Source organism: Wyeomyia smithii, chromosome 3 (assembly GCF_029784165.1).
Source record: "Wyeomyia smithii strain HCP4-BCI-WySm-NY-G18 chromosome 3, ASM2978416v1, whole genome shotgun sequence".
NCBI classification, from domain to species: Eukaryota; Metazoa; Arthropoda; class Insecta; order Diptera; family Culicidae; genus Wyeomyia; species Wyeomyia smithii.
In genome coordinates, this window is record NC_073696.1 from 118,086,279 (window position 1) to 118,230,457 (window position 144,179).

Genomic DNA, 144,179 nt, shown 5'->3' on the forward strand with positions numbered 1-144,179 from the left:
ATGTAACAAATCCGGAAAGTCGTAGTAAAACGATTTTTGGTCAGTGACTGCCCTTGCACATTATTCAAACATCTCAAATCATGTGAAGCTAGGCGAGATTTCGTTTTTAAAACCATCGAAAAATACAAGGAAATATTCTCTTTGGGTTCGTTGAAAATTCTGTCGGCCACGATCTGCAAGGATGTCGCAAGTCGTAAAATTGTGACTGTTATGAAGAAGCGTGTCCGGCGAAATGATAACGTTCAGTTTGTAATTCCCACCCATTTGAGTATATATAACTATTGAATCGGTCCACAATATTTTGGCCGGTTCTTTTAGAAAAAGAGGCTCGATAGAGTGAAAATGATACTTTCACAACTCGGTGTTCGCGAGTTCATTGTTTCTGATGAGAAACTATTTGGCCTGAAGTGTGACTGGTTACACAAAACAATCGAATGTGGGCAGCAGCAAGAGACAACATTTCAGAGTTCTAAAGGAGTGTTCCTCGATTGCAGTGTACAGCTTTAGTGATGATCTCGGGAGCAATTTGCAAGCGAGTAAACTTCCTCTGATTTTCATTTACAAAGACGCCGAATTTAATGCTGTTTATTATAAAACGGTAGTTTTGGAAAAAAAACGTTACCCCGTGTCTTCGAAAACTCTTCAGAGCTAATTACTATATGGTCGGTGTTAAGTCAGACCGGACCAAGTCGCAAAATTGGAAAAAACGAGTTAATGATAGCATTGAATCAAGATTTACTTAAGCTACATCACACAACAACCAGAGTTGATTTATCTCTCAAATAGCAAAACTTATGGCATATTTTTTTTCTGAATGATCAGAAAAAAGCAATCATAGTGTGCGAACGAACCAAGTGTTAGGTTATTGGCAACTACAACCCAGTCACATGTTGGTAAAAATCAGCAAATAGAGGAATATTCAAGCGATTTTTTGGATTTCTCTCTATTAGAGGATACTCTCTTCCATCATTCATCGGAATCATATATGTTTTACACACAGAAATGTACTTGAATGAATGTTTTGACGAATTTTGTTATCGCTACGCTGACCATATATCACGCTTTATAGTATTCAGACAGAGTGGACCATGTGCCAAGCAGAAAAAGTTGTAATTACCGGAGTTATTTGCATTGGTTTGAAGTCAGCATAAGTTGATTTCAAAGCTGCCAGGCACCTTATAAAAAAGTTCCAGAACCCTTTAGCCAAACGAGTATTCTTTACTAGTAGAAGAAAAAAGTGTAAATGGTCCACTATGATTGAACATATAACTAGAAAATGTTAGTCTTTAGTGTGAGTAACAGAAAAATTTTAATTTTTAAAAACAAGTTCCGATTAAAATATTGATTCTGACCTCAAGAATAACGATTCTACCAAGGAATCATATCCTAAAATGGTGATAAAAATGATAATAAAGTGAGAGAGGATGGTTGCGAAAACATTCATTGTGTTTGTTCAATTACATTTTATATAACTTGTATTATCTTTGGTGCTGAAGAAGCAAAAAACTAAATTTTAAAACTTTTTATCTGTTCGATTGATTGGCTATAAATATTTTTACAATTGATCAGTCACAATGAACCAACTCATTACATAGCATTGTTTTGTTCAGTCAGAGTGGACCAACTTCACCTAGTCAGTTACGTAACCGGTCATTGTCGAATTCATAAAGCTGTTTTTCTTAATTGTCACTTTACACGATACAGTCAAAGAGTAACTCTAGCTCATAATACCAAAATTACGCGGAAATATGGAAATCTTCAAAATTCACAGAGTAGTAAACTTCAAACTCCTTTTTTCTCGAAATAACCACAATGTCACTTGGTCCGGTCCTACTTAACACCGTCCATATGTTCTAGCAAGACGGTGCATCAGCGCATACTGCGAACTTGACTCAAGGTTGGTATAGGGACAATTCGAGGGACTTTTTGAATAGAAATAAATTGCCGTTAAGTTCACCTGATCTCAACTCAATAAACTTTTTTTTTACAAATCTCCAACTTGTAAAGCGGTTATCCAGAAAATCTGGGAATCCGTGCCGCCTGTGACAGCTTCGAAAAGCGTTTGAAGTTGGTTAAGCTAACTAAGGGAGGGGTTTTTTAAAATATATTAAAAATAGCATTGTTCGTTCCGAAAATCTGCAAAAACAATACTAAGCCTGTTTGTCCCATCAATGATTTTCCACGCATATTTAACCCACTTGACATTTTCTAATCAAATTCGTCCCACTAAACACTCGTTTGTTTGATCTGGAGCATGGGACAAATATGCGTAGAACGGGTTATCATTATGGAATGTCAAAATGGTATCTGGTGAACACCGGTAGGTTCGGATGATTGAGAGCAAAATCCTACGAATTGAGACCTCAACACGACTATGCACAATATAAGCTCGAAATTTTGAATCCACTTCAACCAGGAGGAACAGTTGATTTGAGACAATAAAATCAAACTACAAACGTAATTTTACGCACAACACTGGTTTAAGACGCGAGTAGCTTGTAGAATAAACCTTTACATTCCTTTGCAGCTCTTAGACAATTCGTTCGTAACTATTCTGCACTGTTCACTTCGATGAGAAATTTGAAAACATTGCCTGGCATGAAACTTCTATGATGGAAAAGTTAACAAAAATGCCTTACAAACCGAACTGTCCAATTATTCTGTAAATGAGAAGCAAGCTTTCTAAAGTATGTTGCAATACAACAATAGTTAATTTATACATTTAAAGCTAAAAAAGTGACTCTAGTGACCATTTTGTCGTTAAATAGTGACTTTAGTGACTTTTTAGCGTAAATAGTGACTTTTTAGTGACTAGGCTCAAAATAGTGACAAAGTCACTAAAAAGTGACTCGCTACTAGCCCTGCCCGCTGAGTCTTTAGCAGGATCACCGCAAGCCTCTGCAAAAAAATAGCGTTTTGGGGAAACGGCCATTACTCCAGTAATAATTGGTGTATCTCAAAATCAAACGTATTTTTTTGTTGTTGATAAACTGTACTTTCAGAAAAATATCCCTTTGATGCAATGAAAATGGTGCTATGCACTTAAAAATAGATTCAAACTTCCCTCATTTTTCTCGACCAAAAAGGTATATAACCCCTTAAAATGTTTATGCGATAAACTTCACTTTGCCTACAAATGTTCCGTAAGCAATCGAAGAGCCTGGGTACTGGAAAAGGGATTATTGGTACGGCCCACTGGACGAGCTCGTTGTTTAATTTTTGCAAACTTATCAGAGACAAAGCAGAAGGGTTACTTTTCACGGATCCACTTCAGCAGTCTAAACGTGTCACTTTGGAATTTGTTGTGATTATTAACGGTGAATGCTCCTATCTTTCGACATCAGACCTTGCAGAAGACTCTGGTAAGTAACAGATTGTATAGTGATATAAATATTCCTTTAATTTCTGCAAATATTGTTTTGGTGCTGCGAGCAACTCGAGTTGCGAAAGCAGTGATTGTCTTGCTCAACTTGCTAACCCTTTAAGCGCTTATTCAGTATCATTTTCATAAAATCTAGATTCTTTGAACCCTGCCTCAACAAACTGGATATTACGTTGGCGACTACAGGTGCATCTCACACAAATTCTAAGGATCCATTATACATGCTTACCCTAGGTATAAGAAAAAGGATCTGGAGAAAAAAGGTATTGATGATGCCATGAAAGCAAGGATCAGGAGCGAAATATCAAGAAAAAAACAGAGAGATGAAATGAAAATGACAAAACAGCAACTTCATTCTCTCAAGCTGAAACTGATATTGAGTGTCACCCGTGTCAATTCTCAATGAAAATCATATCAGTGAAAAAAATTGAAATTGAAGCTGGAAGTAATTCCATTTTCAGCTCAGTCGTGCTGGAATTGATGTTCACAGCTTTCAATTTCAATTGTAATTCTGTTGCTGACAGTGAAAATTTGCAGGCCTGCAACTCTGAAGATTGGTCTTATCCCATTCCCGGCGGAGAGAAATCAGTTTTGACGTGGGACTACGTCTTTGTATACTATACTGGGATGCATTCTGTAAAATTGGAAATGAAACTAACAAATGTTGCGTCAGATTTCAAACGTTAATAACAGCAAATATATTAAATACCAATATAGTTCACTTACGTGAAATTATGAAGACAAATTGAAAATGACAGAAGCGTTAGTCACCTTTTCGACCGCTAGGTGCGCCACTTCTGATTTTGTTCTACACAACATGCGAAATAGAGTAACTTTTGACAATAATATTACCCTAATGGGTACACTGAAAAAAATTCACATTTTATTGTGAAGTGGACTCGGCCGAATATTTTATGATAATAAAGTTCGCCTATGCATAAGGCAATCCATGGGTGGTGTTCCACGGTTTGTACGTTTGTCAACCTCCGACAATATTCTGAGTTGTAAAATGGCGACTTCCGGTGACTGGGAAACTGCCGAAAATGACCAAATACCTAATATGGGTGTTTTTTTTAACCAGAATGACGCTCAGAGGCCAGAAATTGTCTCGAAATGCCAGTTTGAAATCCAAGATGGCGACTTCCGGTTTTTGAAAAATCAGACAAAATTTTGAATTGTAAGATGGCGACTTCCAGTGATTGGAAAAAAGAGGAAAATGACCAAATACCACCAATATGGATGTTTCTTTAACTAGAATGACGCTCAGAGGCCAGAAATTGTCTCTGAATACCATTTTGAAATCCAAGATGGCGACTTCCGGTTTCTGAGAAACAGCGAGATATGACCAAATACCATCCAATATGGGTATTTCCGAAATTGTGATGATGCACTGAAACCACAAATCGACCTCAGACAACATTTTGAGTAGTAAAATGGCGACTTTTGGTGACTGGAAAACTGCCGAAAATGACCCAAAAACAACCAAATATGGATGTTTCTTTAACCAGAATGATGCTTAGAGGCCAGAAATTGTCTCCAAATGCCATTTTGAAATCCAATATGGCGACTTCCGGTTCCTAAACAACAGTGGCGAAGACCAAATAACACTCATTATGGGTATTTCGGGGATCGTTATGATGCACTGAAGCTACAAATCGACCTCAGATAACATTATGAATTGTAAAATGACGACTTCCGGTGAATGGGAACTGCCGAAAATAACCAAATAACACCTAATATGGGTATTTCTTCAACCGGCCGATTTCCATCCAATATGAGATGTTTCGATACCAGAATGATACACAGGAGCTAGAATCGACCACAGACAACATTTTGAATTCTAAGATGGTGACTTCCGGTTTCTGTAGAACAGCCGAAAATGAATAAATAACACCTATTATTGGTGTTTCTTAAACCAGAATGACGCTCAGGGGCCAGAAATTGTCTCCAAAAAAAATAGCTTAAAGGGACTAAATACCACCCAATATGAGTGTTTCTTTAACCAGAATGATGTATGGAGCTGAAAATTGACCTCAGACACCATTTTGAATTGTAAGATGGCAACTTCTGGGAAACAGCCGAATACTACTGCATATGAATATTTCCGTAATAGAAATAATGTATAGAAGCCAAGCATTGACCCTGGACACCATATTGAATTCGAAGATGACCACTTTCAGTTTCTGGAAAACAACGAAAATAACTGAATACCACCCAATATGAGTGTTTTCGGAATAGAGGTGATGTACTAAAGGCAAAAGTCGAGGATGTTGTCATTCCGATAAAACCAATAATTTCAAACGATATAAACAAATCGCAAGAAATCAATGAATTTGGAATGTTGAAAATTATTGAATTAAACACAAAAATAGGCGGGACGAAGTTTGCCGGGTCAGCTAGTAAATACATAAATATGCTGGTTAAAGCAAAGCTGCAAGTGATGAATACGAAGATTAGAACTCGAGAGTAAAAAATTCGGAGGGATAAAAAAAAAACAAAAAATACTTTCAAAACGAAGAAAACTTAACATTAAATAATAGTTTTTGCATAACAGTTGTTATCACTAATTATGTTTGTTTTGTTGAATATCTTTTATATATAATATAATAAAGCTTTTAAACCAATTACAACATGATATGTATCCATACTTAAATTGTTAAATTGATAGAACATTCTAGTGTTATCTAAGCAAAAAGTTGCACAACAACCTTATACGACTATTGACAACCATTGTACGGTTTCTCCTTTTATCTTTTTCACGAGGTAATTGAAATATTCATTTAATTGTACACCTCGTGGCCTGATTATTGAGCTTGAGCTTGACGGCCGCACATTTCGTAGTTGCTTCCCGTGATGGATCTGAGCTAGTGAAGTTACACAGGGAACCACGTATATAGCAACTTGGGATTAGTTTACCATTTACACGCCGTGGCCTGATTATTTGAATATTTCTTCTTCGTGCCTCGATAAGCTACATCTATTATATTATCAATATTCAACTCCCGGAATGGCGTTAGTTTTACATACAAACAATATACGCACGAAATCTGCAACATATTTTTTTCTGTGAAAGTATGAAATTGAGTCAACTAAATCTAAAATTGAGTAAATTCAGTTTCGTGTGTGAGAATGTCTCACGCTTACAACAATGCACAGTTTTACAGTAAGGCAATGTAGGCGGACACGAGTTTTTCGATGCGATTTTGTGGTTTTAGAGTAAAATTTTTTTCTAAGAACTTGTTTCTTATATTCAGTCTATTTTTTATGTGCAAACGAAAATTGGGGTGGTCCTGAAATCGACTAAATGAAAAAATTAACTTTTTATTTGCATAAATAAATGTATACATTCATCGGCACAGTTGTAGATCAACTAATTTTAAGCAACTTTCGGTATTTCTTCACAATATTTATACAATATTTGTTCTATCAAATGATCCCAAAAAATATTATTTATGTTTGCCCTAAACGGAGACATCAATATATCAAAAGGGCCTATTTTTAAAATAGAAATAGTGAACTCTTCATCTGTATAATATATCGACAATGTTTTTTCGTCAAAATTGGCGTATTTTTGATTAAAGTTACCCAAGAAAACTTTGTTTTTAAATTTGAATTGAAAAAATAGAGCGAAAAGACTATCTTGGAAACCAAATTCCATGTCTACAAAAAAGGTTTTTTACAAAGTAACTTAGAATTAGTTGGTCTACAAGTTTGCCAAAGAATGTTTTATTTCGTTGATTTTAGGACCACCCTAATTTTCATTCGCACATGAATAGAGGACTATGTATAAGAAACAACTTTTTACGAAAACTATGGCTTTAAACCGCAAACCAAAATCGCAACGAAAAGCCTATGTCCGCCTAAATTGCCTTACTGTACCACTGTGCAATGAGTTTAGTTACCTTTTTCACCACAAGAGGGGGTGTTCCCTGTCTGTCTTCACGGGAATATATGGGAAATTCGAGAGTGAACTATATTGTTATTTTAAGATATTTGATAACAGCATAACCACATGATGGATAACAATAACCAATATGTTGTTGGATAGATAAAATGTATAACAATTTTGTAATATGCTAGATATCACTATAATTTCATTGCTAAGCGTTGAAATTTAAAAAGTTTCAATGACAAATTTACGCAAATAATGAACCAATTACGTGCGAGCATTCCTAGCACAGACGACGTGAATGGACACCATTCGTTCCCTGTGATATTCTCTGTATTAATATCGAAATAAAAATTGACAGAGTCTCCCCGTCCCAATAGGTCAATTTATTTTTGCTTTCATGAGCGTAGACTAATATGATGTCTCGAAGGTAAAAGTTTTTCGAAAAGTTTAAAACAATACCCATCCTAAAACAATTTCTAAACCTACTTTCAGAACCTAATAAAAATTGATGTCTTGAAAGAAACATGCCGGTAAAAGCAACAGTACCAGTGGAGTAAAGAATAGCAGGTCTCTCGTCGTCTATGATTGCAGCGGTACTCTTCTATTCGTACATTTCAGCGGTACATTTCTATTCGTACTGCAGCGGTACTATTCGTATTGCAGTGGTACGCTTTTGTTCGTATGTTTCTATTCGTGTGCAATCGAGGAAAAACTACAATGCTGCTGTTGATGGTGATTGAGTTGATCTCATAAATATGATTGCCATAAATTACTCAACAAGAATTGAAAGTTTTTGCAAAGGATATTTATTTAATTTTATCTTCGATATTCACTAAATAATCGTGACCGGATAGTATCGAAAGAGTAAATTCCTAAATATACACATTTATAGAAGAGTAAGAGCCTGCGAATGCTTGTCAATTTTTTGTTTATTTACTAAGGTTCACTCAGAATCTCTTTTTACATTTCAAAATTATTAGATAATATATTATTATTCTAAGCTGTGCCATATAAACGTATATTAGCTGTCTTCGCAATGTAGTGCGAATGTAGTTGTAGGAAAATGAAAAAAATTGTCAAGCAAAAAACAAAAATGGAATTGTTGATTACTACGATTTTTTGCTGGAACTTGTTAATAATTTTGTTTAAAATATCTTCTTATGTTTGCCAATTAATAAACCTTTGTAAGGGCTTCCATGTTATTTTGAAAGTAAGATCCATATTATAGATTTGATTTATTCAGAGTTAAATGAGACAAAACCATTCATTATAATAACATAAGTATTATTGGAATTGTTTTTTTTAGGATATAGAGTTAATTCTGACTTTGACGCATTACAAGAAATGCTTGATGCTTCTTTAACAAGCACGATATGCTTGTGCATTGTCAGATACATGTTTTCCTTGAACAAAAAAACACTGCAGGCATAATATCGTCAGATATAAACGATATTCTTTCGAGTGTTGTTGAATATATTTCAAAAATTGATTTCCAGGGGAGGCTGAGCAAACACATTGATTCTGTCTGCAGACTCTGTATATTTTGTAACAAAAAATCCCCTGATTACAGTGTTTAGTCCCACGTAACCATTTCATACAACCCTAGGGCTGTATACCTTGTAGTATTTACCCTAAAAAACGAGCTTTAAACTCTTATTACTAATCAATTATATGAACAATTGGCACAAACTGTATTGTACATCAAAGATTTATCTGTTTTCTAAAGATACTGTATAGTTTCACCGTGCAAATTTTCAAGTATAATGGTAAAACTTTATTCAATTCTACCCGCCGGGAACGGGTTCAGGCGAACAAACAGAAAAAGTCTAGGAAAAGTTAAACAAAAATTGACCTGTACCAAAAAGGTCGATAATGCGACTTGAAACAAAGTTTAGACATGTTTATTAGGTGAATTGGTTGCTAAAAAGTGTTTTCATTAGTTTGATCATTACTACGATGAAAATTGCTCAGTGATTGGGACCGCCCTCAAAAGTGATCCATATATGTGTATTTGATAAGTCTATTTTTTGACATATTTTCTGAGAAATCTTGCAAAATATGGGAATAATAACTGATTTAACTGAAAAATCAAATAATTCTGTGACTAAACACAGTTATAGGATACTTTTGAACAATTCTTCTTCAAACATAACAATTTTTGTTTCAGAAAGAAAATCTTTTTGAAGGTTGATTTATAGGGAGAGTAGGGTAATGAGAAAACTTACGTAGCCTTAGTAGGGAGTAGAGGAGTCAAAAATTCCAAAAAAGATATTACGTAATTTGTGGATGACGCCTAACAGAATTAAAAGGAAAAAAGTTTTATCGTCTTCTCATAATACGAAAAAAAAACAGTGACAAAAATATGGCCCGAAAGCGAATAGTATTTTGTCGTACGTATTTAATCGGTTTGCTGCACGGGAGCGAAACAAATATACTCAAGCATGGTTATTGATTAACATTTTTATTGATTAACATTTATTTAGCATCATCGGACAACAGGGTCTACATGAAAAAAATAAAACTTAAAAACTAACAAATTAAAAAGAGCTTCGGCTACGCAATCGACATTCAAACGTTTCACAGCTAATATTGAAGTCGAACAAATGGAATACTGAATTAAAAATTTTACACATGGCAGTAATTGGTTCATTTTGACCATATGCAGTCCGATGAAAAGGGATTCTGAGAAAGTCAGTTGTCCGGAGAATTCTGGAGGGCGCGTTAACATTAATATTGGCTAGAATCCATGGCGCATCTATTGATCCACAAAGCACCTTTCCAACAAATACAGCACGCATGTCATCTCTTCTTTTCTCTAATGTGTCCATATCCAGCAACCTGCACCTATCTATATATGGAGGAAGCTCCACAGAATCTGTCCAAGGGAGACCTCGAAGTGCATATCTGATGAACCTTCTCTGTACCGATTCGATTCGTGCAGTCCAGAGCCCAGTATAAGGACTCCAAACAACTGCCGCTGTTTGAAGGACAGAGCGTACAAGTGTATAGTACAATGCTCGTAAGCAGTACGGAACACGGAACTCATTAGCAATTTTCATTATGAATCCCAGGTTCTTGCTTGCTTTGGAAATGATACTGCAAAGAAACGGTAATTCAAAGAATTAGAACGGTAGCAACTGTTCAACCACATAAAGTATTGTAGTCAGTAATCCGTCACTGAAGTGGCAAAAGAACAATTAGTGATTTGATTCATTATCATTCCACTGCTACTTGTCTAGAGTGTGAGCTTTCGTGTAAAAAATCTAAAGATAAAATTGTAGATATGTTGTTAAAAAAATAAAAATATTAACAGGTTGCTATAACCCACATTTTTATTATATTTTGATATCATTATATAGTAAAATTGGTTAATCCTCTTAAAATTTTTGAATAACAAATTTTATTTGAATGTAGTAAGTATCTACTTCACAACAAAGAATTAATCTTTGTTTTTACTCATAACAAAAAGCAAAATAAAACTACGCGACCATTATTTTTGTAACACGAAACCAGCCGGGAATTTGAATAATAATCTGAATAATAGTTTTGTTAAGAAACTCGAATCGGAAAACATCCAAAACATTCTGCAGAGGTTGCTGCTGCTCACTCGCTACACCCTTCATTTATGATTATGATCCAATATTGGCGGACATGCTCCAGCGAAGTGATCCAACAACGCACTGAAACGCATGTCCACGATCATCATTGAGGCAGCTACTAATGCGATAATAGACTGTCCGACCCCAGCAGCGGTTGCGGAACAAAAATTTTGCCGAACGTCGGGCGTCATGAGCGAGTTCTGCACCGTCGCTGCAAGAAGTGCCCTCGAATTCGGACGGACGTACGTGTCCAATAAGAGGAAAAGAAATATACACGACAACAGAATCGTACTTTTCCGGACCAGCAATCAAGGGCAACTTGTTATTATTTATACTTTTACGCGGAACATACGAGTTCATGTATATGTACTATAAGGCATGTTCTAGTAGATATATTAGGCGATCAACTTTACACTTAATATACTATGTCTACTCGTTTCATGGGTTTGGCGATGGTGCCTTCCACTTTGTGGCGGGTTCGGCTCAAATCGCCGGCAGTGGAACGATGTCTCTTTCTTTCGTGCTCGCATTGATTTCCGCAAGCCTAGTCGCGAACTCGTCACCCGGCTTGGCCCCTCTTCTCCTCATCGTGCGAAAATGGAGTACACTGTTTGGACAGTGTGTATCTGATGGGTAAACTTTTCTGGTGAAGCGCATGAGCACTTACTCTACTATACTAACACTATATGCTCTCCAATACAATATACTTTGAGTACCGTTAGTCGGGGTGAGATTATGCCAGTGGGGGTGAGATTGTGCCATCCAACCCGTGACTTGTCAGCCATTTCTCTCGGGTCAGGAGACTCATCTGTCTTAGTTAAGGATTCAGGGAAACTTATTTAAGAAAAATTGATTTCGTGATTGCCATGGGATGGCTGACAAACAATGGGTTTGTATGACACAATCTCACCCCGGCTGACGGTACTTATTTTGTGGTTGAGCAACCTTTCAGTATCCTTAGCAACCTCTATTTTATGAACCAAGCTATTTCATAGTATTTTTGAGGGTTATTTCATATTATTTTTTCGTTTCGATCGTATCGCAGATAGATCGTGATGCATAAAGTTATAAACCATTTATTTCGATTGGCAATAATCGCCAACGGCAGGATATTGTTCATATTTCCGTAATGTTTGTTTAGAAGGAGAGAATTGTCACATTTTGTTTTTTTTTTTATTTTACTTCCAAAAACTCAAATGAGCTTGTAAAATTATCACGCTTTTTTATTTTGGGCAACACATTAAATAGTTTTTAGTTGATGATAGAAAAATGAAGTAACTGGAAAAAGTACAAAATAATTTTGGAAAATATAGTTCAGCAGGAACTCTAACCGGTGATTAGAAGTTGTAGGTTCGTTTCCCACCTGCTGAACTATATTTTTAAATTTCTACTATCCTATTGCTAGTTGAATTATTTTCCTATCATCAACCCTACATTTACAGCGAAAAAACAAAATTAAAAATTGCATGAGCAAAAAAGAGTTATAAAAATATGTAACGTAACTGTGCTGAGGTTTAATATTTATTAGTGTTACTTCTTGAAGCTTATAGTTTTACGTTACCATGTTTATCAAATTTTTTGAAGAATAATATTTTTGAGTATTAATCGACCTAAACAAGTTGTAGTTTTTTTATTATAATATGCAGTCTAATTACATAACACTTTTTGCTGTTCAATCAAACCTGTTCAGATGCTGTTATCAATGCATTTTTACAACATCTTTTTTACCAATGTCTGCAACAGTATGTCTCACTGTGCAGAGGCCCGCCACTGGTGGTTCCGATGACCAAGGAGCTATATAGCGCGGCAAATCCTGTTTGCGATCTCTTTCGCTCACCCGCGCACAAAAACCACCTTCGGACGGTTGTCGTACGAGCGAACCCACGAACTGCCGATTGCATGGGAAAAGAGAGTACACAGGTCATGTTAGAATATAGAAGCATTGGACTCCGAGCGCGGGCTGGGTGTGGTGTTACTATAAAAGACATGAACTGATCCTCCAAAGATCAGTGTTCGGTACTCAATTGGAAGTTTTGTGTTAAGCAACAAAATCCGTTACGGTAACATAGAAGTCCAAGTTGAAAATTCTTAACAGTGCAAACATGTATTCGAAAATGGTAAGGATCAACGACGTTCGGAGAAGAACAGTGCTTTTTTAGTGCAAAGGACTTTTAGTTCTAGTTATAAATGACGATTTTGTGAACAGTGACTCTTTCCCATTCGTTATTTATCAAGTGTTTTTGGATTGCAGATCGCAGTTTTGGCTTTGGCCGCTGTTTGCATCGCGGCTCCGCAACACCAAGAAGCGGCCCGATATCCAGCTGGTGTGAATCCGGCGGCTTGTCCATCGTATCCAAATTGCGATAATGCCGCCCTGCACAACCCAAATCCACACAACAATCACGCTGCCAATCACTGGAACCCGAACTGGAACGTCCAGCCAAGCTGGAACGCAGCTCCCCAACCTGCCTGGAATGCTCAACCAGCATGGAATGCCCAGCCAGCCTGGAACGCACCTCAGCCAGCATGGAATGCCCAGCCAAGCTGGAACTCTTATCCAGCCGTTACCGGACCAACTCACAATCATTTGGCTGCTCCCTCTGCTGGTGGTGACAAGTACGTTCCCGTTCCAATCTTATTTTCATCCCTATGGGTTAGTACAATATCTAATGAAAGTTGTATCTTTTCATGCTTTTTGCAGATATCCAGCTGGTGTGAGCCCACACAGTTGTCCAAACTATCCTTTCTGTGATAACTCTGCTCCAGCCGGTGCCCCACACGTTGCTCCGCTGCCAGGATACACCGAGCGTCAGTACCCAGCCGGAGTTTCCCCCCACAGTTGTCCCAACTTCCCATACTGCAACTAAATCTAACTGTGATCAGTGCCTTAGTTACTCACTTAGCCAGATACTCATTTCGACTTCCTCTATAACGCGTTCCCTTCAAGCATCTAAAGCGTACTTCATCAAAGCTATATTTTCGAGGTCGAGAACCGCCGAGTCCTTTTCAAACTAAGCTATCACTGCCATGATTGTTTTGTGTAAATAATGTTCCATTTAGGATCGTTGATGTTGATGTGCATGTGAATGTATTGTGTAGTTTCTTAAGCACCTGCTTCGTGCAGATATGAAAAGAATGTAATGAAAATATATTATATGCAACATGAGATTATATCTTGAATCCGGTTTGTGTTATGTTTATTGATGTGTGATACAAGGAAGTCGTGACGTTTCTGAGAGCTTCATCATAAGGTACGCTCTAGAATAGTCTTGGAGTTTATTTTAAAAATAAAAATAAACTGTTTCACAGTTCATTAAGCAGACAATGTGTGCAGCAGGGGAAGCGAAAAATAAGTGAGCTGGAAATATGATACAGATTTGGAAAAATATACCGCATCCCGACGGGTTCAGTTTTACAGTTCTATAAACTCCACTCTATAGCAATTCCACTAGAGATATAAGTCAATCCATTTACGATGAAAATTTACGTATGCGTGCGTTTTAAAAATATTCCCTCTTGAAAACGAAACCATCTAACAAAATCATCTCTACAAATTTTTGCTGACATTTAAATGTTTAGCTTCTTTTTTTTGAACTTACTAAGGAATTTAGTCTTCAAAATTGTGCAAAAACGCAATAGTCCGCAAAAAAGGAATTTTAAACGGGCCTATTCATATTATCTTTAACCGATGCAATGAGTAAGTTTTCCCCATTTATGATCGTAAGAGGGAAGCTACAAAATGTTACCTTCGTTAAACATGGATGATGGATTTCACGCCAACTCGACTAGATGTTGGCAGCATCCTCTCAGTACATTTTCTTCGAAAATTTATCTATACTAACATGTGACAAGGGCTGAAGTTATTTTTATTAATCAATATCTGAATAATGACAAGAGATAGAGAAAAGGTGTCAAGGGATGTCTACTGGGAGATTATCTTAAATTTCATTCAAAAATATTGAATAATTAAATTTGAGATCCTACACTGCAAAATCATTTGAAAACAAAAAGTGATTTTAAAAAAATCGGGTATATCAGTTATTTTATAAATGAGTTTATTAGATAGAAACTTTTTTCATAAGAAGTGACCATTTTGATTTGTTCAGAAAAATTTTTGACAACTGAATCGTCTGTCTAAATAACTTAGTTTTAAAAAAAACTGAGATGTCCGATTTTTTTTACATTACTTTAAAAATTGGCTTTTTTTCTGCCTTGGTTTTCATACATAATTTGTTTGTGTATTTTGTTGCAAAACCAGTTTTCTCCGAGTTTGAACATATTTCAACTTAAAGGGCAACAATGGCGCCATTTTGAATTTTTTAGAAATCGGAAATGTTCGATGTTTTTTCAACGCCATGTTGTTTTAAGACCTAATATCAAAATTCTAAGAGTTTGTCCACATATTAGCATCTTCTGACCCATCTGTAAAAAAAACAGATCTTTAATCGAACAAAAAGTGAGTTCAAAACGGAGGGTCAACAAATTTTTGGCATGGTTTTAGTATATTTCACAAAGCAAAATAATATCAAGTATGTCTGAGCATTATTGGTATTGCGCTGTTATCTAAAAGTGGTAGTCAAATTATGTCTTATATAGAGTAAAAAAGTCTCAGGAATCGATTGGTAGATGTCTGATCGTAAAATATCAGCAACATATCAATTTTGCCCCAATTCCCCTACAATACCAAATTAGGTTTATCTCGATGTCACATTAAACTTTATCGTAGACGCGATGATTCAGTCTCATAGCTGAAGCGAGATTTATATGTTTTTACCATAAAATGAAAATGAAATTTATATCGGCCTTATTTGTTAATGAACAAAATAAAACTATATCATCTGACGAGGTTTAAATGAAAAAAATGATTCTGCACTAATCTTAGAAGATGGAAAAAAATTTGAAAAACATTCGCCGGTTCCTATTCTTCAATAAATTTGTATTTTTAGAAATTTACTCTTTCGATGTTCTGCCGGTCGCGACTACTTAGTGATCATTGAAGATAAAATAAAGAAAAATAATGGTCGTAAAAATGTTCAATTTTCGTTGAGTAATTTGTAGTTTTATGGTAACCATATTGCTGAAATGAACCGTTATTCACCATTAGCAGCAGCATTACACACGAGTAGAAATCGTGAACCGCTTCAATGATAGACCTGCGGCGCTCTGCTCTATCTATACCGTACCGTACTGTTGCCTTTACCAGCATGTTTTCTCTCAGGACATCAGTTTCAATAAGGTTCTAACAGCAAGATAACAAATTGATTAAGGAATCGAGGCGAATGACCAACACATGGTTAAAACTTCGTTAATATAAAATAAATAATAAGGCTGATACAAATTTCGAATTCTTTTTATGTCCAAGGTTATCAAAGTTAGGCAAAAAATAAATAACACCGAGACGAAAAAAAAAAAGAAACATCTTTGATCAAAGTTTGTGTGCAAGTTATGACGTTTGTAACTAAATTAAGCATTTATGCTGTCGGAAAACCAATGAAATGAACAAAACGGTTTAAGCTTTTTTTTTTCTTCCCCTTCCAATATTCAAGATTTTTGAAGGGGAGGGGGGGGGGGTTGACATAAAATGAAGATAAAATTTTTAACGGCCTAAATAAATAAATAATAAATAAATAAATAATTGATTAAGGAAGCGAGCTGTTTCAAATTTTTAGAAGAAACTTTACCTTCGAGGCATAAAATTAGTCTTATTTCATGGAAGCACATATTAATTGATCTGTTTATATACTGATATAGAGAATGTCACAGTAAATGGTAAAACAAAGACGTAGTCCCACGTTAAAATCGATTAAGTTGAGACGCCATGGCAATGTCAATTTGTTTAAAGGAGGAACATTGGCAACGGTTCCGGATTTTAATTTCTCACCCGAATCAAGTTTCCCGTTCATATTTTCTTGAAATTGTTTGAAGTTGTCTATTTTGTCCGATTGTGATCTTTCTCTTTTAAGTTCGATGAGTAATCACTCCGTTTCGGACACCAGAATTGGTGCTCGTGGTATAAATACTCATTGCTACAATTTCATCTTGTAATTTCCAGTCAAATATCATGTCCTTGATTGCTTCAGCTTCTATAGCTGCTATACCATTCGGTAAAGCAGGCTAATATTTTTGACAGTTTTTCTTCGGTAGCCATGAATTAGCAATCTGTCTTCTTTTCTTCCATTGACGTTATTCGGAATACCATCCCAATGCAGCCTTCAATTTTATATGAAAATTTAGTATGACTTGTAACGTTTTTTTGCATCGTTGGAATCATGTTGGGTCTTAAACTCTCTCTTACTGGTCCAACATCAATAACACTTAGGTTGAAACGCAGTGATTTAGCATTTATACATTGTATAAGCTAAAACTCACACGCGTTCTAGCTAAAGTAGGTTTTTCAAACGCAGTTTAATTTAATAGAGACTCCTAGAGCTTTCGAAATGCTACCGATTGCGGTCCAGGTCAATGGAAAAACTTATGATGCCAAACACGTGTGTTTGTAAATAAAGTCAAGTCTACATTGATCAAGAAAATCAAAGATTAAACTGAGCCACCCGAATATAAATTCAAATGTCCTGATTACATAATGCAACAAAAATTTACTTTTTCTTCTGCCTTGGTTTCGGTGTATGATTTTTCATGTATTTTGACGCAAAAACAAATTTCCCCAAGTTTGAACACATTTTACCTTGAAAAAAAAAACTTAAATCGGACAAAAACTGAGCTCAAAACGGTGATTCTACGAAAACGGTTTTTGCATGTATTTGTATACACTAAGGTCGCTTTTTATGCGGCTTTTTTTACGTGGATTTCGGAATTTACGCGGATTTCGGGATTTACGCGGTTTTTTACGCGGATTCCGGAATTTACGCGGTTTTTTACGCGGATTCCGGAACTTACGCGGTTTTTTTACGCGTCTCATAGCTGAAGCGAGATTTTTATGTGGATCAGAAACCTACCAATCGATTCCTGACACTTTTTCACTCAATATAAGACAGATTTCAACTACCACTTTTACAAATTAACGCATTACTATTAACGCTCATATACACTTGATATTATTTCGCTTTGTGAAATATACTAAAACCATGCCAAAACCGTTTTCATAGAATCACCGTTTTGAGCTCAGTTTTTGTCCGATTTAAGATCTGTATTCTTAAAAGAGGGGTAAGAAAATGCTTATATGTGGACAAACTCTTAGAATTTTGATATTTGGCTTCAACACAAAATGGCGTCGAAAAAATATCAAAAATTTCCGATTTCTCAAAAATTTAAAACGGCGTCACTGGTGCCCCTTAAGGTGAAATGTGTTCAAACTCGGGGAAGTTTGATTAGGCGTCAAAATACATAAAAAAATCATGCATAGAAGCCAAAGCAAAAAAATTGTTGCACTGTGTTGTTGATTTGAAACATCAGCTTTTAAACCATCAGCTTTGAAATAATCGATGTTATTTGTACGTGAAGCTTTATTATAAGGGGCAAAGATAAGAAAAAATATTCTTCCCTGGCTATGCCATTCAATAACGAATATGTTTAAACGATTTATTTGACATTTATATCGCAGCTAATTGAAAAACAGTGAAGTTATTACAACGTGAAGGTTTCTTTTCATTAAACAGTACCGCAAACCGCAGAGGGAGTTTCAATGTCACGTGTTGAAGATGATCACTGACCTTTTCGTTTCCCATGACTACGCGTGTCAGAGACGTCAAAAACTTGCACAAATACACTCATACAATGGAAGGTTGCACTAACATAAAAGCATAGTAAAAATGTAGAATAAAAACATCAATCTTTCGACTTTTGTCTATCGGTCAATGCACTGTTCGACACTTTGATTTACTGAATTCATTCTCAAATAACAGATAAACGTTACTATTAGTGAAATTCAAAAATTCATATAAAGGTTATATTCATGATATTCATTGCCAAAGACTTATGAAGAGTAACATTAGAAAAATATGATGGAATCGTTTATATTGTTGAAATTCTTATTTCTAAAGTACGGTCCAGGGAGTAATCTGCCTTCGGATGGTTTACTTCGCAAGGTCATTCAAAGATATCATGTCTGCAATCGTTTAAAATGAATTTGGTATCGGTAGTGATCGAACCTCAGTAGTGATAGCGTGACGAAGAATAACAAAAAGGCGATTAAAAGATCGGCTACCGAGCACTGTCAAAAAGAAATATTCGGTTCATTTTCCATGCACTTTAATTCGTTAATAAATGAATAAGATGTTGTTACTGGTAACGCATATTCAGTTATATGATATTGAATTTTTGCAGCTCCGTGCAGCGGTTTACATGGTTTCCAAGCAGCGAAGATCGCACTAGCACATCCCTGCTCTTTTTCCACCTGATCGCAAGGACGTGGCCGGCGCCGTTGTTGATCATTGAAAAGAAGTATTGTGTCACTAAAACCGGAGATGCCAGATGTTTTTGAAAATATCTCCAACTGCTCGAAAAACCGATAAAACCTGCTTGAAATCTGAAAAAAAGTCTATCTGTGATTCGAAAAAAATTCGCTCGCGCAGGCAAAATCTGCACACATTTTGAGAAAGTTTGCGCAAACATAAGGAGACTCGGACAAAAAATGTGCAGAAACTATAGAAAAATTGCAAAATGAATCAATCTGCACACGGAATCCCTGTCTAAAACTTGTATGATGAGGATGGGCCGGTCACTCCCAGCCTCATTCAGTTGTGTTATTTTACTGATTCGGATCAACCACGGAGTAGCAACCACTGATATGTGCAATCAGTACAGCTATAATGATTGCATAAATGAATCATATTTCTCTTCTCACTCGGAGTTCTTTATTTGACTTCAACCCTTTATAACGTACGGTAAGATGTCATGTAGTCTAGTACTTTTTTTTACATCCTGCTAAGAGCGATGATAATTGATTGCTTGTTTTTCGGTAGGGGAGGATTGTACAAAACGCACCAGTTAAGCATTTACGCGATTTACAGCGCTTCAAATCATTTTAAAGCGACATTGAACGTGTAGTATGGTTGTAGGATCTATTTATTGTATGGTATATGACGAAGTTTGCAATGAAATACTCGATTTCAATGTCTTTTTTGGTAAAAATTACCATTGCCGCCAAACAAGCCCGTGACCAAAACGCACCACAACAAAGGTCAGTATGCTCCAAAGCAGTATGCTAATATGCCACTAGCAGAAATCAGCACGCGAAGTTAGAAGCGCTTGATGTCTCGAAAGTAAAATCAAAAATAATGGAACACGCTCTAAGTTGTCAAGCAATCTCCTGCAAGCTCTTCGTAGTGCATTCTGCCCCAATTTTAATGTTGATTGTTTTTAGGTAAAAATTGACGAACGTTGGTGAAATAATTTGAACTACTCATAGCATTATAAACCCCAAAAGTGTAAAGGTTAGGGCAACCATAGTTTTTTGTATAATTTACAAGTCAGTTATTCATAAAAGCTTAAATAAAATTCATAAATAATTACATGTTGGACAGAGCCACAGCCAATTGCACAGTTTTTTGAGTATTTTAGCCATTATGGCACACTTTTTTATATGAGAACTGTAGAGAAGCTGGGTTTTTATGAGAAAAGCGCAGAATTTCGTCATATAAAGCCATATGTATAAGTATTTTGGGGAATTAATAGGATGGGCCATCTTACCCAACAGGTGCGTCTTGTACGGTTCTCCCCTACCTGCCGGCAGTCCGGCAAGTTCAAATGAGTGCCTTATTTGCTTTAATATTCCGTACATGAGCATGTGAGGCGGCACACGTCTGTGAAGATTAACTCTTCGCAAAGTACCTACGTACAGTTATCGTAAGAATGTATAGGAGATGTGATCTTAAATGTTTTGCAGAAACGCGTCATTAGTGACGGTGGCAGTAGAAGATCACTACAATCCGACTGAGACCGACGCAGCAGGGGTAGTCTTCAACTATTCGCCAATCATTCTATACACCGTTTTCCAAGTACTTAACGTTTCAAAAATGCTACCGTTTGAGGTTCACTCAAGAGGAAATTTGACGACAAATATTTACGCGAGTGCCATAATCGAAGTGTCATCCGTAATTGCGGATTTGATAAAAGTGATATATTTTGGTTTGCCAATTTTATTGAATCACATATTTCGGACATTGGTTCCACCAAAGCTAAAAAATGTTTCCGGTCAAACCGTGCTGGTACGTGTGCAAGCTTGTGATTCACAAGTTGTGATAATCAAATGATTGTTTTATGAAAACCTATCATTCTTTGTAGATCAGCGGTGGGGGCAATGGCTTAGGAAGAGCCCTAGCTTTGGAATTTGCCGACCGAGGCTGTAATGTAATCGTGGTGGATATCGATCTTAAGGCAGCTGAACAAACGTGCGTAGAACTAAGGGAGAAACGCGTTAATGCCTATGCCTATCGAGTGGATGTGTCGTCATATGAACAAGTGCAAACACTGGCTGACGATGTGCACAAACACATCGGACCGGTAGACATTCTGGTCAACAATGCTGCGCTAGTGTATTTTGATTTTTTGCAGAATACAACCCCAGATATGGTGAACCGCACTATCGATATCAACGTTAAATCCCACATGTGGGTGAGTACGTTTCGTAATAGCTGATTAGGTTAATGGGTCGATATCTGGAACTTGACAACCACAATTCACCCCACATAGTGTAGTAACCAAATGAACAGAGAAAACTGAACCTGGATTGCTCTTTCAGCGACAGTTTCGTTATAGTAATGATGACGGAACCATTTCGCCGCTTCATCCGTTTATGCCACGGGGATGGCATCGCTGTCAGCTACCATACATTTGACGCGTTACCAACATCACTGGCACTGGCACCCGAAAAATGGTCAGTTTACCCTTATCTTATGTTGATTCGGGCAAACCGGTTAAATGATGACTACATTTATTGATAGCATATCAAACAGTTTTGAGCAATTTATTAAGGTTTTTTACATGGTGTGTGATATTCTAAGTGATATTTAGTTTATTAATTGTGCCCCAAAACAAAGTAAAGCAAACTGTGACAGCAGAGAAAGTAGTTTAAGGATAAACGGTACAGAAATAGATGTTCGTAACGCTTGAAGGCTACCATACCATTCCCTTGGTTTATGCCAAACTTTTTTAAATGTAGAAAAAACTAAGCCTGAATTCCTCTTTCGGCGGCAGTTTCGTCATGGTAATGATGATGCAATCATTTCGCCGCATCAGTCATTTATGCCAAAAGGTGTATGTTTTGAGAAATCTTCACGATGATAGGAAACCAGTTTGCTTCCCTTTAATGAAAAAATTCACAAGGGTAAAAAATGATTACGCAAAAATCATCGCGTGCTGCTGGTGCGTGCACCTGGTCGTATGAAGACAAAAACTAAAATAAAAACAAATACCTCATGACGCATAATTATATCCCATGATCGAATAATTGTACTATTTGCAAAATTGGTTGTTCGAGCAAACGACACGTTTGTATTTTGACCTTAAATGCATTGTTCTCAATATATTCTTGCACACCAAAAAAGTGTCACGGGTGGTTTGCTACCGGGCCAGAATAATTTTCGAGTTCCAGTGGATGCTGGTGTGGATTTAGAAGGCAGCTTTTTCAACAAAAAGTTGAAAAAGTAAAGTAGTGTGACAACTATGCGGTTATTAACGCTATGTGTCAAAACAACTTGGTATTTGTTCACTGTTCACTGTTTTCGAACAAACATAAGCATATTTTTACAGAAGTGAAAAGTACATACAATTTCAAGCGTTTTCCCTTAAAAACACGAAATGTCGAATGTTACAGTTATGCCATCATAGGCAGTATAACCGACAACAATTTCTTGCCATATTTTAGATAAGTTTCCAATATATTTTATAGTTTATGATTTTATCTATTTGGTTTATTTATTTGGGTTTATTCATTTCGCAGAAGTCTATTATCGATTAGATTTTGCTTTTGGCAATTTTTCGCGTTTTTTCCAACCCAGTGCACACTGGGAAGACGCATGATGTCTTCGGCAAAATTTTAGGTGATCTCAAAATAAGAAACTTTGCTGAAAACATCATGTTTCTATCTCTCACATATTACGAGCAACATAAAGTTGTCTATGAAGAGGCAGTGAAAATCACAATTTTCGTTTTAACTTTTTTCTCAGATTTTTCCGAATTTTCAAACCTATTTTTTTGGCTTTATCCATCCAAAAATGTTATTTTTATCTCCTAAAATAAAAAAGTTATTTGACATATTTCGATATTTTTGTAAATACTTTCACTTCAACAATCTCCAAATTACACAGTTTTACCCAAGTGGCAGCTCCATACGATGAAATAATTATCTTAAGACTTTCAATTGAAGGTACAAACTTATGTATGTAAGAGTATGTAAACTTTTCGATTGATTTATTCGCGTTGACGGTGTTGCTGATATTTTTTTGGTTTTTGCGTGCGAAATAGAAGGAAGAAAATATTTTTGCTATTTTTGCTAAAAATCGTAGATACTTTCGTAGAAAATCTGTCCACGTGGTATGAGGATGGCCCCTTTTTCCGGTACAAATTTGATATGAGGTGTTTTCTTTTTTTGAGGTATCATTGAATAAAACACGTAATTTGAGATTTACACTTCAAAATACGCCACTCATTTATTTATTCAAAGTATTTCTTTTTTTTTTTAAATCACGTTTTGCTCAGAAAACGCGGCTTTTTCAAATGATACAGCCGAAATTCGTTGGTTGGAACACAACTGCCACCCAACTAGCGAATCGTGTTCGTTAGTTGCTGGGAGGGAGAAACGGATACGAAGCTGTGTGAGTGTCAAAATGAACCAGAACGAGCTGTCATTGACTGTCAATTTGAACCAAGGAAAAAAAAAGCATTTTTTTGCGATGAATACTGTTATAACTGAAAGGTATCGCGTTGCTCGAAAAAATATCCATTGCAAACAATTGTTGTATTCATTGTCGTTTTACAAAATATTTTGGTTTGTTTTTACGTAAAATAATAAATTTCATAAGCTTTAAGTAATAATCATGCTAGCGTACTTCGATTATGAAACTTGCGCTTTTCGTGATTTACGGCTTTGGTTACAATTTCGAACACACTTCATCACGGTCGAACTCAAAACCCTGAAAAAACTTTAATACAACGGCAAATTGAAAAAAACACTGACTCGAAAAATTAGTCTGTAAAATTTGCAAATTCAGTATTCCTGATGTTACCAAAAACTTCGTTTGAGTCATGCATGCGTTACAGCAAAAAGATAGTTACACGCTATCAGAAAACGACGAATGTGCGTGTTCTATTTTTTGAGTGTAGTATTCGTTTCTCCCTCCCAGGTTAGTTGGATGAACTGACAACTGGGCAAATTTTCCAAAGGCGAGCACCGATTATTTGTTTTCTTCCAGCTTTGGAAAATTTCCTAATTTCATTGCTCATCTGTCTTGTGCTGCAGTAAATATTTTAGGTATTTGTATTGACATACTTTTTCATACAAAAATTCCAACGAGAAGCAAAATGATAAAGCGCAAGCACATCACTCTGCTTCTTGCCTAAAAAATGGAGGATCGCTACGCTGGATATTTCCGGTGAAGGCGTTGAAGAAATAAAAGAACAAACAACCGAACAGTAAACCTCTAAATTACACACAAAATGTTGTAAATTTATAACATGTACTTTTAAAATTACGCGATTGATTATGCCAGAGATGATCTGCATGAAGTGTCCAGTTAACAGCGCTAAGAAACAAACTTATTAGTGCTGAATGGATTAAGCGTAATAACTAAACATGTTTAAAAAATATTTACAACAATAAATGATATAATTTTATTTTAGTAATATTTTTTTCACTTTTCGGACCCCTTGAATGACGTTGAATTCTGACATTAGAGTGCTTTTTAGTTGGGTGACAGCCCAACTAGCGAACACCCAACTAACAAACCTCCAACTAACGAACATCTAACGAGCGAATCATCACTGTATTTAAAAACTGATATCCAGCTTTTTACGCGCCATAATGGCGGACGCTAAAATGCAAAGTTCGTATTAAATCATCCACCCTTTTGACAACTCTGCTCATGTCAGTTTGAAGTCTTCACGTATTTTATCAAAAGAGAAATAAATCTGCTAAGATTTGTGTTGCCAATTCCTCAGAAATCCCCAAAACTGACGTAAACAGAGAGGTTCGCATGTTACGAACACGCATCATAGCGACCGCCATTATGGTGCGAAAAAAGCTGGATAGCTTCAGGACCCAAAAGTCAGATAGTTGAGGGTTGCAAGAACTAGACAATTTCTCTCGACAAAATTCAACCAAAGAAAAAAATCGTTCAAAATGAGTCCGTTCCGTTCCGGAGTCAAAGTAAAAGTACTGAACAATCTTCAACATTTCTGAACATCCGGCATCATCCAGAAAAATCAGGACAAATGCTAAAATATGAAAAATAAATCAGGACGCTCCAAACGGATCTCAAAATCAGGACATGTCCTGCTAAATCAGGACGGATGGAATCCCTAGCATTGAAAAATGGCGGTATCATTAGCTACAGCTACAGGTAAACCTTTGTCAATAATTCAAGCACTGAGTACTTCGCTCTGAGTTATCAGTAATTTCTATAGATCAACTGTAACGTTGAAATTCGCCTTCAAGTTTTTTTTTCTGGTAGCGAATATCGATGAACGTTCTCTGTTCAGACTGTGGATTGAAACGGAAGGCAAGTTCATGGTGAAAATGCAAAATGTATATCATCATGGTTCGAGAGCGCGTGGAATTGATCGCGGTACGGATGTTGCTGTTCAAGATCGAAGAAAAACTAATCGTCTTTGTGCCTATTTAAAAAAAGCTTGGAGACAGACGCGGCCGTTTAAAACAGACGATTTTGGCACATTAATTCAGCTACTTTGACGAGCCTCTCGAATTCCCTGGACCATTTTTCTCGTTTTCCCAACCTGTATCAGCTGGGTGGAAGAAACTTGCATTCATAAAATGCAGCCAATCAGCTAAACGAAAAAGAAAATCTGACATTGGAAATCGCTACCCGCCGAATGAGTTGGCATTTGCAACAGAAATGAAGCGTCGAGAGGAGAAGCAAGCGGATGCGGCTGAGCTGATTGAAGATAGCACCCAAACAACTCCTTCTAGGACAACCAGGATTAGGGATTCCCGGAGAAAAGTAGAAAGTCACCTAGTCTATAGCTATACGGATGTGGAAGCTCTGGCGCTTGTGGTGGTAAGCGATATGGCAGTCTCGTCAAAGATATCCAGTAAGACGCAAGGAAAGGAAATGCAATAATATTATAGAGTGCTAACTGCTAAAACTAGTTGCTATCCACTAGATAAATTTGTCGTTATATCGAAACAGAGATCAAATCAAACTGCAACATTTACGTAACGCCAAAATTCTACATTTCAGACCCCCCCCCCATGTAACAATGAGTAACGTTCGATATGACTATCACGTAACACTGAACAACCCGACCTCCTTCCAAATTTTCAATGTTGAGCAAACATTACAGTTACCTACGTAACTGTCTCAGTGACCCCTCCCCCCTCCCCCCTTTGTAACAATAAGTAACACATACTTAACCCCCTTTCCCCCACCCAAGCGTTACGTAATTTGTGTACGACGCATAATGGCGTCAGGTCGTGAAGTGAACATTCCAACTTTTGGCAACTATTGCGGAGGTACATCAGGAATCGCATGAAAATGGCAAAATAAAAAACAGCGCATTGGAAGCTCCCACTGGTGTTTTTCGAGAAAAAACGTGAAAATTAACGCCCCGGCACTTCGGAATCCTACGGGAAGGATCATTTTGTCCTTTAATAGGACGGTGCACAGGTCCACACGGAGATTTTCGACCAAGCGTGGTGTCGGGAGAATTCAACTAATTTTCTCGATAAAACTTTGAGGTTTCCCAGCTCACCGAACCTTAATCCCCTGGACTTTTATGTATAGTCGTACATGCAGGCCAATCAGAGCGGACATAAAGTTTATCAGGACGAGATCCCGCGTGCCGCGTGTGATTTTCTGAAAAACGAACTCAAGCTAGTCATACAACACAAAAGGGGTGTGCTTCACGCTATAATATGTCGTAAAGGTTCTTAATAAACACTGCTTCAATGACGATTGATTCAAGAAAGAATATCTTGTACCTATATTCATTTTTTAACACATTTTTAAAATGTATTTGAAATAATCAACAACATGTTAATGAAAGATTTGAAAATGAAAAACCATTAAAAACCTGCCGCATAAAAAACGACTTTTCTGTGGAATCCGCGTTAAAAAACCGAGTTAGTTCTTAAATCCGCGTAAAAAACGCGTAAATTCCAAAATCCACGTGAGTTCCAAAATCTGCGTAAAAAAAGGTGTTTACCTTTACCAAAGTTTAGGTGTTTTTTAAAAAGGTCCTCTTATACAATCATTTCTGTCCTTCAGACGGCGGTGGTTTTTCGGCTAAGTCTCTAACTCAATAAACGCTTTGTAGATTTTACTAGCATAGATTATAGTAAGCATTCAAACATAAACTAACTGCCTCAACTTGAACAACAGCAAATTCATAAGAAATAAAACAGGAAAATTATCACAAATGACCACCGCCGTTCGATAACAGCGTGTAGTAGTTTTTGACTACCTATATGATTCTGACATTTTGTGGACTTTGTACTAGCGTTGCACCGAATAATAGGGCTGGGAAAAAGTTTTTTGTGGAAAGTAACGAATTTTCAGTTTACAGAATAATGGTTTTAACTTGAGCCTGCCAAGGGTAATCTATTTCAGGTCAAGAATAATTTGGTTTTTAGTTTGTCTTCTTTTATCATCATGTTTCGTTGAATATTCGGCCGTCTGTTCAGCCAGACGGCCGAATATTCAATGAAAAATATAAAAACCAAAATACTCTTGAATCAAAGTGAATTACCCTAGACAAGCTCAAGTTCAAATCATTATTCGATAACCCTAATTCTCGGTAATCTTCAAAAATTTATTTGGTGCATCTCTACTTTGTACATTTGTTCGTCATGCCATCCAAGGCTAGGTCCCGACGCTGCACAAAATTCTTTCACATGCTTTGTAATGTGGAACTTCAAAGTATTGGGAAGCTGTGCCGATTTATATTGAAAAAAAAAAACACTTGTTTTATTCAAATTTTCGCATCGAAACTGTCTTGGGACGACTTTTAGACAAACATTTTGCAATGCTAATATCGTAAATATCTCAATCCGTTTAAAAGTTATTGAAATTTGTTAGCAAATGATACGCCCTGTTCTTTTGTGTGTCTCAGTCTTTTTTTGGCAAACATAGGAAATAACTTTTGGTTTTATTTTGAAAGTCACATTTGACTGTCCATATGAAGAAAATTGAAAATATATAAAATAATTTTTGTATTTGAGTAAAGTCAATTTGAAAACATGAAAAAATACAATGGTTTTGGAAATTTTGCGTTCAAAAGTAGTTATGTTCGATTCCTCGGTAATTTTTCTTGACACTAAAAATAATTACCTTTGGTTTCAACCGAAAAATCGAAAATCGATCAACTCAAAATCGAGGCCAGTTTGAGCACAACTGAAGCAGTTTGGATGACCAGTTTTGAAACAGGGTGGCCACGAAAAATGGCATGGTTAAAACACAACTTCTTAAGCTATTTGTACAAAATTTCGTCTGTTATGAAGATCATTTGAATTCCCAGTTATTCCACCACAATTATTGCAAAAATTACAAGGGAATTCTTTCAGTCTTAAAGGTGGATCGAAACGCTACAGTGTTAGAGTTTTTGGAAATAAAATGTACTATTTATATAAAACATCTTAATTAATTTGTACATCCACTGAGAAGGCCAAGTCCAAAGGCTGAAACGTAGGAAATAAAACATAGTAGGGTAGAGCGGGGCTGGTTGGTTACGGGGTAAGTTGGTCAATGAGAACATCTTCGAATCTACGTATCAAAAAAAATCGTGTAATATGGGTGATATGTAGCGGATAACCAGAGAAACTAAATGACAGAATAAAGTACAGTTTCAATTAGAACGTATATTAAATACAGGTTGGTACCAAATTGGCCATCAATTCTACTCTGTTTTCAAGTTGAAACTTTTTGTCTAAACAAAGCTAGCCAAATTGAAATAAACCTAGTTCAATGCATAATGAAAGCACTTTTTGTTAGTTTTAAGTTGTGTAAAACAAATTTTTGCCAAAATTTTATTTTGATGTATTTTAAGTAATTTTCATATTTAATACATGAGGGGCTAGTTGGTCACATACTAGCGGGGCTGGTTGGTCCTATGCACATCATCAATGAATTCAAGTAACCAAGTAAATGTAATTCCAAGAACGGCGCATTTCGTGATGCATACTAAAACCAAACGAAAACAACATGTGCTCTGCTTAGCAAAACCGTTAATTTTAAACGATAAACAATTTGGTTAAAGTTATCTTCATTTCGTCGTCATTTTTATGAATGTTTCAGTGGGCACTATAAATGCCGAGTCATTGATCTGAAATAATTATAACGTACACCAATGCATCGACAAATGCCTTCTACCCGACGAAAATTTCATCGAATGTAAGTTTTCAACAACGAAAAAACTAATGAGCCTTTGGTAGTGTGCTTGTGATTGCAGATGCGAATCTAGAATTCGGCTCCGGTTCTCAGTTAATCCATGTTGTCTTTGATTTAGTATCCAACCAAACCATTAGACAGATTTCATCATATACTTTTCGTGGGGTATGAAAGAATAATACGATTTGTTTCATGCAATTATGAGTTACCTTTCTCATGGTTTGAGATTTCTGAAAGCGAACGTATAAACAAAAAACCGGAAGAGATTTGACTTCCGCTGAGACGCTAAAGGCTGCCGCAAAAGCAATGAGGAAGGATAACTGAATTGTCCTTCCGAAATAAAAATGGTCAATTTACCCCACACTCTGACCAACTTACCCCATCTGAGGGGCAAGTTCGACAATTTGACATCAACTCAAAAAACATAAAATATCCGCAAAATCGTAAACTATTTTGAGTCGTTCATATTTTTTCTAGAAGCTACAGACTTAACGCAACATTTTCATGTAATGAGTTTTTGCCATAATATTCCCTACAAAAAGTTAGAGAACATTTTGACCAAAAATGACCAACTAGCCCCGCTCTACCCTAGCTGTCCTTATATGCAACATATTAATTCTCTGTGTCGCAAACAAAATTCAAAACACACACCTTTTTTCAGGCTTCTGATGTAGGGATTCCCTTAAGGGGTTTTTTGAGTAGATTTAACATGTACGTTGTTGGCTGCTGTTGTCGGGAACATGAAAATACACTGATTTCTGTTTTTACGCGACTTTTTTTACGTGATTTTATTTTACGCGATTTTTTTACGCGATTTACTTGAAATAACGCGATGCGTGACATGGGAAATATTGTTTATGAGCCAATATGTAACGCACACTCAAACACACACACACATACACATACATAGACAAAGACATACATACACACATACACTTACCACATAGCGAAAGGTTTTGTAACGACGCGATCTTTTTTTACGCGATTTGCTCCAAATTACGCGATTTTCTTTACGCGATTTGTTCGAAATCACGCGATTCTTTTTTTGTGCGCACGTATCATTCGCGTAAAAAGAGAATCCAGTGTATGCTCTAAGGAAAATGAATACTATGATTCAGACCTTATCAAACGTCCGTCCCTTGTATATTCAATAGAGGTCTAAACAAAGACGAAGGCTTTCTTGTAGCAGCTGTTTAGTTCAAGATAAACAGCGTCGCACGTGTAAAAGTAACATTCACATCTATTGTATGTAGAAGAACTGATGACTTTTTCACACCGAAATCGACAGATGAAAAAAATTTTTTTTTGCATCAATCAACCTCTTTATTTACTGTCGTAAACAAAATTGTTTTGTGTGCCACTGCGATTATCATTTTGTAGAATATGTATCTTTTGCGGCTTGTATCGATCGCTGCACAAAAATTACGAGGTTTCCGTATTCATTTACAGAGCTGAATTGAGTAATACTATGTCTCAATTTGATACCGCATAATCAAAGAGACTAACGACTTTTAAGTTCGTATTCCCTTTACAAATGGTATAAAGTTACGAGATAACTTTCGAAGAAATAGTCAAATTTTGTATGAAACTATAAAATTTTTAATGTTGAATTTCTGATGGCATGTGTGTTATGCAAGACCAGATTTAGGATAACAGGGACTCAGAGGCCAAGTAACCTCCTTCTCAGCTGTCATAATTTCAATAATATAAAAATATAAGTTGAAAGAAGATTACAAAAGGATTGTTTCAGTTTTATTGAAATTTCGGGTAATTAAAGTATGGCGTCATTTTTTTATTTTTTTTTTTTTTGTATTTAATTATGAGTCATGAGAAGTAAAGTTTTGTGGGGGCTCCAGAATTTGAACATCCGAGGGCCATGTCCCCCCTGGACCCCCCATCCTAAATCCGACTCTAATGTTATGATATAATGACGATCGCAAAGATGAATAAGTAAATATGTAATATTTCCTATTGACACTAAAAATTCTTTCCCAGGCTGGACTGAAAAAATACGCTATTTGCTCACTCCTAGACTCAACCCTCAAACGCACTTCGTAATACATTTCAGTACATTTAACATTCTAGGGCGAGCGTTACGAAGGCACTGCAATGTAAAATCAAACACTTGGTAATTTCTGTACGTGAATCATGACAGACACAACATTTAGATAGCAGAATAAATGCTCAGATCATCATATTATCCGCTTATTTTTTGTGTATCACTAATAACTTAGCCCAATTATTGTCGTAATCTTTCCAGATTGCTGTTTATTGCAATTACTTGGTCGATGCAAACTTTAATTTAATTCGTCTGCAAGAAGTGTCGTCACTGGGCAAAAAGTCACAGGAATTGATAAATCATCATGATGCAATGATTTTGTATTTTCAAATGCTGCAGCATCAGATTAGCCGTCGTTGGTTCTCACCTATAACAATCGTTTGCCGCGGCTTGGCAGTTACTGTCGGGCATGAATTATATAAAAAGCGATATTAAATAATTGATTTTCAATGGGTATAAACATAACCACAAAGTAAAACGGATTAGTGCGAGGTTTACAAAAAAAAAACTATTTTTTTAACAGAAAATCATTGACCCACTGTTTGATTGCTCAGTAATGATGCTCCGATTCTTCACTATGAAAATAAACATTTGCTTTTGCTTCTGTTCTCAAGTGTACTGTTAAGTTAAGATATGTAAAGCAAGTACACTTAACGTCAATCATTTTCTTAAGATCGTTCCATTTATATTGGCGTGGCCCGAACGATTTTTTAAACGTGTTTTTGAATTTTAATTGGGATGATTGTAGTGCTTACAGACCAATTAGAAACGAAGTACACTGAACTTGCCTGTTTTAGAAGGTACGTGCCTTAAGTTTGGCACCGAATGATTGTAAATGAACAAGAATCCTACCAACTTTTCGGGTTGAGTTGATTTTCTGTTGTTACCTTAAATATAATTAATAGGAATATGGAAGTCAAATAATTCATTATGTTTGTTTGTTTTTTTTTTTTAATTTCTTATACTGCAGACTACAAAAGTTTTTCTGGAAAAAATGATGGAACGAAGAAGGGGTCACATAGTCGGTATATCATCGATGTCTGGTATGTACGCGTTTCCCTGGGCAGTCGTATATTCGACATCCAAATACGCAGTGAATGGATTTATGGCCGCTATTACTGAGCAATTGCGGCTGCAAGGATTCAGTAACAGCATTCAGACAACTTGCGTTTGTCCGTATTACATAGCAACTCGCAAGGATATAGTGGATTTTCTTAAGAAACCCCGGTGGGAAAACCGTTTTTTTCTTTCTTTTTATTTCTATAGCTGCTTTACAATGTAATCTATTTTAGATTTAAGCTGCTAACAACGGAACATACGGCTCGCGTTATAATTGATGGTATACTCAGAAACCAGGTGACCATTGCTATTCCCCCATTTTTTGATCTTGGAGTTAGAATAATGCAGTAAGTATACCAAATAACTTCAGGATAATTCAATACATGTTGTCTTTTCTCTAAACCGTTGCAGATTATTTCCAATAAAAATACAACAACTAGTTCGAGATTACATAATCAGAGAGTACGAACTAAATTCAACCTGAAGCAAAAGTCATTTGAATCCCACAAACTATTTATTTCTACTGTTACGATAATAAAATGTATTGTAAAAAAAGTTATTTTTTATGTTAGCTTTTAATTGAACTAAAAAAGACGAAAAATCAACAAAAAAACGACTAAATTGAAACTAAAGTGAAAAAAAAACTTAACACAAAGTTGCATATACTATGCCATGATCTGCACAATATTTCAGCATTGCTTCTTGCTTTCTGGTAAATAAAATCAACCCAAAGCGTCACAAAGTCAATATTTGAAAGGTCAAAATCATAAAAAAAATCATAATCAAGTACAGAATCAAGCATACATTTGACCGAGAAAATGTACACTAAACAAACTCAATCAATCAAGAAATATTAAAACCTGAATTGTAGTTGTTATTATTTATCGATATGTAACCACCGTATGGTCATTGAGATTTTGTAAAAAAAACCATTTTCAATTATTTAAAAGTGAGGAGTCAATATGACGCATGATTAGCCTTTTACGCACATCTAAATATGATTATCTTTTCAGGGTTAAAAAAATCTCATTTTACAATAAGAAAGGTAAGTAAGTACGGTAAGTACAGTAAGTGGTACTTATTTATATCGAACTTTTGAATAAACAAATGTAAAGAAAATATGTGTGCAACATTTTCAAACAAATGTGAATTTGAAATGAATAATCAATTTTTGTCTTCGAACTTCGTTACCATGTTCGAAAATTATAAAGCCAATGGCGTATACTATTGGGACACGTGTTCGACATCACAGTTAGTGGATTGATAAACTTGTTTATTTGCGACTGATTTTTACAAAAAGCCTCTGCTCGAAAATTTAGCCTCACCCAAAACCACTGACAATGAAACCGTCTTATACTGGATGTAAAAATGTGGTCGTTGAATTATACGGCATGCTTAGCAGGAAACTAACCCGGCAATGCGTTGGTCAGCCCCATTCATCAGCTTTTCAACCGTGGTAAATCAACAGCACAGGGTCGCTGTTGGATTAAAACCAACAGCAAACGTTTGCGTAAGCTACCAGTGACCGTCTTCAGCGCGCATCTATCGACTATTTGTGTAGTCACGAAAAGGAGTTCGAACAAACTAGAGCGGCGGGGCTTCTGCTTAAAAATGGCAGACGATAAAGTGGAACCATCCGCTGGCTTACCGCGAAACAAAATTGGACCAAAGATCGCTGAGTTCTTTCTCGTTCTGATGGATATTATAAAAGTAGTTCTGCTTGGTGGACCAGTAATGTTTCGTACAGTGTTGAATATCTTGAGACCGAGGAAATTGAAAAATGTTTCCGGACAGCTTGCTTTGGTAGGTTTGAAAGTTGGTGCGTCCTATCGAGCGTCAAGTGATTTGGAGGTTATTTTTATCACAGATTACGGGCGGAGCAAATGGGTTAGGTCGAGAAATGGCTTTACTACTAGCGGATCACGGTTGTAACATTGTTATCGTGGATATTGATCTGAAGTCCGCGGAAAAAACTTGTGACGATCTGCGAAAAAAACGCGTAAGCGCTCATGCCTATCAAGTGGATGTGTCTTCCTTCAAAGATGTAGAAACGTTAGCAGCAAAAATCAACGGTGATATTGGACCAGTCGATATCCTCATAAATAATGCAGGCCTTATTCATTTTACCTTTCTACAGAATAGTAGTGTGGACGAAGTGAATAAGTTGATTGATGTTAACGTTAAATCGTATATTTGGGTGAGTAACCAAGAATATGAAAAATTTGCTTTTTTGGGAACATTTGTATATTATGTAACGCGCTCAGTAGGTGGAAGGTTTTCAGCGAAGTTTCACACTGCGCGAGGTCACCATGCAAACTTGCCATACACTGGGATGGGGTAGTGTTGAAAATTGTCAAATTCCGCTTTACGTATTATATGAATGTTCCTGAGCTTGCTCAAGCGTACTGAATGTTGATAGCTGAATATGAAACGCACCTGTCTCGTTGTTTTAATCTTTAGCCTTATTTATTCTTTTTACACTACACCCAAGAATCGCTTCATTGATTATTCTGAAACTTAAAAGTTTTTCGTGACCAAATAAGTTAAAAATAAAAAGATATCTATAATTGATATTTGACTAGAATGAAATTTAATTTTCGGATTTTGGGTTTGCAGTCTCATTGAATAGTCTTAACGGTGTTTTAGCTGAGGTCAATGTTTCAATCGTTACCTGTGGCCTTTATTGAAGTTCGATTATTTATTGTGAGAGCTATTCCGAGAAACCAGCTTTATAAATAGATAATAAAGTCTGAACCAGAATCCCAATGACCACATGGCTAATGTAGGAAAGAACACCACCTCAAAATTTTATGATAACTAAAATAATCTCCACTTTTTTACTCTCAAACTATTCAAAAATCCTCAAGACCTAAAAATATAATTTGAAAATCTGGACTTTGACATTTGGGAAAATAATTATTACACAAATAAGTTAATCCATAAAAACTCCCCGTTTTATTTTCAGGTAACGAAAATATTCTTAAGTGAAATGATGGAACGAAAGCAGGGTCATATCGTAGCGATTTCCTCAATATGTGGTATTTATCCACATCCCTGGGCGGTGATGTATACTACAACGAAGCATGCCGTGAACGGATTTATGGGAGCGCTACGTGAGCAGCTGCGTCTGCAAGGCTATGGGCGCCAAATCAGGACCACTTGTGTCTCTCCGTACTACATCTCTACGCGCAAGGATGTTACGGACTTTTTGCAGGAACCCCGGTAATTACATTTTTTTATCCAGAATTTTAAAGAACTGCCGGGCTTGTTACATAATTATCCATCAAACTTAGTTTTGGTCTTGTCAACAAGGTCCCGCCTTACCGGATGCGACGATAAACATTTCCAAATAAAATGATTGGTTTTATTTGCCATTATCTTTTTTGCTAAAACTGTCATATAGAATGTCAAAAATGAACGTTTATAAAGCTAAAAAAAAGAGAACCGAATAAATAAGTTTTCCAAATGTATTTTTGGTTGCTTGAATTTAAAATCAAGTGAAAATACAAACAATTCAAATGCATCGCTGCTGTTTACGGCGCTAAAGTTTGGCACCAATATTTTTCATATTGTTATTATATATTTTGATGTTTTCCATTGGTTTATCCACCAAAATAGCGCTTTTTCGCAACTGGCAACTTCTGTGATAGTCTGAAAGTTTCATTAAACTCTTTGTGTATAATACTTTGATAAAAAAGTTTTTAAAAATGATCCAATTTCGAGCACAATTCGCTCTAACGATTGATGTAATGCTTTGTTCTCAAGCAGCGACAAATATTTGAATCAAATATTTTAAACTACAAAAGTTTTTTGATAAAATGCACATATAATATTTACATTTCATATAGAAACACTTTTGTGCAAAATATTTACTTTAAAGTTGGAATTATTGGTACAATGCGAACTTCTGTTTTGTATCACAATTAGACAAGCATTGAAGCATTGAGTTCACTTCTGAGACTTCACCACTTCCGTTTGCCTGTACTCAGGTTTCGTTTTGCTCATTTTGATCTTGAAGAGAAAACAATTGTCTCCCATCTCAACAACTGTAAGTTTACATTCAATGTGCATCATACCATCTGCTATTGAGAGAGCGAAGAGTATTTGTTTCTCTGGCGAATAAACGCTCTTAATTTGACAGAGCCAGTGGGCAGTGAAACTTTTGTAAATAGCTCATCCGCACACGCAAGATAAGTGAAATAAATTGCTCAGCGAACATCTGAAAATTCACTGTTCACATCGCCCTGAGGTGCGACAAAAACAGTATAAAATCGAAAGTTCTGCAGAACACGCCAGTTCTAAATGCCAACTTCTTACTTAGTATCTGAGAAGCTAATAGAGACTTAAACTTAACTAACTTAAACTAAGAAAGGAAACAATTCTCGACTACTTTGTGATAAGGTCGTATGTCTGAACGTCAACAAAACGAGTGAGAGTAACACAAATCATCTCTCACTTGTGTTGTTTACGTTTAGACATACGACCTTATCACAAAGTAGTCGAGAATTGTTTACTCCTGCACGCGATGATTGTGAGTGAAGTGTCCATTTTGCAAAGTTTATAAAAGTTTTAGGCAACTATGTTGTCTATCTGAATAGTGGGAGGGTAGTATCCAAGACACAACAGATTAATATAGTTTTATCACTATCAGCTACGTTTTGGTTAATGTGATAAAGATATCAGCTACTTCAATTGGGTTGTTTAGCTATTCACGGATTTCTGTTTTTTATATATCAGGTAAAATAGTGTGATTTTCTAAGCAAAACGTGATTTTTTAAATTTCATATCATTGTCTTTCGAGTTTTAATTGAAAAATAAAAATCGCTTCAAATCGCTACAATGACAGTTGGCATATTGGCGAACTGTCATTGTAGCGATTTCGTGATTTAAAAATTGAATGACAACGATAGAAAATTTCTGAAAATCACGTTTTGCTTAGAAAATGCAGCTCTTTCAGATGACATAAAAAACTAATATAGTTAAACAACCCAAATACATAATTTTGAGGTCGCTAAAAAGTGCCATTGGTGTTTTGCAATAGCGACTCCGGCAAGTTTGTTTCATTTATCGTCCTTTTAGGTTGATACGGGATGATTCTAGTTTTTTTGTTATTTATTTACACACACACACACACACACACACACACACAACACACACAACACACACACACACACAAACTGCAAGCATGCAAACAACGTATGTTACAAGCAGGGATTCCAAATGTGCAGATTTGTTTGCAAAACGCAGATTTTTAGAGTCCGTGTACAGATTTTTATTGATTTGCAGATATTTGTAGTTTATCCACAGTTTCTGCAGATTTTTGTCACAGTCTCCTTATATTAGCGCAGATTTTCTCAAAATGTGTGCAGATTTTTACAAGAGTTTGTCTACGCGAGGGAAATTTTTTCGAATCACGGATAAGGTTTTTTTTAGATTTCGAGCACATTTTCCGGTTTTTCGAGCAAAACGAAGCAGTGGCCAAACGGCTGAAAGAGAACGCACTAGATCCGGGCAGAATCTCTAACATGTCCTCATACGTTCAGCATTGGTTTCGTCTCCGCTTTGCGCATTGCATTTCAAATTTGTTTGAAGATTTGTATGGGAAACCGACTTTTTGCATTTTTTTTATTCTAGAGAGCTTGGTTTTTTGGTGCTCAACAACTTCGTTTAAGTCACTAACTAACTAGGATGTTCCTAAAAATTGCCATAGCTGTTCAAAGTTGAGTTTGTCGAATTAAATGCTGAAAATCAGGCATCAGACAGATCTCCATCAGAAGCAACCTCTGCAACAAATTGTAGATCTCATATAGGTCTAGAAAATGGATTTACATTTGCTTGTTTCATCCAGATGATTGGATTAACTCAAAACAACAGGCTAATTTTGATGGTAATCCTACTGATGTCGGTATACTGGTAGTGTTGGCAGAAAAAAATATTTTTAGCATTCAATTTGACAGGTACTCAACTTTAAACAGCCATAGCTTTTTTAGGGACATCCTAGCTCTTCAGTGTCTTTGTCAAAGTTGTTAAGAATCTGCAATACTTTAGTTCAACGTAATGTAGTGCATAATTAAAGCATTATTGAGCTCTCTAGAAAAAACAAATACAAGAAAGCATTTTTTCCAATACAAATTTTCATACAAAACTTAAACGCATTGCAACCTCCTAACTGGTCTTGAGGTACGATGCTGGCCTAACAAGCCAGTCGTCGTATGTTTGAATCCCGGCTCGGGAGAGACTGTTAGTGTCAGACAAAATCCATCATCATCAGTGAACATAATAACTTTATGTACCCAATAAATTGAAAAAAAAATACATAAATTGTACAATCTTCGTCACTAATTTACAAAAAAAATTCTACATAATTTGTCCACAAAACAGACTTTATGTGTGAAATACAAAGCCTTTTAAACTCTGCCATTGTTGCTGCACGTTTTACTTGTTTTGGTATCGAATTGAAAAAGTTTATTCCTTTGTACAACAGAGAGTTTTGTGATCTTCCAAAAAGAAAATTTGGTGTTCTAGCATCATCCGCGTGTTGTGCCTGTGAAAATCACTTCCCCTCTCAATTCGATTACACAAATATCGAGGCAGCATATTATTAAATTTTTTTATAGAAACACCATTGTAAAAAAAATATACTCTTTGCTTCACAGAAAACCATTGCAGTGCGTCCAGCATAAAACTCGAGGAATTGTATCTATTACATCTTTATATTATTCGCATTACTCTATTTTGTAAGCGCTGCAGTCTCAATATTTGTGTATTGTTTGCAAGAAATAATATGGATAACCAAAAATCTATATGTGGTGGAATGATTGACTTATAAAAACGTATTTTACTACTAACAGTCAATTCATTTTTTAAACGGCACAAAATATCGTTTTTTCGCCATTTTCTTGATGACATAGTCAATGCGAGACTTAAAATATAATTTGTCATCAATAATCACCCCAAGATACACTAAGGTCGCTTTTTACGCGGATTCCGGAATTCACACGGTTCTTTTTACGCGGATTCCGGAATTCACGCGGTTTTTTTTTTCTTACGAGGATTCCAGAATTTACGCGGTTTTTTACGCGGAATCTGGAATTTACGCGGTTTTTCTCACGCGCTTTCTTTTTACGCGGTCCGTATCCCCCGCGTAAAAAAACGACTTTAGTGCCCTTTAATTCATTTACGCTTAAGCTGTTTAAATTTTAACCAGTTCGCCAAATAATATAAATCTTGATTCAAAAGTGCCACAACGTCATTAGAATTCTCAGCCACAATGAACAAAACAGTGTCATCAGCAAATAAATTGATATTGCAAACTCGCTTCATGTCATTAATATAAATAATAAACAAAATGGGCCCTAAAACACTTCTCTGCGGTACACCAAATGTATTAGCAATAGAATCCGATTCAGAATCTTTAAAACGAGTCTTCTGAGTTCTAGCACACAAATAGCTTTCAAACCATTTGTATGCTATCCCAACGCTTCAATGTTTGTAACAATAAGGGCCTAGAAATTGTTTCAAAAGCGCGTTTTAGATCCAAAAACACCGCAAAAACAGTTATCGAGTCTAAAGAAGAGAAAGTCTTTCCATTTTGCTAAAACCAGATTGAAAGCAAACTCACAAGAGTGACCCTCTCGACAACCTGATTGTTCTGGGATTAGCAAGTTCTAAGATTTTCTCTAATGTGTGCAACGTGTTAATGGGACGGAGCTCTTCGGCTTTTTCCGTCCCAGTAATGTTAAGGAGTCTTAATCCTAAATGATTTTTGTTTTCCTCAGAAATCAAAAATTTATCAACGACAAAAAATAAATTTACTAATCTTAAATGATATTTGTTTTCCTCAGATTTGAACTACTAACAACTGAGTATTCAGCACGTGTCATCGTGGACGGTATTCTACGTAATGAGCCCACCGTTGCAGTTCCACCATTTCTCGATCTGGGGATCAGGCTAATGCAGTACGTGAAACCTGTGGACAATATTCGTAAAAATCTTATTAATTTTTTTCTCTTTCATTTAGAATATTCCCGGTAAAGATACAACAACTGGTGCGTGATATTGTTGTCAAGGAGCACGATCTGCACTCAGTAAAGGCATGATTCGGTTAAGAATCTGAGAAGTGAAATTCTCAAAATTTCAGTGGCAAAATTGAACGAATGCTCAACTTTGTGGTTAAGTTGCAACCATAAGACTAAACGAGAGGAAACTAACGCGAATCCGTTAAGTAAAAAAAAAAACTAAATATATTTGAGATTATTTATGAAAATCTTATAAATTTATTTTGTTTTGTGAACCCTCGATGCCTTCCGGACTTCAAAAGTGCGAAAGCATTCCAAGCATTAGTTCATTCGTCGGTTTATTCATTCTTGAGATTTTTAACACTGTTAAAATGATTCACATCAAACAATATGTGGAAATAAATGTAACTTATTCATTAAAACATGCCATTTTGATAATTTAGGAAATACAACTAAACTGGTAAGCTGATAAACATTCATTTATTAGACGAAATGATGATTAAAATATAGAGAATTAAAGATTGAAGATCCGCAGATGCAAAGTGCATAAGACATTTATTATTACTGAATTATGGATTAGTATGTATCACTTTCAACCTCTAGAAGAGCAACATGTATTCAAATAGGCTTCACTCAATTCAAGTGTTATACCTTACGTAAAAATTTGTGCGCAATAAAACGCTAAAGAACCGCAAATCAACAGATAAAATCTTGTCGCTCCAACATCAAACAATAATTGACTAATGTCAGTTGTAAGTACCTACTCGCTAGTCACAAAGCAAATAAAAGGGAAGTCAGATACACCGCTGTACCGGAAGCAGTCAACCGTACAGGTTGACACAGAAACGTCGCATCAGCACTGTTTAACTTTAAAGGTTGGGGTTAGTGTGACTCGTATGACCTGTTTACATTTTTGTTTATTTCTCGGCATGGTACTTGTTATTGCAAAGAATCGGAACGAAGTGAAAATATGGTTACGTTCGCTGGGTGTACAGTACAGTGTTCTCAATTTTTTACCCAGCTTAATATTTTTACACCATAATGATTATGGTCGCGTCACACGAGACGAAAATATTGTGGAAAATTGACGACCAGAATAAGCGACCAAGAAAATTAGCGTTCTACTGTAAAAAACATATTTGGAGGTCTTATTTGTAGAAGAAAAACCTTGCCAAATTGATTGCTTAAACATGGTTGAAATCATTATACCCCCATAATAGCTCATCGATGTTAACCCAGTTTTTCTACTCCCATACGTGTATAATTTATTAATATGCAGCCTATGGCAGGTAATACCACAGAAGATTTCCTCTCATTCAAAAGCAAACAATTTCCCAACTCTATAAAATCTTTTCTCATACAAAATTGGGAATACAAAGAGTGACAAAAGACTTAAGCCTGTATTACACTCTTAGACCAAAGGTCAAATATTTGACCTTTTGACATAATGGTCAAATTTATTTACACATTATGATTGCTGTTTGCCCCATGTAAAAATTGGAAAATGACAAACAATTATCTTTGACTAAATTTTGATCTGTCAAAAAGTGACAAATATTTGACGCTTGGTCAAAGAGTGTATTAAGGCTGGATTACACTCTTTATCATTATTATTATTATTATTATTATTTGTCTTTATTCCATCCGACATATAGTCTCAATGAATATATATATAATTGTAAAAACAGTTATCTAAACATGAATTGCGATATTCTAGTTGAAAACTCGTTAAAAGTCAGATTAAAATCATAAAATTGAGACACATCGTTGAAAACGTCCATCATCGATCGAATCGGTTCGTGTAGGGTGTAGTCTTGTCGACTTAATGGCAATCGTAGAAATACAGCTCTGCGGAGGGAGTATCCTGGAATGTTAAGGCATATTTGTCTGAGAAGATTTGGCGTATCAGTGTCTCCGATTGAAAGCTCAGCAATGAACAACGCCTTGGCACGTTTTCTTCTTTGCTGCAGAGTTTCTAAGCCAATCAGCTTACAACGGTTCTCGTATGGTGGCAGGTTTTGCGGATCGTAGCGCGTAGAGCATATCTTATAAACCTTTTTTGAACAGATGCAATCCGAGCTTCAGAAGAATTGTGATAAGGGTCCCAAATTACCGAAGCAGTTTCTAGTATAGGCCGCACGAGGCTGACGTATAAGGATTTCTGTGTGTGCGAAACTTTACTTACGAAGCCAAGTAGACGGCGGGCTTTGTCGATGATGTCCTCATGGTGATTCTTAAACGTAAGGGCAGTGTCTAAAGTAACGCCAAGGCCCCGAACTTTTTGCATCCTGTTCAACCGTTCTCCGTTGATGTCGTAATTAAATAACACATTTTTTTTCTTGCGATGAAAACCAAGAATGGAAAAAATTGTGTCGCATAACAATCATTCGGGTATCATTTCAGAACTTGCTACAAAGCTACACATTCTCACGCATGCAAGAGACAACTCTACAAAGAAATATGTGGTAGCTTTCTTTGATGATTTTGTTTCAGTATTACCTGCTTTAGGTGGAGTGAGCAACATATAGCGAGTGTTTCATGAAAGAATCGTAAACGATTGCACTCAAGCGATCGCAACGATCCTTTCGAATGTTGGTTGCTTGCAGGCGTAATTCGGCTACTCCACGTCGTGCTTTCACCGTGATATACCGCAATGTTCTTAGTGATGTCAAATATCACATGCTAATGCACCATGCTATCATTTCCGTAAGCATTGAGGATACCTACTTGCTTCGGTAAGCAAACAGTTGAACGCAATCTAACGTTCATTTGGATTCATAATTTTGTATCACTGGCGATAATATCTCAAAGTTTCTCGCGATACCGTTGAATGCAAGTGAACTTAGATACAATAACTATTATCGTGTTTGAATCATTCAGTCTTCTCCTATGGTATTCGGGACTCTTAGAAGCGAATAACAATCAGCAGCGTTTCTATGGAAAACTTGTATGCGAGTGGAAATAGTTGAACGATACCTGATGAATCAAAGAACACATTTGCATGAAATATTGCTAGTGAGTGAAAATTTCCATGCTTGAATTGAAAACTAATAACACAACACTTGGATATACTAATTTTCAACCCGTTGGCTGTGCACCATTTTGAAAATTTATCGAGCAAAGCTTGAAGCCTGTGGCAATCTTCAATGCTGTCGACAGTGATGTACAGCTTTAAATCGTCGGCCACAACCATCGACAAGGCCACAACCATCTCCAAGATATGCAATTGCGTCGTTTATGAATAGCGAAAACAGAAGAGGACCCAAGTTACTACCTTGGGGCACACCCGAACTATTAGTGAACCAGCGTAAAGACGATCCATATATTTTTACAGCTAACTTTCTCTCACATAGATACGACCGGAGCCATTCAACGAAGTCAGAATAACATCCGATTTTGCTCAGTTTAGCTAGCAATATAGATTGGTCCACCTTGTCAAACGCCGCCTTAGGATCAGTATGAACGGCATCCACTTGTTGTCCCTTTCCTATCTGACGAATACAGTAGGATGTAAATTCACACAGATTCGTTGTGACGCTTCGTCCAGAAAAAAAACGGTTTGTGAATGAGTTACTGAATCAAGCTATGAAAGCCAGATTCAGATTTTCTTCTTTTTCTTTGAAATATTGAGATTTTCCTGTGTGACCGGACTTTTTTGTCACCCTACACATTGGAATCTTACTAACCACATCATACAAATGTCTACCACGTCTAATGTATGAAGATCACCGATATTTGCATACTCGCTTGTTTTTACACATTTTATCAGTTTCCAAATGAACTCGAGTTGCTTAATTTATTTCCGAAAAATCATTCTACCAACCAATTAGTATAATAAGTATGACATTTCTTTTATGTGAACATACTCTAGCAGAGCAAACGCGCAAAAACTGGTTTGCAAAGTTTGAAAAAAGAATGAACAGCTGATCCAACGGTAATTGAGGATGTGTTTTTTGTATCGAATAGTAACTAATGACGTCCGCAATTTCAGGATCTACAAGACATTGTGTAGATGCTCCACGTACTCCAGTGATTTTGCTCCACGACAATGCTAGGTGTCAAATTGCAAAAAAAATGAAAAGTTCGGCTTCATCTGGTTTACATTTTTTCTGGTCCATAAAGCATGGCCTGTCAAAGCAACACTTCGAAAACTTCGAAATATCTAAAAATTTAGTTGATTAATTCATATTATCCAAATATGAATATCCATTCTTTTTCAGAAAGATGGCTGAAGGTAATAGAAAACGATAGATAGTTTTTTTTTTGAATTTAAGTAAATTTCCGTTGGAATGAAGAAGATCTTTACATGTTATTTGAAAATTACCGATCCATAAATCTGATAAAAAAAACGCTATCCAAAAATATCGTCAAATTGGTATAGCATTTTAACGGATTCTAGGATATCCGCAGTTTTGTACGCAAATTTTGGGAACAGTAGCGCCATTTGCAATCAACTTAATTTCGAGCTGGCAACCCATCTAATTTTATAATGATTTATGCAAAACAGAATTTATGGAGACACTGAAACTCTGTAAAAAAACAATAAATCAATTTCGGATACGATCAAGTACGATCTTATAAGTTTCATACCAAACTAGGGTTACCATTTGGTCGGAGTTAAAAATCAGAACAATTTTTTTCCAGCAAAAATTTGTTCTAAGCTATTTTTATTTTTTGAGGTATCAATAAATAAAACACGTTATTTGCGATATACACTTCAAAATACGCCAGGAGACTCATATTTAACGTATTTCTCGAACGATTCAACAGTGTTAGTAGATACCTAAAGAATGCAACACTAGGAAACTGTTTGAAATAAACTTGTATAAATAAACAATTGTCGAAAAACGTTTGACGGTTTCAACGACTAGACAATTTCAACCATTCATTTCAACCAAGATTCAACCAAAGAAAAATTCTTTCGAAATAAGTTCGTTTCTTCCCGGAGTCGAGATGAAAGTACTGAACTGCTACTTTTTGAATGTCCTGCTTCATTCAAAAATATCAGAACAAATGCTAAAATATGAAAAATAAATCAGGACGCTTCATATGGGTCTCAAAATCAGGACATGTCCTGCTAAATCAGGACGGATGGTATCCCTATACCAAACTATTAAAGAAATCGATAATCGGCTCAATTTTTCCTTATCTTTCTGTATCGGCTCATAATAGGTAATTGAAGCAACAACCAGCTTTGCAATTTAGTAGCTCCTACCCATAACACTTCAATTACACCGACCGCTGGACTTCGACTAATCTTCGTGATGAATATAAGTGTCCTAAAAACGATAACTATTTTATAGCTTTGATTGCAGGTGCGTGGTGGAACGGTTAGATTATATCAGACACTTATTATTCCGTCTAAGAACGCAATCTCATAATATCGTCAGCCAACTCTTTGTCAAAATTCAACAATTCTTCACAAAAACTCCTTCGGATATTTGGGAAACATTTATCAAACCATTTTATCAAGAAAAGCAAAAACTTAACCGGTAATGAAACTCATCTAATCCACCGCCAGCCAGGGAAATACCTACGCATATGCTCTTCTTGGGTGAGGAAATGTGAGGCATACGAGCAGAAAAAAAAATCGTCACAATGAGTGATTTCTGAAACAATCATAATGATCGCCGCACATGACGACGACGCCTACAAGCAGCATGTAGATGAAGATACATGCATGGTAATTGACTTCAACATGGTGTTTGTAAGGGAAAAATCATTCTTACCACAAACAACGGCAGGGAAAAGTAGCTATTGAGCAATTCGTCGAAACTAGTCTCATTCGGGATTGCGGCGCGGACGCTTCTTCAAATTTCGCATACCTAAAGATCTTTAAGTTACTTCAGACCTGTGTCATGAACTAGAGGGGGCAAGAATGGTTTTAAAGCTGATCGCATCCTGTGTACTGTTGGAAATAATCATCGTACTTGCACAAATTAGTGACCTTCGATACACGGAGGTAACTTGAAGCTAGAATAAAATGTGATTCTAAAAGAACAAGAAAACGATTCATATAAATAACAGTGAATATTCGAATTAGGCCCAGAATGTGTGAAGTCACCGCAACGGAATGGATACGCATATTTTCCAAACGCAAAGAAAAATGAATGAAATATTAAGAGACCCTAATGTTTGTTCAACCGGAGCTCGAATAGGGCTACAAAGTTCAAACGAATAGGGTTGTACATGTTCAAACTGATAACAAGAAGAATGTGCATTAAGTGTGTGTGTCTTATACTATCATGAAAACTGTTAACGCGCTGTTTGGTCGTTGTTCAAACCCTTCGAGTGGGCGAAAAACTTTAATAGGATCCATAATTTTTGTTTTCATATACATGCACTATGGAGCAATGGAAATCGACTTTTCAAAAGTTACGTCTTCTCGAAAAAAGTCCCCTTGCAAAATATCAGCTCAATCAAAAATCGGGAACACCTCAAAGTGGTCAAAGCATCGCTTTTTTATTTCTCCAAATTGTTTAGCTTACATTATGTAGTTTATGCAGAAACAAACAGATTTTTAAAAAGTGGGTGTTTTGAGATATTCACATCAAATTTAGTTCCGTGGTTTTTCTTATATTTTTTTGTTTTGCGGTGTCTTATTTTTATGGAGTTGCGCTAAAGTTATTGTAAGAATGCTATGTATGCGTTAAGGGGTTATATACCTTTTTGGTTTTCAAAAAACCGAAAAAACATTATTGCATTATCTTCAAATACAACATCTTGAGAACATTTTCACAAATTTTCATGAAGATCTGAGCAATAGGAAGAAAGTTAGAGCGATTTGCAGCGCGCCTCGCCACGGTCGCCTAAGCTAAACTTGAAACTTTACACGCGATTATCTCGGAATAGTGTTTTCCGAAAAATGACTTTGCCGTGATCCTGATTGCGGGAAAACTACTGAACCGATTTCCTTCATTTTTTTTTAAATTTTCGTTATTAAATTCGCCGGTCCTTGAACGATCGCTTTTTGAAACATACAGATACATTTCGCCGCAAAAAATTTTTTAATGCAATTTTTAGCGCTCAAAAGGTGCATTTTTTGGGAAAAACGTTCCCGTTTGCACTGAAAATAAAATACTCATAAAAACGATCGTTCAAGGACCCCGCACACTTCTAAACTAATGAAATAATATGAGTTTTTTAATTTCGGTTGACCCGCTGAGTCTCTATCAGTATCACCGCAAGCCTCTGCAAAAAAATAGTGTTTCGGGGAAACGGCCATTACTCCAGTAATAATTGGTATCTCTCAAAATCAAACGTATTTTTTTGTTGTTGATAAACTGTACTTTCAGAAAAATGCCACTTTGATACAATGAAAATGGTGCTATGCACTTAAAAATAAATTCAAACTTCCCTCATTTTTCTCGACCAAAAAGGTATACAACCCCTTAACAACAAAGACTAGAATGGTGTCAAAATGACGAAAGTTAAGAGAGTAATCCTGCACACGGATTGGGAAACTGGAATATGAACAGTACCTATGCCCTACTTACTTAAACCAGCAGCAAAGAGCCTTGGTGGCTCGTGTTGTAGCAACAATTCTCCTCCACTCTACATGGTCCTGGATTACTCGTCGCCAACTTACTAGGCGCCTCGACCCTCGCAGGCTCGCTTCAACCTGGTTATAACGTTGGGCCTCTTTCTTTCTGGTGCTGGTCGGGTCCTTGAAGAGAACCGATTCCACCACACTGCCGTCCGATCTCTCCAAGTAATGGATCAAGTTCGTGGTTCATACGCTTCCAGCATTCCCCGCTTGGTTTCTCTCGAGGCTTGATTTCTAGTTTGACTTTTCGAACCTCCACTTTTAGTCTGGTGTAGATTGCCTCCGCCGTCGCAAAGTTTCTTATTATAATGTTGATGTCGTCAAAGAAACCTAAGAATTGACTTTGTTGAAAATCGTGCCTCTCATTTGATTCAACCCTCAAGAATAATGTTGAACCTCGTACAAGATAGTCCTTCTCTTTGTCTCAACTCTCTACGCGCTTCGAAGGAATTTCGATACGCATACGTAGCACATCTCTAGGTCCTAGGTGGCTTTGATCAGTCGTGTCAATTTATTCGAAAAACCCGTAGTCGTGCATTATTTACCATAACTGGTCTCGGTCGGCTGCCTTGAAGTCCACGAACACGATAGACAGGGTGTTCAATAAGTTCGAATACACTTGTCCTAAAAAAGGAGAGTACAAGATATACTTTCCTGAGTCAATTTTTATTGAAGCTATGTTTATAAAGAACCTTTACGACATGGGAGTGCCCCCCCCCCCCCCTCCCTGGTGTTTTACGACAAAGCTTGAAGCATTTTTCAAAAGAATCGAAGGGACACGCACATGGTCCATCGGCATCTCGTCCCAGATCTTGAAAATGAGCTTACAAAATAGGTCCGTACTGCTTTAGGTATTAAAGGTTCGGGGAACTGAGAGGCCACATATTCTTATCGAGAAAATCAGTCAAATTCTCCCGACACCACGCTTGACCGATATTTGTCATGTGGGCCGGAGTTGCCGTTTGGTTGCTTACTTACTTTACTTTTAAGGCGACAGACCGATTATCGATCCAGTGCCGAATCCAGAATACGTCGCCATGTCCCTCGGTCTTGAGCTGCTATCCTCCAATCGCCCCTAACACCTATTTCGCGTGCATCCTCGTCGACAGCACACATCCAACGAGTGCGGGGTCTACCCCGAAGTCGACGACCTCTATCGGGATTCCTGCTAAATATAGCCTTCGCTTGACACTCATCCGGCATTCTCGCATGTAGCCCAGCCCACTGAAGCCTGCCGTGTTTTATCCGCTTGACTATTTCCGCCGATTTGTATGCCTGGTACACTTCATGGTTCGTGCGTCTGCGCCAAACACCATTTTCTAGTTTGCCGCCAAGGATTGAACGCAAAATCCTACGCTCAAAAACACCAAGAGCTCGCCGATCAGCCTCTTTCAGCGTCCATGATTCATGGCCGTAGAGAGCCACCGGAAGAATCAGTGTTTTAAAGAGTGCAAGTTTGGTACGGATTTGCAGACTGCGGGACCTTAGCTGGCCCTGTTTGCGGCTGCCTCTTTATCTCACGGCTAACCTCGTTGTCACATGTCACTAATGTTCCCAGGTAAATAAATTCGTCGATTACTTCAAATGTTTCCCCATCTAGCACCACCGCAGCACCAACCTCCGACGGACTACCACGCACTCTGCCAGCCACCATGTATTTCGTTTTGTCAGAGTTTATGACAAGCCCTAATCTCGCAGTTTCCCTCCTGAGAGGTCCGAAGGCCTCTTCCACAGCTCTACGGTTGATACCAATGATGTCGATATCGTCCGCAAAACCGAGAAGCATGTGCGACTTCGTAATGATGGTGCCGCTTCTCTGCACACCAGCCCTCCGTATAGCACCTTCCAATGCGATGTTGAACAATAAGTTCGACAGCCTGTCACCCTGCTTCAAACCATCTAACGTCACGAATAAGTCCGATATCCCACCGGCTATCCTGACGCTTGATGTAGAATTTTCAAGGGTGGCACGTATCAGCCTAATCAGCTTTATTGGGAAGCCATGTTCAATCATAATCTGCCATAATTCATTTCTCTTGACTGAATCGTACGCTGCCCTGAAGTCTATGAACAGATGGTGCGTCCGCAAGTTGTATTCTCGAAATTTATCGAGGATTTGTCGCAAGGTAGACATTTGGTCCGTCGTGGAGCGTCCCCCTCGAAAACCGCATTGGTACTCGCCAACAAAGGTCTCCTGCAACGGCCTCAGTCTGTGGAACAGGATGCGGGAGAGAATTTTGTACACGGTATTGAGAAGAGTTATGCCCCGATAATTGCTACAGTTCAGGCGATGGCATTTTTGTAGATCGGGCATATGAGACTCTCCAACCAGTCCGAGGGCAATTCTTCATCAGACCACACTCTCAGCATGATCCGATGGATGGCACGATACAGCTGTTCGCTCCCGACTTTGAAGAGTTCGGCGGGAATGCCGTCCTTTCCGGCTGCCTTGCAGTTTCTCAGCTCTTTCACTGCTTTCTTCACCTCGTCCATGGATGGTGGATCCACAGCTTGACCATAATTCTCAATAGTCATCCTGCTTCTTTCGACTCCACTGTTTCCCTCACCGTTCAACAGCACACGGAAGTGTTCCTTCCAACGCCTGGCCACCTCAGTCTTATCGGTTATCAGGGTCCCCTCCCTATCGTTGCACATGACAGGGGCTGACACGTTTCGATTCCTGATTCCGTTGACCTTCCTATAGAAGCTACTCGCATCGTGCCTGGAGAAGCAACCTTCCGCCTCCGCAAGAATACGCTCCCAATGCTGTCGTTTTTTCCGGCGATGGAGTCTCTTTTCAGCGGCTCTTGCATCTCGATATCTACCCATGCTCTGACGAGTCACAGCCGTGGCCAACATGTGACCCCTGGCGCGGTTCTTCTCCTCCGTCACTCGCTGGCACTAAGCGTCAAACCACTCATTGGGCGCAGCTGCCGCAGTTGTACCCAACACTTCTCGCGCTGTAGTGCTGATCGAACTGTGGATGTACCTCCACTGTTCATTCAGGTTCCCTTCAACTCTTTCCTCAATCCGTTCATCAACCTTCTGCGAGTAATCTGCAGCCACTCCTTCAGTTGATAGCCGCTGGATGTTCAACTGCATCCTCCTCGTTGCCTTGGAATTCAGCACGTTGGACAGCCGGGCGCGGATTTTGGCTACTACGAGATAGTGTTCCGAGTCAACGTTCGGTCCTCTGAACGACCTCACGTCTGTAACGTCTGAAAAGTGCCGTCCATCAATCAGAACGTGGTCAATTTAAGTGCAAAGCTCTCCATTCAGGTTCATCCAGGTATGCTTACGTATGTTCCGGCGTGCAAAATAAGTGCTACAGATAGCCATCCCCCTAGCTGCAGCGAAATTAACAAGCCTCAGGCCATTCTCGTTCGTAGTAGAGTGGAAGCTTTCGCTACCAGTTACGGGGCGGAAGAAGTCTTCCTGCCCGACCTGTGCATTTGCATCTCCGATGACAATCTTTATATCGTGCCCTGGGCACTCATTGTATGTCTTTTCCAGGAGCTCATAGAACTGCTCCTTTTCGTCATCGGGTTTCTCGTTGGTCGGTGCGTACACATTTATTAGGCTGTAGTTAAAGAATTTGCCCTTAATTGTCAACACGCATATACGGTCACTGATCGGCCTCCATCTAATGACACGCTTCATCTGTTTTCCAATTAGCACGAAACCGACTCCTCTTTCTGCTTTCACCCCGCCGCTATAGTAGATGTGGTACCTTCATGAAGTGTCTGCAATAGGATCTACTGCTCGGAATTCGCGTTCTCCCGATTTCGGCCACCGCACCTCTTGGATAGCTGCAACTTCCACATTCACTTTCCGCAGCTCTCTAGCCAGGATACTTGCGCGTGCCGGTTCGAGTAGAGTCCTTAAATTCCAAGTACCGAGTTTCCAATTATCGTTGTCCTTTTTCGTTCGCCTAGGTCCATGCCGATTATTCCGTTCCGTATTTATATCTGGATTGTTCGTAGTATTTAATATTCAGTATGCTGCCTTACTAGAGCTGCGATACCTAGTCTCGCGACGGGGCTGCCGTCTTTGATATAGCTGGCGAGACACCGCGTTTCATGATTCAGCCACCCGCTCCGGATCAGACAATGTTGTACGCCGCCCCTAACATGGAAAAACAGCCGCTTACGTTCCCCCTTTCCAGTCAGCATACGACCAAAGTTTCCACCGGGGTTGGTTACCCGATCTCCGCTAAGGTTACTCGTATCCCACTCGACACCACGTGGAGGTTGGGATAGGAGTTGCTGGACAATAGGATCTCAAGTGACACGTGTCCAACCATTCGCCAACCTGCCGTTTGGTTGATATAAGTAATAATCCTTCCCGTGGAGGTCCGAGTTTCCAAAGTGCCGGGGCCACACCTCGGTCTTATACTACACGGTGTTGATTGTGGTGTTGTTATCACGTTTTTCTTGATAAACACTAGTGGGAGCTTCCCACGCCTAGATACGGCCATCCAAATCATCACCGACTTGACACTTTGGAACCGTAGGATGTTTATGTGGAACGAGGGGACGACCAATGTCGGCACTCACATTCCATCGTTTTGGACATTGTGCGGCTGTTGCAAGACAAAGAGTTTCTTATAAGAAAATACGAACTCCTGACCTGCGTGCCGCGAAAGTATCAGTTTGGCTTTGTCTAGCTTCTTTTTCGTTGTAGCCTCTTATACGGCTTGTATCCCAGGTCCTTCGTCACGATGGTGTGGGCAGTCCCGATCGTCACATCCAGGTTAGCAGTGGTTTTCCGGATCGAGCGGTTCTATTTCGAAGAACTCGCTCCCACAATACCTTGACGGCTGCTGGCATTCTCACCGAACGCGGCCATTCAGATCTCGCACGGTCCTTGGTCGAGCCCGGCCATTGGTACCGACGGATGGTGGTATAAATTAAATTTCGCTTCACCCTGTGGGATTTCAACCGCCGGAATATGTTGCCGGATCGCTCACCTTTCGCAAACAACTCTACTACGACATCGCGGTCGTCCTAGATCCTCGAAATTACCCAGTGGAGTGTGTTTCTAGTGAGTCTTTACCGTATTTATAGAGCTCTGCAGGATGTATGTCTTTGCATGCAGCTCTTATGTTGTTAGTGACCCAATTTCCCGTTTGATCTCCAAGATATTGAGAACTTGGGCTCTGCTATCGTTTGTATACATTCCATGGTTAACTTTCCTTCCGCTCCCTTCAGTTGCTCATCGAAGAACTACTTGACGACCACCTCACGCTTGTTATATCTGGATTAGGATTAGGAGGGGCTTACATATCTGGATTAGGAGTGTAGCATTTACGGATAAGTTTACCTTCTCAAAAACATGCGCGTATCATCAACCCGAAGCAGTTGCTCCACTTCTTCACGATTACGGTCCTCCTGCTGGCGCTTCATTCTGCTCATTTTGAATTCGTCGATATTCTGCGGCGTTCTCTTTTGTGGTGATGCTCAATAGTTTTTTAAGTTCTTTTTTCGAGTGCGTCTTGAGCTGCCCGACAGATCAGACGTATTTTCGGTTGCTTGTGGACTAGTCTTTGACTGCCTATAGCTTCAAAGTTTGTGTTTTGTCAGTGTGTCTTTTAAAGATTACCTGGAAGTAAACTTACATCAGTCTTTCTCAAGACTACCTATTTCTTTCTTTCTCAATACTTGCAATTTGATATTATTTTTGAACTTTTTTCGTATCACCTGAAATGGCAGGACGAAAAAAGAAATCACGCATCGCTACGGGGAGGAAAAGAGAGGCATCGCTTTCCGAAACTAGCTTATGGAGTGAAAATTTATATGATATTCTGCCTGAGCAAGAAGCCGGCGAAATTGAAATGTTCGAAAGTAAAACTATTCAAAGTGAAATTTCTGTAAAAAAGGAGAAAGTTCCACCTATTGTGGTAACTATTGCTTCTGAATTTAATATTTTTAAAAGAGAACTTTCTACGTTTCTCTCCGACGTCAAAGTTACTTATCAAATTGGCCGAAGAGGCGAATGCCGTTTACTGGCCCAAACATTGAAAGATTGGAATCGTCTTGTTCAGTATTTAACTGAAAAGATGTATAAATTTTTTACATATGATACGAAGAGCGCCAAGCCGTTCAAGGTCGTATTGAAAGGTCTCACCAACGATCAAACCGTTGATGAGATCAAAATTACTTTGACAGAATTACTTGGTATAGCCCCTACCCAAGTAATTCTGATGAAACAAAAATCACGAGGCGAAAACAGTCAGCGACCTGTAATTCCCCTTGTAAATTATTTAATTCATTTTAACCGCAGTGAGGTTAATAACTTAAATTTTTTTGAAAAAGCACATGCTTTATATAACGTGCGTGTAAAATGGGAATTATATCGAAAGTTTGGCGGAGGTGAAAAGCATATCACCCAATGCCGTGTTTGCCAACGTTATGGCCATGGTTCAAAGTTTTGTAACATGGACCAAAAATGCCTCATTTGTGGAGACTCTTCTCACAAAAAGGACACATGTCCTGTGAAAGAGAGTGAAAATTTTCGCTGTGCGAATTGTAACGGCAACCATATGTCGAATTTTTATCAATGCCCAGCCCGTTTAGCAATTGTTAAGGCAAGGCAAGGTAAACAAAATTCAAAACAAACTTCAAAACAAAATTCTCCAAGCGTACCAGTGACTCATAGTTTACCTACTCCTTTGCATACCCGTTTAACATATGCAAAGGTTACAGGTAGTTCGAACATTATACCGCCTAGTGTTGGTAGTTCGAAAATGACCGTTAATATGGGTAAGCAAAACACGCTAGAAAATAATTGTACACCTATCACTCCAGCTAATATTGCTACCGAAAATATTTTTTCTAATGTCAACTGCCTAGGGCCTATTACGGCAGGTAAACTTTCTTTTTTGCAACAGGCAATGTTCGATCTTATGAACGCCATGTTGCAGGCAAAATCAATGTTTGAAGCCATTCAAATAAGCACAAATTTTACTATTAAAATTGTTTCTAATTTAAAATTTAGCAATGATTTTAAATAAAACAATTAAAATATTCAATTGGAATGCTCGCTCATTGAAGGCAAATGAGAATGAGCTTTTTGATTTTTTAACAGTAAATAATGTGCATATTGCAATTATTACTGAAACATTTTTGAAACCTAACATTAAATTAAAATATGATCCCAATTACGTGGTTCATAGATATGATAGGATTCAGGGTTCCGGCGGTGGAGTTGCAATTGTTATTCATCGCCGAATCAAAATCGCGCTCTTCCCCATCTTGAGACGAAAGTTGTTGAAACTTTGGGAATTGAAGTTCAAACTGAACTTGGGATTTTATTCATTGCCGCAGCATATTTACCATTCCAATGCACACGCGAGAACAAAAATAATTTTAAAAGTGATTTACAAAAACTCACCAGAAATCGTTCGAAATTTTTTATAATAGGCGATTTTAACGCTAAACATCGTTCATGGAATAATTCTCAAAGTAATTCCAATGGCAAAATTTTATTCAATGATTGTTCTCCAGGATACTATTCTATTTTGACTCCGAATAGTCCTACATGCTTTTCTTCTGTAAGAAACCCTTCAACAATTGATTTGGTGCTAACAGATCAAAGTCATGTATGTAGTGATTTGATCACACATGCTGACTTTGATTCTGATCATCTTCCAATAACTTTTTCTTTATCACATGAATCAGTTTTAAACCCTATGAGCTCTGTTTTTAATTATAACAAGGCTAATTGGGAAAGATACAAAACTCATATTGAGAGAAATTTCAATAATGAGCTTGATTTGCAAAACGAAGTGAATATTGATTCCGCTTTGGAAGCATTAAAATGTGCAATTGTTGATGCCAGGAATTACTCTGTTCCAAAGGCTCAAGTGAAATTTGATTCACCGATAATTGACAAAAATCTTCAACTTCTAATTCGTTTGAAAAATGTCCGCAGACGTCAATATCAACGTTCTCGTGACCCTATTTTTAATACTATTTATAAAGATTTACAGAAAGAGATTAACATAGATTTACTCTTCTGAGAAATCAAAATTTTGAAACTAAAGTTGAAAAATTGAAACCATATTCAAAACCCTTTTGGAAGCTGTCGAAGATTCTTAAGAAACCTTCAAAGCCTACTCCAGTTTTAAAAGATGGTGAACGTTTTCTTGTATCCAATGAACAAAAGGCTCAAAGACTTGCTCAGCAGTTTGAGAGTGTTCATAACTCAAATTTGAATTTTGTGAGTCCAATTGAAAATGAAGTCACACGTCAATTTGATTTAATTTCTTCCCAGAATTTTTTACCTGCAGAAATAATTGAAACTAACTTGAATGAGATTAAATCAATTATTAAAAATTTCAAAAATATGAAAGCACCTGGTGACGATGGAATCTTTAATATATTAATCAAACATCTCCCTGAAAGCACAATGGAATTTTTAGTGAAAATTTTCAATTGCTGCTTCAAAATTGCATATTTTCCCAAATTATGGAAAAATGCAAAAATTACTCCAATTTTAAAACCGGATAAGAACCTAGCTGAAGTTTCAAGTTATCGACCAATCAGTTTGCTTTCTTCAATAAGTAAACTGTTTGAGAGAATTATTCTTAACAGAATGATGTCACACATTAACGAAAATTCAATTTTTGCAGATGAACAGTTTGGATTTCGCCATGGGCATTCCACTACTCATCAATTGCTCAGAGTTACTAATATGATACGAGCTAACAAATCTGAAGGTTATTCCACTGGAGCTGCTCTTTTAGACATAGAAAAAGCATTCGACAGTGTTTGGCATAAAGGTTTGATTGCGAAATTGCAAACTTTTAATTTTCCAATTTTCCTAATCAAAATTTTAAAAAATTATCTTACTGATCGAACTCTGCAGGTTGTCTATCAGAATTCAAAATCTGATAGATTTCGGTGTGCCTCAAGGTTCAGTCTTGGGTCCAGTCCTGTACAACATACTCACTTCAGATCTTCCCGATTTGCCTCCAGGATGCACAAAGTCATTGTTCTGCGATGACACAAGCATTTCCGTAAAAGGAAAAAACCTTCGTGTCAAATGCAGTCGATTGCAGAAAAGTTTAGATATTTTTTCTTCCTACTTGCAAAAGTGAAAAATCTCTCCCAATGCTTCTAAAACTCAAATGATAATTTTTCCGCATAAGCCTAGGCGTCCTCCTTGGTTTGGTACACTCGAATTACATAGACTTACTGGTGTTGAACCATTAGAAACTATGTCAAATAAAATTATTAACAATTTTCGACAAAAATCGTTGCAATCCTCAATTGCTACGATAAGCTCTCTTTATAACCGATAAGTTAGCAATTAAGTTAGTTATGAGTTTACTTCCGTTTCTTGACAAGTAGGTTTAAATCCCTACGAATGATAAGTCCTAATTGCGAAAGCAAACAAATCCTAACAATTAAAATTACAAATTTCTAACAGTGTTGAGAAGTCACCATTTGTGATTGGACACACATACTCATTATTTACTAATATTTATCATAAATACTTAAGCTACTAACAAATCCCTCCCTTAAAAAGAAAAAAAGTTCTTTTTTCTCTTCATCGCTTGCTGGGATTTTTCGTCAAATAGTCAAAGTAGCTTAACCCATCCATCGTCGAGAGTGAAAGTTCCTCCGTGGCAGGTATCGGCTGCCTACAGACTATGCCAACTGCCAGATATTTGCACAAGGAGGACGGCTTTGTCGTGCATGAAACACCGTAAATAGTTTTGAGCGCAAATGTACTGCTGCTAAGTGCTGGTCTGAATCAATATTCGCACCCTAGAGAGAGCGTGTGTTTGTGATGTTTGAGAAAACCGGTCATCAATGAGAACGTGGTTAATTTGGTTTGCTGTTCGGTGGTCAGATAATCGCCAGGCGGCTTTGTGGATATATTAACGGGAAAAAAGGAGCTCCTAATCAGCAGGGCTCGAGAAACTGCGACATATGTACATTGTTGTATCTTGTCGTTTGTGTCGGTATGTAGGCTGTCGGATCCCATCAAAGGTCTATACATCGCTTTCTTACCAACCAGTACCGTCATTAGTTGCCACCAATTGTGCATAGAACGATTCCTTCTCGTCATCAGGTTGATGCTGTGATTGAAGAAATGACCTCTAATCCTCAACTAACACATTCGCCTTCTAGTTGTTCACGCGATCCTGCCTTCTGCTCATCATACAAAAACCCGTTCCCAGCTCATTGGTGACTCCAACGCTCTGGTAAAACTGAGCTTTGCCGCCACAGCCGGTCAACAGCTTTTCCACACCTTCTCACCTCCACGACAGATCTCCTGCAGAGTCACGATGCTAAATTCGCGAGGTTCTAGTTGCTCGTGCAGCACCCAGTCTTCACCTACAGAAATTAGAAGTTTGCAGTTCCAGGTACCGAGTTTCCACTCGTGGTCCGTACTTCATTGCTTAGGTCTATACCGAATGTTCCGAGTTATATTTTCATGATTGTTCCTAGTGTAACTGTTAAGGTAGGTTTCTACGTTACCGAGTCTCATGATGGAGCTACTATCTTGTTTATAGCGTCTGCACAACACGTTTCTCAGGGGAGCTCTGTAGCCACTAGGTTACAAAGTCCGCTTTGACAAGCGGGTGGTCGTGAGTTAGAATCTTAATAAAATCAAGCCATTTGGTTCTTAAAGAACTTAACAATGAGTTTATTTCTCAGGTTCCCCATCACATACCCTCATTTCAAGCCGAGTTCAACAATGCTGCTGTTGGCTTTTCTCTAAACAAGAATAAGTCCCTCTCATAATAAAACTGTTCTGAGTAACGTAAAATAGGTTCTCTTCAGGGAACTGTGCAGTATTGGCAGAAGGAATGAGGTTTCGGTAAGACTTCTTCCTCGAGAAAAATTAAGTCCTTCTGACCAGACCAGAAGAATATTAATCCTCTCCGGGGAATTTTAATGAGCGATATTGGCACGGAGGACTCTGTCCAGGGAATTGATTGGCTGATGGAATAGGGAATCTGTATAGGGGAGCAGTAAGCTTGAAATAGAGGGGTATAATCTCACACACAAGCACGGATATAAATAATAAGCGTGTCACTTCCTTCAATAGTGATACTGCAAATAATATGGTGTGCGGAGTACAGAAAACAGACGGTCAGAAAAAAGCCTCTCCCCTTTCGCACCGAGATCCCGCCACGGGTTGGTTATCATGATATTCGCTTGGCTACTCTATCCCGGAAGGAAGGCTTAAAAGACTCGGATTGTACCAAACTTTAAAACCGTCTAATTATTTTGAACTAATGCTAACTTTCAGTTTCGCTTAATCATAATGCTCGTGTGCTGTTGTAGTATAACTCTTTGGATTAGGTTTCTCAACTAAAATATCTTGCATATCTTTGTAGATATAAGACAGAACTCAGAATATAGAAATAAGTTAAAACATATGAATTCTGCCCTCTCTGTTTCCATATTATTATTTTTTTTCTAACACTTTTTTTTAACATTAACAACCACAACTGTTCCAACATTCACAGAACAACAATGACAACCTGGGCAATGCTATCCAATTTCTACGCGATTTTGATCGCGAAGCAGCTGAGATGTGTAACCGGTAAGCCATAATTTAGACACATAATTTCAACAGAGAAACCTTTACCAGAGTAATGCTCGTATGGAATTTAAATTTCTTCTGAGTTCGAACGTCATTCAGGTTATTATTTACGTTGTTATTAAAAAAAATCATTATTAACAATAATTAGATTATTTTAAACTTTTTACGGAATCGTCAGGGTGGCTAACAGCGAGTGGAAATTCGCTACGAATGCAACCGAGTTTAACCGGAGACGCATGCGAGAACAGCAAAATCTTGCCACTAAATTTGAGTGCCTCAGCTGGAGACGCGCCGCTTCATTCGACTCGTCAACCATTGTGGATTCCAGTATTCGTCGACAGCTGGGAAGAATCGTGCAACCGGGACGTTGCGGTCTCGGAGAGGATAAGTTTGCCGAAGCAAGTCAATTTTACCAATTTTTAAAAGAAAATTGTAAATTGTTTTTGCAATTTGAGATTATTATCTATATATTTCAGATAACACACGTCATATCACTGATGAAGGAGAATTACAACAACGCGAAGCTTTGTCCGTTTCCTGGGTCACAACCAACGTTCACCGGATCGAATTCGTACAGGAGTTCCAATTATGTGGCAACATACAGCTCCTACTGTGATTTGAAACTTGAACCGGATTTGGTGCGTATAATGGAGTCTAGCAGGATAGAACCGGAACTAAGACATTACTGGCTTTCTTGGCACGAAAAAACTGGTCCTCCAGTAAAGAATACCTTCATGAGATACATTGATCTCGCCAATCAAGCGGCTGAACGACACGGTTTCAATGACGCAGGTGAACAAATGCGAGCACTGTATGATGACAGCGAGTTTTTCTTTTCGGTGAATGATCTTTGGGCCAAAATACAACCTCTCTACAAGCAGCTGGTAACTTTTGTTAGGAAAGGACTTGTCCGGCACTATGGCGAGCACGTTGTTCGGAGAGATGGTCCACTTCCAGCACACATACTAGGGAACATGTGGGCACAAAATTGGCATAGTATACTAGACTTAATTCTTCAAGGACCGTCAGAAATGCCAGACATCACAGGAGAAATGATACGTCAGGGATACACACCACTGAAAATGTTCCAGACAGCAGAGGAGTTTTTTACTTCGATTGGTCTTCCGCCAATGGCTCCCGAATTTTGGCGAAACTCGGTGTTACAAAAATCTAACGAGATGCATGGACACTGTACAGCATCTGCGTGGGACTTTTGTAATAAGATAGACTTTCGAATTAAACAGTGCACACAGGTCTCTTTGGAAGATTTCGTGAATTCACATCACGAAATGACTCATGTACAGTACTACATGCAGTATTCCGGACAGCCTTTTCTCTACCGTGAAGGACCGAACCCAGCCTTCCACGAGGCCCTAGCCAATGCAATTAGTCTTTGCGTTGGAGGTCCTGTTCATTTGCAAAAGTTAGGACTACTAAGTAGTCCAGTTTCGGTAGCCAATGGAAACACGATGATAAATATTGAATATCTTCTAAGTGTTGCCCTGGATAAACTTCCTTTCATGGCTTACAGTTTGGCATTAGAAAAAGTAAGTACTTTTTATAAAAAAAATTTCATTCAATATAACACATAATCGTTCTAGTGGCGGTGGTACGTATTCGAGAAAGGTCCGGTTGGTATGAACGCTCGCTGGTGGGAGCTACGTCTCCGATACCAAGGCATTATTCCTCCTGCTGGAAGAAGTTCGGAACACTTTGACGCCGGTGCCAAGTATCATGTTATCTCTGACCAGGACTACATAAAGTACTTCGTAGCAACCATACTACAATTTCAAGTACATGCAGAACTTTGTCTAGCATCACAACACGTAGGCCCTTTACATACTTGCGATTTCTATCGTTCGCGAGAAGCTGGACGAGTTCTGAGGTGACTGAAGTGACTATCATTGATGTTCAACCGATTTAAACATTATCACCTTTTAGTGACGTCATGCAACAAGGAGCATCTTTAACGTCCTCGCAGTTGATTAAACTACTCACGCGAGGAAAGACCTCACGACTCTCAGCCGAGCCTCTGCTGGATTTTTTCAGACCTTTGGAAGCTTGGTTGGAATTGCAAAATAGAGATGAGCCAGTCAGTATAGCCCAGCAAATCCTATTGTACTTAACCAGAAATTTAATGAAATATCATCCTTCGCTCATAGATTATTGGTTGGAGCTCTCGGATGGACGACTTTGCGTTATTTCAATCCTTAGTAGATCATACTGGACGCAGTTTGGGGATACGCGTTGTGTACAGCCTAACAGTTATCATCATGCTTCGGTGCATACTGTACATCTTTTCCTAAATGCTGTAATATTTGTAATTTTCAATGTAAATATATATAAACATTCGAATTATGACGTCGGTTCAATTCTGAGAAAGATGAAATAGAAACGGCAAATCAAGGTTGAATAGCAAAGGCCTGCTCACAAACACACAAAGTTTGTACGAGTTGAAGAAGTCTTTGCTCAATTCGCTGGAAGGAAATTCCTCAAAATGACGTTCGGTCCGACGTCGAGTCTAATCCTAAGGGTCTACGAGCTCAGAGCTAAAAGAGGACACAATGAATGTTTCGCCACCTCCAACCGGCTATCTATCGAGGCGGGAAACTCGATGGGTGGTGGGCTGCGTGCTAAGAGTCAGCTTGATTTGTGGATGTGAGTGTCAAACCAACCATGTTCTGTCCTTGTTAGGCTACCGACTAGAGAAATGACAAGGTGCTCGCCGTTATGATAACTGTCACCCCGACAGTTTTCTCTACTACCGACGCTTATAAATTATCAATGTTTAGCTAATATTGTATAAATTTTGGAGGATTTTTAAAATGTGGGGTTTTTCAACTACCTCTTTAATTGTTTTTTTAACTTTTTGAGTTTTGATATATAAATTATATATAGCGAAGCCTTGGTGCTGTATTCCGATTCGGAACTTGACCTTCTGTTTATTTATACACAGCCTTCGCAGCCGACTGTTTAATGTACAGGACAATTGCGGGGCGAGTGCTACGATCCTACTGACACTAACAGTCTCACCTGAGCCGAGACTCGAACCTACGACGACTGGCTTGTTAGGCCAGTATCGTACCTCGAGACCACCTGGGAGACAAAATTATATATAAAATATATAATTATTATGGTTGGCAAATGGTTGGATACGTGTAACTTGAGACCCCATTGTGGTCATTCACCTCTGTCCAGCAACTCCTATCCCAACGTCCACGAGGTGTCGGGATACGAGTAACCTTAGCGGAGATCGGGTAACCAACTCCCGGTGGAAACTATAGTCGTATGCTGACTGGGAAGGGGGTAGTACCCGGCTGTATCCCCATATTAGGGTCGGCGTACAACAGCGTCTGACTCGGAGCGGGCGGCTGAATTATGGAATGCTGTATCCCACCAGCTACACCTAAGATGACAACCCCATCAGCAGGATGTAGGTATCGCTTTATCAACCACGAACAACGAAATTAGAAATACGGAACGGATCAATCGGCAAAGACCTAGGCTACGAACACGGAAAAAGATTAAGGTAAACGAATGGAAATTGGGTACTTGGAACGTCCGATCTCACAATAAACCGGCGCCGGCTGGCTTGCTTGCTCGAGAACTACAGTGACAGGGAGCCAAAATCGCAGCGATTCAGGAGGTTCGGCCGAATTCCGGAAAAAGGGAATTCCGTGCAATATACCCTATTGCACGCACTTCTTTCAAGTACCACATCTACTTTAGTGGTGGTAAAACTGGGAAATCAGAAAACAAGAGTCATCCAGTGGAGGCCCGTAGACGACCGTATATGCGTGTTGAGGAGTTGAGTGTTGAGGGCGAATTCTTCAACTACAGTTTAATCAACACCTACGCACCGACAAACGGCAAATCCGATGAAGTCAAAGATGAGTTCTATGACAAGCTCGAGCGAATCTATGACGAGTGCCCAAAACACGACGTAAAAGTCGTCATCGGAGACGCAAACGCACAGATTGGGAGGGAGGAATTCTTCCATCAGGTCATTGGAAGGCATAGCCTCTATCCGTCAACCAATGAAAACGGCCTGAGGCTGATAAAATTGCCGCGGCCAGAGGAATGGCCATATGTAGCTCCTATTTTCCACCTTTGAATATTCGGAAACACACATGGAGGCATCCAAATGGAGAAGCCTGCTCTCAGATCGATCACGTACTGATTGACGGTCGGTACTTTTCGGATGTTACTGATGTTAGGTCTTTTCGGGGACCAAACATTGACTCTGACCATTATCTCGTCGTTTGTAAGATCCGCGCACGGTTGTCGAACGTGCTGAAATCTCGCACAGAGAGGACGACGCGTCTCAACATTCAGCGGTTGAAAGCTAATGACGGAGTGGAAGAAATAAATGGGCTGAGGAACAGTATCCAGAGGAAGCAGGATTTTACCTTTACCGGTCATGTGTAATGACAAGGACGGCAACCTGCTTACTGATAAACCGACGGTTTCAGCCAAGTGGGAGGAGCATTTTCAGGCGCTATTGAACGGTGAGGAGCCGGATGAGCAGAGCTGGAACAGGATGACGACTATGAGTGACGAACAAGCTGTGGAGCCACCACCACAGGAGGAGGTGAAAAAGTCGATTAGTGAGCTGAAAAACGACAAGGCCGCTGGGGAGGACGGTACCCTGCCGAACTTCTGAAAGCAGGAAGCAAGCGGCTGTACTATGCGATCCACCAGATAATACTAAGGAACTGGTCAGATGAACAAATGCCGAACGGCTGGTGTGAATATGCCCTATCTATAAGAAGGGTCATCGCCTGGATTGTTGCAACTATCGAGGCATTACGTTCCCGTAGACCTTCTTCAGATTGAGACTGTTAACGGAATCCTTTGTTGGCGAATACCAGGCTGAATTTCGACAGGGGCGTTCTACGACGGATCAAATCTTCACCCTGCGACAGATCCTTGGTTAGTTCCGGGAGTATAACTTGCAGACGCACCATCTGTTTGTGAATTTCAAGGCGGCGTACAACTCAGTGAAAAGAAACGAGCTGTAGCAGATCATGCTGGAACACGGTTTCCCGACAAAACTAATTAAGCGGAGTCGTATGACGCTGGAGGAATCGAAATCATGCGTGCGGATAGCTGGCGAGACATCTGCCACGTTCGTAACGTTGGATGAACTGAAGCAGGGGGATGCGCTCTCTAACTTACTAATTAATATAGCTCTTGAAGGTGCAGTACGAAGAGCGAACGTGGGAAGAAACGGTACGATCATCATGAAATCTCACTTACTTATTGATTCTTGATTGAGACTTGTCATTAACTCTGCCAAAACAAAGTGCATGGTAGCTGGCAGGGAGCGTAGAAGTCCCCGTGGTGTTGGTGCTGAGGTGGAGATAGATGGGGAACGATTTGAAGTGGTTGACGAATTCGTTTATCTTGGTACGCTTGTGACATGTGACAACGATATGAGCCGTGAAGTGAAACGATGAGTTGCAGCTGCGAACAGGGCCTTTTACGGACTACGTAACCAGCTAAGGTCCTATAATTTGCAAACTCGCACAAAACTAGCGCGGTATAGGACTCTGATACTCTCGGTTGCCCTTTACGGACATGAAGCATGGACGCTGAAGGAACCTGATCCACGAGTGCTCGGAGTTTTTGAGCGTAAAGTACTGCGATCGATACTACAGACGCATGAACCACGAGTTGTACCAGGTATACAAACATGCTGATATAGCGAAGGTAATACAGTGGGGTAGGTTTCAGTGGGCTGGACATGTAGCCAGAATGCCTGACGAGAGAGCCACCAAAACTATCTTCAGTAGAGAACCAGGAAGAGGCAGTCGAGTCCGTGGTAGGCCTCGCACGCGGTGGATGTGCGCGGTGGAAGAAAATGCACGATCTACTGGTGTACGAGAAGACTGGAGAACGGCTACCCAAGACAGAAGAAGCTGGACATCTCTAATTCGTTTAGCCCTAGACCGGTGAACGGTACGTTAGCCAACAAAGTAAATAATATATAAAATTATAAAGCTGAAAAAATTAAAATAATTCCAAAAGAAGTAAACATTAATATTAAAAAATTATGTATATGTAATTAAAAGAAGGAATCGTTGAGAATTACTCTCTATCCTGTGAAAAGGCTCGAAAATCAATATTATGAGTCTACTTAATGAAATGTGAATTAGAATTCAAAGTGAGTGATTGATGATGTAAAAGTTTTCAAGAAGCTGATACTAAAAACTCTGAATAATCATTATTTTATTCTTAAGAGTCCGAAAGGAAAAAAGGACACCAGTTTCAAACTAATTAAATTTGTCAGGCATGAAAAATGCGTTTGGTATTATTAAAATTCTCACATCAATTATCTAATTCAATATTCATATTTATGGGTGGAACTAAATTCGTAAATAAAACATTTTAGCATGAAATAATCCAAAATTCAACCACTCAGGTGAATGACTCTTGGGCGAAATACATTTTGAGTCATGTTTTTAGGGAAGGTAACAAAGAATTACAGTCAGTCCATTACCCTTTCTTTCAATTAGAACAATCGATGTATATATTCACAAAAGCAGCTATTTATTTTAGCGTTGGTTACACAAATTGTTCATAACAAAAGTTATCTAACACAAAGCGCTTTACAGAAAATACGGCGTAACACGTTGACTTGGCATAACTCGCTCGTTGTCTGGGACAGCTTTAAATATCTCCACCAGAGAGTCGTTATTCGCATCGAACTTGAGTATCGCCGCTACGTTACCACAACGATAGCAGTAGTTGGGAGCAGACCATACGGTAACTAACTTTCGGTCGAACAAATAATTTATCCCTTCGTGTACTAACTGATGAGCACGGCATATCAAATCTAGTTTATTGATATGGATGAAATCACGCGTAACTGCTGCACCAAATAACCATCCGGCTCCTCTAGGACTTTCTGCCCATGTGTCGATATCTTCTGGGTCCGACCAGACAAGATCACAGAATGCGCCTTTATGTGGAATCTCCTGGTCACGGTTGATTGATCGAATCTGATCAAGAGTTTTTATTTCCGGACTAAGACCACCATGGACGCATAAAACTTCTTCGTTAATCAAGGCAGCAATGGTTAATAAGTCGAACACCCGGCAACAATACTTCCACGGGTTCACGTTCCCGTACTTGGTGTAACATTCGTCATAAAATCCGTACACTTTGGTAATTTGTCGTGACTCATGGTTACCTCTAAGCAGAGTGATTTTATCTGGATAACGGGCCTTCAACGTCAGCAGTCTCGTGAATGTTTCCAGACTGTAATATCCTCTGTCTACGAAATCGCCCATGAAAATGTAGTTTGTGTCTGGAACATGTCCACCGGTGCGAAATAACTCCTCTAAATCGTAAAACTGGCCATGAATATCTCCGCAGACGGTAACCGGAGAACTGACTGGTTGGATATTCGATTCCTCGATAAGCAAATCACATACCAAATCGCACAGTTTTTTCAAGTCATTCTCAGGCAAATATTTACACTGTTTGGTGATTTCTATCCAGTGGTCAAGCTCTGAAGTCATATTGCAGTCTGATGAATGAAACTACGCGCTAAGTTTACAAGTTGAATTATAAAAACTACGCTTAGTGAAATCGACAGAATACTTTTTCGACTTTTTCGCAAAACAGATTGTCAACACCAGAGATGCCAGATGTTTTTGAAAAATGTCTGCAACTGCTCGAATTTCGCTCGCGCAGGCAAAAGTCTGTAAAAATCTGCACACATTTTAAGAATATCTGCGCAAATATAAGGAGATTCTGACAAAAATCTGCAGAAACCGTGGAAAACTGCAAATATCTGCAAATCAATAAATATCTGCACACGGTCTCAAAAAATCTGCGTTTTGCAGACAAATCTGCACATTTGGTATCCCTGGTCAACACAAAGTTATAAATAGATTAGAACGTGATTGTCAAATGATCAATGTTGCCAGTTCTAAAGTTCTAAGGAGTAGGGGAAATAACAATTTCAAGAAACACCGAGCATAAAATAACTTAAATTATTTTTGCTCCGCACAATTTAACAGAGCAATTAGTCGTCGTACACCAATTGATGGATAAAGGGGAAAATTGATCTATTGTAGAGCATGTTGTTAGATTGTTATTTTTCAGATCTCAGATATTTAGCTGCAAGCATCCTTTTGCTCCTGACCGGCTCTATCTGGTATATTTTTACAGTCAAAGCATCGATGTTTGAAACTAATCAAATTTGAGATACTTGAAGAGTAGTGAATTAATATGTACATGCTGTGAATATAATATTTTTAACGTGCACATATTTGCACTTTCGCCGTTTTGCTTCTTCAAGCTAGAATTAACTAACCTTTATTTTACATTTGCTTTGATCTTCACTGAAGTGTTGGCAGAGAAAGCCATCACCAACGAATTTTGCAAATCTGACAGTTTTTGCTGCTTGCATGTCAACAGTAATCAGAGTTGCCAGATGTGAGCGAGTGACAAAAAAGAATTCGTGGTTTACGCGGATTTATGTACGTTACATATTAGACATTTTTTTGTAAGAACTATCGAATAGTTGTATTGTCAGATTCAGTTCCCAGTTAACGGGTTTTCAGTTTTTCTGAAGATAAATCAATTTATACTTTATTAAGTTCAAGAATATCGCCTGGCATCTCTGGGCACAACGAAGAACGAAGCGAAAAGAAATAACGTATCAGAAAGGTAAAACTGAACAAATCACCATCAAAACACGAATATCACCGTCTGTCTGTACCGTGACCGTAGGCAGATACCGAGTTTAATACCATCTTTGTATTCCTGTTATGAATCGCGCTCGATAAGAAGTAAACGGACGCGAACCAATTCAAGTGGAAATAAATGAAAGGAACATTGGTGTTGTACGTTTGGGAACAGAAGCTTGTTGCGTGATCAGCTTCTACTCTGTAGTAAAGCAAAAGGATGCCCTGCCATAACCTTTAGAAGACACAAAAATCAAAGGGCGTGAAAGCTGCGGCCGCCGGAAAAAAAGTTGCTGAGTGTAGGATTAATTATACATATTCGCCGCAAAACAAGGTACGAACGGCTATGACGAGCAGTCTATTTTTAGTTTGCTCATGGACAGCTAATAATAGAATAAAGTTTTTCGAATAGTAATACTCTACGCTTCACCTCCTCAGCAATATTATTCAATCAAGTTTGGCCAAAACCTACTGGAAAGTTATTCATTACCACCATGGGCGCAATCATCTCCAGATTCCGGGTAAGCATAGAATTATTACGAACTAATGAAAAAACGTTAGCAATAAATTCAAAACAAAAATTGAATTTTGCTATGGGTAATGAATTTGTATTTATTGATTGTTTCCTATAATTTCTGTTCAAGTGGAAACAAGAGTCACGATTTTTTTGCTACGTCTAATACAATCTTTTTGCCACGACACTTGTTCATTTTTTCGAACACTGCCTATGTATGTATTAATTTATTTTAAAGCGAAAATATTTGTTATGATTAACCTTTCTATAAAATTCTTACTGCAACTGCTGGAAATAATATCAACGATCAGAAAAAGACAGATTTGATATTTTAAAGGTTATCAATGTTGTTGAGAGTTGTCTCTTTTTCCTATAGACTTTTTTTGATTGTCTTGTTGGTATGTTTAGAACTCAAAAATCTTTTTCGAAGATAGGTTTCAAGTTTAAAAAACTGTTTTAAAAACAATTTCGGCAGTTATCAAAAACTAACTAGCATATGTTTAAAAAAAAAGTTCACTTTTCAAGTCCCATAATCACCCTATACAATTAAACTGTGCTGTGAGTGCGATGCCTGGAAATTAAAATGCACAAGTGCAATGGAACAATTAGTAACTTTTTGGCATTTGTCTTCATACAACGCATCTGCCATATGTTATCATTTCACTTTCATTTAACGGCGTAGAGGCCATCTAATCCGGCAATTATTTTCTTTTGCTTTCATCGCATTTCCATCCTAGAAAGAGAAAACGACCTATGAGGTACTGGAAAACTTGGAGGAAAAAATAAAAGACATCGAAGCGTACACAATCAGTACCCAGGCTCGGCAGAAACGCTTTGTAGGGAATTTCCTAGTTATATCCATCGGGTTATACGTGATAGCCTTCATAGTGTTCTATTTCGCTTTTTTTCCTCCGACATGGAAAGAACGGATCATCCACTCACTTCCGCTATTGATCTGTCCCATGATGTAAGTTTGGCTGTGTCTCCGAAAAGGCAGTATCTGTTAATGTTTTTCTTCACAATATCTAGCATTACGCTGATCAAAAAAAGCTTAGCATGGTTTTTTGAACGGAAGGTTATAATAAACACGAACGAGTTAAAGGAACTTCGAGCGGAAAAGAAAAAAATTCTGGAAAAAGTTATGGATAAGGAAACGTATAAAGTGGCAGTGGATATTCTGAACAAGTTTGGTGATCGATCTCATAAAGCGCAGACGCAATCGCTGAGTGGTATGTTCGTTAGAGAAATAATCTAAATACTTGTGCCATAATATAGCTTTTATTATTCAGCCCTGTCACCCCCGAAAGTAATACAACAACAGCCAATGACTCCCAAAGCTCCATCTACTATAGCAAGAGCCCCAGGGTTAATGCCTCAGTCAGCACCAAGACCACAAATGACCCCGATTGGAGCACGCCAAATGCCGGTAACGCCAATCGGATTCAACATTAGGCCGGCCACTCCGATGTCAATACCACAGCAAGCTAGTTTCATTCAGAGACCCGTCGCAATGGGTCAACAAACGATGGCGTATCGGCGAACGCCATATCCCATCATCAACCAAAACGAAAAGGGAATGATAGAAAAGATGGTCGATTATTTAGTAGGTGATGGTCCTAACAGTCGATTTGCGATGATCTGCAGAGAGTGTCTAATGCATAATGGTAAGTAAGAACGACTATTGAATAACAACGAAATCTAAAATTGAAAAATCATTCTCTAAGGAATGGCCCTCCAGGAGGAATATGAGTATGCTGCTTTCCGGTGTGCCTTCTGCGGTGCATTCAACGCTGCCAAAAAACAACGACCCGCGGCTCCGCGACTTCCGTTTGAGCAGGCTCAAATTGATAAGTTGGCAGAGCAACAGCGTAGGTCTAGTGAATCCGTGTCCGAATCGGAACCATCTACTGCCGAAGACGGTAACTCGGTAGAGGCGGCAGCAACTGGTAAGATCTATTTCGTAATTTGGAAATACACACCTTCAGAATATTCGTTCATAGTACTCGTCACAGGCTTCTACAATATAATTCAATTGTGCTTATAAAAGCACTTTGAATGATTGTTAGATGATTTTTATTTAACAAACATATGGCTGAACCAGAGTCTCTTGAAATGATCTGCCGTTTTTTGATAGGATAACGAATTTCATTTTAGAATACCCACCACTATAATGTTGCATAGATAAACTATGTTAATATTCTTTTTCATTTAGCTCCTGAACCGGCTGAGGATGAGACTGAATCACCGTCGTCAGAGGAAGTTTTTGAAACAGAAAATCCGCCAGAATCACAAACTTTATTAGCATCGTCACAAGAACCAGAACAAGAAGCTACGGAAGTCAGCAGCAATGCTGAAACTTTGACTAGCAGTGAAGCTCCCACGCCAATAGCAGCGGAAACAGTTGTGAATGCGGATTGAAAATTGCGCTCCAATGCGCCGCCACTGGCTCTTGAATTTGTTAGATGGATTTTTTATGAGACAATTGCAACAAAACTCGAAGCTTCTTGCATGATTTTGTGCTTTAGTGATCGCGGTGAAACTGCTGATTTTAATATGGCAAGCAAAATCTTGGCTAATGGAGTTGAAAGCTGGCTCCGAAAACAAATGGCTTCTGCTTGCGAACATTGTTACGAATAATAGCAACGTTCTTGGGTAAGAGAGTATAGTTTTGAGCTTTTTTTTTTGTTTCAAAATAGCACATTCAATTTCATAAGTTTTACATACACTGATGTTTAATTGTAATAGTTCATAGCAATAACTTTTTCCAATAGTACTCGCATTAAATATATTCCCAAATGTTTCAATTTAAAAATCCATCATTAATTACCCTAAATGTTCAAGCATATTAGATTTCATTAACTATTATTCAAAGAGTTGGAACTACTTGCGATTTATGGAGGACCCAGCATTTACAACGACAGTCGAATAGCTGGCAAAACCAGTGGAAAAAACGCGACTTCAAAACAAGGAATTATTGTAATCAAGCATTTGTGGATATTTATAATTTGCTTAGTTGGATTAGTTTTAGAGCATAGTTCTGAAAAGTCTTGAACAGTAATACAGGATTGGGCAAATAATTTTAAATATTACGGACAGACGAACGAAAGACTAACTTTGTTGGATGCGAGACATAACCGTATTGACCTTTTGAAAATGAGTGTTTATAATTTATGTACATTTGTTAATCTTTTTATAAGAAACCATTAAAAGCAGCGGAACAACAATGATAATAAAAATAGCTTGTTGTTAGTTGCATATTTTCTAGAAGTATTTTGATCGTTAAGAAATAGCATTCCGAAATCTACAGTTTTTTGTTCACTGCAAGAATTTGAGAAAAACCATAATAAAATGAAATAGGGTATCGGATTACTTTGGAAGCGTTTTTTCTCTCAGCAGCTTTTGGCGAAAAAAATATGAATCTAAAAAAAGTTATGAAAGAAAACTTGAAAATTTTTTTTAGTTATACATGTACCATAGTAAAAGTTTTAGAACAGACTTTCATTATTCTAAAACACACTTTTATAGTTTGAAAAAGGCGTGTTTTCGAAACGAAAGATAAGTGGAATGACAAAGTTAATCAAATATTAGTAGCCCAATGAAAAAGTAAATGATAAATCTGAAGATATCTGGTATGCACATGAAAACTAAATCTGCTAAAGGTTTGTTTAACCGTTAAAATTATTGCGGTTTTCAGAGACTATTTTTTCAATTGGTGAAATTGATGCACGTCAGAAACCTATTAATTTCTAAAATAAAGCGAACTTTTTCACTTTTTCTTACTTTTATGAATTTTGTGTGCGTCCATATTAATTTAACACTTGCGTACCTCCAGAGCCGGACCTCCAGAGGCGGAAAAATGAAAATTCTTCCACCTGTCATTCCGCAAGATCTAAACCGAATTTGATCGAACCTTTTGCAAAAGATCCCAAATTTATCATAGTTTTTGGGACAGAATTTTCCGTTGTTCCGGATTTATCGAGAGGAACCGTAAGTACCCTTCCAGAGACACAGGGTAGATTGAAAACGGTAGCGAAACCTTGCTTGCGACATATCAAACTCTAGGTTTTTGCAAAACAACACTTAACGATCGCTATTTGACTCTGACCATTATCTCGGCTTTTTTAAGATCCGCATACGGTTGTCGAACGTGCTGAAATCTCGTACAGAGAGGACGATGCGTTTCAACATACAGCGGTTGAAGGCTGATGGCGTAACAGAAGAATACGCCAGCGAGCTGGATCGACGGATCGCAGAACAGCAGGAGGAGCGAGAGGAAGACATAAATGGGCTGTGGAGTAGTATTCACGGTGCCATCGAAACGACTGCGAGAGAGGTGATAGGTACGACGCGTGGAAGACAGCCTAACGGCTGGTTTGATACCTAGTACCAGATAGCGTCGGCGAGAAAAGCTGAAGAAAAGCTTGTGGCAGAAGCCGCAAGCTCACTGCGGCTACGCGTCAGAACAGAAAGAGATACAGGAAAGGGAGGCAAGAGCTGCAGAAATTAGAGTCCACCGCCGGAAGAAGCGCGAGCACGAGAAGCAGATGCTCGCCAGCGTACAAGACAATTTTGCTAGGAACGATTCGCGGGGCTTCCCTAGTAGAAATTTCCCTGCGCTGGTCATGTGTAATGACAAGGACGGAAACCTGCATACGAATAAGCCGACGGTTGCAGCCAGGTGGAAAGAGCACTTTCAGGCGCCATTAAACGGTGAGGGGCAGGAGGAGCGAAGGATGAAGCTGTGGAGCCACCAACAAAGGAGGAGGTCAAAACGGCGATTAGGTTGCTGAAAACGGGAAGGCCGCTGGGCAGGATGGACCTTGCTTGAGGAGGAACAGCGTTCTCTTGGGGTTTTCGAACGGAAGGTGCTGCGTACGATCTACAGTGGGCAGTGCAACTGGAAGATGGGACTTGGAAACGACGAATCAACCACGAGTTGTACCAGTTGCTGAGGGAACCAATTATAGTCCATACTAGGGATGTTACGGTTATCCGCATCCGCATCCGCAAATGCGGAACATCCGCATGATAATTGACATCCGCATCATACCATGCGGATATTGACAAAAAATGAGCCGTTGCGGAACAGAGTGGTCTAAATACCATTTTTTTCGAAAATGAGTTTTTTGCATGAACCGCATCTACTCAGGAAGCAGAAGTTTTTCATTTTCATTTTGCGGTAGATGGTGAGGCAGTTGGAGCCAAGTCTGTCCAGCCCCGATAATTAAGGAAGGATAATGGCTGACTGCCACTTGCGGGACTGTATGAATGCCATTGGAAGGGATTGGGGAAAGATTGGTAAGGTTTTAAGCGTTTAAAATAATAATAATAAAAATGATAATAATAATAATAATGATAAAAATAGAAATTGATATAGAAATTAACAAATAAAAGAGAAACTACATACTTGGTTTTGATGATACTTCCCTCTGTTGTCTGTCGTGGATCTGGTGATTGTTTGGATTGGTTATGGTTGGTCGTGTTGTCTCTTCTCTCATTTGCCTGTCCTGATTTGTTGATTCTCGAGGAAATTCCATATTGTATGTATTGAAGTAAATCTGTGAGTGATAAAACTGTTACCTCTCAACGATATCAAACTCAAGTTATCGTGTTAGAGGTTGGAAATAAATCCGAAAAATAAGAAGAGAAAAGAAAAGAGAATATTTAGTATAATGATCGATGGAAGGCGTATGATTATGTCAAAAGTAAAATGTTATGGCGCGGTTTTATGTGTTTCGACTACTCAATAGTATAAAGATAGATAGACTAAGGTGGGGTTCAAAGAGAGAGGGGTAAAGGGCAAGTCAAAGGGAATATAAAGACATGTCATGCTTAAATCCATCTACGCATCCACTGATAATGTCTTATAGTCGTTTGGTCAGGTAACTTACTGCTTCTATTATTATTATTATTGTTCGTCCAAAAATCTTTCAAAGATTGAAGAATCGTCGCTTGATAGACTTTCGAAGTCCGAGGGAAGCAATTCATCGTCAGTATCATTGTCATTTAGTTCCTCGTCTTCGCTGTCGTCGTCGTAGTCTGGGTCCTCGAGTTTTTCGAATAGTTTTCTGGTCTCTGTGTGCATTTTATTTTTGTCAGATGCCCAATCCGCTCTTTCAATAGGGGAGAACCGTAGAAGACGCACCAGTTGAGTAAGATGGCCCATGCTATTAATTCCCCAAAATACTTACACATGTGGCTTTTTATGACGAAACTCTTCGCTTTTCTCATAAGAACCCAGATTCTCTACAGTTCTCATATAAAAAAGCGTGCCATAATGACTTTAATACTCAAAAAACTGTGCAATTGGCTGTGGCTCTGTCCAACTTGTAATTATTCATAAATTTTATTCAAGCTTCTATGTTTAACTGACTAGTAAATAATACAAAAAACTATGGTTCCCCCAACCTATACACTTTTGGAGTTTATTAAATTATTTCGCTAACTTTCGTCAACTTTTATCTAAAAACAATCAAAATTAAAATTGGTGCAGAATGTACTATGAAGAGCTAGTAGGAGATCGCTTGACAACTTAGAGCATGTTCCATTATTTTTTATTTTACTTTCGAGACTTCAAGCACTTCTCACTTCGCGTGCTGATTTCTGCTAGTGTCATATTAGCCTTCAGCTTTGGAGCATACTGACCTTTGTTGTGGTGCGTTTTGGTCACGGGCTTGTTTGGCGGCAATGGTATTTTTTACCAAAAAAGACATTGAAATCGAGTATTTTATAAAAAACTTCATCATAAACATACAATAAATAGATTCTACAATCATCCCACACGTTCAATGTCGCTTTGAAATGATTTGGAGCGCTGTCAATCGCGAAAATGCTTAACTGGTGCGTTTTGTACAATCCTCCCCTATCTTGTTTTAGAGAAGTTTCCCATGTGAATGCTGGTCTGCCAATTTAATCTTGCAATTCTTATTTTATTGTTAATTGTTTTGCCCTCCAACATTTTTGGCACTGAGAGAGACTCGGGCAGTTGGTTTGTGTTGGTCTTGTCATTCTGTTGATTCTCTTCTCAATCAGCATTTCTTGATTCTTCGTTGTTTTCCTCTCATCCACGTTGCTCTTGCGATATTTGTTGAATTTCACTGCTTATTGCATCGTTTTCTTGTGGTGTAGTCTCGTTACCGTTTGATGTCTCCTCTTTACCCTAGGGTCCTCATGTTTTTTCTTACAGAGTGTTAGTAACTTTCTAAACATTTCCTCCTCCATTGTGCGCAGATCATTACGATTGCGTTTGAGTATTGCTGATGTCTCCAGCCAAACGTCGCTACTGGTGTGATCAGCGTGTGATATAAACGCTTGACCACCTCCCAATTTAATTTGTGTTTCTTTAAGAAGGAGCATAGAACATAGAAAGCTTTTTTTGCTTTTTTTATTCGTTCAGCTGTAATCTCTTTCCGTACCAGATTGCTTGTTATATAGGCTCTTAGGTATCGAAGCTTTTGTGTGACCATGAGCTCATATTTCTCGAATTTTCGCGTATTTTCTGGATCGGGGCAGTGGGTGTTATTTCTGGCATGACTTCTTTCATTGTCGTTAGTACATTATGGAGAATTAAGATAAATAGGTATAGGCTGAGGACAACCTTGTTTTATGCCTCGTCCTTTAGACATCGTTGGGGTTCGTTGACCAAACCATTGTAAGGATGTCCTCCCCACCAAGCAGGCTTCAATCATTCTGTTGATGAGAGTTGGTGAAACCCCCATGTCGAGTAGGATTATGCCTCGCTTCGAGACATCTATAGTGTCGAAGGCTTGTTTGAGGTCTATTGATAGGAGTATTGTCATGCGACCCTTTCTCCAGCGTTCATCAAGGATTCTTTTGAGAACGAAGATTTGGTCGGCTGCGCTTCGGGCTTCCTGGAAGGCCATTTGGTAGGATAGCATCGGAGGGATTTGCTCACGCAGTCTATTTAACAGGATGCTAGCAAATATTTTGTACGCTACATTACAAAGGGGAAATTCGCCTATAATCCTCTACTCCTTTAGGGTTGTTGATCTTGGGAATGGGGACTTGGAGGGTTTCTGTTCATGATTGAGGGATTTTGTTTTCGTTTTTGATTAATTCCAAAAATTCCTCTAACAATTTTTCTGAGCTATATTTCAGCAGTTCAGTCGGTATCGAATCTAGACCCGGAGCAGCATGGTTTTTCATGTGTTGGAGGATGTTTTGTATTTTTTGCTTTGTAGGTGTATAGACCGTTCCGATAATTATAAATACACTTACGATCAACCGTCATTTCAAATAACGTGCAGTATTCAACCAAACGTTGGCTGCGTCATGTTGTTTACATCCAAAAGAAACAGATGCTGTCATTTTCTCTAACATTTAGTGCGAAATTTTGAAAATGCGTGGCCTTTCTCCCGAGCAAATAAAGCGAATTGTGCACAAATGGGGCACCGTGAGTGGTTTTTCTATAAGAAAATTAGCCAGAGAAGAAGATATAAGTGTCGGAGCAGTTCAAACCGCATTGCGGAAGTATTGTGAAGAGTGCACATTTACTGATGCCCCAAGACGTGGTAGAAAACCCGGGCCTGTTGATCCCACAGTGGACAAAAAGGTTAAGGAATACTACAAGCGGCATCCTTCAGTATCAGTACGAGATGTGGCGAGAAAACTTGGAACCTCGGCGAGTAACGTTATGCGTGCCAAGGGAAGAATGGGTCTGCAGACCCGTCGGAAGCAGAAGCAGCCAAAACAAAATCCAAAACAAGCTGAATCTGTGAAACCGAGAGCTCGGAAGCTTTATGACGAACTTCTGACCAAAAAAATGGGGTGTGTTATAAGGATGACGAAATCTACATAAAACTGGACTATAAGACTCTGCCAGGACCGCAATTTTATGCATCACCGAAGGGAAACAATCCTCCAATCTTTTGGTCCGATCTTGCTTCCTGCCATTACTCTAAGGATGCACTAGGGTGGTATAAAACAAATAATGTCACATGTGTCCCAAAGGAGATGAACCCTCCAAACTGCCCTGAAATTCGCCCTATTGAAACTTTTTGGGATTTGACCAAGGCAAAGCTGAGGAAATATGTCAAACCAGCGGACAATGTTGAAAAATTTAAAAAAGATTGGCTTAAAGTGGTAAAAATGGTCGGAAAACACACTGTGCAAAAGCTTATGAGTAGTGTTAAGAGAAAAGTTAGAAAACTCGCGTATCCTTCGAAAAATAATCCCAACTTGAATTGAAACTGGAAAGAAAACACTTATTATCTATATTTCAGAATAAAATGACCCGAAAAATACTGTATTTTTTGTTTTATTCAAGAAAGAAGATGTATTTATAATTTTCGGAACAGTCTATAGGTCCTGGACAGCTTCCGTTTTCGTCAACCTTTTCGAAGCCTTTTTTATTCAGCTCGGATTTCCTCAATTTTTCTTCCCATTTCTGGATGTTCATATATCCTCTGCTCTTTGAACTGATGTTTCTTCTGTGTTTTTTATGAAACGGAATGTTCTGGTCATTTGATCAAGAGTGTTTGAGTTCTTAATTTGGTTGGGGAAGGATTCAACTTTCTCTTCAAAGTGTTTGTTATCGGCTTCATTCTTAAGTTTTCTGGCGATGGCTCGTTCTTTCTTCCAGAACGCGTCATTTCGGTTTGCCAGAACTTTCTGACGGGCGAGGAAATAGCGTTTTGTAGCAACGGCTCTGCGGGGAGTTAGTGGGGACTTTTGTTCACTAATAGCTGTTGTTGCTGCTTTGGAAATCGCCTCCAGTATGTTTGTCCACATTTGTTCTACCGTGGCGGTTCTGTCGCTAGGATTTGCAAGTAGGCCTCGGTCGAGTGTCCGTTGGTACCGGTTTTGGCTCTCTTCATCGACTTAAATTTCTCTAGGTCAAGTTTTATACTTTTCGTGGGATGTTGAGCGATTCTTACTCGTTTCTCCTTAGTGTTGGGGTTCTCTTTGATTTATACTCTGCATTCTAGAATTTTGTGATCGCTGATCAACGTGATGTGGAAGATTGCGCTGACAACCGGAAAGGTCATCTCTTCCATTTGGTTCATTAATATATGATCAATTTGCGATGTATTGTGTCTATTAGCCCATGTCACTTGGACTGACTTTGACGGGCTCAATGAGACGTAATTTCTCAGCTTCAGGCAATGTAGCATGGCTTTGAGTTCAATTCCATTTGCATTGCATTTGTCATATAATAGATTTCGACCTAGGTATGCATGATCGTCCTCTGCTAAATCGTTTTTACCTATCCTAGCATTCATATCTCCAGCCATTATCACGCGTTCTTTCAGGCTTCCGGGCAGGTTCGTAACATAATTTGTTAGTGTGGTGAATTCATTGTTCATGCGAACTTCAGTGCTCCTAACATATGTTGAGATAAACAGTATGGGTTTTTCGAGAATTCTGCAGATGTAAGAACATGAGTTTGGGCTTATTTTTTTGCAATAGTTTTCCGAATAAATCGTTTTGTTGATTTGGATTGCCATGCCACCCCCGTTTCTATCTTTCAGGGAACTATCATCGTTGACATTAAACCAGACATAGTTCGCTGAGATTATAGTGCAACCTGCCATTCTCGTCTCCTGGAGGGCTACCATCAGTAATTTTCTCTGAGTGAAATATTCGTCCAGTAATTCTTGTTTTGATCGGTCAGAGCATCCTCTTACATTCCATGAACCAAATTTAAATTCTTTCTTGCCGGTGCTTGTTACTTGATGTGGTGTCGCTGCTGTCGAGGTATTCGAGTTTTGCATACTTATTTGGGACTCGTTTGTCATGATTTTCCTTTGCCATCTTTCAATATTCATGGCTCCTACTTCGTTGTATCTTATTACGGGACCGTTCTCATTAAATATATCATTTCGAAAGTTGAACATTTCGGAGACTGCTGCGAATGTTTCTTCGCCTCCCCACTCCGTTTCATGTTCAAGCCGGTATAGGAAGTCATGGATCGCTTCTTCTGTGCTCATGCTTCTAAGCCTGCCTGTGTCGGAAGCCGTTTGAAGTAAGCATGGCATATATCTGTCACTATTGTCTTGAATGTGCTCCACCACCATTCTCCTTAAGAGCCTGACTCCTTCCCTATGGCGGTGTCATATTTATAGAGCTGGTTTACTATTGCTGCGAATGGACAGTGTCCATCGCCAGGGATGACTCGGACGAGAACTGTGCCATTATTGGTCTTCATTTGCTCCATCGTAAAGATCGGGTCGATTTGTTGATTTATACACTAATGAAATTCGTTTCTAGATGTTAACTGTTAGGATGTCTCTGAAATTCAGTAAAGTGTCATACCACCCCGGCGGCCCCCTGATCTACTCCAGCCCGAAACCACAAAAAAGGCTTGCCGCCGGTGCGGCCCGATCTCCCACCAGGTAGGGAATCGTTCCACACCGCGTTCCACAAGTCAGCAGATCCACTGCCTGAAAACCCTGAAGTGTGAGGAAATGGAGCAGCGGTATCGTTTTCGCGGAATACGTAGATTCTACAAGAAACTAAACGCATCCCGCGCAGGATTTGTACCGCTCGCTGAAATGTGTCGGGATAAAGATGGAGGAATCTAAGTGGATGAACGTGAGGTGATCGACAGGTGGAAGCAGCACTACAATGAACACCTGAATGGTGCGGAGACAGAGGACCAAGATGGTAGGAGGAACGACTTCGTCAGTACAGCGTATGAGGCAATAATAACCCCCCCCCCTCCCCTAAAAAGTAAAAGCAGCTCAAGAACAACAAAGCTTGTCAAGTCCGGCCCGGTTGGCTTCCTGTCTGCATCAGCTCATAGTCAGAATCTGGGATACAAAACAGCGATCGGATGAGTGGAAAAAAGGAATAATTATTAAGGAGGAAGTTGGAATTTGAGAACTCACGCTCACGATTCTCAATGCAAAGTGCTCTCCCAGATCATCTTCAGCCGTCTCTCGCCGCTAGATCGAAGGTTTGTGGGAAGTTATCGAGCCGGTTTTGTGGATGGGCGATCGACAACGGACTGAATCTTTTCGCTGCGGCAGATCCTCCACGAGTGCCGCGAATGCCAAGTTCCCACGCACACCCTATTCAACGATTTTAAAACCACTTACGACAGAATCGACCGTGTGGAGCTATGGAAAGTTCTGGACGAAAATGGCTTTCCTGCAAAACTAACAAGACTGATTAAGGCCCTAATGGATGGTGTGTGAAGATTTCTGCTTCGCTGATAACGTGGACCTTGTCGGAAGGACGTTCCAGGCGGTTGTTGAACAATAAAACACCAAGCTGAAACGTGAAGCAGAAAAGGTTAGATTGAAGAAGGTGAATACGTCGAAAATCAATTATCTGCTAGCATGGGGGAACGGTGCGCGAGAGATCGACGAAAATGAGTTCGAGATAGTTGATGAATTTGTGTACCTCGGATCATTGGTAACTTCAGACAACTGCAGCAGAGAAATCCGTAGACGTATTGTAGCTGGAAGTCGTGCCTACTACGGGCTCCATAAAACGTTGAGGCACAGACTAACAGACGTAACACTGGAACCTAGCTCCATCGCCACAAAAAACGTTCATTTCAAATCTTCAATCAAATAACAGTCATCGCGCGAAAACGTCGTCTGGGGCGCTGTCATGTAATCTCATACATGTTTTGTAGTTCCCCATTTGACACATGCAGTAACGCTGGCGCTGATGTCGAATTACATGACACAGCGCGAACACGACAGCAGATGGTGCTAGTGTTACTAACGTGAAGTACTGGAATCATCCAAACGATGATTTTATTGAAAATTTGTTCGACGTGTTATTTCTGTTAGTCTGTGGTTGAGGTTTGTCAACTTCGCCCCTGTACCAAGTGAAGCAAGACGCTCATAAGACCGGTAATTCTCTACGGGCACGAAACATGGACAATGCTTGAGGAGGATTTGCAAGCGCTAGTTGTTTTCGAACGACGTGTGCTTAGGACCATCTTCGGCGGAGTATGTGAGTATGGCGTAAGGCTGGAGGCCGGTGGCAGCCGAGTTCTAAGAGTTCTATTGCAGTTTCGCGCGCGCTTTTAGCTTGGTAGAAAGGGAGTGAAGCTGTAAAACCAGTTCGAGTTTTTTTCCGTTCCATTTTTACCATCCATTCGTGTGCGTACTCGGCGTTGGCCAGCCCGTGTGCCTGGGTACGAACTGTGACAAGTGATTTTTTTCCTTGCTCTGGCGGCGGGTGGGTTATGCAAAGCAGAGCTTTAGCTTGGTAGAAAGAGAGTGAAGCTTTCACATGGCTCTCGCTTGCGGTTTCAGACCAACAAGATCAGCTATCAGTTTTTTGCTTAAAGTTAGGGGTGAGATAAATCACTCACTCACTTTGAAGAACCAGCTCTTTAGATCAGCTCGTTTGCAGATTGCCTACCTCTACGTCTGACACATTTTTGTATTGCAGATGGCGAGTCGACTCGATTTAAACGAGTAGCTCGTCTGTCATCAGCCAAATTTTACTCGCGTCCCCTAATACAACATTTTGCTCGCCTCGTCAGTGACTACGGGCGAGGCGGGTTGGTCGCCTCATTTTCTGTAATAGGGGCCTATGTTTTATACTTATTCAAAAGACTTATTTGTCCTACTGAATTGCACTCTCACGACAGACAGTAAAAAAGCTAGCAGTAATCAGAATGTAACCTAGCGCTGAATGAAAAACTGAAGGTTGTCGTCATTTTTGTATCAATAAGCGTCTTAACAAAGATTCAGCAAACTAGCAACGTCCAGACAATCGTTGAATGTGAAATATCACTATCAAAAAATATTAGGTTTGTGTCTTATGCCGTCAGCATTTATTATAAGCGTTTTTTCACTGCGATACCGTACCACTTGTCATAGCATAGGATATGAGTTTTGTCACACATATATCAATCCGGTGCAATATATTTCTCATGGACCACTGACTACCTGAACAGTGTTCCACACATGTTGTCATTTAGACTTTTCTGAAGACATCAGCGGTCATAAGAGTGGTGCAATGTTATATTCCCATTATTTGCTTTAGCCATTTGAATAAATAGTGCAGTTTTTCCTAAGCTTTTTGTGCAATCCAACCAATTTCTAAACAGTAACAGTTTTCAACGAGTTTGGTGCAACGGTAGACAGTTGGTTACTGCCACCTAATGTCATCTCAACGATGATAGTGCGAAAGTATCATATTTCAACAATGATTTCCAATTAAATGGTATCGCAATGACTAGTTACTAATTGTTATTTTTTAGCCTGCTTTCGGGTAAGAAAAAAATATATAAGGGAATGTTCGAATAAATGGGGAAACCTATTGAATGGAAAAGAAATGTGAATGAATTGTTCATCGGTTTATTACAATAAAACTGTAAAACTAATGATCCACTTACAAAACAAATAGGTGTCATAATCTGTTGAATTTAAAGTAGTGATCTTTAGTAAAATCTATTTCGTCTAATGAAAAAAAAAAAAAAAATAAGGTGGATAAATCTTCTAAGCAGACAAATGAACAATTAACTAATTATCGAACGGAAATTACTAGAGAACCACAATTAAAGAGCGAGAAAATAGATTTGACGCCGGTTTTTCGACCTTGCTTGTCTAGCAGTTTATGCATGATCCCATCTCTGAAACAGTTGTGTAATTTTTATCCTTAGAATTTCCAACAATTGTTGCTCTTTCTACTTTCTTGGGGTAATTTTGAAGCTTACATATGATCTTACAGATAGGGAATAACTTAAGTTTCATTTGAATTTAAATAGTTTAGTTTTTTTTACATTATCCATGGTTTCCAAATAATGTCATCTCTCTCACACTGGCTTATTTTGTATGGCGATTTCATGTTTACACATTGTCGCCATAATTTTGATGAACTATAAAAAATAGCTGTGATGGATGATTTGATTTTTGTGTAGCTTCTGATATTTTTTTATATTTTTCTTTCGAATGAGAATAAATGCGCTCATAATTTAAGGCCTATTGTTGGATGAATGACAGTAAAGAAACCGAATTTTGTAATTGGGCTCACAATCAAAGTTAATTAAATGGAATGAATCAGATGTCTACGCAGCAAATGTCCATCGTTTAAAAACTTATCGTATGAACGAGATTCTGCTTCACAAATAAGTCCAAAAAGCTGTGATTTTTTGTTGTCGAATTCCATAAAAGGTGTCAATAAACAACAGCGAAATTAGTTGTACGTAACAAAATGAAAATACAGATATCTCTCGTATTGTTGTGCTATATCAGGTTCAGTTTTCAACACCTTGTGTGTTTGGTGTTAAATTTACCTTCTTTGTTGCTTAGTTATACTGCTCTGGCAGTACGTAAGAGATATCATCCCAAGGATGACGGTACAGTCCCTGTTTCAGGCGTTTCTGGTCCATGTAATGACCGATAAATCCAATGCTGCGACCCAGCACAAATAGTGAGTTAATAGCTCCGATATTTATGTACTCCTGCGCTTCCTCACTGCAAATGAAAAAGTTCGTTAAACTGGAAACGCCAGTCTCCTTCAATAGATTTTACTACACACCTGGTGAAAGAACCACAGTTTCGTAGCATATCGACAAACGAGGTAGCAATTACACCATCAACGTTCAGAATCAAGTTTGGCTTTTTGCTGGTGGTGATTTTCTCCACCTCCAGGGCGTATTCGAGCAGAGGTTTAGCCGGGAAGTTCTCCATCACAAACTCTTTGATAATTTTCACTCGGATGTCTGGGTTGTTGATCGATTTCACGCGATGGCCGATACCCATAATTAGTTGACCCTGTAGCAATGAAAACAGAAAACATTTTCAACACTAGAAGTTTTGTCATGATAACATCTCGTATTGAGCATTAACTAATCGTATTAAGTAACTCTATACTGATGATGTTTCTTACAAGCGAACAAAAACTGTACCTTTTTGCGCATCGAGTTGACAAAGTCCATCGGATGCAGGTTGGAGTCGTAGGCTTCCGAAAATTGCTTAGCAGCGCCATCCAATGCACCTCCAAAACGATCACCCTTTGAAAGATATATGTTTTTAATAAAATAATCGAAAAAGTACATCCTAGGGCACTTACAATCGTCAACAAACCGCTAACCACCGATGACACCAAATCTTTACCAGCACGAGCACACACAATCGTGTTATGAGCGCCTGAAACCGCTGGACCGTGATCGGCGGTTACCATCAGACACATCTCGAAGAACTTGCACACGTAGGGAGGCAAACATCGTTGGAACCACAACAGAGAAACAACACCACCAATGCCAACGTTCTTCTGCAGCACGTCACTGATGGGCATACCTGCATACAGCAACTCTTGACCACGTTCGTCACAGATTGAAGTCATGAAGGAAGCCGGTTTGCGGATTAATCCAAGCTCGCGGGCCCACGAGTAATCCATTGGAACTGTTGGCGGAGGAACTTCTACTGCCGGAACAATAACTCCACTCTTAACCAAATTGGCGTACACCGATCCTACCAAATCTCCCAGTGTATCGAATGAATCTGGTACATGCGCACCTGCCGCAGCTAAAGCCTTGTTTTTGGCTGAAGCAGTTTCGCGATCCGAGTTGGCGCAGGATCCTGCGTGACCAAACTGTACTTCTGAAGTAAACATACCAGCGCATGTTCCGATACACCAAGCAATTAGAGGTTTAGTAATCCTCCCATCTTGCAGCGCAGCACAGACCTCATATTCTTCAACACCACCTACTTCACCAAGAAGTGCAATCATTTTTACATCTGGATCGGCCTGGTATCGCAGAATGTGATCCATGAAGGTAGTTCCCGGGTATCGATCACCACCGATGGCGACACCTTCGAACACTCCATCCGTTGTCAGCGAAATAATGTTATTCAATTCGTTAGACATACCACCGGAACGTGAGACGTAGGCTACGCTGCCCGGGCGGTACAATTTCGAGTGCAGAATATTATCCAACATGCCTCCAGTGTTACCAATTTTGAAACATCCGGGCTTGACACCACCGACTGTAGCCGGTCCAATGATGGAGACATTCTTTGCGCGTGCCGCCATATTCAGCTTACGGGTCAAATTCTCTGGGATACCTTCGGCGATGATGGCAATGGTACGAATTTGCGGATAATCCAGCACCTCTAGCGAACTATCGTAGGCCGATCGGAGCGAAGCAAAGTTTACCAGTACGTCAGCCTCTTTGTGTTTGTTGATCGCTTCGGACATTTTCGAGTAAACCGGAATCAACACCTCCTTATGGCCCCAGTAGAACTTTTGCTTGTGGTAACCGGTGAAAGGGTACACCATTGCCACAACGGACGGTTCATCTCGGCTGTAATGATTTTTTTTTTTTCATTAAATAATTTTTTCTTTGTCTGTTTGAAGAAATAAGCTAGGCATTACAACTTACCGACAGATAAAGTCAAAATCCAACATCGATTGTACTGCGCGAGTCTGCATACCCCAGACCAGCGCCTTGGTGCGATTGGTGAACATGCGCTGGTACTCGCCGGAACCAATCTTAGACTGGGTATACTTGACCGAGGTTCCGCCTGCGGTAGGGGAAGCAGGAGAAAATGATGCTTTATTCGAGATGTCATTATTTCCACTACAATTGCTTTCTTTACTATTAGAACAATTATTGCTACTACTCTCTACATAACTGTTGTTTGCTGTTGAGGTAGACGAAGTTGCGACGTCCGGAAGCATTACTAGTGGTGATGGCGACGTGACTGTTGCGAACGCTGAGATTATGTCAGCGAAGTGTATAAACATAGCGAACCGAACATAAACCGCACACATACACCGGGAACATGGTTTAGGCAGGGATGTGAGAAGAGCGTTTTTTCGGACCGGGGTTGATTTGCAGGACGGCCGTGTATTGTTCGACCGTGATGCGTGGATGAGTGTGTATTTGTTGGCGTGTCATGTTACGAAATATTTTGAAACCGGAAAATATGCCAATAGAACCAATGAAATATAAAAAAAAAGAAAATGTAAACAATTTTGATGAGAATTTTGAATAGGGGAAACAACAACAAAAAGCATGATTAGATTGGGTTAAAAGATAGGTAATAGTGGAAAAACTTGTTAGAAACTCATAATATTTCATTGGAAAAACATTGATAACAAAACTATCAGTTGGAACCAACAGAATCAAAACTTTTCAATTTGTAGCATAATCCTCTCTTACAAAAGCTCAAAAGAATCGTTAGTATGTCAGTTGAAAAAAATTGTTAGTCGAAATAGAAAAATCAGTTGTAATTTTATAATTTACGTAGAATATTCTTTCACCGTTAGCCCGGAAAAGTATTCAGAGAATCACTGTAGGCACGTTCTTCAAAAAATCCTTTTTTCCTATATTCAATGAAAATAATGTGGAAATTATGGAGAAGAGACAACATTTTTCAATTTAAGTTTAACGAACTGCAGGTACTATGTACAGAAGAAAAGGCCGCCACCTAAAACGCTTTGAAACGACAAAATTTGTTTTAGCGAGTACATATTTTGAAGCTTTATCGTATAGCTCAAACCAAAAATGAAACAATGGCAGTGGTTTATTGGCTGCACACACAAAAAAAAGGTAAATGTAAAAAGTACATAGAATCAATACCTGCATTACAACTGCTTTTGCTATAAAAAAATTTCGATAGTGATTTTAGTGCTCCTACGCACGCTACTATTCCTGTAACTACATAATAGGGCATCATTTGGCATCACTTAACTAGTGCAAAATCATAAGAAGAATTGCCTTCAGCAACAATTCAGTGAATTCTCTCCGATGGAACCACTTAGATGTTCTTAGAGTGTTAGTGAGAAGGTAACAATTAACGCTACATTTATAAACAAATGCCACAATTACCATTAACGACATCACTGGAACTTGAACCAGAACTTTTCTTCGCAGCATCTGCTGCTTGCTGACCTCCCGGGAGCAGGAAATTGGCAGTTGCGAAGTGTACATTGCTGCTCTTCGGAATACTCTTTTTGCCGAGTGCCATTCCACAGATCGCAGTCATGTGAGTCTCAGGGCCGAACACATACAAAGGTATACCTGGGATTAGAAAAATATTTTTTAATACTTGCTTGGTGACATAAGCTATTCCAACCTACCCAGCGAGCTGCCAATTTCACGCATCTTTCGCAGACCTTCCTGATAATTAGGACCCGCACGTCGAACAAAAATGGACACGTTGTGCTCAATCAGTCTCTGCTGGAACTCGCGCAACGCAGTGATAATACCGCTGAACGTAGCGGCTACGTTGGTAAAGTTAGCAATACCTCCGCCGGTGATCAGAATCTTGCCCTGAGGATGCTTCGGGCTGCTTGTCATTAGACTTAAGATGGTTTTAGCATACTCGTACGTCTGCTGCTCGGAAGGAGCACCGCTGTACTCGCCGTAATTGGCTAGTTCGCTAGCGCCGCCTAGATCACAGATGGTATCAGAATAAATAACACTAGCGCCACCACCGGCAACCATAGTCCATATGCGACCGTTTCGGTTCAGAATGGTCAGCTTCAGTGACGCACCGCTCTTTGCATCTAGGTCGGCAATGTAGGCTTCTTCGGGGTACGCGTCACGCCCGAACGGAGGTGGGTAGTCGATTTCGCCCCACTTTGGACGGCAAATGAAATCAGCCGTGGCGTCAACCTTTGCTGCAAGATCGAGGATGTAGATGGAAGAATCAGTAACCACCAATGGGTTGATTTCCAAATACGTAAAGTACAGATCTACATAAAGTTTGTACAAATTAAAGACGAAGCTCGCGATTCTCCTGAAAGTGATAAAATGTGACGATTAATTTTAGATAGAGCAGATAATACAGAACATACTTCTTCTTAGCAGCAGCCACTTCAGTCAACAGTGTCTTTTCAATGTCCGCTAGGGAAACATCTTGTCCTACAGGTACATCGAGTTTCAAAGCTTTAGCGTCTACATCACCGATATCCACACCACCTTGGTGGTAGAAAAGAATTGTGTCAGCGGTTCTGTGCGAGTAGATACACACGTACGCTTCTTCATTCTTAAAGGATAAGAAAACATTACTCTATGAAGCGCCTGATAACCATACAAAACCTTACATCTTTGTGTGGAACAAATGGCTCGATGATGAAGTTTCGTAGCTTCCCGGTAGCGCTGCCTACTTTCTGATCCTTGCCCATGCGTTCGTTGACCCATTGTTTAACCTGGGTGAAGTTCTTATTAACGGCAATCAACCCTAGCTTACCGCGCCGTTTAATCAACTGATCCGGCTTAACGACGAGGGGCTGCAATTAGAGAAGCGTGTCAGTAATTAGTCGGATGTAGTTTGGATTGTAATTTCTAATAAATATGATTATAATATGGTTATTGAACTGACAGTATTGTCTAACCTAACCACTAACCACCAATAGTTCAACAGCGGAATGAACTAAAATAATAGCTCGCTATGACAGGTCAAATTATTTTTACAAAAAATTAATGATAGATTATTCCTTTTACAAGGTGATTGAAATACCAGTACAATGCAAATGTACCTAATAATAATCCAATTAATTATGATAGACTAATTTACTATTTATAAACTAGAAAGAGGTAAAGCGATAGCAGTGGCACCTCCCGAAAAAATAACGCACTCTACGTCACTTCGCTCACCTATAGCTTCTTTATCGAACCGGAAAACATAGAGATAACGTAAGCAAGACCATCTTCCTATGCGAGCAAACGTTTGTTTACCAATCACTGATAATTTGAACCCATGCAAATTTTTTTTTTGCGTTAGGTACGTGTAGATTTGCAGGTTGTACATTGCGAAATTCGCCTAACGTATATTACTCTTACTTATAATCTTCAACGATCGTGTAAATGAAGGAACTTTCAACAGGACTCTTCCATGGGTGTAAAAAGGTGCAAAAAGGTAGGATACTTATAATTAAACGATGATTAACTATGTAATTATTCTTGAATATTCACCCTAATGGTGCAATTGTATTAAACTAGTTAGCGTGATTGATTTGAAATTGATTGGACTTGAAGTTCTTTACACTGAGATTCAATGGGTGTTCAGTGTCAAACTGATCAGTCATTAACATCCACCAGCCTGCTTTCGATTGAAAGCATCATGATTTCATGATCATGACACTCATTACACTGATCTGTTTATTTATGTTTTCATATTTTCAATCGTGGTAATATGCCGGATCGATAACACTAAATTAACCTGATAACGAAACAATTACATCAGACACACCTGCAAGTGGATTAGCTTGTTGGGTGGAGTAATAGCCGCTGGCGCTTTCTATATTAAAAAACTGTCAACCATGAATAAGAAGTTGATGCTTATCAGTTTTTGCAGAAGTTCCTACTGATATATTTAATTGAGGAATTAAAACGATATTAAAACAAACTTTAAAAAAAAATCTGTTATCATTAACTACCCAAACCGGTCAAAACTATTAAAAAATACAAGAACTCCAGCTCGTGTGTATATTGGGTACTTTTATCGGGCACGTAAGACATAATAAAATTCAAAACCTTCCTTCGACGAATCTGACCTTCACACTCTCATAACTACATGAAACTGATATTATTAGCAGTTCCAATATATCAGTTGCTTGTATCATTGTGGGCTGAAGTGAACTATACCATTTTGTATGATGTAACCTGATAAGGTAATCAAGTCAAGCACATAACTGTGAAAATATCAACAAACACTATGAATCGTTTGTTAGAGAAAACGCCCATATCTATAGGAAAGTAATAGCTTATTTATGATTTTGCAAAAAAAAAAAATTAATTAGGCTGGTAATTTTCTAAAAACTACGTACTGCGGCTTAAAAATGATTCGGGCGGTCCTATCGAGTTTCACGTGTTTACTTGACGAATTCGAGTGTGTACGTAAAAAATCAAGACATCAATAATTCATCAGTGATAGTTACATATTTCCTAACTTAAAGAGTTGGGTTGGATTCTGTTAACGTAGGAATAGAAACCCTTCTTACTCTCGTAGGGTGGTTTGCTGTGAAAAGTGTAAAGAGTGCCGTATTTAAATGCGTGCCGTTTCAAACCTTCTTACCACTAAACAGGTATATGTTTCCTACATTAAAGTCCTCGAACACGAACCCGCTTTCAATCATTTGTAAACGTTCCTAGCACAGACATCGAAAGGTTGCGGCAAAAATGCGATTAGTTTGTTTTTTCTTATTGAAAATGTAACTTTTTTTTTTGAAAAAGCATGCCCTCACTTGGAAATGGTTTGGCGAGTGGCTTCGCGGTTAGCGGTAGCGCTGTCTATCGGTTAGCTTTCTCACACGATTGTGGTATCGGGTTCGATTCTCGATCAGATCGAGGATCTTTTCGAGCTGGGAATTTTCTTGACCGGGGCACGATGTATTGTTGCCACATTTAATTCTGTATTTTTGCTCGAAAATATCTGTATATCTGTTTCACGGGCTAAAAAATCTGTATCGAGCAAACTAAGAATGTTGGATGAAAAACTTCTTCCTTAAAGAATATATTGAAACAAATCACTATTTTTTGCTTTAGCTCAATTTTTTATTGGTGTGGTGGTTAACTTATAATCAGGCGACAATCAAATGTAGTAACTGAACACGATATTTCTTATTTTTCTTTACGTGATGTTCATGCATGTTTTTGTTAATTTTATTTTAGTAGCTCCTGTTTGGTTAGGAACCTAGCTTTTAGCTTTCAAAATTGAGCTCATAAGCTTAGGGGCCATGATATTTCTGGCTTTAGACTTGCTGCAATTATATATTAAATATATATTGAATGCGTTCTACACAAGCTGAACAATGTGGAATTATTGTAAAAAATCGCAGAAATGATTACTGATAACAGAAACATGAATTTACCATTCAGCATTGTGGCGTCCAACTACTCAGCCCAAGTTAAGTCATTTGTTTCAACGAATCTTCCGGTCAAAAAGTTTGTTCTTAGCGAGCAAAATTCGTTTTCCAAGTCTTGTCGATCAGTTACTGTTACGAATGTGGGAAATCAAACCAATTGAATTTTCCAGAGGTAACTTCCAAACCTCGATGAAGTAAGAGTCCCGCAGAAGCAAAGCAGATACGCTGAGCTCTCAGGTTCAGCGTTGCAAAAGCGGCAATTGTCGGTTGGGACTGTCGATTTTCTTGAAATGATAAAGAGCAGGACAGTGTCCAGTAACGAGTCCCGTGATGATGCGAAGTTTACTTCGAATTAGACTAAGTAGCCTTTTGGCAACCGCAAGGTTGGGGTAGATAAACTGTTTAGCTTGTCTGCAACCCTGCGCATGTTGCCAATGAGATGCTATTTCTAGCTTTTTGCATGTACTTAGTTCGCCTTTAATGGCACATGTGAAGGTACCCAGAAACGGTTCAGATCCAATTAATTGCTTAGTAGATAAGCACAACTTTGTTGAGGCGGGAAAGTTTCCTGAGTGTTGCAATGCACTTCCAGACTAGTCTGTAAATTAATTTCAAGACTTTATGCCAGTAGTGCAACCTGATTGTTCGCATAACCAATGACTTCGTAGCCTAGCTGCGATAGCTTAGTTAGGAGAACGTCTACCACCAGTGACCATAGCAGTGGAGAGAGAACTCCTCCCTGAGAACACCCTTTTTTCACTGCCTCTACTGTGACGGACGTATCTCCCAATGCAAGCATTGCTTGGATCCAGTTCATTGTACCAATGGCAACTCCTTTATTTTGCAGAGCCATTGATGCAAAGGACGTCGAAAGCTCCCTCAACATCAAGAAAAGCGCAGACCGTTGTCTCTTTATATTTCAGTGACTTCTCGATTTTTGTCACTAAGCAATGCTGAATGTGCACGCTTGCTTAAAGCGACACTATCGGCATTACTGCCCACTAAGCAAAATTTCAATATATTCGTTATTTTTCGGGTCGATGAAATCGTCATTGAGTGGCACGTCCGTTTGTCTGTGTCTAAGCATTAATAATTGATTTGTGTACGAGCGGTGTTTTTTCTAAGGTAACGTTAGATTCCACTAAATACTAATGGAGAGTTTTCTGAAATCTTCTGTTGTAAATTCTTTAACCTGCGGGAACTTCCTGATCCTAGACGAGAATTTTTTTTATAAACATTGCAACGTTATTTGGTATCTGTTGATGTTTGTTAACAGATGGCACCTGCGGTAACCGCTGGTCGATTTTGACATATCTCCAACGCGACTACGCTGAGATATAAACACACAACTTTGAAACGTTAGTTAGAATCATAAGCGTTATTTGCGGGAAGAAAACGGCGGCTGAAGTGCATCGAGAGTTGAAAAAAGTTTACGGAATTGCTGCTTTAAGTGAAACAACGTACCCTGATTGGTTTCGTCGCTTAAAAGACGGTAATTTTTGTGTTGACGGATGTCCGCGTGAATGAATGCCAAAAACCTTCGAAAACGTGGAATTGCTCTAGGATGATCCATGACAAACACAGGAACAGTTTTCTTTGGTATTAGTGGAAGTTACCCAACAACAATATCGCACGCTAGCCTGGGAGCTAATAGCGGTCTCGATAAACTTGATTAGTTGAGAGAATACGTTATCGATATGGTTTTTGGCACATTTTGCATGTTGTAGGGTAAGTACAACGAAAAATCGGACGGACTCATCATGTCCGAACTCATCAGCCTTTTTCGAGCCAGCTTAACTCTGGTATTTATCCCGGTCAGCTAGCAAAACGTTAAGGCGGTGTTTATACCAAAGCCGGGCAAAATAGACAAAATATTTCCAAAGACCTTCAGCCCTATAAATCTAACTTCAACTCTCCTCTAGTTGATGGAAAAAATCACGGATAACTATATCCGCAGCGAGTTTCTAAAGGAGTCACCCTCTCATAAGCATCAATATTCAATATGCTTATCAACAAGGTAAATCTACTGAAACAAAACCGTCAGTAATACCGCAGGTGTCTAATTGAGCAAGCGTGCACACCCATTAGCAAAGACAAAAACCGTTTAACTAAAATAAGATAGTAGGCAATAAGCTCACATGGTGGCGCATGAGTGTATCGTTTCGAATAAGGACGAAGATATTTCCGGATTTCTCTTCGAAGAGGCACGTCTGTTTGTCTGTGACTCAGACAACGCACTCCGTATTAGAGCTTCCATTTCCCGACGGTTTCTAGCTTCCCGGGATTTGGGAAATAAAAGTTCGATTTCCCAGGAAATCCCGGGATCCCGGGAATCAACGAAAATTTGCAAGGGAAAGTAAAATAACGGCGATTTTTTGACGTGGGACACGTCTTACGTCAGTAGGGTGGCATGTTGTGGAAAGTGTAACAAAAATTGGCCCTCTTGAAATACATATTATGTGTTTACCCCTAAACGGATTTCAAACGCCAATGTCTTGAATAACCCTTTATAAGACAGTGGCAACTATATTGCCACCAACGAAAAACAAAATTTTTTCGTTGCACCAAGTATTTCGTTTATAAATTTTTCTCAAACAAGGTCTTCTGGGGGCCTCTTGCAACAATCTAAGTTTCCTAAAACTGCTAGAAGTGTGCAATGTTAATTTGAGGATAATTTTTACATTTTATTTACGTTTTACTAAACTTGTGTCGACTTCTAGCGCAGTTTGCACGGCCTTATGAAGGGTTAAAAGATAAAGGTTGTCCCCAACTTATGGTATAATAATTAGCATATTTTCGCTATGGTAAATTTACAGCTTTTAACCAATCCCAAGCTCACTTCTCCTCCGCTTGTTTTCCGCTGCTTGCTGACTCACATAAATAGAGGAAGACGAAAGTCTATCACTCATTTTACTTTGTGCGACCGTGCTGCAAAGACAGCTAATAATAGAGATACTCAGAGAGAGAGAGAGAGATAAACGATGAAAAAACCGCCAATTTGGCAACTAGGTTTTACATGTCAGAGGTGCCAGATCTTTTCTCAAAGCGCAATGTTAACTAACTTTTTCATTCGACTCGTATAAATGGTGGTGACAGTGGAAGTCCTGGGGAATAATAAAGTGCATCACAAAACCGCGAAAGTGTAAAATTTTCATATTCACGTTTAATTTTATATACTTTCACCAAAATTGATCATTATTTTGTTGACTATACAAAAGTTTTGCGAACCACCAGTTGAAAATCACTGTGATAAAGCAATTTTGCAGCTTTCTCAATTCATTGTTTATCAATAGAACATGAAAAACATGCGAAAATAAATATATCTCTTATTGTGCCTGATTGCAATACCTTTCAATGTGTTACCTTTCTTGTTCCTTTGGCTCAGATTTCGACTTGTTCGTTTGGCTCGAAACATTCTCTTCGCATATCTCTTCCTCTGAGTATTGGTAGCTAATAGCGGTCTCGATCAACTAGATTGATTAATTGACTGCAGGGCTGCATTTTTTGACAGTGCAACCGAAAATGACAAAAACAACATTGTCACTGTCTCAAGTTGAAACGACCTTTAGTACTACCTGTGTCAATTTTCAATGAAAGTCCGGTCATTGAAAGAAATGAGATGTCTGATTTAATATCGAAATTATTTTATTTGAGCCAATTCATTGCATGAAGTCGATGAACTATATAAGCATCTACATTCTCAACCAGTGATGTTGGGATTGTCATCGCAATATCATTTTCAAATGATATACGATTTCGCTTCCGAACTTTCTGTCGCTCGTTTCACACGCTGATTTATCCCGATTGAACTTCGTGGCGCGAGAAAATGGAACATAATGAACTTGATTCGGCGCAACTCAACGATGCGACGATATGAAAAGAATCAGATCGTTCTTTCTCTCTATCTCTTTACATCACATTCGGTCATGATATACCCAGAGCAAATATCGTAGATGAAATATCATGAAATGATTTGTGATATTGTTCGATGAAATATCCCGATCTTTAACCGCTCTTCAACCAGATGACTGATTGTATACATTTCATTGACTGGTTGAGAGAATCCGTTATCGATATTGTTTTTTGGCACATTTTGCATGTTGTAGGATAAGTTCAACGATACACCGTGCCCCAGTGCTGAATCAAGAAAATTTCCAGCTCGAAAAGATTCTCGACCTGATCGGAAATTGAACCCGATATCACAACCGTGTGGGATAGCTAGCCGACCGACATCGCTAAACACAGGACCACGGTGACCACAACTCATATAAAACTCGAATTCATATAAAGGAATAAACAATTCGAAAAGATGATCAATTCTCGAAAATCAAATTGTGGAACATAAAACTCCTCAACTAATGCGCAAATCGAATTTTTTACATCGCAGTAGCTCGAACATTTTTCTTTTTCGGTTCTAGGCGTTCTAGATGATACAGTAATAGAGTATTATTGATTCATCTTTTCAGCATTCATCAGAGTGAAAGAGATGATTCACACTGTTAAGCGCCTGATTTGTTTATACAAGATTACGGAGGAGAATATAAGAGAGGTGAATAAAAACCATTCATGGATTCATGGCTATACAAGTACACTTAGCATTGTGTACATAATTTGTAATTTTCAATCGACTTTTAAACATTTTTTTTGAAGAAAATATTTCACGGGATCATCCCGACATATGCTCAGCATTGCCCAAAAGTGCACAGAATCTGTAGTTTTCAATCGATTTTTCAACATTTTTTTTAAGGAAATATTTGAATAATTATTTCCCGGGACACAGGAAGCCCGAGAAATTCCACCTTTGATAGACCTTTGATTGTCCTCAGGTCTATCTTATTGAGCCAAAGCAGAAGAAGATTTTCCCGCAATTTGGCTTTATGAATCTTTTCGATTGTCGTAACCTGCTTACAATTTTCCAGTTTTCTAATATGGTCGCTTTCTACCGTTCACCGAGTTGAGCTTTAAAAGCGCTCGGTGAGACTCCACAAAAAAGTTCTGGACCAACGAAGTTAGTGGATGACCCTTGCATGACTAATGAGTCAGCCATTTTATTTCCTTCGATTCCTCAGTGACCAGGAACCCTGTGTAAATTAATCTGGTTTTTCATAACCAGCTGTCGAAGTGATAGGCTGCACTAGTTTAGCTGAAAAGGGAAATTCAGGGTTTCAAGTGATTCCTGACTGTCACAGTAAATGCAAAAAGATTGTATGTCGATTATTTCTTTTCAGAAACGTATTCGCGCATTCTGTTATCGCGTATATTTCCTCCTGGAATAATGATGACCAATGGAAATCAATATTATCTTCTCGCCCTTTGAATCCCGTATCCGCGGAATCAATTATTTTAAAACAGTCTGTATAGAAGCAAAGTGAGCCGTCCCGAATTCTGGGACACTTTGTTCCCAACTTTCTCGTTCTATCCCTCGTATTCTGTAAAGAATTTCAGTTTGGTATTATTTTCACCCAACCAAGTTGCTTTTAACTTAGTTGCTTAGTTGAACCACCTGATTAAGTGGTAGAAGGGTAAGTATCTAAGTCAGTATTTAAAAGTCTGAAATCGTGTGGGGTCATGATGACCACTATGTGTTTCAGCTAGACGATGGACCAGCGCAAACTGCGAACTTGGTGCAAGGTTGTTGTAGGGATAGGGACAATTTGATGGATTCTCTGGATAAAAATTAATGGCCGCCAAGCTCCCCAGACCTAATGGATTTTTTTGCCTGGTCCTACATAATGTCGAAGCTTGCTGATTATAAGATATTTAAATTGGAAGTTTAAAGTGGTTATTCGGAAAATCTATATCAAACAGTATACGCTCCTAACTGGTCTCAAGGAACGATGCTGGCCTAACAAGCCAGTCGTCGTATGTTTGAATTCCGATTCGGGAGAGACTGTGTAGGATTTTAGCTCTAGCCCTGCAATGGTCCTGTACACTAACAGTTGGCAGTGAAGTCTGTGTACAATAAGCAGAAGGTCGAGTTCCGAAACTATTTATACACTGACACTGATTCTTCTTGTACTGTTTAGTATTAACCATATTCACCCAGTTTTGAACGCTGTTACAGAGCCATTCATTAGGAAGCGGAAAAAGTTAACCCTTCTTAGTAAGTACAGATTTACAAAGTCCTTAACAATTAAATCAAGCGATCCAAATAAAAAAAAAGTTATCAATAAAGTTTATTCCAGCATTCAAGGTTTCTACGTCAACATTTCACTTCCGTATCACCTCACTGTGGATTTGATTTCACAGTCAATTTTTAGTCACCTGACTAGGATTGGAGAAAGGGGTTCAGAATTGTTTATTGATTGAGAAAAAACTAGACATTTCCAGGTGTGTTGGTTTGCTAGAACTTAATTTTACTAGGTATTCGTTCAACAGGGGTTAGCAACCGAAAGCTGTAAATCAAGACTCATTCATGAAAGGACTAAAAAGTTTATATTGCATTCGTTCTCCAAACGCTCGAGAGCCAGAATTATAAAAAAAAAGAACGAAAAGCACTTTTTTAGAATTCCAACTCTAGCTAAGTTGAAGTATATTATAAAAATCAGAGGGGTTTGGCTACAAAAAAAGTATTCTAATGACTGAGATCGCCTCTCTGCAAGGCCCCCATTTCTGTGCAAGGCTTAACTTGAACCTTATTTTATATTGACTGGAATGATTGTAAGAAACTAGAGGTCTTAGCTTTATATTCGAACTACCTAAAAATCGAAAAACTAATTTGAAATGTACCGAAATTCAGAATCATTATTTGTTTGTCCGACAAAACATTATTTTTTTCAGTAATTTTAAAATAAATAGATTGGCGGTAAAGTACCCGTAATTGCTGCAGTTAGCCACTCTATTCCTCATAAAGATACCGAGTGCCCAATTAACACTTAACAGATAACGAGCGCTGAAGACGACAAAAACAACTACTCACGGTGCTTTCCAGCCACGGATTGTCGGCAACCAGCTGCGCCCATTGTGTGGTTTCATCTACAGCGGCAAATCGACACTTAGCTGCACCGTGATCTCCCCCCGTCAGGTGCCGATTGATAATATCCTTTCCGGTTGCCTCACGTATCGCCTTGGCAGACATTTTTGTCTATTAAACTCGATTATAAACTCGCCTACTAATAACCGATTAAGTTTCGCAGTAATGTTGCGGGTCTCTCCCGGTATGCTTCTTGCTGGCTCTGGTCAAAGTCTGAAATTGAAGGAAACGAATAGTGAGAGTTAGATTGGATGATGGGACAAACCGAATATGCGTATAGTAAATAAAATTTGCACTGCTCAGCGGAGCATTATATCGTCACCAACATTTGGGCAATCATTTCCAATTCTTCAGGCCCGAAAATCATGCTACCCTTTTCCGGATATCAATACTCTCCTTGCCGTGATAATCATTCAAAGGTTGGCACACCCTGAACCGGTTTGATTGCTATGTCGTCACATCGAACCGGTATCGGTATGCCGTTTGGTAAGAATGCTTTTACTTTGTTTTCAATAGGACCGGTCGCCATTCGAAGGGGCAAGGCGGAAAACTTTACAACACGCGACCACTGTAAACTTGTTTCTACCACTCTAGCGAAAATTTCGTAAACGACCGAAATCTTGTTGTTCCAGGTGATTTGAAAGAAAGTTCACTTGAGGGAATTATAAGTGATTGATTTAAAATCAATATTATTGAGCACTTTTTTTCAATTGCAAAAATAATAGAAATGAAAATATTTAATTTTTAAACTTCTTCGGGATTCCAACAAGTTTTCAAGCTTGTGAGTTCACAAACTGCTTTTCACTGCCATGTAGGTATTGAACGTTGCCATGATAAATTCACGGAAATAAACCTACCTGTAGACAAATGACCAATAATTCACAAAGCAACCAACGTTGAATAATATCTATGAAGGCCGATTGGATGATAGTAAATATCGGTCACACGTTGCTCTTCAATGCAAATAATGACTTGTAAAAAAAACAACAAACGGTTACACCGTACCTTCGCGTTCAGGTAACTCAACTCTTCGGGAGAAAAAGAGAAACACCAAAAACACACAAAACTATGCGCTATGCCGTTCCTCTTGAAACTTGCTTCAATGCTACTTCTCCGAATCTCTTCCACGTGCTACTTTCACTTGCGGGCCGAAGTCTCAACGACGGCTACAATTACGGAACACAGCCCAAGAGCCGCTGGATTCGGTAATATTTTATGCAACCGAGCGACCACCACACGTTTCACAATAACGTAGTTTCACTTGTCTGACTGCGTTACTCGGTTCCCATAGGTGGGGTTTCAATGAGCGAGCCGCTAAAGAAATTTGGATTGGATTTAGTTAACAGCTGAACAGCCGAACACAATTATCTTGGAACGACCGAGAGACCAATTTCGGACCGAACGCTCGCACTGTTTCCTGACGACTGACTGCGGTTGCTCGACTAGGTGACTTACTGACTGGCTTGGCTTGACTTAGCTGCTGGGCACGCCAACCTGCGACTTGCACATTAGTGGCGCTGTTTTCCGATTGACGTGTATGTAATCGCAACCACTCTCTGTCTATAGTCTGTAGCATTTCATCATCATCGTAGCTCAGCAGGTTCAGTCGGTCGCATGTGATAGTCAAACAGCGATGAATCGGCGAGTTGCTTCCGCCTCATCGTGGACCCACTCGGCCGAACAGATGGAGGCCACTGTGCTATCATCGAGCTTTCGCGAATATCTGCATGAACAGACCACGGTGAAGTTTTATGACCTTACTGTAACCGGTTAAGGACTGGGCAATTGATGAAAAACAGTATCATCTTCCCTATCATCGTTCGTTTGACCAGTCAGTGGCATTGTATTGAAAAATTATTTTGCGAATTATTTTGACGTGACCTCGACAGCACAAACTGATGCCATTGTGCTTACATGCGCTTTCGCGCATTTTTCCTTTTACAGCTACTGCCAGCTAGAGGACACTTAATTCAAGATGCTGCTGTTGACCTTTGTTGGGGTGCGCTTGTAAGAAATGTTACATGACACAAAAAGGCGACAAAATAGGATACAAATTTAATATTGGGAAATAAGGTATAATAAATTTTCTAATTTATTCGTTCAATTCTTGCGTTTCTGGGTTTATTTGTGGAAATAAAAAATGTGTAACAATTTATTTTCAGCGTTTTTTTTTGTTAGGGAATTAGAATTACGTTGTCCATTGATGTGAACTGTTGTAATATTCAGCGTGCTTAGGAGTTATAGAAACTTTGTTAGATTATTATTCTTAGATCCTAACATTTTTCCAAAATATGAATGGAACAAAAACACTGATAGAAAATTCGAGCAACAGGCTCGAATACATACCTAAGCCAGGGGCAAGACACTATTGATATATTGCGAAATATTTCCAATATTCGATATAACAAAATATTTATCGTTGCATTTTCAAGCACCAGTCTACCTATATCACAACTCCTTGACAGCACATTATTGAATAGGAGTGATATGAATGGACAGATAAACATAAATACCAAAATATATCCACCAATATATTACCAAAATATTACCGGAATATTTCTCTTAGAAATAAAGTTGTCTAACCCCTAGTCCCTAAGTGTAGTTGCTCTGAATACTTTCATGGAAAACATTGCATTCACTTAAAGCCCTGAGTCACTGTGATTTAAATACCTAAATACACCTCTAGTCGGACACATATATTACATGAGCTAAAAAAATATTTGACCTTTTTATGAAAAAAAATTGAAAATAAAAAACAACAGTTAATCTCTGACATAGCTAATGCACTTATTGTAGCATCTAACATTTCGATGTCAGGCTTCTAACGCTTCGTGTCAAGTTCGTTCGGGGCTTAATCTGTCCATAGTCCAATTCTTTTCAATTATCGGTCGTATCGCGAGCAGAATGAGTCGGAGCGTTGTCTTAGTGAAAGAGCACTTTTTCTTTTGTCTTGTTTTTTACGTCCAATCGATCCAATAGTTTATAATAATATTGTTTATTGATTGTTTTATTATGTTCAAGGTAGTCGATCATTATTATGATTTGCGATTCCCAAACAATGTTAATCATTATGTTCTTAACGGAGTACCCGAGAAAATTTTTGGGTTTCATGAGACAAAATTTCATAGTTCACCTTAATCAAAAATGACAGGAATCATTGATATCTCAGAGCTCGTTAGAAGGCAACTTTTGATAAATTGCAATCATTGAAATATTTGCAATTTTCATCCGATTTCGATAACCCCGAACGTATTTTCTCGTTCCCGCAGATCCGAGTTTCCGGGAAAACATTCCGAAACTGAGGAGAAGTTTTATGAATATTCGATCTGATTTTTACAATTATTGATTCAAAGCGCATGGAACTGAAACCACAGGCAATTCCTATGGTTTTCGATGTTTTGATAATATAACCCCAAAATAGGCCTTCCGAAACAGATTCCGCTGGGGCTGTTGGTGACTATAGAAACAAATAAATAAAATCGTAGCAATAGAATTTGACCAATCAAAGCTGAAGACAAGGTCGAATACCATCCAATATGGGTAATCAGACCATCGATACATCAGTTTTGACGTCAAGACTACCTCTCTGAGAAGAGAACACTTCAGGAAAGAGCACCAACTGGAACTGATTTAGAGAACATTTGGTTAGACATCGCAGCAAGTGACCTAAAGCACAGGATCACGAAAGCTTTTACGTCAAACTGTCCGTTAATGAAGCATCCTTTGTCGGGAAGCCAGAAGCTTGTTCAACAGGCCTAAAATTACGTCCAACTGGGAGGCCTATAGAGCACCCCTTACAAAATACAACGCCGAGCTACGCAAAGCCAAAAGGAGATCCAGAGTCCGATTCTGTGAGGACATTCAAACTCTGCCTGAGGCAACGCGGCTTCAAAAAACGATGTCCCAAGATCATACCAATGGTCTTGGGCAATTGAAAAAGCAAGATGGTAGTATGACTGTCAGAAACACTGGATGTTCTTATGCACATTCAATTTCCTGGCTCGACGGTGGCCTCCGAGTTGAACGCTAAAGTGCTACAGAGTATCGGATCAAGACGCATGACATCGCGTGACTCCGCAGGGCTCGCTCGTCGTCTGTTCATGGAGACTTCTATCAACTGGGCAGCAAGCCTATGAAGCCTATGAAGTCTCCAGGACCGGATGGCATTCTACCAATCTTTTTGCAAAAATCGGACAGACTTATCATGTCCGAACTCATGAGCCTTTTTCGAGCCAGCTTTACTCTGGGACACATCCCGGTCAGCTGGCGGAACGTTAAGGTGGTGTTTATACCAAAGCCGAGCAAAAAAAAACAAAACATTGCCCAAAGCCTTCAGGCCTATAAGTCTAACTTCAACTCTTCTCAAGTTGAGGGAAAATATCCGCAGCGAGTTTCTGAAGGAGTCACCCCTGGTAAATCTACTGAAACCGCTTCGCATTGTCTTTTCTTGATATTGGGGGAGCTTTTGATAACACGTCCTTTGCATCACTTCACACGGCTCTGCAAAATAAAGCATTCGACAATACTACAATGAACTGGATCCAGGCAACGCCTTCGCGCAAGACGATCACAACTGCATTGGGAGATACGTCCGTCACAGTAGAGGCAGTGAAAAGGTGTCCTCAGGGAGGGGTTCTTTCTCCACTGCAATGGTCACTGGTGGTAGACGTTCTTCTAGCCAAGCTATCGTAGCTAGGCTATGAAGTCATTGGTTTTGCGGATGACGTAGTCCTTATCGTTCGGGGAAAATGTGACGCGACTCCTATCTAGTCGTATGAAAACGGCTCTTAACACCACCTCTGAGTGGTGCTTAGAAGAAGGGCTGAACATTAACCCCGCCAAACAGTCATTATACCATTTACCAAGCGAAGGATGCATTCAATCACTTTTCGGCTATTAAATGTGGTAAGACTGAGCTCCAGCAACGAGACCAAATATCATAGAACTATTCTGAACTGCTCAACTAGACTACACTATAAAGAAGGCAACCGCAGCTATATGGGCTTGCAGTACACTGTTTGGCAAGACCTTGGGGCTAAAACCACAACTAGCGCTCTGGTCTAAAGTAAATGAAACGACAGCGCAGGCAAAGCTTACAAAATGTACCAAATGTGTGTGTGTCTTTCTGTAACCAGTGCCCTGCGCATAATGCCGACTGTAGCCATGGAAGCCGTGCTCAGCTTGCTGCCTTCACATCTTCATGTGAAAAAGGAGGCTGAGGTTGGCGCACTGAGACTGTGAAGAAATACAACGATGGCCAAAGGTGACCCAATGGGTCATTTAAGCATCCTGAAGAAGTTCAAGCTAACACCTTTAGTAACAACAGTCTCGGACTGGATGAAGGGAAGCCAAACATGGACATTCCATATAGAGTGATTGACACAGATCGCTCAATGTGGAACAAAGGAGGGCCGAGTCTTCTATCGAGCATCTTCCGTTTCTAGACGGATGGCTCAAAACTTGGGTCCTGAAATCAACCTTAGACGTCATTTTGATTTCAATATGGTGATTTCTGGTTGCTGGAAAACAATCTAAAATAACCGAATACCTACCCAAGGAGTATTCCCGGACGTCTCTTAGATGGTCTCGAGGTACGATGTTGGGAGAGACTGTTAGTGTCAGTAGGATCGTAGCGCTAGCCCCGCAATTGTCCTGTACACTAAAGAGTTGGATGCGAAGTCTGTGTATAACAAACAGAAGGTCAAGTTCCGAATCGGAATGTAGCACCAAGGCTCCGCTTTGAGTATTCCCGGAGTAGAGATTACGCCAAGAGACCTGATATCAGCAAATAATTTTTCAAGTTGAAAACTTGCGGTTTGTGGAAATCAGCCGAATGCCACCTAATATGAGTATATCCGGAATCGTGATGATATTCAGAGGCGATTTACGACTTTAGTTGCCATGTTAAATCTTTTCAGAATCACCCTATTATTTTCAAAAAGTTATTGTAAGAATCTGTTCAAATCTCAGTTCGGAGCATATCCCCGAAAAACGAGAATTTCGAGAATGAGAAGAATCTTTCGAGCACTGCTGATACTGATTTGAAAGTAAATAATTTGCAGAATCTTTTGGTGCTAAAATTATCCTGGCGGGCTGTATTATCCATTGTAATGAAACACCGCGAAAAGCCTTTGTTAATACGCGTAATCAATTTTAAACTCTCCGTCGAAAGAGTGGTATATTGGTCTTTTTGATTAATTGTTAAGAAACGCGGCACCCAGACTTCCCGTGCACGCGCTTTTTTTTCAAGCGACGAGAGAAATCTTTCTCTCGCTCGTAGAATTTCCATGCATGTGCGACGAGACGAGACACGTCACATGCAATTTAACGGTTGCTCTTTCGCTTCTCTTTCGGTTCGGATTGCGATGCGCAAGGCGATGTTTCATCGCACTACGAACTGAGCGAGACGCCCGTACTGTACATACTTGATACAGCTCGTGCGCTACAGCTCGTGAGACTTTCTCGTGTACACAGGCTTCCTGTACACGCGCTGAAACGACGAGAGGTTTCTTTTCTTTTTTTTCTTCGGTAAGAGACTGCGGCGCACCACACGTTGTCTTATCGCTTTACGAACTGAGCGAGACGCCCGTACTGTACCTTAGTGAAACTGTATATTAGAGAAATGACAAAGCACTCACCGTTGAGGAAACTGTCAACATCAAAACGGGCGAGCTGTATAATTTTGCATTGCCGTTATCCGTTTTGATGTTGACAGTTGCCTTAACGGTGAGTGTCTCTGCGTCTCTCTGGTGTATAGGCTGCCTACCGTACCTACATACGATATATGCCGTCAGACCCTTCTGAAGGTGTATTAATCGGAAGAATTCACAAAACTATATTACTACGATCAGATTATCACGAACCTTCAGAACCTGATTTGCAATATCTATACACTAAGGTCGCTTTTACGCGGTTTTTTTACGTGGATTCCGGAATTTACGCGGTATTTTTTTTTCTTGCGGATTTCTGTTCCTCTTCACTCGGATTGCAGAATTTACGCGGTTTTTTTTTACTCGGATTCCGGAATTTACGCGGTTTTTTACGCGGCATGTATCCCCCGCATAAAAAGCGACTTTAGTGAACTCAATTCGAAAATTCTATCCAACATCAACATGTACTAGAAAATATAAACAATTTCAATGGTTATACTATTTTAAACTCCCGAAAAACTTATGTTGTAATTTCAAACCACATTTTTTATCCTTACAACTACAAAACAGAGTTCTATCATAAGATAGTCAATGACATCTAAGCCGACGAAAGGAACACTTCTGTTAACCAACGTAACACTCTGCATCCGGTGCATTTTCGTACCGTTAGCATAATAAGTATAGTAACAAAACGTTCTTAACTCATGTTAACAAAAGTCGGATGAATTAATCACAGAATTATGAATTGATAAATAAATAAACTAGGTTATATCATTGATAATTCTAACGGTGTTTTGATGCATGCTGCTATAACACCGTAAATAAAAAAAAACATAAAATCCCCTGCCTGTTTTCTTCTGCGCAAAATCAATTTCCTTCTCGCACCATTAGCGCAAAGCAACATGCGAGGCAAGCTCGCGAGAATTTGCACGCAAGTTGTCTCAAGTACGCGACGCCCATGCACCGCACTCGTTAAGTTGAGAGACGAGATATCTTCGTGTACGTCGCAATAAAAATTCGCATGCGACGAGACATGGCTCGTACGAATGGTAAGTTTTCTCGCTCGCACGCTGCACACAGCACGAAGCGACTGAATGAGAAACGAGACTTGTAGCGCAAAGCACACTGTCTCTTCTTTGTGCGAGCGAGATTTCAGGAAGTCTGGCGGCACCCATTGTGCACACATACTAAGTCAGTTTTGTAAAATGTTTCTAACTGATTTTCGAAAGTCTCGTACCAAATCATTAAAACTACTTTTGTCTTATCCCCAAATTCAGATGATTTAATTGAATTGTACACTAAGGTCGCTTTTTACGCGGTTTTTTACGCGGGTTTTTTTACGCGGCTTTTTTACGCGGATTCCGGAATTTACGCGTTTTTTTACGCGGATTCTGGAATCACGCGGTTTTTTACGCGGATTCCGGAATTTACGCGATATTTTTTTTTGCCCGTATTTCGGTTCGCTTTCACTCGGAATGCAGAATTAACGCTGGTTTTTTTTACGCGGATTCCGGAAATGACGCGTTTTTTTTTACGCGGATTCCGGAATTTACGCGGTTTTTTTACGCGGCATGTATCCCCCGCGTAAAAAGCGACTTTAGTGTACAATGTTTTTTTAGATACGTTCCCGATCAGAAAGAAAAAACAAAAATGTAACAGAAGTTGTTGGTTTGTTACAGGAAAAACCTTACAGGCTGGGTTTTCAATTTGGTCCCGTTAGGTGTTAAAATAACAGAAATTATAACAAAAATGATTCTACTAGTATCAAACACATATAAAAATTTGTTTCTAATATATCAGCTTTCTAACAAAATAAGATAGTATATAGAACAATATAATAACAAGCATTGTTAGAAACAACAGTTTTTGATAAAAACGAAAAATTAGTTAGACTTATTTCAGAACTACTTCATTTCACGTTTTGTTATTATAACTCATTCAGATTCAATTTTGTTATCAAAATTTTATGGAAAAATACAAAATTGTATCAAAATATGTTATTTGAATCTCACGTTGATAGAATATTGTAATTTTTTAGTTATGCTCTTCTGATCGGGTTGCGTCAGATCTCCGAGAGGAGTGGTTCAAACAGCGTTCAGCGAAACCTCTTTTAACCACGAACAACGAAATCAGAAATCCAAACGGATCAATCGGAAAGACCTGGGCTACAACCACGAGCGTACACGAGAATAGAAAACGGCAAACGATTGGAAATTGGGTATATCGAACATCCGATCCGATCTCTCAATGAACAGACGCTTGCTTACTGGAAAACTACAGCGGCAGGGTGTCGAAATCGCAGCGATTCAGGAGGTTCAGTGTCTAAATTCCGGAGTAAGGGAATTCTGTGCAGTAGACTCTATTGCGGACATATCTTTCAAGTACCACATCTATTAGTGCCAAAGCAGTGGCGTCGATTTCGTAGCGCTGGGAAATCAAAAAAACAAGAGTCAAGTTCTTCAACTGCAGTTTAATCAATACCTAAGCATCGACAAACAACAAATCCAATGACGTCAAAAATGAGCTCTATAAAAAGCTTGAACGAACCCATGACGAGTGCCCGAAACACGACTTAAAAGTCGTCTCGTTGAGAGGGAGAAATTCTGCCGTCCCGTCATTGGAAGGCATAACCTTCACTCGTCAACCAATGAAACGGCCTGATGAACTTTGCCACGGCTAGAGGAATGCCCATATGTAGCTTCTGTTTGCCACGTTCGAATATTCGGAAACACACCTGGAGGCATTCAATGGGAGGAATTCGCATATCGATCCCATACTGATTGACAGTCGGCATTTTCGGATGTTAGGACCTACCGGGGTCCAAACAGATTGATAGACGTGGTACAGAAAACCCTATTCCACACTTTTAAAAATGATTTTCGAGCTCGATAAACAATATTACCGAGCTATCACGGTATAACTTCAATTTACTGACAATTCAGCACAAAAAAGTACAACAAAGTGTTGCTGTCCAAGATTCTGTATATTTTGTACCGAAATTTTAGTTAAGGGCCATCCACATACCACGGGGGCAGCTTTGGGGGGGGGGGGGTGCTTTGGCTAATGTCCACGATCCATACAATTTTTTTAGAATTTATATGGGGAATTGTCCACGGAGGGAAAGGGGGGGGGGGGGTTTCAAAATCGTTGAAAATCTGTCCACATGGTATGTGGATGGCCCCTTAGGTTGAACCGAGATTTACAAAAAAAATGTGGTGCCGTTCTCGGTAATTAATAATCTTAATAATTAATCAGACCTAAGCCATTATTACAATAAGAACTGATATTTAATCCCATGAAAGATCGGGTTAGTTAGGATCAGTTCGTTACTAAATAAACCGTCGAGTTCGAAATGCTGTTGTTGATCACTTTCACACACAAATTATTCAAGATCACAAGTATCGTTGCTGGGGGGACTTTTGATTACCATGGTAAACAAAGATCGTTCTTAACCACCACACATGAGTCGATATTGCATAACAACACCGCAGAACAGCTCAGCCCGAAAAATGTGCTCCTTACACTTATCGGTATCACCTTTCCAGACCTCATCACGGACACCTTGGAAAACGTGCTGCGCTAAGGGGGAGTTAAGAAGGTCAGCTGGGTGTCGTGATTGTTGATAAGAAGGCAAATACGCTTTGCAATATTAACGTTCACCATTTTGGTATGCACCGTTTTGCTTCTAGTCGCGCAGGAGTGATTGTGAACTGGGAAAAGACAATGTTACACAAATTCACGCGCCTTTCGACGGTCAGTCGGTCGTTTGTCGGCTGATTTGAAATGGCAAAGTAAACACTTATGTCTTGAACTAGTAGTAAAACCAAACAGTTTGCTGTGTCCGAGTCTCGCGTCATAGGACGTACAAAGCGTTCGGGTTTCATTCTTCACTCGACCTCTAGATAATCCGGTTACTTGAGATGGCTGGAGGAAACAAATAATGATGCAGGAGCCTTGCGTCACTTCGATTATGCATTTGTTTTTATAGTTTTCACAAACAACGGTGAACTTATATAAGGGCAGGGGACGTTCCAGGTGATCTTCAGTGAGACTAATCAAAGTATATAACTACTTTTTCATCATATTAGGAACTAGAGCCAAAGTGGCTCGTGTTAGTGCTACGATCCACTGACACTGGCAGTCTCTACCAATCCCGGAATCCGAACGTATGACGACTGTCTTTTTAGACCAGCATCGTTCTTCGATACCAACTGGGAGATCAACAAATGTATGTAACTAACGATTTACTGTGTGAAAATATTGCCGACGCTAGCGTATTGGTTTTGATGCTATTAATTGTTGTAGTATTTTGTGTTGGATATAATCCAGCTGACATTAAAATACTGACATAGTTTCGTCGATCAATTGCCGTGCCCAGCAACTCCTTAGGCCTTGGCGAAGTGACCTGAATAAATGTACTGAGATATGAATAGAGTTATTGTATGCAGACAAAAACTGCAAGTAAACTATGCTCTTTTGTGCAGCAGTAAGTAAGCATTCATGTTGTGCGTACTTATATAGACTACAAAACCAATGAATGGTGACTAGTAAAACAGGTTTCCCTATTCGGATTTGTTTAAACATTCATTATTCTCACATATCACGGGTCACGACAAACTAACTAGTAGCAGGTGTTACACTAAATTTCATATTCTATTTTGTACTACTAAGTGAAAGGCATAATATAATCTGAAAAAGTTTTTTGTTTTGTTGTTTTATGGCGTTACACAGACATTTGATTTGTAATCGACGAGTCCTCTATCTCAACAAACACTTGTTCCCGAAAAGAAGTCATATAACCGCTCAGATTTAGTTACATAGAGATGAATAATTGTAAACATATGAAAGGTTTCATCTGAAACCATCAATAACAATAAAATCGATACTAGCCCACGACGAAAAAAAAAAAAACCAAAACGCAAACCGTCAGTATGTTGCTCCCTGTTCGCCAGTAATAAGTCCCTACTTCTTCATTGGATAAAAGAACCAAAAAAAAAAGCTTGCCACCGGTATACCATTGACGTCATCTTCCACTTCTTGAGTGTACGTTGCATAACCGGGTTTTTTTCTTACGGCGTGATTAACTTTTGCTTGATTTCAAAGCAAATCGTATGACAGCGTACAATTTACGCAAACTAAAGCCGCGAATATCGTCATACATGCCATCGATCGGACGCATCTCTATCAAGGCCTTTTGCCCGACTCTCTGCTGTGCTTGGCTGCACAAAAACCGATTTTTATTAGGAACTTTTCTTGTAGCGCTTGTAGCCTACAGGCACAAAATGAGTCGTCAGAATAAACCCGTTCTCGCAGATCAACAAACAACGATGAGCACCTATACAGGGGTTGATTCAAGAGACTGAAATCGAGAGGAAGCTTAAAGTCCATAGATTAATAATTTATTATATGAATGCTTCGTACATATGTATAACAATAGAGAAGCTGGAAAAATCGATCGTTTTACATCTACCTATTTTGGTTCAAGTGCAGTGGGTTAAGAAGGGAGAAAATAAAAATTACAATGCCAAATCGTGGTTGTTTTATTTTAGACAATCACAGTCCTAACGTGATGATATTACGAAAGGGTAGTAATAGAGCATTTCCAGATAAACTAGTAAATCTGTTTTCCTCGATATTTTTATTGGAATTAAATTTTATTGATGTTTTATTTTTCGTCAAAAGTGACTTCTAAACAGATCTACATCAGAAAATAATAACAAGAAATCTTCTTATCCGACCAAAATAACGTCAAAAAATTATGTGTATTTTATATTGTGTTTTTTTTTTAATTTTTGAAAAATTATGTGAATTTTTCTCTTCGAAAGAGGCATTTGTAGCTCGATGATAAAAAATGTATTTTTTTTTCAATCATTCTCACCGTTTTAGAACTGTTTATTGGCTCAAAATGCTATTTATCTTGTTCTGCTAGCATGCTTAAGGTGAAACGGGATTGTGGCCTTTTCCTATACAATTTTGAGGTTAGAGTTCTTTTTACTTCTGTATTTTGATCGTAAAAAATTCGGCTTCCACTAAATAAACAGCACTCAAATTGCTACTTCAGGCATGCAACAGTTGTACATGTACAACATGTACGTAGTCTTCATAAATCAAGAAAAAATTAGATTGCGAAATTCGAGTTGATCGATACCACGTCCCGTTTCACCTTAACCTAACAGAACAGAGCATTTTTTTAAAGAAATGACGGAGCATTATATTCGGCGTTTTAGCTTTTAATGAGCATCGAATGAGTACTAAATTTTCATGCTATTAACTATTTCTAGATAAACATTTCAAAATCTGATTATCTGATTTCATCGTTTTTTCGGGGCGTCTTTTTATTTGCGTAATGGAACCAGCTTTAGTAATTCTCCCAAGTGTGATTTTTGTTCAGAAGGCTAGAGTGATCCCTCCGTTACCAAATTGTGCAAATAACGTGTCTTTAGAGGTGCTTAATCATTCAACCTTAAATGATCGATCAAAAAGTCGATAAAAGCAAATAGGACCTTTTGAAATGTTTCTCTAGATTTGTTCTGCTGACTTTGTACTTCTAGCTTAAGGGACATAGCTGTTGAAGCAATTGAATACATTCCCATACCAGTTTTGACGTAGGTATATGTAAATGATTATAACGCGTTCTAAGTTACTGTGCTGTTAGAAACGATACAAATATTTGTTTGTTTGTGTTTTCTTAGTTTAGTTAGCAGTGGTATATTGTATAATCGCTTGAAATACGGTTGGCCATCCACCCATAGAGACTACTAAGTTGATTTCGGGACCAGTTACTCCAGCTTCCATTCATTTGTTGAATTTGATTAATCAGTGTAAAATACTACGAGTTTTTGGTCCTCCCGAACTCCAAAGAGAACGGTGTCTGCCACGTGGAATTTTCGATCAAATAGAAATTTTGTTTCTATCCAGTTATCGATGACTGTTACTAATGGTTTGATACGAATTTGAGTTATAATACTCAGAGCTTTCCAGTGCACCCTATAACTAGTGACTTTCTTCGCTGTTTTCTCAGATTCTAATTGCACAATTTGATGTAGTGGAAAAAGATTTAGTATTACATTAAGGGTGTTCATAGGTGCACTTCTGACTCCGCATCGCACTTGTTAGTAGAAACTAAAACCAGTCGTTGAAATTTATTCAGCTTATCGATTGCACAGTTTGAATTTGTTTTTGGTCACCATACTACTGATGCATTTGTTATTCTGGTTCATATTATAGCCTTCTATATTCAACGAATCCTCAAATCCTGCCTGAATCCCCATTTATTACCAAAACTTTTTTTTGACTTCAGAAGAAAGTTTCATTGTAATCCTTTGCATTTGAAACACATGTTTCAACTTACGTCTGTATTTAGAAGGCGTAAGGTGTGTTTTACAAAAATGGGTTGAATCTCTCTATTTTTTTGACGTAGAACTACGTCTCTCAGGAAGTTCGGCCCTATCCCTATGTAGATGTAAAATGAAAATTTAAAACCGGAAGAAATGAAAAATATGTACAATTTCAAATGTTAATAAATCGATTAATTTTCGATGGATTTCCTTCGTTCTTGCGACAATAGATTGGAAAATCTTCTTAGATTCTTCCCAAATGCAGACAATTGTAATTTCATGATTCAAACTGTTGTACTATTGAAAATTGTCAAGACTTGTCAAAACGAAAAATTCGACCTCTGATTGGCCGTCGCTTTCCAAGCACGGTCGACAGAATTATAAACCTAGTAATTCTGAATTTACTATTCGGCCTATATCAGCTTCAGCCGAAACTGCTCATATTAGTTCTAGACAGCGACTGAAACAATCCTTACTTAACAGCAGCAACTGTGGCAGCGGATAGCATCAGCAGCAGTAGTGGTATAAGCAGCGATATTTAAGCCAGCTGATGCAGCGGCACTTGCTCTAGTAGAACCTGCCTTTGTGCAGTAGCGAGCAGCATCAGTAGTAGGTACATTAGCCGGCACTTCCTCTAGTGAAAAGTTGCCGTATTTTGAGAACACACAAACGTTTTGGAATACTGGCTTTCAAAGTATATGGGCCGTCAAATTTTCAGTGCAAAAACAGCTTTCAACTGTTATAAAAAAAAATGAAATTGAACAACAGCAGTCCTTATAAGAACAACAAACAATTTAATGAAGATTTAATATTTTCTCGTTTTGCGTTGGAATTATCTGCATGCACTTTGACTGTTGAAAGTTGTTAGCGTTGTATAGTGTTTGTTTCATTCCTGTTCAGTTTTGTATTGCAAACTAAAATTCGGTAGCACTTCAACTCCTCTTTAGCACAAAATTTTAAACATATTCAATAAAAGTAATGCGACAAACAACCTTGTGTAGTTCTACGTCAACCTTGCGGTCGTGGCTTTGTATACAACTCTTGTGATTTTTTTTAATTTGCACTGTGCATTAGTGAAATTTAAGGCTTGTTGCATCATCAAACTTAAGTCTTTAGTCAAGCGCATGTTAATAAATCCCGTGATTAAAACCAAAATTCGCCTTTGCCCGCCTCCCCCCCCCCTATTCAGAGCAATTAGCGATTGCAAGTTCACCGCTGTTAGCAACGTAATCCAACAAACAACGTGCGTACGATGTAAACAGTATCACATATTCAGCTAACCCGGCATTACTTTCAATGTGAAGAATCGACCAAGTCGCCATCACAACTACCCACAACTGAAGTGACTCGTCGTATGAGTGTACAAAGAAAAAAGCGCTCCAAACGTTAGCTCGTATACCGGCAAACGATCATCTGTATGTTGTCAACGAGAAACTCGCCTCATCATCATCATCATCATTATCAACTAGCAACATCAGGCCACATCTCTAGCAACCGGCGAAATATCGTACGATATCCACACGGACACACATCAACGGCATCGCGGATTACGACCACGAACAGCACCACGCTTTCACATCACGTTATATGCAATCAGAGGAAATTGAACAGTCGGGGTTGTGAGATAATAGGCTCGAATATTTTCTCAATTTCATTTACCAGCTTAGTATCATTGTTTAATTTTAGAAAAATCTGTTAACAATATTAATTGCATAAGCAACGATATAATGAAATTTACCGAGATGTACAGATCTTTCAATATCGCTGTCATTCGACTTGACTTTTGCTGACACGCATGCTAACATGTTGAGTGAATAAAATTTAACATGCAGATTCATCGGTAAAATAAGTATAAGACAATGACTCTGCCGAAGCAATTTGCATGCTGTCGAAATATTTGTTGTAGGTAGTTCAATAACACCCAAATGTTTACCCACCACCGTACTTACTGTAAGCACAACCTTAACCACGCAAGTATTTGTTTGAACTGTGCGGCAATTGCATTAGCTATCGGTGGAATTGCCAGATAAAACACCGCAGAGAATGTTTCATACTAGATATTATTTGACGATTTAGGAGTCCAATTGAAGAACCGAATGCGGTAGCTGGTCAAATGTCCATACGTTTGAATAGACGAAAATAATTTAAGGCTACATCACACAGATATTACAAGCTGGCAACCTGTTGTGCGATTTAACAATTAGTAATTAAAAACCTCTTTATTTCGAAATAATACGCAAATGTATATAATGCTGTTGTTAGATTAGTTAACATAATAATTGAGACAGCAAATGTACTTGTAAAGTAAAAAATAAGACACATACTATTCTAACGAATGCTGATGACGTTTTGAAATCTGGTTTGATGCGGCCCTCATAGCCCCAATATCCCCGATTATATCATACGCATTTTGAGTCCAACTTTGCGCATGTACAAGTGTATCCTTTTCTATTTCATTCACATACAAAACATAACTTCCAATCCAAATGGGTATTCACGATTGTATTTTTCTTATTAAAATTAGATGTAAATTTCAACGTCTGATCGCTACTACAGTTTTGCACTGACAGTGACTCTGTAGCTATATAATCAATGCAAATCCATAGTAACTGCAAAACTCGGGCAGTAGCGAAAAATGGAGCCCCGTAAAACCTGCCTCCTGCAGGTATTTTGTTTACAATTAAGCGCTTGTATCTCGACCACTCACTTGTTTAAAATCTTCCAAAAGTGCTAAGTTTACGTACCTGATAATCCAGCGATTACCGAATGTCAATCCTGTACACCTTTTCCTCAAAATTAAAATCCACTTGATTGATTAAAAATCTTTAAAACTCATGCATCCAACACAACACCAACACAAAATGCTCGAGTGCGAAAGAGATCGAACGTTACACTCTACGCAAGAGAAAGCAGAGCCAATCCTGAGTTTGCTTTTCTTATACAACAAATTCACCAGCAAACACACCGCCGACAGACACGTGTTGCGAAATTACGTCTTTATTGCGCGAAGAAAAAAACCCGACTAGAGAACGTCGAGCTCGAGACGGTAACGAAACGAACAGGCCCAGCGTTGCCAGGTCATTTTTTAAAAAATCTGGAAAAGGCAGAATAAAAATCTGGAAAAAATCTGGCGGTCATTTCGTGGGGTGAAAGGTTAATTTTTCGGATAAAAGTCTTGGTGAACGCAAAATTTGAGGTGACAAAATTGCAAAATTTCGCGCCAAAATTGAAGTGATGACCTTTTTGCGGAACAGAGAAAATAAAATCTGGATAAAATCTGGATCATCCATGAAAAATCTGGATAATTTGACATCAAAGCTGTTTACCTGAATACATGTCCAAAAATCTGGATAATCCAGCTAAATCTGGATACCTGGCAACGCTGCGAACAGCTCAAAATAACAGTGAAAGGGAGTCTATAGTTCGAATTAGCAATGGGCGATATTTTATCGGTATCGGAAATATCGATACTTTTGATGTGATACTTCGATTTTTTGAATCGATACACAAGCGTCCGATATTTGACCGTATCGATACTGAAAACCGCGATATTTGTATCGATATTCTTTTATGCATACGGACCAGCTAGCTGACATCGCGCCATGTTACAAGGGCTAACATCTCAATGTGTACACGAGATCACCGCCACTTTTCATACGCTATGTTATGCTGTCTGTCAGTGTCAGTGGAGCCCACACATCGTAGAACCGCTGCGATGTTTGCTGCGATAAAGCAAAGCAAATCGGATAGAGATGCCAACTAGTTGATACGAGCTGGAACCTCTGAAAAGCTGCCACTGTCAGAATTAATATCGCACAAGCTATTTGCACTAGCAAAACTTAGATGGAAAAATAGATAGAGAGAATGTTGTGAGCCAAACGAACTGTCAAAATCTGAGCCAAGCGCGGCATAGGGGCAAATTCAAAATTTGTTTTACTTAAACCACACATTTAAAGCCAAAAAGAAGTGCTCAATAATAACGTGTTCTCAAATACTTTCAAAAATAGGCATAGCTCTACGTTGCATTATTAAGCCACAAAACTTATATTGTTTCTCTAACAATTGATTAAAATATTGTTTGTTTACATTTATACTCAGCTTTATTAGTTTTTATTTGAATTAATTCTACTTTCTGCGTTAAAATGCATCCACAAACCCCTCAAACGAAATTCAACGTTATCAGAAATGATGTTTGGCTTCGATTTAGTTGAGCTATAACCCAACGAGCGGGAGCCCAACTTAAACGTAGCCCAACTAAACATAGCCCAACGAGCGAAATTTGACTGTATTTCAAAAACAAATATAAGTTTTCTGGTTATACTGTTCAGATCGAATATTGGCAAGCGGAAACTAAAGCCTCTAGTACACTCTTTGTCTAATGGTCAAATATTTGACCTTCTGATATAATGGTCAAATTTATTTGACTTCATGGTTGTTGTTTGTCCGTGTTTGCCCCATGTTGAAATCGGAGAGTGACAAATAATTATCTTTGACCAAATTTTTATCTGTCAAAAAGAGACAAATACTTGACGCTCGGTCAAAGAGTGTACTACAGGCTTAACTCATGCTTTCCGTCGTTACAAATTAGAGTACAAGTGAAAAATAAAATTGCAATATTAATTAGTTAGAAAAATTCAACGATAGACTTCACTATCTTATTTTCGCTAACATATCTAACTTTTTTATGTCATCAACTTCCTCATCAATTAATATGGAAGTGTGTCAATAATTTATACAAATAAGACGGGAGCTTCACAGCCCATTGGACCAGTGAATACAAATCTTGAAGATATAAGTTGTTCAATTCATTTGTTTGCCAAAGCTCAGAATTTCTGCATTACCTGTATGTATTTGTTTGTGAGGTCATTCATGCTGCTCTAGAGAATGCGGATACATACCAGAAAAACAACAAAAAGTCGGCACATAAAATTTTTATTGTTGGAAACCACCAAAATTTTGCTGATTTTTGGTGTGCTGTGCCTCCAGAAATTTGTTCAGCAAAATGAAATTTGCTAATTATTCAGTAATGCTCAATTGCATAAAAGGGACAGGTCGTTTGCTGCATGTTCAGTAGAACAAAATACAACTTGCTGGTTGTCAGCTATGACAATTTGCTGTTCATTCAGCAAAGCATAAATCAATTTGCCGGTTAACCAGTTAGTTCAAGGGAACCATGTTTCCGTCAGGCACCAGATTCCATCCGCCCATCGGATCATAGGCAAATTACTGTTGAACTAGAGATGTATGATTATCATTTCAACTTTTAAGTTCATCTGGCCCAACAAGGACTTAGCTATGGTCCCATATTCGCTATCAGGGGCTTAGCGTTGATCCCGTACCAGCTGCACAGCGATTTGGCGCGTTTTACTAATGACAGCTTGACGTAAATTTTTTGCCATATCAATTCTTTTGCTGGATTCCAGCAAACATTCATTTACTGTTTTCTGTTCAGCAAATAGTTTTGCTGTATTTTCGCGAATCACTGAATCGATTACTGGTTTTCAGTAAATGTAAATATCAAAAATTCAAATAATGATCTCAGCTATTGTATCGATACTTCTGGTATCGATATTTTTCGACCGATATTTTGGGTATCTCGATATTTTTGATTTTTCGGGTATCGATACTGAACAATCGATACTCTCCGTCGTATCGCCCAATGCTAGTTCGAATCGCGGATAGGTATCCTACCGTGTGAGGAAAAGAGTCGATAGATTAGTCATAAAACGCTAGATAAAACGGTATAACGTGTAAAAGTAGCAGTCGACTTTGTAAAGGCTTTCAAGCTAAAGCACCTCCCTGACACCGTAACCTCATTACCTATAGTTTGACAGTACCCCCATTATGACGAACCCCTCGATGCCGGGCCCCAAACAACAATGGTGGCAAAGAGAAGACATCTGACGTGCTCTTCACTCCCGTTCAGTGTTACCTTATCTATCGATGTCGCTGTTTGTAGCAGTTTGTAACATGCCATTTCATTCCCGCGTATACAAAAATACAGGCTACGAACGTGTCAGGGAGGTGAGCTAAAGCGTAAGGGATCATTTAAATAATACATAACGCTCTAGGGGGTGGGGGGGTATTCAGCGGAGCGTTATATTGCATGTGGCAAACATGTAAAATTGCGTTACATGGGGGTGGGTGGGTATTGAAAATTGCCAAATTCCGCGTTATGTAATATTTGAATGGTTCCTAAGTAGAAAAAGTACGTCCTCAAATATAGGGTGGCCAAAAAAAATGGATAAAAGTGTGAATCGTTTCAAAATAATTGGGTTATTTAGCTATACTAGTTTAATAAATATATCATTTGGAAAAGTTATGTTTTCTGAGCAAAACGTGATTAAAAAATTGTCCTTGAGTTTTTGAATCACTAATAAAAATCACTCTAAATCTGCTTGAATGTCATTCATTGAAAAATCGAAGGATAACGACATAAAAAATCACGTTTTGCTTTTTTCTGAGCAACTCTTTTAGATGATAGAGTCATACGGGGCTTCATTTGACACTTTTCCCGAGTTAGTCAATTTTTATAATTGTAACTCCTATTTTGGTAAAAGTAACTCAATAATTTTTACTTATATTTAACGCGGATATGTATGCAACAGTCATGAATTATTTCAGTTAAATTCGTTGAGAAACAGAAAACATGTTCATGTATCTGTTAAGAAGGTGTTTGTTGGTTCCAGTTAGAAATACTCAGAGAGAGAGAGAGAGAGAGATAAGCGATGGAAAAATCGCCAATCTGGCAACTAGGTTTCACATGTCAGAGGTGCCAGATCTCTTTTCGAAGCGCAATACGTCTTTTTAAAGATAAACTCTAGTGAGATGGCGCTGCTGTGGAAAAAATGTTGAGCAATTATGAATCTGTCAAATTCATTGCAAAAATTTGTAAATATTAACGTGATCTGCATTCATAGTGATACCATTCGTCTTGATTTAGCAGGACATGTCCTGATTTTGAGACCCATTTGGAGCGTTCTGATTTATTTTTCATATTTGAACATTTGTCCTGATTTTTACTTTTATCTTGACTCCTGGAAGAAACGAACTTATTTCGAACGATTTTTTCTTTGGTTGAATCTTGACGAGAGAAATTGTGTAGTCGTTGAAACCGTTAAACGTTTTTTGACAATTGTTAAGTTTATTTCAAACAGTTGACTCGTGTTGCATATTTTAAACTATCTACTAACGCTCAAAAAATCAAATTTGCAAAACTGAATCGTTATAGAGAAATACGTTAAATATGAGTCTTTTGGCGTATTTTGAAATGCAAATCTCGAATTACCTGTTTTATTTATTATTACCACAAAAAATGACAATAGCTTCGAAAAAATTTTTACTGGAAAAAAGTTGTCCTGATTTTTGTCTCCGACCAAATGGTAACCCTATGCATTCATCGCTTGGTGCGCTCGTGTTTTACTTGAAAAACCCATAAAATCAAAGCTAGTAAGTTACAAATTCACGTAAACTCTTAACAAAACTTATCTTCCAGGTAGCAAAACTAATAAATGTTGTTGAACGTTGCGTAATTCATTCTTGCCGGACCCGAGCTCCAGTTTTTTATCCTGTACCTACGAAGATGCAAAAATGATCTTAAAATTAGAGCGTAATCCGGCGCATCGGATATGCAGTAACCATTTCTCTCCAGATGATTTTATTACATATAAGCGATCAAAGTTAAACGCGCAAGCAACACCAACGATAATTTCGGAAGGATGCATTGCCAAACAGATAGTTCTTAAAGAGGGATGCTGGGTGGTTGGATGCAATGTAAAAACCAAGAAGCGGTTGTTCAAAATTCCTCATAATGATGCCATCCGTAAAAAGTGGATATCATCGCTAGAGCTTAACAACAATATCGAAGACAAAGTATTGCGTGAATTGATGATATGCCATAAACATTTTCGTGAAAATGATTGGTCGTGAGGTACATTTTTATTTTCTAGTAATGCATAACTATTATTACGTATATTCTAGTATGTTTATGTTATTTATATATATATATATATATATATATATATATATATATATATATATATATATATATATATATATATATATATATATATATTCTAGTAAGAACGAAGTACTTTTTTTTAATAGGGGGGAATGTTTGTAATGATTTATTTATGTACTAATAAGAGCTGAATAACCCCTCAGGTTAAAGGCTCTATAATAAAAATCAATCAATCAATCAATATGTACTAATATTTATTCAGAATTAGTATTGTGTGTTCTGCCACAAATGGTGACATTTCAACACTATAGAACGAAGTACTTTAAGTCAACTGTTGATCCACGGCGAGCTATTGGTGCGAAGAACAAGAAACCTTCACACAAGGCCAAAATATATGTACATTCAAGCTTTGATGACGATAATGTCACACCGGAGCATGGATACTTTTTTCCATTTACACTTATTCGCAGTAGAGCTATGTGTTTTGTTACTGGTTGCACTGCAAAAGCTGGGAATAGAATAAAACTACACGTTTCTTTTTAACGACAGTAATGTTTGTAAGCAATGGAAGCATGCATACCGTAGAGTCACCACCCCAACGAAATATTCCAGAGTATGCAGCCGACACTTTTTACCCTCAGATTACAGAGCAAGTAAGATCACTGACAGAAAAAAAAAACAGTTATATTTCTTTCGTGGCCCTTTGATTATTGTATGATTTCAGGAGGAAATCGCTTGAAACCGAGTGCGATACCATCGAAACATTTACGTTCGTTACACACATGATATAAAACTGAATAAAATTGTTCGTGTGTCTTGTAGGAGACGCTTTAACCATGATCTATCTCTTTCAGGCATACTTGATGATCTTCGATCGTTCAGAGATTTCAGCGGTAATGGCGATAGAGAATTAAAAGAACATTCGAGTACTTTGGATGGGTTTCTGGCTAATAATGCTTCACCGCTTTTGTCACCGCGATTTCTTCTGCGAAGATAAACATAACCGCAATGAGCTAAAGCAAAACGGGGCGAAATGGGCACCTCTCTTTTATACGAAACTATGCATTTTTTAATACAACATGGTATGTGGAACTCTTCCGTAGTTACTACAGTATCTCTTTATGTAGAACAAAAGTGATTTGTCTGTTTAAAATATGGAAATATATTGAAAAAATCAACTTAGTTCCCGGATGTTGGAAAAATTATTATTATTTCGCACTACAAAATAAGCTTCTACGGTCGTTTAAATGGCTGAATCAAGTATGTAGATACATCAATATGACGTATGGTGTGACGTATATGACGTTTACAGTGATGGTGCGAACATATATCAGAAAATCTTTGAGACGGCATCTCGCGACAAACTTTGGCCCATTAGTTGTACTTCTACACAGTTTTAAGATATGTTCTATAAGAGTGCTCATTATACCCCGTGGGTGCTCATTATGCCACAGTGGGGTGCTCATTGTGCCCCACACATCGACTGATTGGTAGTTTTTGATGCATGAATCTAATTTGTGTTTTTCACCATTATACGATGAATTTTTCAGTTTGTGAATAGTGTAGCCGCAGACAGACGTCCAAGCTGAGTTCCAAACTTGTGTAAAATTTTTGTAGTAGCGATCTGTAACCAGATAGCGCTTCCAGTACCGCCAGCCTCGTACACCAGCGAAAAAAAATGTATTGTAGCGATAAGGTCACCAGGCGGTGCTAGTGTACAAGTTTTTTATAACGCAATTTACTTTGAAAATTTACACGGAAACTTTGATCAATGTTGTTCTTGCTTGGACGTCTGTCTGTGGTGTAGCTTTAATTGTAGATAGTTTATTCAAGTTTTGCACTGAAGACAGCTTAAAATTTTAGTCGTTTTCCATGCTTAAATCAGCCACCAAGTTAGGGTGCCCATTATGCCCCTATTCCCCCTATATGCCACCTTTTAGTTAGTTGCACTAAACGTTTCGATTAAATAGGCCTATTGCATTGCTCTTGTTGTCTTGTTTTTGCTCTGACCCGTTTTTATTTTCTTCTCTTTTTATTTACCAAAGCAAATGTCAAACTATATCATCTGACTGTAGTGTGAACACTAGCAATACTCAGAGGGAGAGATATGCGAAGAGAGTGTTGTGAGCCAAACGAACATGTCAAAATTCGAGCTAAACGAACAAGAACGGTTACACATTGAAAGGTATTGCAATAAGGTTCAATAAAGAATATATTTATTTTTACACGTTTTCCATGTTTCATTGCACTGTAATTAAATGCCACGATTACTTCAAGTGTTTTTGCACTTGACTCAATTCGTCACGTCACACTGCAAATTGAAGTGATTTAGTGTTGATTTCACAATGAATAACACTTTCTAATGAAATGATCTTGCGTTGAAAACTGTTCAATGGAAATCACCATCATATTATAATGAATATCTCTTGAATTTGCACCACTGTTCAAGTCAATTGAATCACAGCTGCGATTCCAATGGACAAACGTCAAAAACATAAAACGAAACAAAAATAGTCGCGGTGGCGAAAAGCGCAAGCAGCACATTTTCCCCGGAGATTAAAAATTTGTTTGGAAGTAAGTTCTATTGAATCTTTGATATTAATAAAATAATAATAAAACAACTCTTTTACAGATCCTGAATTCACATACACCGACACAGCGACAGTGTTCATTTTGTAATCAAGTTGAAAACCTAGAATAAAATAAAATTGAAAAATCTAAAATAAACAGAAACCTTTTAAATTTATTGTGATTAGCAGATAATATCCAAATGACCAACATTTTGTATCTCAAACATAAGAATATCAAAAAAGATGAACATAACAGCAGAAAATCAAGTGATTTGCTGTTGATTTCACCGTTCTTTGCATTAACATGTTTCGAAGGATTTTCTTTTCACTTTGAAATGTTCGGCAAGTAGTGCGAATTCAACAGCAAATCACTTCACTTCGACGTGAAATTTTTTTACAGTGTGCTAAAACATGAATTGAGAATGCTCCAAAGTTGCTTCATCACAGTGATTTTTAACTCACAAACCCTTTGTATGGTCTACAGAATAATGATGAAAGTATATAAAATTAAACATCAACATAAAATTTAACACCTTCACGGTTTTTGTGATGCACTTTATTATTCTCTATCATTCATTCATTCATTTATTACTTTTAACGAGGCTTTAACCATTTATTATTCCCTATAGGACTTCCACCGTCACCGTCAGCCGAATAAAAAAGTTAGTGAATATTGTGCTTTGAGAAGAGATCTGGCACCTCTGTTATGTGAAACCTAGTTGCCAAATCAGCGGTTTTTTCATCGCTTATCTCTCCCTCTGAGGATCTCTGGTGAACTCCTGAGGTGATATCCGATATCGTCTGGCGATAAATATCAGGTGATATTCGGCGCAGTCTGAACAAGGCATTACAGCATAGATCATTTTACGAGACGTTTCTGAACTCAATTCATGAATGAAATTTTGACAGAAAGCTCGAAGCCGCTGACACAACGCACGTAAAAGCAGCATAGATATCAGCAGGATCCGTGACACCTGTCAGTTCGTAAAATGGTCTATTATGGTAAGTTGAATCTTGAAGCAAAGCAAGTGTATGGTTGCTACTAAGCAGAGAAGCGGTTCGAAATAGACATACACGATAATATTGATGACTTCCCCATCACCAAGAAAACAATGGCTCCGACAACTATGCGCCAAATCGCATTGGAATATATTAACACAAAATTCTTCTGACCTCGCAAAGTGTATACTGATGCGTCGCTGATCGGTGAGACCTGCGGAATAGGGGTATATGAGGAAGAGACAAAGATGGAAATTAATATGAAACTAGAAATGAGATCCTGTAGTATGACAGCAGAGCTGCTGGGCATCAGAACGGCATTGAAGGAAATCCAAAAGCTCCCGAGATGTAAAACAGTAATACTACAGGATTCACAATCAGGTTGTAGACTCCTAAAAACACAGCAAGAGTTGAAGGCGTGGGACGAATAACCGGAGAAATTTGTCACGACTTGCAAGCTACTGGAACGGTTCTCCAATGGATACCCGGGCATGTAGGATTGTAAGGCAATGAGCAAACAGACAAACTTGCTGAAGAAGGTGCATGTTCAAATGTTATTTTAATGAACAAGCTCACGTGGACCGATGCAGTAAGGAAATATAAAAGCCAATTGGCAAAAGCAAGGAACAATGGTACAAAGAAACAGCGCTAACAAAACGAAAAGGAAGGAAGTTTTTCAACCTTTATGACTAGGCCCTGGTATTGGAAAACAGATTTTGATGGTGAAGAAGTAAGAACCCTGAATAGGGTCTTAGCAGGGCACGACCAGAGTCTATGTTTAAGAGTCCCGCAAAGATGAAACCACAGGAACCAAATCAGTGTCAAACGAGGTTACCAATCGAGCAATGTAAATAAATAAGGTGATAATGTTAGGAGTGGATGAAAAGTGTTGTAATTGTGCGTAATAAAGAATATGTGTTTTTCCGAAGTTTTACCTACACATTTTAATCCAACATTAAACCTGTACACTGGTTCACTTAAATTTAACAAAACATCACCGGTGTAATCTTTCAAAACTGTGTACCTTGTGAAGAATTTCAAAAAATGATATTCGCTTATGCATGGTAAAAAACAGAACTGTATAGTTCTTGGCAACAAACGGCACAAAAACTGTGTTGCCGAAACGATAGATTTTCTCTTCGCGCGACTCTATATACCATAGACTCTGGGCACGACTACTTAGAATTTTGACTGGGTGAAATGCGATATATGTGAAAAGGATAACACGACTGAACATATGCTCCTTGACTGCATGAAGTTCAAACATCTGAGGAACCAGAATTATTGTGTGCTAATAAAAATGAATTAAATAACACAGGAATGGAAAACGTTTTACAATTCATACGTATGGCAAAAATAAAAGTGTAACGACTCAATGTAACGAGAAACGCGGGGGGGGGGGACGCCTGGGTTCGAATCCCACCGCCGACATAGGTGTCGATGGTTGTGAGGTGGCGTGATCCACTCACAACCAACTCAGCTGGTCTAGATTCAATCCTAGCCGACACCGGGAGATTTTCTGAGGCGGAAAATCTCTGGGATCACGCCTTCCATCGCATGAGGAAGTAAAGCCGTTGGCGCCGGTCCTTTAATCAACGGGCCGTGAGTAAGGGTCCTGGGTGGAGTCGCCTCTCCGGGCGTCGGTGATTGGCACAACAACAGTGGCGGAAATAGACCGACGGAAAATAAGCGAGAATAAAAAAAAAAATGTAACGAGAAACCGTAACATAGGAGCTGAATTGGCTAATATGAGGCAACTGTCCCTTAGGCCAACAAAATCAAACCGAAAAAGAAGAAGAAGAATATTGAAGCTGCAAAAAGTAAATACGAGTTCGAAATAAATTGATATCATTCAGTATAGAGTAATAGAAAACTAACGTGTAGCTTATGCCCCATTTTGGCATTTTCAGCCTTTGATTTTTTTACGAGTTTCGCATATGCGGTGTAATCGATATAGTACAAGCGGTGTAATGTGTAATCGGCATTTGGTTTTGTTTTGCTTTTTTCCGCGGCTTTTTGTTGTTTTGCACATGTTGATATCAAGCTGCTCGGCTTTCAAACCTTTCTGATATTAAAACTACAATAAGAAAGAATAAAATATTGTTTGGATATATATAGTTACAAAACAGGCTTTTCAACATATACAAGATAAGGTTTGTGTTTTTATTGAAGTGATCAGCACGGTTCTGTTCAACCGTACCGTACCGTATTGTTTCAATGTTTTGTTTCAGACAATTAACAGTAAATAACCAAAATGGATTCGACTATGGATGGATTTATAGTGCCGAACATTCACGTATGGTTCCGGCAAAATAGTTTCATCTGCACACCTGACAACGGATTGCTGTATCAGTCGCGATCGGATGTTAATTATATTGCCCCACTAAACAAAGAGCATTTACCTCAAACTAAGATTTTCAATGTCAAGGGAATGTATGTGAAGCAGATAGCAATGTTTTGATGAAAAAAAAAAAAAAAAAAACGAATGCTTTATATTTCAGAATCAAATCACTCGCCTGTTCAATGGATTGGGGCGAGCGACGCCAATTTGCCACTTACGACGATCTGCATACGTTACAAGTTTGGGATTTAGACAAAGGAGTTCCGGTGAATGGCCACAAAGCACACCAACATCAAAAGTCCTCACGACCAGAATCGAATAACGAGGTGACTTCGGCCGTTGCCTTCATCCATTCGCAAAAGATCGTTTCGATTGATCGCTCAACTCTCGTCATTTACTGTCTTATCACGAATAAGTGCAAAGTGTTCCCAGAGTTGTTTCGGGGTTGCGCAGTGACCATTTCACCATGCCCCAAAGAGCGGGATATTGTGGCGATCGGTTTGCGTGACGGATTAATACTGATGGTTGATCTTCGTAAACCTGTTGTGCTACACAAACTTCGAGGTCACGACAAGGAGGTTGTTGCGATCGATTGGATGGTTGTGAAGGTTCGTTCGGACTCGTGTCGGGACAATTGGAGGCGCGAGGATCGACCGAAGAAGGAAGCTCGTAAAAGAAACGATAAAATTGATTCAAGTGAGTATGATAAGACAGATTGTTACTTTTTTTTAATAGAACTTGCTTCACTTTTAAAAACGTGATTTGGTAATGCTTGATTATTGCTTTATAGAGCCCCTAGAAAAACTGGAGCCAGCAAATGAACCGTCCGCCGATTCGTCCGATATTTTTGACATTTATGACTACAGCGGACAAGAGGAGGAGTTTGGAACAATTGTTGACCAGGTAACTTCGAGCTACGAACAGCGGGACCGTTTTCATGAAAAAGTTCATACGACGGAGGGTTTCAACTTTCTGGAAGCCTGTCAGAATTTGAAGGAAGATATAATCAAAGCCAAAGAGCAAGACGACCAAGAAGGTAACGAGTCAGATAGCCCACAGGACGAATCGGCAAGACAAGCGTCCATGTTGAATACAGATGATGAAAACGACCTCGACGAGGCGGAAAAGTTGAGAGATTTTATTATTGTGGATGGCGATGGAAAGGAGAAAGAGAAAAGTGGTTCAGATGAAGATGAGGAGGATGGCGATGGGCAAAAGGAAGAAATGGAACAGGAAGGATCACCAATGTTGGTGCTAATTACTAGTGGTCGGGAGAATGTCATCTGCTTTTGGAACTATGAAGCCGGTGTGATTATCGACAGAATTATACTGCCTAATAGTCAGGTCAGTAAACGCCTCTGCACAGCAGGAGCCTTCATTACTGCGGTGTGGGTGAATCCTTCCACGATTGTAGCAAATAGTGTTACCGGGAATATTTTTGCGTGGAAAGTATCGTTCCATATGCGCGGACCGAGTGTTAAGTAAGTGTATTCTAGAAATATTATTGTAGTGCGAAGTTTTTATGTTTCGTACGTTTTAGATTGGAGTCCGTGCTAAGTAAAGCCCGATATCCCGTGGATGCTGCGATTTTTGCTGTGCGAGCGCAAGGTCCCGTCGGAGATAATGACCCTCGAGGTGATTACGTTTGGTGTCAGTCGCTAAATCGGAAAATTGTAGCTGTTTCTGTTTCGGATAATCCTGAGGTGGTGGCCGAACTTAACTGCCTTGCGATGGGTAGCATGTGCGTCACAGAGAATCCAATGGAGTCTACTGTGTAAGTTATACTTAGTTTGGATTTCTTGCTTATTGTGAGAATTTAACTTGTTTTAGTTTGGCGGTTGGCTGTACTGATCGAAGATTGGTCACCATTAATCTGGCCAGTATGGTCTATAATTACGTCAATTGTACGCCCTACATGAACAAAATTTGCTCCAAAGTGACGGCACTCGATTGGCATCCAGAGCGGGAGAATATAATCGCTTTTGGAACATCAGAGGGTAGAATAGGCGTTCTCGATACTAATAATCAAATCAACGTTCCAGTTTTACTGAATCCCTTCATATCGACCGATGTGTATGCACTCAAGTGGTGTGAAATGTCCGATGAACTGAGGGTGCGCCAAACAGTATTATTTGCTACTGGCAAGAACAAAATGGCTTATTATAAAATGAAACCTGGAAAGCACGGTATGCGCTTATTGTTACTGTTGTTAGCATAATGTGTTGAATATTTTTTGTTACACTAGAGTTGATCGAAGTGCACGATTGTGGACTTGTATCGAGTGTGTCGGCGTCTGAGAATTATCTGCTAGTTGGTACTCAGGACGGTTTTGTTTATATAAAGGATCTGAACAAGAATTTGGCACAACTATATCGTCGCAGTATTACACGTCGTTACATCACATCAATGCAGTTGAAGGATAATATCTTAGCTGTGGCTTCAAACGAGAATAGTATTAGGTTGATTGATTTCAGTAACGGAATTGACGGTATCTATTATAATAGAGTTAGAATTGAGCAATTCCATTCTATTTTTCTTTATTTCCTTCGATCCTATTGTAGATAAAACGGACGATAACATCAAAGTTTTGGAAGGTCACAGCCTTGGAGTTTGCTGTCTGCGTTGGGGACACGGGAACAGTAAGCTGCTGGTATCAGCCAGTTTCGATAGTACCGTGCGTGTCTGGGATACAATCACGTTCAATTGTCTGTCCGTGTATAACAGTATGGATTCTGTGTTTTGTGCCTTTTTCTCGCCTATCCACGACAACACTATAATCTTTACGGGCAAAGGAACAACACTTTCCTTCATAAACTACATCAAATATCCTCCATCAGCAAAATCTGTGATCAAGAGTAAGTTTATTTTTTATTTAAATATTTAATAGATCAGCATTATTTGAGTTTTAGAATCAAAACCGTTAATTAACTGGGGTAGTGATGAAGCGGGTGGTCCCATTAAAAAGAGAAATCGTGAAAGAAAGAGTAAAATTGTTGATAAATTGAGCTCACTTCAACTTTCAGACAAGGCTGAAGAAAAAGAAAATGAAGAAAAGGTAACCGGCAGTTTTGAAGAATCCAAAGCGGAGCTAGAATCCACCAAGCCTGATCAGCAAGTAGACGAGTTGGCTAATCAACTGAAGCAGATTAAGTTCAAAGAAATTAAACCAGTTCAGCTCAAGAGTAACGTTCCGACGACGTTTCATTTGACTAATCGGGAGATTAACAGTCCTGTTGATGTGCTTGAGTGCCTCATAAAAATAGCAAACTTCAAAATGCCAGAAGATGACCCGGATGAGTTTGAAGGCGATAGTAAAATGGAAAACAATAAGACTGGCGAGGTGGAGTACTTCAATGAAAAACTGTTTACCACGGAGAAAGCACTACGAGAGCTAATTGAAGCTGAAAGTATAATCGCTTTTAAAGTTCCAACTGGTTTGGTAGTACTAAGGTTCTTTTTTTTTGTTATTTCCAGCTAAAAACCATTACGTTTCTCGAACGTCGTCGATAGGAACGATTTTGTTACCACAGATCGCTTTTCGTTTGAAGGAAGTTATAATTGAACGAATAGCATCCAGGACACTAACGGATCAGCTAGTAGCGCTGGCTCCATCAATATCATATGAGTAGGTTCTCGTATGCACCGTAGTTGACGATAGTGATGAAACTTTATTTGCTTACAGGTTTTGGCGGAAGTGTTGCGAAGCTTATGGATATCAGTTTCTCGAAAAACAATACACGTTAGCGTCTGTTCCATACTTTTTGGCGTGTCATAAGGTAATCAATATTTGACTTCTTCGTTGAAGCTTTCTCGTTTTTTCTGTAACTGAATACCGCCTAATAGTCTCCCGGTTGGTATGAAGGTAGAGTGCTGGTCTAACAAATAAGTTGTCGTATTTTCGAACCCCGGTTTGAAAGAAACTGTTGTCAGTCTGATCGTAACACTAGCCCTGCAATTGTGCATTTGGCAGTTGGCAGCGAAGTTTGTCGTTAAACCATAAACGTTTCATTCTTTTTCCGGATTGGAGGAATGAAATATAAAAAAATAAACATTTTTATGTTGCTCTAGTGAAATCGCCTTTTAGTCGATTATACAATTATAAAAAAAGGATGCAACATGAACAAAAACATCCCGAATAATCAAGAACAACGTTCCCAGAGACGAAAAACATTTTCTGTAATAGTATTTATTTATTTTATTTATTGTTTATTGTCCAATAGCGTCAGGCGAACCTTTTCAATTTGCTATCTCCGAATGCCGACGTAGTCACACTTTCATAATTATCTTAAATCTAACCATTTACTGACGGTTCCAAAAATCTAATAAGCCCCTTTTGAAAAATGCTTTCGACGTGAAACGTTCCAATGAGGTAGGTAGAGAGTTGTAGCTGTGCGTATAGTAGCGTTGGTATTTTAGACATTTTTGCGAACCTTTCTTGGAGCCCCCATTATTTAATAATTATTTAATGTTTGTTATTAATGATAGTTAATACTTTTTATGAAGTTTCAGTACATTTTTGATTGAACAGAAGTTTGGTTGTTTCGTTTAATTGTTCATTACTCATGACTCATAAATTGTTCATAACTTCATGACACACCAAATGACGACTCAAAGAAATCGAATACATATATTCTGATGATGACTTATGAATGCCTAAATCGACGTTTCAACATTTTAGGCCGGCTGTGAAATTCTTTATAATAATTCTCTGAAGACGATTTATTTAATTTTGAAGACTTTTTTTATAATAGTTAATGGTTAGAATGATGTTCTAGCAACTTTTGATTGCATTCTGATAATTTTTATGAATATGTTATGATTTGAAAATTATGTTTTTTAATAGTTATCTTTTTTACTTTTTGATTAGTATTGCATACCGCTGACATCATTTTGAATTCGTTTCCACGGTATCTACTTTGTTTTTGCATCTCTAACGACAATAAATTATTCAATTCGGGAATGCACTTTTCTACTATATGGCGTTCAGAGTTAATAATAATAATAATAATAATAATAATAATAGGCATTACTATAAAAATAATGTGGTCCCCGTGGTTCTGTGGTTAGCGATGTCGGTCGGCTAGCTCTCCCACACGGTTGTGATATCGGGTTCGATTCCCGATCAGGTCGAGGATCTTTTCGAGCTGGAAATTTTCTCGACTCAGCACTGGGGCACGGTGTATCGTTGTACTTATCCTACACATGCAAAATGTGCCAAAAACAATATCGATAACGAATTCTCTCAACTAATCTAGTTGATCGAGACCGCATAAGCCCCCCAGTAGGGTGGGACAAAAAATAAATGTTAGCTCCCATGCACTTTTCGTGTTCTATATGGGTCTCATAACAACTGTGTAACTTTTCAGATCGATCGGTGAAATGCCCGATTTGCGCCCGATTTTTAAAGTTTCCATACGATTTTATATGGGAAAATTCACTTTTCAATACTTATTCTCTATAAATTCCCAGTTGGCCCCTAAAAATAAATCGATACATGATATTTGTAGGAAATTTTCCTGGGAAAAACTCTTCTGAAGACCGTAAGGCGCTACGATGCTTGTGGAAACAGCTATTCACCCCAAACTGATTGTATGTCTGACGAACGGCTCACAATTGAAATTTTCCAGCAACACTGCTACAGCATGCTGCTATTGCAGACTTGCTTAAGTATGAGAAATAATTTCGCGTGGAATTAATTTTCAAAGTGTGATTTTTGCTCATAGTATCTTCGGGGAAGCCTCCAAGATAAATTTAAGCGATATCCTTTCTCATCACATGATTGAATTTGCAACAGCAGCATGCTGCAGCAGTATTGCTAGTAAAATTCAATGGTGAGCCGCTTGTCAGACATTCGATCAGTTTGGGGTGAATAGCTGTTTCTACAAGCATCGTAGCGCCTTACGGTCTTTAAAAGAGTTTTTCCCAGGAAAATTTCCTACAAATATCATGTATCGATTTATTTTTAGGATCCAACTGGGAATTTATAGAGAATGAGTTTTGAAAAAGTGAATTTTCCCATATAAAATCGTATGGAAACTTTAAAAATCGGGCGCAAATCGGGCGTTTCACCGATCGATCTGAAAAGTTACACAGTTGTTATGGGACCCATAAGGAACACGAAAAGTGCATTGGAGCGAAAAAATAACACCATCGCTTTTTTCCCATATAACCGTGTCCCAGTCTACCCCCCAGGCTTGCGTGCGATATTATTTTTCACTATAAAAATAAAGTTCAGGCACCTTCAAATTTATTGAGGTTATAAAGTAGACAATGTATGTGATTTTTTCAAGGATGCGAGAAATGAACACGGGCTGAGGGTGTGATTCAGACTTGGAAAAAAATTCCCTCGTCCAACGTAACTTAATATTGATAACCTATTCATTTTTTTCACTAATTGTTCCATTCCCTGTACGCCATATATGAAACAGTTTACTAGTCTTGCTAAATTTTTAACCGCTTTCTAGGTCGCCGAAGCCATCGAGTACTTACGCAAGCACAAATTCTTCCGTGAGGCGTGGGCCATCTGCAGGCTACGCAAGGCGGACGACGATCCAACCTGTGAACAGGTTAGCACGGAATGGGCCCAGTACCTGGAATCGACTGCCAATTTCGAAGGGGCTGCTCTTGTGTATGTATTTAGTAATGCAAAATTCGAACTTTTCTTTTGGGTTCTAACTACGGTTCGAATTTCAGTTGGACGGCTGGGAGAAAATACGAAAATGCAATCGCAGCGTTGTCTAGGCGTAAGGAAATTACCGGAGACATTCAGCGTGCCATCGATGTACTGAGCGCAAAATTGAAAGAAGCTGCATAGTGATACCGTTATATAGTTTATTTGTTTCTTTTCATTATTTTCTAAATTCTGTTCCGTGCCAATGTTGGGTATTTTATACGGGCACATAATACTTAAAATCGAATCTGAGAATTTTCAAATACTGACTCTTATGAGAAGAACTTTAATTCTTACTTTAAAATTGGAGAAAGGATTGAGAATTCCATTCATTTATCCTACGTGTAACGGTAGATAATTTCGGCTCCGTGACCTGCAGCAGCACCAGTACCGTTTAAAGAGATTGCACCATATTTGACCGCAGAGCAACTTGAGTGGAATGATTAACAACGAGTAGAACGCTAATTGATAGAAGCGCTGTGGCGTCCATAATACGGTGTAACTAAGTGTTTCGCCGTCTAACACAGCAAAGCCGTAACCAATTTTCATGACGCCCATTCGGTAGGAACAGGTAGGTACGGAAATCTCCAACAATTGTCCGTTTTTGCGAAATTCGTTCAAGTTGAATGAGACAATGTCATGTCGTGTTGCCTGGTTGACGTTTAATGGCGAAAAAATTGGCTCCACTCCCAGGGTATTCTTCGTAGTAATGGCATACTTGGAAGTGTGATCGTGTGCCGAGAATATCACATCCGGTTGATATTGCTTGATAGCCTGAAATTAAGATACATATTTCACACGAAGTCTATACTGCCGTCCCAAGCATAATTGTCCCACTGGGCATAAGGTTTGTGTAGAACATGGGGCAATTATGCTTGGAACGGCAGTATAGTGAAACGTTGAAATAACATTTACGTTTACTGAGTACACATCGGCATATTTTAGCAGGCTCATATGACTGATGAAAAAGACGAATAGATTTTGATTTTCATACTCGAGATTTTCGTTCCGAACTACCGCACGGTTTATGCGGTTCACATTGTATATTTGCATTCCATTCGGTATCATCCAAGAGGAACGTTCATTGAAGTATTGTCGAAATCGTTCAACATTAGCGTCCTTCACAGGTTCGAAACCTTCGCCTCCTATATCGTTGTCTCCTGGAATGTAGATCTTGAAAACAGTGAGTTTGTAATTTATCTTATAATAGTTATTGGTTTTACCATCGTTGTGTGCGCGGTTGGCTGTGGGAAAATGTTCGCAAATCGACGGAAGTACTCCTCATACTGATCAACAGTTGCCACGCTTCCTTCGTCCATTAGATCTCCCAAAAAGCAAATAACGTGTGGCATTGAGTGCTGCAATGCACGACGGTATGTGATCCCTAGATGTCTGAAAACGAATACATAATATAAATGAATTATTTCGAAAGAAATGTTAGGTACTACTTTTTGATCCATGAGCAGAGTTGGGTTAGAGTTAGATCTCCACAACAGCGTCCATCCCAAATTGGAAGCTTCTATAAAATACTATTCGGGACCAGGATTTGAGCTTGAAAAGCTTAAAAAGCCACTTTCCGAGCAGCATCTACAGATGCAAATCTGACCCTGATGACAGCCAAATTTAAGGCAAACACCAGCATCCGGACGTTTGCTTTAGGTGCTTTGAAGGAGGGCATAAATACTGCACCTGTAAGGGACCCGACAGGAGCCAATTGTGCAGGCGTTGCGGTGATGCAGGCTATAAAGCGAAAGACTGCGAAAGGCTTCCAAAGTGCCTGGCATGTTCCTGAAAATGGGACTCCAAGCACATAATGGGAGGCCCGGATGTCCAGCTATCGACAACTAAGTCACGGGCGTAAGGCTGGCAGAGCTGAACATGAACCATTGCTACATGGCACAATAGCTGCTTTACCAAGCAGCCTCTGAGTCGTTGTCGGACATCGCTATCGTTTTGGACCCCTACCGAATCGCTCCTGGAAACGGTAACTGCATCGCGGATGAGTCTAGCATGGCGGCCATATGAACGAAGAGCAGGTTTTCGATTCAAAAGCTTGTGTCAACCTCGAATGACCAATACACTGTTGCCAAGGTGAGTGTTCTACTGCAGTTATTACGCTCTGCCACATTGGTCTATCGAAAGGTTCGTTCAGATGGTCGACCTCGTAACCATGATAGTGGATGACTTCAACGCTTGGGATGTAGGGAAGTCACTGTACGAACCAGAGGGGTTGGATCTCGTTGGGAGCTCTAGCAAAGCACAACCTAAAGCTGGCCAACGTTGGGACTAAAAGTACATTTAGCAGAAATGGTGGAGTCGATCATCGACGTGATGTTCTTCAGCCCCGGACTGATCACAAACTGGCGGGTATAAAATGGCTACACCAATATCGGTTGGTTTGATTGTAGTGTGCGATCATCGGTTGGTTTGATTGTAGTGTAGACCATAACGGGAAGCAGCAAATAACGGGTAGAATACACACTTCAATCGTCTGCATGTAGAAGACATCACATTTGGATGCCGAGGTGTTTGGAGAGGTAATAAATAGAGTTCGAGGGGAAAGTTAGCTCCGCCCGAGAGCTGACCAATTAGTTACCACCAGGCTTGTAAACGGTCAACTATTCTTTTGGTTTCACTTCATTAGTGTGTGTCGCAGTAGGCTTTTCCTTGTCGTCTCTTACAGAACAGATGGTCAATTGACACTCGCGTATCGAAAAGATGCAGACTGTCATTCGTTTGGCGATGTTATTTTGGTCTATTTTTGTTTACTTCGGTATATTTATGTTGAGAATTATTACAACAAGATCAATGATATACATAATTTCCAAAATCTCCGCCCACTCTACTTACTTGCTTGGTGAAACATCCCTCAGGATTTTACCTGCGTCACAATGTTACGCCAACGTCCTCGGTCCATAGCAGCTTGTCTTCAGTTTCTTGAGAGTCCCACACTTCCAAGATCTTGCTCCACTTGGTCTAACCACCTAGCTCGTTGTGCACCTCTACGTCTTGTACCGGCCGGATTCGAGACGAACACTGTTTTTGCGGGATTGTTGTCCGGCATTCTTACAACATGTCCCGCCCATGGTACCCTTCCAGCTTTCGCGATTTTCTGGATACTGGGTTCGCCGTAGAGTTGCGCCAGCTCGTGGTTCATCCTTCGCCTCCATGCGCCATCCTTACATACTCCGCCGAAGATAGTCCTAAGCACACGTCGTTCGAAAACGGCCAGTGCTTGCAAGTCCTCCTCGAGCATTGTCCATGTCTCGTGCCCGTAGAGGCCTACTGGTCTTATAAGCGTCTTGTATATGGTGCACTTGGTACGGGGGCGAAGTTTACCAGACCTCAAAGTCTTGTGAAGTCCGTAGTAGGCACGACTTCCAGCTACAATACGTCTGCGGATTTCTCTGCTGCAGTTGTTGTCTGACGTTACCAAAGATCCGGAGTATACAAATTCGTCAACCACCTCGAATCTCCACACAGCACTGTATACCATCCATCGTGGCTTTGATTAGTCTTTTAGTTTCGTTCATGATTTTCCATAGCTCTACACGGTCGATAGTATCGTAGGCGGCCTTAAAATCGACGAATAGGTGGTGCGTGGGGACTTGGTATTCGCGACACTTTTGGAGGATCTGCCGCAGCGTGAAGATTTGGTCCGTTGTCGATCACCCAGCCACAAACCGGCTTGATAACTTGCAACAAACACACCTGCTAGCGGCGAGAGACGGCAAAAGATGATCTGGGAGAGCACTTTGTAGGCTGCGTTGAGAATCGTGGTCGCTCGATAGTTCTCACATTCCAACTTGTCACCCTTCTTATATATTGGGTATATTACTCCCTCCTTTCACTCCTCCGGTAGCTGTTCTGTATCCCAGATCCTGACTATCAGCTGGTGCAAACAGAAAGCCAACTCAGCTTGATAAGCTTCGCTGCGATGCCATCTTTTCCAGTTGATTTGTTGTTCTTGAGCTTCTCTTCCAGGCGGCACTTCTTGTCCTGGAACAGGTGGGTCTGCTCTCTTCGCTTCAGTTTATATCGCATCACGTCACGACGAGTCCCTTGCTGCAGCATCAATGCCCGCGCTGCATTCTTCTCGTCTAGAATCGTCTGACACTCCTCGTCGAACCAGCCGTTACGTCGATTCCTCTCGACGAATCCTATGGCACCTTCCGCTGCGCTGTTAATGGCTGCTTTTACATTACTCCAGCAGTCCTCTAGAGGGGCTTCGATGAGTTCAGCCTCTTCCGGCAGTGCTGCCTCAAGGCTTTGCATGTATTCAGTAACGACTTCGGGAAATTTGAGTCGTTCCAGGTCATGTTGTTGAAAATCGAAAGTCTTTGGCGCATTTTGACCATCCGAAGACAGTGGTCAGAATCGACGTGTGCGTCGCGGTAGGTTCGGACGTCGATAATATCCGAGAAGTGCCTTCCATCAGTCCAAACGTGATCGATTTGTAATTCGGTCTGTTGTGGTGATCTCTAGGTGTACCGATATGGGACTCATTTCTAGAAAAAATGTCAAAATACGTTTGAGGAAAAATCGCGGTGGCCAATACTCGTTTGACATATTGGTTCAAGAATGTATTTAGACAGTGTGCCTTGCCACCGTCAGGAGAAAAAGAAGACGGCAGTGAAAAGTTGTTTTACCTTGACCATTTACAAGCCTAGTTAACACACCATCGCGGGCGTATGACGCCACCATGCCTTGGACTCATCAGCATAGAAATAGAAAATCACCGGTATATTGGTGGACAGACGCGATAGTGGACCTCCGCAGTGCGTGCCTCCGTGTAAGATAGAGTAAGCAATGTACGCGAACCGTTGAACATAGGATAGAGCACCATGCAGCATTAAGATCTGCAAGATCTGTGCTTAGAAATGCGATAAAGGCGAGAAGCTATGCGCGAGTGCCGAATCGTCCCCGTGGGTAACGCTTACAGGATAGTAATGGCCAAAACCTAAGCCGTATTGACGTCTACAAGGTGATCACCAGCGATGTTAGAGCGTATCATCGAAGGACTTTTTCCACGTCTTGAGCCAAATTTCTGGCCTCCAACTGTCGAGTCTCACGTCCGACGTTTTAGTATCTCAGACATAGATCAGGGATAGTCGGCCAACCTGTTGAACAGCTAATTCGTGAGCGACAGTAGTCGTACCGAGGATGACGAGGAAACTATGTCTTTTGGATGATTCCTGATGGGAAATCCTAAAGATAGTGGTGTCGCACGCTTTATTGTGATTCAAAGATGTGAATGTTCACTACTACAGGTTCCGTCGGGGCATCCAGGTTGTTCCAGGGGTGGCCAACGCAGCCAATGTTCCTTAATATGTCTTTTTGAAGATTCCTGATGAAAAATTCTGGAGATAGAGGTGTTGCACGCTATATTTTGATGCATAAATGTAAATGTCCCCCACTCCGGGTTCTTCCAGGGTATTTGGGTTGTTCCGGTAGTGGCCAACGTAGTCTATATTAAGAAATATGTCTGTTGGTTGATTCCTGCTGAAAAACCCTGAAGTTAGAGGTGTCACATGCTATATTTTGATGTAGAAATATGAATGTCCAAACTACGAGCCCCTCCGGGGTACCCAGGTTGTTCCGGAAGTGACCAATGCAGCCTATATTCAGAAATATATCTGTTGAAAGATTCCTGATGAAAAATCCTGAAGATGAAGGCGTCTTACGCTATGTTTTTATGCAAAAATGTAAATGATCCCTACTACCCATTACCAAATCCATTCAAAAATTAACAGGTTTGACATGCCTACCGGAGCTCAGGAATATTACCTACATCCTGTAACCTAAGCCACAATTGTGGTCAGAAAATAAAACTTTTCAAGTTTCTCTGTTGAATGGTGTTCTAATTATTAAAATCTAACAATATTTGGCAAAGTTACAGCATTTCAAAGTTGATCAAAATTTCGTCTATCCTACTTTTTTTTGACTATCCCCTGTATTGTTTAGATTGTGGTTCTAGTTCTGTTGGCAAGAGAGGAAAAGTTTTGAAAATTATCATATTTAGGAAAAAAGTGAGTTTCTGATCATGTAACCACGACAGTAATTTTCAATAACGATAATGGATCGGCAAAAGGCTTGAAATCCGTAATTCGGCGCGCTGGAAGCGGTCGAAAGGCGCGGAAGATAAGGCAGTACTTTAGGAAGAACCCAAACCAATTCGTCGGAGTGGTTGATCCAGCAGACAATGAAGCTACGTGTTTTTAAGGCCAGGAAGGCGCCAAACGGGACTGACAAGCAAAACACGGTGGTCAAAAAGCGCGCTTCCGCTGTACCATGAGGCTGGTCGAGTCAGGCTGTCTCGTCATGGACGACGAGACATACATCAAGGCAGACACCAAACAAATACCCGGCCTCGAGTTTTTTGTCGGTACGTCCCGCATGGAGGTTTTGGAAAAGTTCCGGAAGAGAAAGACGGACAAATTCGCGAAGAAGTACCGGAAGGTACAGCAAGACGTTTGTTACAACCGGCATAATGAACGGGTAGATTTATCGAGAGGAATCTTTGCAGAAGTGCTTGCTGCCCTTCCTCCGCCTTCACCTTGGTCCCACGCTGTTCTGGCCGGATTTCGCTTCGTGCCATTACGTCAAGCCTATAATGGATTGGTACTAACCGATGGACGTTAATGTGGTCCTGAAGGAGGCGAATCCGCCAAATTCACCAGAACTTCGTCCGATCGAAAAGTTTTAGGCGATAATGAAAAAGAAACTGAAGAAAAGCGGAAAAACATTTAAAACCGTCCTGTTCACAAATGTGTAAAGAGGAACGAAAAAAAAAATTGCAGAAGGAAGTATTTTGTTTCATTCCGTCCCGAACGCTCGACGAAAACGGACGCATTAAGTGATTGTCTCGCTATAAAATCGCTACTGTGTGAAGAAGAAGAAAAGCATTGCTTACTCGGTCGTGTTTCAAAGAGTGCGAAGTGCGGTGTAAAGACAAACTGATAATCCGAAGGTCATCCTGCTATTGTGTTATAGCTGTGTCGCTGCGAAGCTGCCCGTTCCAGCACCGAAAGACTCGGTCATTGTGCTTTTGAAGACGACAAAAAAGAGGTACGTGATTCTTTGCCACTGTACTGTTGCGCTAGTTTGAGCGCAATGGATGTGGATCCCTTAGCCCCCGATCCCCCGTCTCCAAACCCACCCGACCCTGACCCTCCTGTTCACCCCCCCTCTGTCCCTGCTTTAGTCACTCCTCGTCCCAGGCTTTACCCAGACGGATCAACGGGTCCACTGGTTCTCTACATGAGGCCCAAACCAGGAGGAAAATCACTGAACACGTTACAAATCGCGAAAGATCTGACGTCACGATACAAGGCCGTGACCGAAATCGCAAAAGTCAGACCAAACAAGTGGTCAATGATCTGGATCAGGCCAACGATATAGCTCGCTCTGAGCTCTTTACACGCGAGTATCGCGTGTATGTACCTGCACGAGACGTGGAGATCGACGGTGTAATAACCGATTCGAGTCTGACTGTTGAGTGTATTCTGGGAAGCGGCGTCGGCTGCTTCAAAAAATCCACTACCGAGGCGAAAGTATTGGATGTTAAGCAATTACGGTCCATGTCGCTCGTCTCCGGTAAAAAAGTATACACTCCGTCAGACTCGTTTCGCGTTACGTTTGCCGGATCTGCACTCCCTAGCCACGTTTCTATCAACCAGGTTCGTCTGCCTGTGCGTTTGTATGTGCCCCGTGTTATGAATTGCACCAATTGCAAGCAGTTAGGCCATACAGCTGCCTACTGCTGCAATAAGGCACGGTGTGGCAAGTGTGGGGAGACTCATGCGGAAGACTCTTGCAGTGTAAGCGCTGAAAAGTGTATTCACTGCGGGGAAAATCTGCATGAGCTTTCCGCATGCCCGGTGTACATGCAACGCAGAGATAAAATTAAACGGTCTCTTAAGGAGCGCTCAAAGCGTTCTTACGCTGAGATTCTTAAGAAGCGAACAACAACAACGAACCAAAACCAGCAGTTTCAAAGAGCACATTGAGAGTATACAAGCCAAGTGCATCAAATATACGAGATGTTTATATCCTCTTATTAACAGGAATTCTAAACTTTGTTTAAAGAACAAACTTTTGATTTACAAACAAATTTTTAGACCAGCAATGCTTTATGCTGTACCGATCTGGTCAAGTTGCTGTTCAACAAGGAAGAAAACGCTCCAAAAGATTCGGAATAAAATTCTGAAAATGATTTTGAAGCGTCCTCCTTGGTTTGGTACACTCGAATTACATAGACTTACTGGTGTTGAACCATTAGAAGCTATGTCAAATAAAATTATTAACAATTTTCGACAAAAATCGTTGCAATCCTCAATTGCTACGATAAGCTCTCTTTATAGCCAATAAGTTAGCAATTAAGTTAGTTGTAAGTTTACTTCCCCTTTTCTGACAAGTAGGTTTAAATCCCTACGAATGATAAGTCCTAATTGCGAAAGCAAACAAATCCTAACAATTAAAATTACAAATTTCTAACAGTGTTGAGAAGTCACCATTTGTGATTGGACACACATACTCATTATTTACTAATATTTATCATAAATACTTAAGCTACTAACAAATCCCCCCTTAAAAAAAAAAAAAAACCAAAACCAGCAACTAGACCCCGCACAATACCCTCAGAACCCGAGGATTACAAGCCCCTGTCCCAGCTCATGACATCGTGGCTTAGCAGAACAAATCCATACATGCTGCATATTCATTCGATGATCATCAGACTACAAAACACTGATTGAATAATACATGCTATTTTTAAGATAGACTTAATTTCAGCTCGTAGTCGGCAGCGAGGATAAAAAATTTGCTTATAGATTTTAAGTCATCCGATATAATTGGCGCCGTTAAACATTGAATTGTGTTTATGCCGTGTCAAATAAATGATTTGTGAAGAAAAACAAAAGGAAGTATTTTATTTCTTTCTACAAACTGACAAAAATACGTACGCATTAAAGAAATTATAATCAAAACATATGCATTTGAAATCACATTTTGCAACAAAAATACATTAACCATTGAACATTTAAGACAGTACCCTAGTTCCGAAACGTCTGCGAAAGGCTTCTTGTTTCTGGGTGACTCATTTCAACCGTTAGTCAGACAATAACCCTTATCATAACTTCAATCAGTCTCACTTACCTGTCTGAGTCGTAATTAGCTAATGGCCAGTACAATTTGGTATCGAAGGTGTTCCCCAAAATTTGGGGATCTGCTACCAGTAGCACTTTTAAACAGTTGTCTGGAAAAAAGTGAAATGTCATTGAGGTGTTCAATCATGTGAAGAGTTTTCTTTCACCAGTATGACATTCAATTTGAGCCCACTGCAGACTGTGAAAAATATGTATGAGAGACTCGCTGTAGACCACAAGGCAAAGCAATGTGGACAGATATATTTTCCAAAATAGATGCACTCTGTACAAATAATATATCTGATGTTATTTAGAATTAGTTAAATCTGCCTAGAAACGCTTACTTCACATTCCGTAATCGAATCATTATAACCAAGAAATTATTTACTATCTGTTGAATAATCTACGGGTGTTATTACTTGTACAACATGTTGATGCTTCTGCTAATAACTACCAACTGAACATCGAGCGGTGATTTGATAGACAAAATATTTTACATTGTCTAGCCGCGTCTCCGATAAGAAAAAATGTGGTTTTGTGCGACATCGATAACGATACATTGATAATTGCTAATCTCAGATAGGTGTTAACAGTTTGGTAGCGATGACTATGTTTTTTATTGTTATGAATAAATACATTATGGAACAGCAATCTCCGCCAATCATGATGGAGGCCCAGGCTAACGGTGAAACGGTGACATGTGACCGCCTTTGAGCCACCACTTCGAATTTTCAAAAGCACAAGACATGGAAATAGTTGATGCGTTCCTTGTGAAAACGCTATTTTATGTTTGGTTCACCGCAGCAAACAAAAATAGCGTTTTTACAGCTGACGCATTAACTATTACCGAGTCTTGCGCTTTTGAAAATTCAAAGTGGTGGCTCGAAGCCGTCCATTTGTGGTTTTAACATCGTTTCACCTTAATTTCCACCACAGAACTAAGTTTCGACGGGTGTGAGGCAGCGTGATTCCGTCACAATCCAACGCTTGTCAATGTTCAATACCCGCTGACGCCCAGTCACGGAGTAATGAATGATTGTAAATCAAGACCAAGGGTGGAGTCACCTTCTTGAGCGATTATTGGCACAAACAAGTAGGTAATTGAAATTGGGAATGAAAATGGAATGAAAAATGAGAAACGGAAAAGGTGAAGGGAAATATCAAATTAGGAAAACAGGAAATGTGAAATGGAAAACTTGTTTCGAGAAACTAGAACGAGGAAACAGTCCAGCAGGTAAATGCAGTCTTGGACAGCTGACTCTTCCAGATATAATTCCAGCAACATATAGGGGCAAAACCAACAAGTTAAACCTGATACCCCTAGAAAACAGTATTATTGTGCAACCGCTACTTATGCTTTAGTTCAGCCAGAATCCACCCAATAATAGCTTAATAAGCTGTAAATCAACAAAATTATTTGCCGGGATATTTTTTTTCATTCTACTTCGACGATGGCGCCCTACTGTATACTCAATAGCACAGTCTGTGCTGCGCAGATAACAGACTAGAACTCCAGAAATCGCGCGTAAGATTTCAAATTTTTACTCGTTTGGAATGCTAACGACATCTTTCAGCAACTTGCGACTTTAACAACTTTAGTGATGGCTGGATTATAGTCAAAGCTGCCAGGCGCATGAAAATTCTCGCAGATTATAGAGTCGCTGTTTTTGCAACGATAAAACACTGTCTTTGTGAGGTTTGTGTATTTTTTCATATTAACAATAAAACAAACAAATTTATCTCAAATATAAACTGGGATTGATTATGTACAAATTACGACTGCTCAAAATTTCTACACTTGAAAACGGCACACCTTCTTATTGCGGTAATGTCGATAAGAGCAGGAAAACTATCGATTTTATCAAATCATTGACCACTAAGTGTTCTTAGCGCCACCTTACTGCGTATTGCGATATGCTTAAAAAACCGT

The 144,179-nt window shown here is 39.0% G+C and overlaps 9 protein-coding genes across 15 annotated transcripts; 6 read left to right on the forward strand and 3 right to left on the reverse strand.

Annotated features, from left to right (window-relative positions):
* Positions 1-12,771: 12,771 nt before the first annotated feature.
* Positions 12,772-14,053, forward strand: LOC129731788 (uncharacterized). The gene is made up of 3 exons (XM_055692094.1): positions 12,772-12,990; positions 13,125-13,489; positions 13,575-14,053. The coding sequence occupies exons 1-3, from the start codon at positions 12,976-12,978 to the stop codon at positions 13,738-13,740; spliced, it is 546 nt and encodes a 181-aa protein (XP_055548069.1). The 5' UTR covers positions 12,772-12,975; the 3' UTR covers positions 13,741-14,053.
* A 6,638-nt stretch (positions 14,054-20,691) lies between these two features.
* Positions 20,692-33,366, forward strand: LOC129729498 (17-beta-hydroxysteroid dehydrogenase 13-like). The gene is made up of 5 exons (XM_055688107.1): positions 20,692-21,039; positions 21,116-21,445; positions 32,421-32,677; positions 32,743-32,856; positions 32,921-33,366. The coding sequence occupies exons 1-5, from the start codon at positions 20,707-20,709 to the stop codon at positions 32,991-32,993; spliced, it is 1,107 nt and encodes a 368-aa protein (XP_055544082.1). The 5' UTR covers positions 20,692-20,706; the 3' UTR covers positions 32,994-33,366.
* A 648-nt stretch (positions 33,367-34,014) lies between these two features.
* Positions 34,015-40,755, forward strand: LOC129729499 (17-beta-hydroxysteroid dehydrogenase 13-like). The gene is made up of 5 exons (XM_055688108.1): positions 34,015-34,312; positions 34,377-34,706; positions 35,475-35,731; positions 40,354-40,467; positions 40,530-40,755. Exons 1-5 carry the CDS (start codon positions 34,121-34,123, stop codon positions 40,606-40,608), a joined length of 972 nt encoding a protein of 323 aa, XP_055544083.1. The 5' UTR covers positions 34,015-34,120; the 3' UTR covers positions 40,609-40,755.
* Positions 40,756-46,296: 5,541 nt separating this feature from the next.
* Positions 46,297-61,945, forward strand: LOC129729496 (angiotensin-converting enzyme-like). The gene is made up of 7 exons (XM_055688104.1): positions 46,297-46,489; positions 59,562-59,638; positions 59,817-60,036; positions 60,115-61,185; positions 61,240-61,523; positions 61,580-61,730; positions 61,801-61,945. The coding sequence occupies exons 1-7, from the start codon at positions 46,406-46,408 to the stop codon at positions 61,942-61,944; spliced, it is 2,031 nt and encodes a 676-aa protein (XP_055544079.1). The 5' UTR covers positions 46,297-46,405; the 3' UTR covers position 61,945.
* Positions 61,946-66,167: 4,222 nt separating this feature from the next.
* On the reverse strand, positions 66,168-67,280 carry LOC129729501 (serine/threonine-protein phosphatase 6 catalytic subunit). Its single transcript, XM_055688109.1, has one exon. The coding sequence runs from the start codon at positions 67,162-67,164 to the stop codon at positions 66,250-66,252; it is 915 nt and encodes a 304-aa protein (XP_055544084.1). The 5' UTR covers positions 67,165-67,280; the 3' UTR covers positions 66,168-66,249.
* An 887-nt stretch (positions 67,281-68,167) lies between these two features.
* LOC129729497 (endoplasmic reticulum junction formation protein lunapark-A) lies at positions 68,168-72,118 on the forward strand. 2 transcript variants are annotated; one of them, XM_055688106.1, is made up of 7 exons: positions 68,168-68,671; positions 68,750-68,858; positions 69,589-69,818; positions 69,881-70,080; positions 70,141-70,515; positions 70,576-70,797; positions 71,064-72,118. In XM_055688106.1, exons 2-7 carry the CDS (start codon positions 68,832-68,834, stop codon positions 71,267-71,269), a joined length of 1,260 nt encoding a protein of 419 aa, XP_055544081.1. In that variant the 5' UTR covers positions 68,168-68,671; positions 68,750-68,831; the 3' UTR covers positions 71,270-72,118. The 2 variants fall into 2 exon arrangements, with proteins under 2 accessions (XP_055544081.1, XP_055544080.1); XM_055688105.1 differs by having other exon boundaries at positions 68,169-68,671; positions 68,776-68,858.
* An 11,005-nt stretch (positions 72,119-83,123) lies between these two features.
* LOC129727570 (ATP-citrate synthase) lies at positions 83,124-115,595 on the reverse strand. Of its 5 annotated transcripts, XM_055685516.1 has the most exons (13): positions 99,582-100,037; positions 99,434-99,483; positions 98,523-98,789; positions 88,841-89,026; positions 88,592-88,782; positions 87,872-88,533; positions 87,621-87,812; positions 86,386-86,502; positions 86,169-86,310; positions 84,857-86,090; positions 84,693-84,797; positions 84,323-84,558; positions 83,124-84,258 (listed from the first exon to the last, which is right to left on the reverse strand). In XM_055685516.1, the coding sequence occupies exons 3-13, from the start codon at positions 98,679-98,681 to the stop codon at positions 84,090-84,092; spliced, it is 3,393 nt and encodes a 1,130-aa protein (XP_055541491.1). In that variant the 5' UTR covers positions 98,682-98,789; positions 99,434-99,483; positions 99,582-100,037; the 3' UTR covers positions 83,124-84,089. The 5 variants fall into 5 exon arrangements, with proteins under 5 accessions (XP_055541491.1, XP_055541492.1, XP_055541488.1 ...); XM_055685517.1 differs by lacking the exons at positions 99,434-99,483; positions 99,582-100,037 and adding an exon at positions 115,308-115,595 and having other exon boundaries at positions 86,422-86,502; XM_055685513.1 differs by lacking the exons at positions 99,434-99,483; positions 99,582-100,037 and adding an exon at positions 115,308-115,595.
* A 10,300-nt stretch (positions 115,596-125,895) lies between these two features.
* Positions 125,896-133,393, forward strand: LOC129726754 (protein rigor mortis). 2 transcript variants are annotated; one of them, XM_055683816.1, is made up of 13 exons: positions 125,896-126,245; positions 126,324-126,525; positions 126,594-127,129; positions 127,224-127,914; positions 127,974-128,207; positions 128,264-128,619; positions 128,679-128,921; positions 128,995-129,288; positions 129,457-129,840; positions 129,908-130,058; positions 130,116-130,209; positions 132,898-133,061; positions 133,127-133,393. In XM_055683816.1, the coding sequence occupies exons 2-13, from the start codon at positions 126,347-126,349 to the stop codon at positions 133,245-133,247; spliced, it is 3,447 nt and encodes a 1,148-aa protein (XP_055539791.1). In that variant the 5' UTR covers positions 125,896-126,245; positions 126,324-126,346; the 3' UTR covers positions 133,248-133,393. The 2 variants fall into 2 exon arrangements, with proteins under 2 accessions (XP_055539791.1, XP_055539790.1); XM_055683815.1 differs by having other exon boundaries at positions 125,994-126,245; positions 129,343-129,840.
* Positions 133,258-142,920, reverse strand: LOC129726757 (uncharacterized). Its single transcript, XM_055683821.1, has 6 exons — positions 142,594-142,920; positions 142,417-142,532; positions 142,260-142,359; positions 134,327-134,495; positions 134,019-134,276; positions 133,258-133,877 (listed from the first exon to the last, which is right to left on the reverse strand). The coding sequence occupies exons 1-6, from the start codon at positions 142,614-142,616 to the stop codon at positions 133,437-133,439; spliced, it is 1,107 nt and encodes a 368-aa protein (XP_055539796.1). The 5' UTR covers positions 142,617-142,920; the 3' UTR covers positions 133,258-133,436.
* Between the last annotated feature and the right edge of the window lie 1,259 nt (positions 142,921-144,179).

Coding starts and splice junctions, on each gene's coding strand:
- LOC129729496 (XM_055688104.1), top strand. CDS start 46,406: ATGGTTTTAAAGCTGATCGCATCCTGTGTACTGTTGGAAATAATCATC. Junction 46,490..59,561: donor GTGACCTTCGATACACGGAG/GTAACTTGAAGC, acceptor CAACATTCACAG/AACAACAATGACAACCTGGG. Junction 59,639..59,816: donor GCAGCTGAGATGTGTAACCG/GTAAGCCATAAT, acceptor CGGAATCGTCAG/GGTGGCTAACAGCGAGTGGA.
- LOC129726757 (XM_055683821.1), bottom strand. CDS start 142,616: ATGATTCGATTACGGAATGTGAA. Junction 134,277..134,326: donor CAACCGCGCACACAACGATG/GTAAAACCAATA, acceptor ACTGTTTTCAAG/ATCTACATTCCAGGAGACAA. Junction 133,878..134,018: donor CCGATGTGTACTCAGTAAAC/GTAAATGTTATT, acceptor TCTTAATTTCAG/GCTATCAAGCAATATCAACC.
- LOC129729498 (XM_055688107.1), top strand. CDS start 20,707: ATGTTTTGCAGAAACGCGTCATTAGTGACGGTGGCAGTAGAAGATCAC. Junction 21,446..32,420: donor ACGTTAAATCCCACATGTGG/GTGAGTACGTTT, acceptor CTTATACTGCAG/ACTACAAAAGTTTTTCTGGA. Junction 32,857..32,920: donor CTTGGAGTTAGAATAATGCA/GTAAGTATACCA, acceptor AAACCGTTGCAG/ATTATTTCCAATAAAAATAC.
- LOC129729497 (XM_055688106.1), top strand. CDS start 68,832: ATGGGCGCAATCATCTCCAGATTCCGG. Junction 68,859..69,588: donor CAATCATCTCCAGATTCCGG/GTAAGCATAGAA, acceptor TTTCCATCCTAG/AAAGAGAAAACGACCTATGA. Junction 69,819..69,880: donor CTATTGATCTGTCCCATGAT/GTAAGTTTGGCT, acceptor CACAATATCTAG/CATTACGCTGATCAAAAAAA.
- LOC129731788 (XM_055692094.1), top strand. Junction 13,490..13,574: donor CCCTCTGCTGGTGGTGACAA/GTACGTTCCCGT, acceptor TGCTTTTTGCAG/ATATCCAGCTGGTGTGAGCC.
- LOC129729501 (XM_055688109.1), bottom strand. CDS start 67,164: ATGACTTCAGAGCTTGACCACTGGATAGAAATCACCAAACAGTGTAAA.
- LOC129729499 (XM_055688108.1), top strand. CDS start 34,121: ATGGCAGACGATAAAGTGGAACCATCCGCTGGCTTACCGCGAAACAAA. Junction 34,707..35,474: donor ACGTTAAATCGTATATTTGG/GTGAGTAACCAA, acceptor TTTTATTTTCAG/GTAACGAAAATATTCTTAAG. Junction 40,468..40,529: donor CTGGGGATCAGGCTAATGCA/GTACGTGAAACC, acceptor TCTTTCATTTAG/AATATTCCCGGTAAAGATAC.
- LOC129726754 (XM_055683815.1), top strand. CDS start 126,347: ATGGATTCGACTATGGATGGATTTATAGTGCCGAACATTCACGTATGG. Junction 129,289..129,342: donor AGCAAAATCTGTGATCAAGA/GTAAGTTTATTT, acceptor TTTGAGTTTTAG/AATCAAAACCGTTAATTAAC. Junction 133,062..133,126: donor TTCGAAGGGGCTGCTCTTGT/GTATGTATTTAG, acceptor TTCGAATTTCAG/TTGGACGGCTGGGAGAAAAT.
- LOC129727570 (XM_055685513.1), bottom strand. CDS start 98,681: ATGTCTGCCAAGGCGATACGTGAGGCAACCGGAAAGGATATTATCAAT. Junction 86,091..86,168: donor GATTTTGACTTTATCTGTCG/GTAAGTTGTAAT, acceptor AAATCATTACAG/CCGAGATGAACCGTCCGTTG. Junction 84,259..84,322: donor AACTGTGGTTCTTTCACCAG/GTGTGTAGTAAA, acceptor TTTCATTTGCAG/TGAGGAAGCGCAGGAGTACA.